Source organism: Coregonus lavaretus (assembly GCF_964263955.1).
Source record: "Coregonus lavaretus genome assembly, chromosome: 25".
Lineage (NCBI taxonomy): Eukaryota > Metazoa > Chordata > Actinopteri > Salmoniformes > Salmonidae > Coregonus > Coregonus lavaretus.
Window position 1 is genome coordinate 6,270,791 of NC_140012.1, and position 128,628 is coordinate 6,399,418.

Sequence of the window (128,628 nt, forward strand, 5' to 3'; positions counted from 1 at the left end):
CTTATTTTATGGGCATCATATGTGTACCGTTTGTGTTTTATGTTGTAGGGTGATGGGTTTGTATACTACATGATTTGTGTATTGGTTTTGTTTTATATTGTTTGTGTTTCTGTATGTTTTAAGTGTATAGGTTTTGTATGATGTTGTTTGCAGGGTTTGGTTTTGCCGTTCTGCTCAGCTACAAGAGTCTGCTGACTTTTACCAAAAGCTCTGAGGTGCTCTCCTCCAGAGTGGTGACTGCATTCGTTAGCAACCCCAACACAACAAATCTGTCTGAACCTATCATTCTCACCTTCAATCACATGGTAACAAAAAGGCTGACTGTCATTTAAAGTGATAGTTCACATCTTTTACTTTTAGCTTACCTTTGACTTCCCTAGTGTGTGGTTGTTTCCTCCAAACCATTTTAAAATTTGTTAGCTGGTTATTTAGCAACACCCAGAATCTACTGGCTAGCAGATTTGAATTCATTAGGGGCTTAGCCCAAAGCCAGTAGGGCGGTCTGGGGGCATTCTACCCCGGCGCAAAAAAACAAAAAGGAATAGCATGAATTTGGTGCACTCTGAGATGAACATTGAGAGATTAGAACAATGAGAGATTAAATATTTTTCAGGTAAATACCCAAACACCTCTCTCTCTCTCTCTCTCTCTCTCTCTCTCTCTCTCTCTCTCTCTCTCTCTCTCTCTCTCTCTCTCTCTCTCTCTCTCTCTCTCTCTCTCTCTCTCTCTCTCTCTCTCTCTCTCTCTCTCTCTCTCTCTCTCTCTCTCTCTCTCTCTCTCTCTCTCTCTCTCTCTCTCTCTCTCTCTCTCTCTCTCTCTCTCTCTCTCTCTCTCTCGTAATTAAAATCCATAGAGCAGCTTTAAGTGATACAGTCTATTGTGTGCTCACCCCTCCTCTGCCTCTCCATCGCTTGTGCTATGTTGTCTGTTGCTGTCTCGTCTGCCCTCTTCTGTTGCTGTCTCTTAGTCTTATATGTTACTGTCTCTTGTTTACCTTCGTCCTGTCCTGGTTGTAAAAAGTGTAAAAGTAAACAATTGTTTTAATAGTAATTTCACAGGCTTTTTCCCCTCACCTGCAAATTATTTGTAAACTACGTTTTACGTTTTCACTGTCTGTATTTCACCTTTTATAATTTTTGAAAATATACTGAACAAAAATATAAACACAACATGTAAAGTGCTGGTCCCATGTTTCATGAGCTGAAATAAAAGATCCCTGAAATGTTCCATACACATTAAAAGGGTATTTCTCTCAAATTTGGTGGACAACTTTGTTTACATTCCTTTTAGTGAGCATTTCTCATTTGCCAAGATAATCCATCCACCTGACAGGTGTGGCATATCAAGAAGCTGATTAAACAGCATGATCATAACACAGGTGCACCAATAAAAGGCCACTCTAAAATATGCAGTTTTGTCACACAACACAATGCCACAGATGTCTCAAGTGTTGTGGGAGTGTGCAATTGGCATGCTGACTGCAGGAATGTCCACCAGAGCTGTTGCCAGATAATTGAATGTGTATTTCTCTACTATAAGCCGCCTCCAACGTCGTTTTAGAGAATTTAGCAGTACGTCCAACCAGCCTCACAACTGCAGACCACTTGTAATCACGCCAGCCCAGGACCTCCGCATCCGGCTTCTTCACCTGCGGGATTGTCTGAGACCAGCCACCCCGCCAGCTGATGAAACTGAGGAGTATTAAAGCCCTTTTGTGGGGAAAAACGAATTCTGATTGGCTGTCTCTGGCTCCCCAGTGGCATAGGCCCACCCATGGCTGCGCCCCTGCCCAGTCATGTGAAATTAGGGCCTAATTTATTTATTTCAATTGACTGATTTCCTTATATGAACTGTAACTCAGTAAAATCGTTAATTGTTGCGTTTATATTTTGGTTCAGTATAAATACAACTAATTAGAATCTATAGAGCAGCTTGAAGTGATAGTCTACTGTGTGCTCTGTTCTCTCTCCATCTGCCCTCTCCTGTTACTTTCTCTGTCTTGTCTGTTGCTGTCTCAAGTTCTAGTTTGTTACTGTCTCCTTAGTCTATCCTCTTCTGTTATGGTCTGTTATGTTCTTCTGGTGTCTCTCTCCATCATATCCTATTCTTCTGTTGCTGTCTTTGTGTCTTGTCTGGTGTCTCTCACCATTACCTATTCTTCTGTTGCTGTCTCTGTGTCTTGTCTGGTGTGTCTCTCTCCATCATATCATATTCTTCTGTTGCTGTCTCTGTGTCTTGTCTGGGGTGTTCCTTAGGTTTTACAGACCAAAACGTTCAAGGGCATAGTGGGGTAGCTTAACTTGTTTTGGGCCTGTGTCTGTGTCACCTAAATTATACTCTTTCCTACCAGTTGCCCCTGGCTGCTGCTGTTCTAAGTGCTCCACTGGCCTGCTGTTCTCATCTGTCCTCCTGCTTGGCTAATCTGCCAGGTAACAAGGTAGAGGTACAACGTGTCATTAGTTAGTTTTAAAGGGCAACTTCCTGATTTTGCCTTGTTTTAGATTTGGTTCCTTAAGAAATGATAGTGGCCATGACTGAATTCAAACGTGAGATGATTTCGGGGTGTGGTTTGATGTGGGTGCCTCGTGTATGTGTTCGCAGGTGGGAAGAGTTCACTCCAGGGCTAGTTTGGGACCGTCAATAAATTACAGTATGTAAATGAGACATTATTTTCATGTTGCACACCTTTTAGTTTTCTAATGAAATTCTTTCAATATTTGTATAGGAATTTCTACAATATATATTTGGTTTGAGGTTTTTAAGTCATTGAAATTGGGAGCTATTGGAATTTTAACATATTGTCCCATGTATTTGTGTAATGTACCGATGGTCCCAAACTAGCCCCATAGGTATATCCACAAGCATTTCGCTACACCCACTATAACATCTGCTAAACACGTGTATGTGACAAATAAAATTTGATTTGATATCCAAAGTCTACCTGAAATTTACCACAGGCATTACAATCAGGTGGCGTGCAGCTGCACTCCGAATTGATGATTACTTGTGTTCTGCCAGCTGTGAGCAGGATTGAAACAAACCCTACCTTCATTTACTTTGTGATACTTTCATGACCACATCTCACAAAAATCAGTTTTGGACAAGACTGACTTTATGACCAAAATTATCCTATTTACACTTTGTAGTAAATTTTGACAGTAGATAAATGTTTCTGACTCATATCGATGCCACATAGTCTGTTTTCTAAATGAGAAGTTGGTTTTTAGGGGCATTTACTCTTTAAAGTTACTGTACACTGACACGACCAGGGCAACTCAACTGCAAAGAAAAATTCAAGTGTCCGCATAACAGCATAACAACTCCAAACATGACAGATAAAGCTAAATAGCCCCTAGGCCATATGAAAATAAAGAGAAATGGGTAAAAAAAAGAAATACCTGTAGAATAGAAGAAGTTATAATACCTCTGATGTATTTAATTTTGTCAGTTCTACCAGCTAATATGAGATTTTTAAATTACATAACATTTGAGGTCAGATAACTTAACCGCCTATGTATTTTCAATGTTTTGTTCACCTACAATCTAACCACAAAGCTGGCCATCTTCTAAGTTTAAGTTCAAGTTTGTTTATTTGTCATGTACACATTATACACTATATATACAAACGTATGTGGACACCCCTTCAAATTAGTGGATTCGGCTATTTCAGCCACACCCATTGCTGAGAGGTGTATAAAATCGAGCACACAGCCATGCAATCTCCATAGACAAACATTGTCAGTAGAATGGCCTTACTGAAGAGCTCAGTGACTTTAAACGTGGCACCGTCATAGGATGCCACCTTTCCAGAAAGTCAGTTCATCAAATGTCTGCCCTGCTAGAGCTGCCCTGGTCAATTGTAAGTGTTGTTATTGCGAAGTGGAAACATCTACAAGCAACCAGAACTCACAGAACGGCATCGCCGAGTACTGAAGCGCGTAGGGCGTAAAAATCGTCTGTCCTCGGTTGCAAAACTCACTACCGAGTTCCAAACTGCCTCGGGAAGCAATGTCTGCAAAATAACTGTTCGTCAGGAGCTTCATGAAATGTGATTCCATGGCCGAGCAGCCATGCACAATGCCAAGCGTCGGCTGGAGTTGTGTAAAGCTCGCTGCCATTCGACTCTGGAGCAGTGGAAACGCGTTCTCTGCACAAAGCGAGGTCCATACAGAAATGGTTTGTCAAGATCAGTGTGGAAGAACTTGACTGGCCTGCACAGAGCCCTGACCTCAACCCCAACAAACACCTTTGAGATGAATTGCAACGCCGACTGCGAGCCAGGCCTAATCGCCCAACATCAGTGCCTGACCTCACTAATGCTCTTGTGGCTGAATGGAAGCAAGTCCCCGCAGCAATGTTCCAACATCTAGTGGAAAGCCTTCCCAGAAGAGTGGAGGCTGTTATAGCAGTAAAGGGGAGACCAACTCCATATTAATGCCCATGATTTTGGAATGAGATGTTCGACGAGCAGGTGTCCACATACCTTTGGTCATGTAGTGTATACATGGAGTTCACAGTGCAATGAAATGCTCACTTGCAGGTTAATCTCTCAACAATGCAACAACAATAGAAAAAGTAAGTAGCTAAGTGAATAAAAAGATAAATAAAAGCTCAATTAAATAATTTTACCAATGTAATAATTATTTTTTACAAATAGTTAAATAGCCTTCTGGAAATAACAGACATGAGCCAAGCATGTTTATCTGTAGAATTGAATAGGTTGTAAGATCTCTATGATTCATTTCATTTTGTCAGTTCTACCACCTCAATTTTGCTCATTTTAAACAGGGTTAGATATAATGTTGTAGTGAAGTTCAGCTTCAGTCCACAGGGAGCACTGTGTCACTGTCAGAAGATGTGTTAAATCAGAAAAACTTTCTCTCATCTCTTTGGTATCAGCTAGCTAAGTCAGCCAGTTGTTAACGTTAGCTACAGAAACAAAACCCATCAAAAATACTCACTGGAAATAAATACTTTTCCTAATATTATGACTTACAGTAATAATAATAATAATACAGTAATACTTACAGTATATCAACATCCTTCGCTTGCCCATTCTCTAAATATACTTTTAAATAATTCTGACTGACACCCAATAGCTTAAGGACGCTGAGCACTAACGCTACCTTATTAGCATTAGCAAACCCTTATGCTGAGGGAGACTAGGTAGTTAGCTACCACCAACCCTGCACAAACCTGTGGCGAACTATGCTGCTGCACTTTGACTTTCTGGCTATTCTGCCCTCCACCTCATTCACTGCTGCCTCAACTCTCTCTTTTGGAATATCCATATTTGCTCTGTGCTATGCTGCAGACTGACTGGGCGACAGGCGTTTTGCAGAGTGATGACATTGACGTCTAAACGCTGATGTGGGGGAGGGTCAAGGAACGTGAGCGGTCCACTGCGTTGTGGAAATGTCGACCAATCACAGCAGGCACAGCGTCATCCAACTTATTGTGGGAAGCTACCCGAAATGTTTGACCCAAGTTAAACAATTTAAAGGCAATGCTACCAAATACTAATTGAGTGTATGTAAACTTCTGACCCACTGGGAATGTGATGAAAGAAATAAAAGCTGAAATAAATCACTCTCTACTATTATTTCACATTCTTAAAATAAATTGGTGATCCTAACTGACCTAAGACAGGGAATTTTTACTAGGATGAAATGTCAGCAATTGTGAAAAACTTGAGTTGAAATGTACAGTGGGGAAAAAAAGTATTTAGTCAGCCACCAATTGTGCAAGTTCTCCCACTTAAAAAGATGAGAGAGGCCTGTCATTTTCATCATAGGTACACGTCAACTATGACAGACAAAATGAGAAAGAAAATTCCAGAAAATCATATTGTAGGATTTTTTATGAATTTATTTGCAAATTATGGTGGAAAATAAGTATTTGGTCAATAACAAAAGTTTCTCAATACTTTGTTATATACCCTTTGTTGGCAATGACACAGGTCAAACGTTTTCTGTAAGTCTTCACAAGGTTTTCACACACTGTTGCTGGTATTTTGGCCCATTCCTCCATGCAGATCTCCTCTAGAGCAGTGATGTTTTGGGGCTGTCACTGGGCAACACAGACTTTCAACTCCCTCCAAAGATTTTCTATGGGATTGAGATCTGGAGACTGGCTAGGCCACTCCAGGACCTTGAAATGCTTCTTACGAAGCCACTCCTTCGTTGCCCGGGCGGTGTGTTTGGGATCATTGTCATGCTGAAAGACCCAGCCACGTTTCATCTTCAATGCCCTTGCTGATAGAAGGAGGTTTTCACTCAAAATCTCACGATTCATGGCCCCATTCATTCTTTCCTTTACACGGATCAGTCGTCCTGGTCCCTTTGCAGAAAAACAGCCCCAAAGCATGATGTTTCCACCCCCATGCTTCACAGTAGGTATGGTGTTCTTTGGATGCAACTCAGCATTCTTTGTCCTCCAAACACGAGTTTGAGTTTTTACCAAAAAGTTATATTTTGGTTTCATCTGACCATATGACATTCTCCCAATCCTCTTCTGGATCATCTAAATGCACTCTAGCAAACTTCAGACGGGCCTGGACATGTACTGGCTTAAGCAAGGGGACACGTCTTTCACTGCAGGATTTGAGTCCCTGGCGGCGTAGTGTGTTACTGATGGTAGGCTTTGTTACTTTGGTCCCAGCTCTCTGCAGGTCATTCACTAGGTCCCCCTGTGTGGTTCTGGGATTTTTGCTCACCGTTCTTGTGATAATTTTGACCCCACGTGGTGAGATCTTGCGTGGAGCCCCAGATCGAGGGAGATTATCAGTGGTCTTGTATGTCTTCCATTTCCTAATAATTGCTCCCACGGTTGATTTCTTCAAACCAAGCTGCTTACCTATTGCAGATTCAGTCTTCCCAGCCTGGTGCAGGTCTACAATTTTGTTTCTGGTGTCCTTTGACAGCTCTTTGGTCTTGGCCATAGTGGAGTTTGGAGTGTGACTGTTTGAGGTTGTGGACATGTGTCTTTTATACTGATAACAAGTTCAAACAGGTGCCATTAATACAGGTAACGAGTGGAGGACAGAGGAGCCTCTTAAAGAAAAAGTTACAGGTCTGTGAGAGCCAGAAATCTTGCTTGTTTGTAGGTGACCAAATACTTATTTTCCACCATAATTTGCAAATAAATTCATTAAAAATCCTACAATGTGATTTTCTGGATTTTCTTTTCTCAATTTGTTTGTCATAGTTGACATGTACCTATGATGAAAATTACAGGCCTCTCTCATCATTTTAAGTGGGAGAACTTGCACAATTGGTGGCTGACTAAATACTTTTTTTCCCCACTGTATTTGGCTAAGGTGTATGTGAACTTGTATGTGTATGTGTGTTTTTTGTTGTTGCTCGCTTTCATCACTTTTCAAGAAATGTAATACGTTATACAGTTAATCAAATGTGTATGGACTAACAGATGCAAAAATGCTAGCCAGATTTTTCTGGACTTTGCTTAATAACCAGCTAACAAATTTAAAAACGGTTTGGAGGTAACAACAATACCGCAGGGAAGTCGAAAATAAAGTGAACTTTCCCTTTAAAACAGGTTTTATTAGAAATAACACATTTGTTTAACAGACACATGCAGTAGACCCTAGCTGTTCATAAGATATGTCTCATCTCCTCTGTGTCCCAGTTCAGTGAAGCGAGCACCTGTGTTTATTGGTCAGAGGATGGAGAGGGGGCGTGGTCAAGCCAGGCTTGTGCCACAGTGATTTCCAACTCCACCCACACTGTGTGCTCCTGCACCCATCTCAGCAGCTTCGCCCTGCTCAGGGGAATCCAAGGGGAAAAGGTGATGAACAACAACATTGTAGACCCGCTAAGAGAGTATTGGATCTGTGAGAAGGTGTTTTTGCCTTCAAGCTTTTCCTTTTGCCTTGGGGTATTGGTATGGCCTGTATTTAATTATTGTCATTCCTCATTGACAGAAAAGCGGAAATCTGTCGTTGGTGAAGTGGGTGGGCGTTTCTGTGGCGCTGGCCTTTGTGGTCCTATCCCTGCTTACAGCCCTGTGGTGTCGCTTTATCAGCAAAAAACGCAATGGCAGGGAGCCGGCCGGAAAAGCATTTTAACCTCAAAAGCAACTCAACTTAGACAGCAAGAATTTCTATACTTTGTGTATAATCCCACCTTCTGTCAATTTACTGTAAAATAACTGTTTAGACTGAAAGAACTGTTGGAAATTAAAATAAGTTTCAGAAAAATGTGGAGTATTTTCTACCTCAGTCACTAAAATGATTTAATGAAATATACAAATGTATTATTCTGATATAATAAATGTACTTTTCTCCTTTCAATTGTGGACGTCAGTATTATTGTACAATTTAAAAAGCATCTCTGTTGTAATCAAAGGAAGGACAGACATGTTTGTTCATTAGACTGAACACACACCTTTACATTCACTGTGTATACTGTACAGGTAGAAGGAACATACATGCATACCTACATTACATACATGCTGTTATGATTGACTATGATAGGCTGACTGGAGACCTGGACAAGTGTAAAAGCCCTGAAGCCCAAGGCAACAAAAAAAGTAGACTCTTGGAATTATCTAGTTCAAACGACTTAGTATCTCATTTGAACTACTTATCTCCTTTGAACTACTTAATTGTTATTTTGTCTAATTAGGCCTAATTTGTTATGCAGATTGTCAGACCGTGTAATGGTTTCTGCAACCATTCATTCACTGATTCCATCCATTGATATGATTATTCATTGACAGTTATTTGATAACCTAAAGCAAGGCTGCTTTTGAATGCCAGAGCATGTAAGTGGGCGAGTGTGGAGTGAGGAGCAGAGCGTAATTCAAAAGCAGGCCTTCTCTCCCACACCAATTTTGCTCTGGTTCTGCTCAGCCACAAGCTCTGGGCATGCTCTGCCTAGCATTTATTTTATCAGGATTATTTTAATTAGGCATATTCTGTTATAATTATTTAGCATACCACAATAGCCTATATCTAGTTTATTCTACTTTGTAACATTAAGATATGGAGTTTCTATTTTTAAGGACTTCAAATGTATTAACAGATGTTTTAGGTAGGCAATACATAGGCTACTGTAAAATCTATTTTCATTTTTCTAAGAATAGAAACTCAATAATATAAATCAACTTAATTAAGCTAAAATATTATAAATACATCGAAAAATAATAAAGGCCAGTATCAGCTTCTTTTCATAAATAAAAGGGAATAAATGATCTCAAACTGCAGTGGTCAAATGATTTGTGCATAGAAGCATGCACCAACAAGCTTCACATGTGCATTGAGCGTGGAAATGGGCTCTACAAATTAAGTATTATTATTATAATATAGACAGAAAAATACACATGTAAAAATGTGATTACATTAAGGAATATTAGTGGGAATATAGCCATAATACATGGTGTAAAACATTAGGAACACATGCTCTTTCCATAACAGTGCATTCAGAAAGTATTCAGACTTTTTTCCACACTTTGTTACGTTACAGCCTTATTCTAAAATTGATTAAATACATTTTTTATGTGTTTTTTTTCTCATCAATCTACACACATTACCCCATAATGACGAAGCGAAAACAGGTTTTTACAAATACCTTATATACATAAGTATTCAGACCTTTGCTATGAGACTCGAAATTGAGCTCAGGTGCATCCTGTTTCCATTGATCATCCTTGAGATGTTTCTACAACTTAATTGGAGTCCACCTGTGGTAAATAAAAAATTCAAAAACCAAGCCATGAGGTTGAAGGAATTGTCCGTAGAGCTCCGAGACTAGAATTGTGTCGAGGTGGCCTCCATCATTCTTAAATGGAAGAAGTTTGGAACCACCAAGTCCCTTCCTAGAGCTGGCTGCCCGGCCAAACTGAGCAATCGGTTTGGCCGGGCAGCCAAACCGATTGAAGGGCTTTGGTCAGGGAGGTGACCAAAAACCCGATGGTCACTCTGACGGAGCTCCATAGTTTCTCTGTGGAGATGGGAGAACCTTCCAGAAGGACAACCATCTCTGCAACACTCCACCAATCAGGCCTTTATGGTAGAGTGGCCAGACGGAAGCCACTCCTCAGTAAAAGGAATATGACAGCCCACTTGGAGTTTGCCAAAAGGCACCTAAAGGACTCTCAGACCATGAGAAACAACATTCTCTGGTATGATGAAACAAAGATTGAACTCTTTGGCCTGAATGCCAAGTGTCACATCTGGAGTAAACCTGGCACCATCCATACGGTGAAGCATGGTGGTGGTAGCATCATGCTGTGGGGATGTTTTTCAGCAGCAGGGACTGGGAGACTAGTCAGGATCAAGGGAAAGATGAACGGAGCAAAGTACAGAGAGACCCTTGATGAAAACCTGCTTCAGAGCGCTCAGGACCTCAGACTGGGGCGAAGGTTCACCTTCCAAAAGGGTAATGACCCTAAGCACACAGCCAAGTCAACACAGGAGTGGCTTCGGGACAAGTCTCTGAATGTCCTTGAGTGGCCCAGCCAGAGCCCGGACTTGAACCCGACTGAACATCTCTGGAGAGACCTGAAAATAGCTGTGCAGGTACCCTTCCCAATCCAACCTGACAGAGCTTGAGAGGATATGCAGAGGACTGGGAGAAACACCCCAAATACAGGTGTGCCAAGCTTGTAGCGTCAAACCCAAGAAGACGCGAGGCTGTAATCGCAGCCAAAGGTGCTTCAACAGGGTACTGATTAAAGTGTCTGAATACTTATGTAAGTGTGATATTTCCGCTTTTTTATTTTTAATACATTTGCAAATATTTATTAAAACCTGTTTTTGCTTTGTCAATTTGGGGTATTGTGTGTAGATTGATGAGATGGGAAAAAAACAATTTAATCAATTTTAGAATAAGGCTGTAAAGTAACAACATTTGGAAAAGGTCAAGGAGTCTGAATACTCTCCGAAAGCACAATACATATACTGACCAGTGGCAAAGCCCCACCTGTTTTGAGCCCCACCTGTTTAGCCCAATTTTTTAATGTATATTATAAAAGAAATGTAGCTATGTTATTTTGGCATTAATATAGTTGAAGTTGGAAGTTTACATTCACCTTAGCCAAATACATTTAAAATCCGTTTTTCACAATTCCTGACATTTAATCCTCATAAAAATTCCCTATTTTAGGTCAGTTAGGATCACCACTTTATTTTAAGATTGAGGTCAGGGCTTTGTGATGGCCACTCCAATACCTTGACTTTGTTGTCCTTAAGCCATTTTGCCACAACTTTGGAAGTATGGTTGGGGTCATTGTCCATTTGGAAGACCCATTTGCGACCAAGCTTTAACTTCCTGACTGATGTCTTGAGATGTTGCTTCAATATATCCACATAATTTTCCTTCCTCATGATGCCATCTATTTTGTGAAGTGCACCAGTCCCTCCTGCAGCAAAGCACCCCCACAGCATGATGCTGCCACCCCCGTGATTCACGGTTGGGATGGTGTTCTTCGGCTTGCAAGCCACCCCCTTTTTCCTCCAAACATAACGATGGTCATTATGGCCAAACAGTTCTATTTTTGTTTCATCAGACCAGAGGACATTTCTCCAAAAAGTACGATCTTTGTCCCCATGTGCAGTTGCAAACCGTAGTCTGTCTTTGTTATGGCGGTTTTGGAGCAGTGGCTTCTTCCTTGCTGAGCGGCCTTTCAGGTTATGTCGATATAGGACTTGTTTTACTGTGGATATAGATACTTTTGTACCTGTTTCCACCAGCATCTTCACAAGGTCCTTTGCTGTTGTTCTGGGATTGATTTGCACTTTTCGCACCAATGTACGTTCATCTCTAGGAGACAGAATGCGTCTCCTTCCTGAGCGGTATGACGGCTGCGTGGTCCCATGGTGTTTATACTTGCGTACTATTGTTTGTATAAATGAACGTGGTACCTTCAGGTATTTGGAAATTGCTCCCAAGGATGAACCAGAATTGTGGAGGTCTACCATTTTTTTTCAAGAAAAGAGGCAGTGAGTTTGAAGGTAGGCCTTGAAATACATCCACAGGTACACCTCCAATTGACTCAAATGATGTCAATTAGCCTATCAGAAGCTTTTAAAGCCATGACATACTTTTCTGGAATTTTCCAAGCTGTTTAAAGGCACAGTCAACTTAGTGTATGTAAACTTCTGATCCACTGGAATTGTGATTCACTGAATTATAAGTGAAACAATTGTTGGAAAAATTACTTGTGTCATGCACAATGTAGATGTCCTAACCGACTTGCCAACGCTACAGTTTGTTAACAAGAAATGTGTGGAGTGGTTGAAAACCTAAGTGTACATGTCACATATCTTGAGTAAGGCAGCTCCAAAATGCAGGTGTTTCAGCCTAGCTCAATGCTTTCTGTGGTGGTATAAAATAGAGAGTGTAGGTTTTGGTAATGTTCTCTAGTTGCGCCGTGGTTGTCTCAGTGTTCTGTCACTCATTGGGACACTACGTCACTGCAAAATCTACAGGGAGAGCTAGAAAGTTTCTGCCATAGATTTACATTAGAAGTGCCCATCCAAGAAGGCTCAAGGTCATTGGCCACAGATAAAATTACGTCAAATCACGTTATATCTACCATAGTTTTGATTGGCCTGATCATGTCAACATCATACTTCCAAGATTTTAGCTAGCAACCTAGACAAGCAGTCATCATCATGAATCAAGTCGACAATCTACTGGCAAATCCTTTTCAATCCTTGTTAAATTAACAGAAATTATAGATAAAACGTATCAGTGCTCATCGGCCATTGGACATAAACATTACACAACAAGTTGGAAATCGCAATTTCAACAATGAGTGTGTGAAGAAAATTTTACTTTGTGCATCTTGCCTTTGGTGTCATAAATAATCCTTGGTTCCTGCCTGTGCCTGGTAGAGATATGAGGGGCCGTCATGACCTCCTCCTTTAGATTATTTGGCAGAAGGTCCAGAATATGTTATTTAAGTTAAGATAGGAGACGGTGCCAGACACATGCCGGAAACAAATCAAATCAAATCAAATCAAATCAAATCAAATGTTATTGGTCACATGCGCCGAATACAACAGGTGCAGACATTACAGTGAAATGCTTACTTACAGCCCTTAACCAACAGTGCATTTATTTTAAACAAAAAAAGTAAGAATAAAACAACAACAAAAAAAGTGTTGAGAAAAAAAAAAAAAAAGAGCAGAAGTAAAATAAAGTGACAGTAGGGAGGCTATATATACAGTAAAATAAAGTGACAGTAGGGAGGCTATATATACAGGGGGGTACCGTTGCATAGTCAATGTGCGGGGGCACCGGCTAGTTGAGGTAGTTGAGGTAATATGTACATGTGGGTAGAGTTAAAGTGACTATGCATAAATACTTAACAGAGTAGCAGCAGCGTAAAAAGGGTGGGGTGGGGGGGCAGTGCAAATAGTCCGGGTAGCCATGATTAGCTGTTCAGGAGTCTTATGGCTTGGGGGTAGAAGCTGTTGAGAAGTCTTTTGGACCTAGACTTGGCACTCCGGTACCGCTTGCCGTGCGGTAGCAGAGAGAACAGTCTATGACTAGGGTGGCTGGAGTCTTTGACAATTTTGAGGGCCTTCCTCTGACACCGCCTGGTATAGAGGTCCTGGATGGCAGGGAGCTTTGCCCCAGTGATGTACTGGGCCGTACGCACTACCCTCTGTAGTGCCTTGCGGTCAGAGGCCAAGCAGTTGCCATACCAGGCGGTGATGCAACCAGTCAGGATGCTCTCGATGGTGCAGCTGTAGAATTTTTTGAGGATCTGAGGACCCATGCCAAATCTTTTTAGTCTCCTGAGGGGGAATAGGCTTTGTCGTGCCCTCTTCACGACTGTCTTGGTGTGTTTGGACCATGATAGTTCGTTGGTGATGTGGACAACCCTATGAACTATGCCTATGTAACGTGTCTGTAACCAGTATATAAAGGAACTAAACGGGACTGCCCCGTTAGAGCTCCTGACAGACATTCTCTATGGTGCATCAAGTTTGTTGGAACCTCTCCAGTTAACTGTTAATAAACAATGATTCATTTAAGATTGACTTTGAGTGTCCCTGTGTAATAATTCCCACAACAAGTGGTTTGGAAGGAATCAGTGGCTAACTGCAAGCATTGCAAAGCAATCACTAGCCTGCTATTCAGTGGAGAGGGTGTTTGGTCCAAGTCTGGATTTAAGGGTCTCTTTTCCAAGTTTAAAAGGATAAACTTTCACATGCAACACCATGAGCCAGAAAAGGTTGAATACATTGGCCATGCTATCAATCCAGCATGACTTCTGCTGCGTTCAAAATAACTGGAAACTCGGAACTGGAATATCTCAGACTTCAGTGAGTTCAAGACAACTGGGAACTCAGAAAAAAACAAGCTCCAACTGGGAAAATACGTTTTGAATGGTCATCCAACTCGGAATTCCAAGTCGGGAACTCGGGCCTCTTTCTAGACCTCCGACCTGAAGATCACTGACGTCCTGATTCGACCTTGTTGTTTTCCGAGTTCCCAGTTGTCTTGAAAGCACCATAAATCCAGAGAATGCCAGACTTTGATGACAAAGTTTGATGACAAAATTTGCCCACAAGAACGACCGCTGCGCCACCTTCCTGTTTAAGTGAGCACAGCACAACAAGGTGAGTCCAAAAATGTATTGTATGCTGCTGCATAAATTATGTAATATGCCAGGGAGATATGTATACTGTAGCTAAGAAAGTAATACAAGTGTATGTTGTGTAGTAAGCTGTTAGTAGCCAATGTGTGTCACCCTAATAATTTGGTCTCTAATAATATTTCCCTGTGGCCTACGTCAATTGGTGGCCAAGGGCTTGCCAAGGGTTTGCCTTAGGAAGCAAAGGTGCATCATGAGTCAGGGAGTTGGTCTGATGGTCTTAGTGACAACAGACCTAGATATCGGGGGAGGTTTTAGTGGGTGGAATATTAGGACAATTGGAGGTTTACAAAGTTGCAGCTACAGTATGCTTAACACTGCAAATATTATGGTACATCTACAGTGGGGAGAACAAGTATTTGATACACTGCCAATTTTTCAGGTTTTCCTACTTACAAAGCATGTAGAGGTCTGTAATTTTTATCATCGGTACACTTCAACTGTGAGAGACGGAATCTAAAACAAAAATCCAGAAAATCACATTGTATGATTTTTAAGTAATTAATTTGCATTTTATTGCATGACATAAGTATTTGATCACCTACCAACCAGTAAGAATTCCGGCTCTCACAGACTTGTTAGTTTTTCTTTAAGAAGCCCTCCTGTTCTCCACTCATTACCTGTATTAACTGCACCTGTTTGAACTCGTTACCTGTATAAAAGACACCTGTCCACACACTCAATCAAACAGACTCCAACCTCTCCACAATGGCCAAGACCAGAGAGCTGTGTAAGGACATCAGGGATAAAATTTTAGACCTGCACAAGGCTGGGATGGGCTACAGGACAATAGGCAAGCAGCTTGGTGAGAAGGCAACAACTGTTGGCGCAATTATTAGAAAATGGAAGAAGTTCAAGATGACGGTCAATCACCCTCGGTCTGGGGCTCCATGCAAGATCTCACCTCGTGGGGCATCAATGATCATGAGGAAGGTGAGGGATCAGCCCAGAACTACACGGCAGGACCTGGTCAATGACCTGAAGAGAGCTGGGACCACAGTCTCAAAGAAAACCATTAGTAACACACTACGTCGTCATGGATTAAAATCCTGCAGCGCACGCAAGGTCCCCCTGCTCAAGCCAGCGCATGTCCAGGCCCGTCTGAAGTTTGCCAATGACCATCTGGATGATCCAGAGGAGGAATGGGAGAAGGTCATGTGGTCTGATGAGACAAAAATAGAGCTTTTTGGTCTAAACTCCACTCGCCGTGTTTGGAGGAAGAAGAAGGATGAGTACAACCCCAAGAACACCATCCCAACCGTGAAGCATGGAGGTGGAAACATCATTCTTTGGGGATGCTTTTCTGCAAAGGGGACAGGACGACTGCACCGTATTGAGGGGAGGATGGATGGGGCCATGTATCGCGAGATCTTGGCCAACAACCTCCTTCCCTCTGTAAGAGCATTGAAGATGGGTCGTGGCTGGGTCTTCCAGCATGACAACGACCCGAACCACACAGCCAGGGCAACTAAGGAGTGGCTCCGTAAGAAGCATCTCAAGGTCCTGGAGTGGCCTAGCCAGTCTCCAGACCTGAACACAATAGAAAATCTTTGGAGGGAGCTGAAAGTCTGTATTGCCCAGCGACAGACCCAAAACCTGAAGGATCTGGAGAAGGTCTGTATGGAGGAGTGGGCTAAAATCCCTGCTGCAGTGTATGCAAACCTGGTCAAGACCTACAGGAAACGTATGATCTCTGTAATTGCAAACAAAGGTTTCTGTACCAAATATTAAGTTCTGCTTTTCTGATGTATCAAATACTTATGTCATGCAATAAAATGCAAATTAATTACTTAAAAATCATACAATGTGATTTTCTGGATTTTTGGATTTTCTGGACCTCTACATGCTTTGTAAGTAGGAAAACCCGCAAAATCGGCAGTGTATCAAATACTTGTTCTCCCCACTGTATATGGACACATAATCATCATGTTGCTTTTTAATGGTAAGTTTACAAACATTGGTTGTGGTAAGTATAATTGAAACGTGGGTATCATTATGGTAAGTGGGGAAATAAGTATAGCCAGTTACAATTGTAATGGCTTAGCAGATCATAAAAATAGAAGATCCATTTTTACCTGGCTAAAAGAGAAATAATATAATATATATTGTTTACAGGAAACTCATTACAAATATAGATGAGGTTGGGTGGAAAAAGGACTGGGAGGGAGAAATATATTTTTGTCATGGGCAAAGAAACTCAAAAGGGGTGATTATACTAATTAATAAAAATGTTAATCCGATTGTGCAAACAGATCCTCGGGGAAGATGGATTCTTTTAAATATGCTATAGGACCAAAAACAGATCTGGCTAATTCGTCTATATGGGCCAAATAATGATGATCCACACTTCTTCAAAAATACAGTGGGGAAAAAAAGTATTTAGTCAGCCACCAATTGTGCAAGTTCTCCCACTTAAAAAGATGAGAGAGGCCTGTAATTTTCATTATAGGTACACGTCAACTATGACAGACAAAATGAGAAAAGAAAATGCAGAAAATCACATTGTAGGATTTTTTATGAATTTATTTGCAAATTATGGTGGAAAATAAGTATTTGGTCAATAACAAAAGTTTCTCAATACTTTGTTATATACCCTTTGTTGGCAATGACACAGGTCAAACGTTTTCTGTAAGTCTTCACAAAGTTTTCACACACTGTTGCTGGTATTTTGGCCCATTCCTCCATGCAGATCTCCTCTAGAGCAGTGATGTTTTGGGGCTGTCGCTGAGCAACACAGACTTTCAACTCCCTCCAAAGATTTTCTATGGGGTTGAGATCTGGAGACTGGCTAGGCCACTCCAGGACCTTGAAATGCTTCTTACGAAGCCACTCCTTCGTTGCCCGGGCGGTGTGTTTGGGATCATTGTCATGCTGAAAGACCCAGCCACGTTTCATCTTCAATGCCCTTGCTGATGGAAGGAGGTTTTCACTCAAAATCTCACGATACATGGCCCCATTCATTCTTTCCTTTACACGGATCAGTCGTCCTGGTCCCTTTGCAGAAAAACAGCCCCAAAGCATGATGTTTCCACCCCCATGCTTCACAGTAGGTATGGTGTTCTTTGGATGCAACTCAGCATTCTTTGTCCTCCAAACACAAAAAGTTATATTTTGGTTTCATCTGACCATATGACATTCTCCCAATCCTCTTCTGGATCATCCAAATGCACTCTAGTAAACTTCAGACGGGCCTGGACATGTACTGGCTTAAGCAGGGGGACACATCTGGCACTGCAGGATTTGAGTCCCTGGCGGCGTAGTGTGTTACTGATGGTAGGCTTTGTTACTTTGGTCCCAGCTCTCTGCAGGTCATTCACTAGGTCCCCCCGTGTGGTTCTGGGATTTTTGCTCACCGTTCTTGTGATCATTTTGACCCCACGGAGTGAGATCTTGCGTGGAGCCCCAGATCGAGGGAGATTATCAGTGGTCTTGTATGTCTTCCATTTCCTAATAATTGCTCCCAGAGTTGATTTCTTCAAACCAAGCTGCTTACCTATTGCAGATTCAGTCTTCCCAGCCTGGTGCAGGTCTACAATTTTGTTTCTGGTGTCCTTTGACAGCTCTTTGGTCTTGGCCATAGTGGAGTTTGGAGTGTGACTGTTTGAGGTTGTGGACAGGTGTCTTTTATACTGATAACAAGTTTAAACAGGTGCCATTAATACAGGTAACGAGTGGAGGACAGAGGAGCCTCTTAAAGAAGAAGTTACAGGTCTGTGAGAGCCAGAAATCTTGCTTGTTTTTAGGTGACCAAATACTTACTTTCCACCATAATTTGCAAATAAATTCATAAAAAATCCTACAATGTGATTTTCTGGATTTTTTTTCCTCAATCTGTCTGTCATAGTTGACGTGTACCTATGATGAAAATTACAGGCCTCTCTCATCTTTTTAAGTGGGAGAACTTGCACAATTGGTGGCTGACTAAATACTTTTTTCCCCCACTGTATATATAATAATCTATTGAGCTCACAAGCAATAAATGAATCTATTATTATGATGGGAGATTATAATACGGTTTTAAAGTACCTCAATTGATCGTAAAGGAAATCACACTACAAACTACCACCCTCAAGCACTTAAGGAGATCACAAATATCATGGATACATTAGAACTAGTGGATATATGGAGGCTGAAAAACCCTGACCTAGTGAGATATACATGGAGGAGGCTTAATCAATTTAGCCATCTTGATTACTTCCTGGTCTCATTCTTGCTGGTATCAAAAGTAAAAAAAAGTATTAATAAGAGACCGAATGCGATCGGACCACCATCTATTTGACCTCCATATAACTCCACGTGGATGGGGATATTGGACATTTAATCAAAGCCTATTGGATGACAATTTGTTCTTAACTAAGACAAAATAATTCATAATTGACTTTTTCTACACAACATACAGTATCAGTCAAGAGTTTGGACACACCTACTCATTCAAGGGTTTTTCTTTATTACATTGTAGAATAATAGTGAAGACATAAAAACTATGAAGTAACACTTATGGATTTTTTCTGACACATATGGAATCATGTAGTAAGAAGAAAGTGTTAAACAAATCAAAAATATATGTTATATTTGAGATTCTTCAAATAGCCACCCTTTGCCTTGATGACAGCTTTGCACACTCTTGGCATTCTCTCAACCAGCTTCACCTGGAATGCTTTTCCAACAGTCTTGAAGGAGTTCCCACATATGCTGAGCACTTGTTGGCTGCTTTTCCTTCACTCTGCCGTCCGACTCATCCCAAACCATCTCAATTGGGTTGAGGTTGGGGGATTGTGGAGGCCAGGTCATTTGATGCAGCACTCCATCACTCTCCTTCTTGGTAAAATAGCCCTTACACAGCCTGGAGGTGTGTTGGGTCATTGCCCTGTTGAAAAACAAATGATAGTCCCACTAAGCCCAAACCAGATGGGATGGCGTATCGCTGCAGAATGCTGTGGTAGCCATGCTGGTTAAGTGTGCCTTGAATTCTAAATAAATCACAGACAGTCTCCAGCAAAACACCCCCACACCATAACACCTCCTCCTCCATGCTTTACGGTGGGAAATACACATGCTTAGATCATCAGTTCACCCACACCGCATCTCACAAAGACACAGCGGTTGGAACCAAAAATCTCAAATTTGGACTCCAGACCAAGGGACAAACGTCCACCGGTCTAATGTCCATTGCTCGTGTTTCTTGGCACAAGAAAGTCTCTTCTTATTATTGGTGTCCTTTAGTAGTTTCTTTGCAGCAATTTCACCATGAAGGCCTCATTCACACAGTCTTCTCTGAACAGTTGATGTTGAAATGTGTCTGTTACTTGAACTCTGTGAAGCATTTTCTTTGGGCTGCAATTTCTAAGGCTGGTAACTCTAATGAACTTATCCTCTGCAGCAGAGGAACTTGACATTTTCCATATTGACTGACCTTCATGTCTTAAAGTAATGATGGACTGTCGTTTCTCTTTGTTTAATTGAGCTGTTCTTGCCATAATATGGACTTGGTATTTTACCAAATAGGGCTATCTTCTGTATACCCCCCCAAATTAACGTTTAAGAAGGCACACCTGTTAATTAAAATGCATTCCAGGTGACTACCTCATGAAGCTGGTTGAGAGAATGCCAAGAGTGTGCAAAGCTGTCATCAAGGCAAAGGGTGGCCTGTCTATATATAAATTACTTTAATTTCGGTGAATCTCTTACATAATGGGTTAAAGTTATGTACAGCAACCCCAGATGTAAAATAGTAAATAATGGTTACTTCTCAGAAAGTATTGAGCTTTTAAGAGGAGTAAAACAAGGCTGTCTGTTGTCTCCATATCTATTTATTATGGCCATTGAAATGCTAGCTATTAAAATGTAATCCAACAAGAACATTAAGGGGTTAGAAATCCAGTTTTTTCTTAAGTCCGCAATCTGGATCCCTGCACAATCTCATTGAAGATCTTGATCACTTTTCTAGCCTCTCTGGACTAAAACCTAATTATGACAAGTGTACCATATTACGTATTGGATCGTTAAAAGACACAGTGTTTACACTACCTTGTAGTTTACCAATAAAATGGCCGGATGGTGAAGTAGACATACTTGGTATTCACATCTCAAAAACTATAAATGAACTTACCACAATCAATGTCAATAGAAAGTTTGCAAAAATAGATAAGATTCTGCAACCATGGAGAGGTAAATACTTGTCTATTTATGGAAAAATCACATTGATTAAATCTTTGGTCCTATCACAGTTTACTTACTTACTAATGGTGCTGCCTACTCCAGACGACTCGTTTTTTAAATCATATGAGCAAAAAATATATATTTATATTTGGAATGCTAACCCAGACAAAATTAAACGTGCCTATTTATATAATGAATATGAGTTTGGGGAGCTAGTATTATTAAATATTAAAGCTTTAAAAAACTCTCACTAAAAGCTTCACTCACACATAAATTATACTTAAACCCAAATTGGTTCTCCAGTAGATTATTAAGAAAGGCACATCCTTTGTTAAAGAATTGCCTTTTTGCCTTTATACAGATTACAACTTCTAATTTCCGACTAATTGAAAATGAAATTTTGTTTAAAGTATTGCCATTTCTTAAACAAACCATACAAAGCTGGTTACAATTTCAGTTTTATCCTCCAGAAAACATAGAACAAATATTACAACAAATGTTATGGTTAAACTCAAATACACTGATTCATTAAAAAAATGTTATTTGTGGAAAAAATGTTTAGAAATCATATTATATTTATTAATAATATTATGAATATAAACGGTGGAGTTATTTCACATATGCAGCTATCAAAAATATATGGGAACGTCTGTTCAATCCAAACTTACAACCAACTGATTGCAGTATTACCACAAAAATGGAGGAGGCAAGTGGAAAAAGGAGAAGGTAGGGAACTTGTTTGCCTGCCATATATTAAAGATACAAATTGGCTGAAAGGAATTGGCATTAATAGAAAGATATACCAGTTTCATTTGAGGACAAAAATGTTGACAGCTGCGCCATACAGGTTGCAAAATAAATGGGAAGAGATTTTCGATGTAGCGATTCCATGGTTTATGAACTGGTACAAAAAACAACACTTGATTCAACACAATTCTTGCCACCATACAACAATCTAGGCTCTGTAGATTTTGCTGTGAAGAGACAGAATCACTAGATCATTTATTCTGGTATTGTCCATATGTACCTTGTTTCTGGTCACAGGTTCAGGAATGGTTAAAAAAATCACAACATTCACTTAAAATTAACCTTACAAATAGCAGTGTTGGGTGATTTGGAAAGCCATAGTCAGTCAATAAATAATATAATAATACTCGTAGGAAAGATTTTCATCTTTAGCTCACAATCTGTGGATACTATACGATTAGAAAAGTTCAACATTTATGTAAAATATCACAGTACAATTGAAAAATATATGGCACATGGAAACCAAACAAGGGTGGTCTATGGTGATAGGTGGGATGGGCTGAGAGTGGCTGAGGGGTGGGATTAAAGAGTTTACGTCTGGTAATGTATTATTGTTATGTGATTGCTTTATATAAAAGTACCATGTATGTAAAATGTGTATGTAAAATGTATATGTAAGATGTCTATGGAAAATGTATGTATATGTAGCAGAAAAGCTGTAAAAAACAAAAAAGAAGATGGATGGTTAATAAAAAATAAAAAATAAAAAAATAATAATCATTTGGTCTCTTTCCCCCTCATAACTTAGCCTATTGTTCTGACTTAGTGGTGCACATGTAGCTACTGTTCTGACTTAGTGGTGCACATGTAGCTACTGTTCTGACTTAGTAGTGCACATGTAGCTACTGTTCTGACTTAATGGTGCACATGTAGCCTATAGCCTGTTTCAGAGAAATGTCATCCCCAAATATTGTAAGAGCTTTCATTGTCTGCTAATTTATCCTACCGTTCTGACTTGGTGTACAGGGAGAATACTGTAAGAACGGCCCATGTTCTGAATTATGTCGCTGTACATTTCAAAAGTGCTGAACAAATAGTTAGTTATATTGACTACGTCCGTCTTAGCTCGCTCATTAATGTCTAAATCAAAATTACGGATTGCCTCTTATCCGCTCATTGTTCCCTTATGCCATAGTTTGTACATCTCAATTGTCAGTAGAAACCACATTTGTTTAAGCAAGTCAGCGATATCAGCAATGTTTTTTAAAAAGGCAGTAAATGAGGCTGAATGAACTGTTTTTCTGCCAGACAAGGCTCCGCTGATAGCCAGGTGTAGTGGTGTTAAGGATTTACCCCATGGTGCTGAAAAGAAAGCTCTGCTGTTAGGACAGCTTTATGTAGGCCCTAACAGTTTGTGGGCACTGTATGTCACCATTATAGTGCAATTAATGTATTGTTTAGTGTTGTGTTGTGTAGTGTAGTGGTTTTGCTGGCATGCACCTAAAAAAAAAAATGGGAGTTTGCCCCACCAGGATTTACATGCTAAAATCGCCACTGATACTGACCAGGTGAATCCAGGTTAAAGCTACAGTATTATCCCTTATTGATGTCACTTGTTAAATCCACTTTAATCAGAGTAGATGAAGGGGAGGAGATAGGTTAAAGAAGGATTTTAAAGCCTTGAGACAATTGAGACACGGATTGTGTACGTGTGCCATTCAGAGGGTGAATGGGCAAGACAAAAGATTGAAGTGCCTTTGAACTGGGTATGGTAGTAGGTTTGTGTCAAGAACTACAATGCTGCTGGGTTTTTCACGCTCAACAGTTTCCCGTATCAAGATTGGTCCACCACCCAAAGGACATCCAGCCAATTTGACACAACTGTGGGAAGCATTGGAGTCAACATGGGCCAGCATCCCTGTGGAACGCCTTCGACACCTTGTAGAGCCCATGCCCTGACGAATTGAGGCTGTTCTGAGAGCAAAAGGGTGCAATAAACTTTACTGAACTATTCACAGAAAATATATACAAAAGTATACATATAGGAGCAAATCAGCCTGAATATCAGGACGCATAACTGCAACACGTTTCGACTACTAATCCATACGCACATTGCATCTGCAACTGTTCTTTAGAGATGGCAATCCCTCTGTCCCCACGAAAAGTGTGTTTAGGGCTCCATCTACGTTCATTTCACCTGGGCCTATTGACCCAGCTGTGGATACGTACTACAGACTGGTGCATAAAGACATAGCTAGAGGCCTCTATCCCCTATGTCAGGAATAATTTTACCCGCTCCAAGAAGCAAGCCCTTAAATCTCCAGAATGCCACCTTTATAGTCATCCAACCAGCAGACAAGGGAGGCGCTGTTACTGTACAAGACTGCACTGTCTGTAAAACTGAGGTACTCTGGCAACTGAATAATCAGATTTTCTATAAGACTCACTACAAACCCCACAAAACAGCTTTTGTCTGTAATCGAACAGACTGACATCGAGTGCATGCAAAAAGTAAAAAATGCCTTTTGTGAACTAACACTTTACTTTTCTCCCCTGCCTGCTAGCACTGACTTTGCTGATCGCTACAGAAGCCTGGAATGGATGAGAGAGTCAAGCCTATGGGTTCGTAGCTTCAACCCCGCAGCACACACACACACACACCAATTAAATAATGGACTGCTGAATGTATATATTTTTCTCTTGCTTTGTTTGCTCTTTCCAGTATTATGTCTATCTCTGATAAGCTACCTAGGAAAGGACTGAAAATAGCCCATATTAATATATGTAGCCTTAGAAATAAGGTTAATGAAATCAATAACTTGCTAACATCAGATAACATTCATATATTAGCCATTTCTGAGACTCACTTAGATAATTCATTTGATGATACAGCAGTAGCAATACAAAAATATAACATCTATAGAAGAGACAGAAATGCTTATGGGGGAGGTGTTGCTGTATATATTCAGAGCCATATCCCTGTAATGCTTAGAGAAAATCTTATGTCAAGTGCTATTGAAGTGTTGTGGTTGCAGGTTTTCTTGCTATAGGCCACCATGTGCGAACAGTCAGTATTTAAATAATATGTGTGAAATGCTTGATAGTGTATGTGATGTAAACAGAGCGGTCTACTTTCTTGGGGACCTGAATATTGACTGGTTTTCATCAAGCTGTCCGCTCAAGAAGAAGTGTCTTACTGTAACCAGTGCCTGTAATCTGGTTCAGGTTTTTAAATCAACCTACCAGGGTGTTTACAAACCTACAGGAACAAGATCATCCACATGTATCGATCACATTTTTACTAATACTGTAGAACTTTGTTCTAAAGCTGTACCCATTGGATGCAGTGATCTCAATATAGTGGCTATATTCAGGAAAGCCAAAGTTCCAACAGCTGGGCCTATAATAGTGTATAAGAGATCATACAAAATATTTTGTGGATAATGTAAAAAATATTTGTTGGTCTGATGTGATTAATAAAGAGCATCCAGATGCTGCACTTGATGCATTTATGAAATTGCTTCTTCCAATTATTGATAAACATGCACCTGTTAGGAAACTGACTGTTTGAACTGTTAAGGCTCCATGGATTGATGAGGAATTGAAAAACTGTACGGTTGAAAGAGATGGGGCAAAAGGAGTGGCTAATAAGTCTGGCTGCACATCTGACTGGTTGACTTACTGCAAATTGAGAAATTATGTGACTAAACTCAACAAAAAGAAGAAGAAACAGTATTATGAAGCCAAGATCAATGATATAAAGAATGATGGAAAAAAACTTTGGAGTACTTTAAATGAAATTATGGGTAGAAAGACAAATTCAACTCCATCTTTCATCGAATCAGATGTCTTATTCATCACAAAACCATTTGATGTTGCCAATTATTTTAATGATTACTTAATTGGCAAAGTGGGCAAACTTAGGCAGGAAATGCCAACAATGAACAGTGAGCCATCGTATTCATGCATAAAAAAAAATAATAATAATGAAAGAAAATCATTGCAAGTTTGAATTTTGTAAAGTTAGTGTGGGAGAGGTAGAACAATTATTGTTATCGATCAATAATGACAAACCTCCTGGCATTGACAACTTAGATGGAAAGCTACTGAGGATGGTAGCTGACTCTATAGCCACTCCTATCTGTGATATATTTAATCTGAGCCTAGAGGAAAGTCTTTGTCCTCAGGCCTGGTGGGAAGCCAAAGTTATTCCGCTACCCAAGAATGGTAAAGCGGCCTTTACTAGTTCTAACAGTAGACCTATAAGCTTGCTGCCAGCTCTTAGCAAACTGTTTGAAAAAATTGTGTTTGACCAAATGCAATGCTATTTCTCTGTAAACAACAGACTTTCAGCATGCTTATAGGGAAGGGCACTCAACATGTACTGCACTGACACAAATTACTGATGATTGGTTGAAAGGAATTGATAATAAGAAGATTGTGGGAGCTGTACTGTTAGATTTCAGTGCAGACTTTGATATTATTGACCATAACCTGTTGTTGAAAAAACGTATGTGTTATGGCTTTTCAACTTCTCTGCCATATCGTGGATTCAGAACTATCTATCTAATAGAACTCAAAGAGTTTTATTTAATGGAAGCTTCTCTAATGTCAAACATGTAAAGTGTGGTGTACCACAGGGCAACTCTCTAGGCCCTCTACTCTTTCTATTTTTACCAATGACCTGCCACTGGCTTTAATCAAAGCATATGTGTCCATGTATGCTGATGATTCAACTATATACGCATCAGCAACCACAGCTAATGAAGTCACCGAAACCCTTAACAAAGAGTTGCAGTCTGTTTTGGAATGGGTGGCCACTAATAAACTGGTCCTGAACATCTCTAAAACTAAGAGCATTGTATTTGGTACAAATCATTCCCTAAGTTCTAGACCTCAGCTCAATCTGGTAATGAATGGTGTGGCTGTTGAACAAGTTGAGGAGACTAAATTACTTGGCGTTACCTTAGATTGTAAACTATCATGGTCAAAACATATAGATTCAATGGTTGTAAAGATGGGGAGAGGTCTGTCCGTAATAAAGAGATGCTCTGCTTTTTTGACACCACACTCCAAAAAGCAAGTTCTGCAGGCTCTAGTTTTGTCTAATCTTGATTATTGTCCAGTCATGTGGTCCAGTGCTGCAAGGAAATACCTAGTTAAGCTGCAGCTGGCCCAAAACAGAGCAGCACGTCTTGCTCTTCATTGTAATCAGAGGGCTGATATACAGTGAGGGAAAAAAGTATTTGATCCCCTGCTGATTTTGTACGTTTGCCCACTGACAAAGACATGATCAGTCTATAATTTTAATGGTAGGTTTATTTGAACAGTGAGAGACAGAATAACAAAACAAAAATCCAGAAAAACGTATGTCAAAAATGTTATAAATTGATTTGCATTTTAAATGAGGGAAATAAGTATTTAGACCCCTCTGCAAAACATGACTTAGTACTTGGTGGCAAAACCCTTGTTGGCAATCACAGAGGTCAGACGTTTCTTGTAGTTGGCCACCAGGTTTGCACACATCTCAGGAGGGATTTTGTTCCACTCCTCTTTGCAGATCTTCTCCAAGTCATTAAGGTTTCGAGGCTGACGTTTGGCAACTCGAACCTTCAGCTCCCTCCACAGATGTTCTATGGGATTAAGGTCTGGAGACTGGCTAGGCCACTCCAGGACCTTAATGTGCTTCTTCTTGAGCCACTCCTTTGTTGCCTTGGCCGTGTGTTTTGGGTCATTGTCATGCTGGAATACCCATCCACGACCCATTTTCAATGCCCTGGCTGAGGGAAGGAGGTTCTCACCCAAGATTTGACGGTACATGGCCCTGTCCATCGTCCCTTTGATGCAGTGAAGTTGTCCTGTCCACTTAGCAGAAAAACACCCCCAAAGCATAATGTTTCCACCTCCATGTTTGACGGTGGGGATGGTGTTCTTGGGGTCATAGGCAGCATTCCTCCTCCTCCAAACACGGCGAGTTGAGTTGATGCCAAAGAGCTCGATTTTGGTCTCATCTGACCACAACACTTTCACCCAGTTCTCCTCTGAATCATTCAGATGTTCATTGGCAAACTTCAGACGGGCCTGTATATGCTTTCTTGACCAGGGGGACCTTGCGGGCGCTGCAGGATTTCAGTCCTTCACGATGTGGTGTGTTACCAATTGTTTTCTTGGTGACTATGGTCCCAGCTGCCTTGAGATCATTGACTAGATCCTCCCGTGTAGTTCTGGGCTGATTCCTCACTGTTCTCATGATCATTGCAACTCCACGAGGTGAGATCTTGCATGGAGCCCCAGGCCGAGGAAGATTGACAGTTCTTTTGTGTTTCTTCCATTTGCGAATAATCGCACCAACTGTTGTCACCTTCTCACCAAGCTGCTTGGCGATGGTCTTGTATCCCATTCCAGCCTTGTGTAGGTCTACAATCTTGTCCCTGACATCCTTGGAGAGCTCTTTGGTCTTGGCCATGGTGGAGTGTTTGGAATCTGATTGATTGATTGCTTCTGTGGACAGGTGTCTTTTATACAGGTAACAAGCTAAGATTAGGAGCACTCCCTTTAAGAGTGTGCTCCTAATCTCAGCTCGTTACCTGTATAAAAGACACCTGGGAGCCAGAAATCTTTCTGATTGAGAGGGGGTCAAATACTTATTTCCCTCATTAAATGCAAATCAATTTAGAACATTTTTGACATGCGTTTTTCTAGATTTTTTTGTTGTTATTCTGTCTCTCACTGTTCAAATAAACCTACCATTAAAATTATAGACTGATCATTTCTTTGTCAGTGGGCAAACATAAAAAATCAGCAGGAGATCAAATACTTTTTCCCCTCAATGTAAATACTATGCATGCCAGTCTCGGCTAAGAGTTGAGGAGAGACTGACTGCATCACTTCTTCTTTTTATAAGAAACATTAATGTGTTGAAAATCCCAAATTGTTTGCATAGTCAACTTACACACAGCTCTGACACACACACTTACCCCACCAGACATGCCACCAGGGGTCTTTTCACAGTCCCCAAATCCAGAACCAATTCAAGAAAGCGTACAGTATTATATAGAGCCATTATTGCATGGAACTCCGTTCCATCTCATATTGCTCAAATAAACAGCAAATCTGGTTTTAAAAAAAACGGATAAAGCAACACCTCACAGCACAACGCCTCTCCCCTATTTGACCTAGATAGTTTGTGTGTATGTATTGATATGTAGGCTACGTGTGCCTTTTAAAAAGAATGTATGTAGTTCTGTCCTTGAGCTGTTCTTGTCTATTAATGTTCTGTATTATGTCATGTTTCATGTTTTGTGTGGACCCCAGGAAGAGTAGCTGCTGCTTTTGTAACAGCTAATGGGGATCCTAATAAAATACCAAATACCAAAATACATTATTGTGGAAAAATGTACTTACTATGGTTGTCCCACCTACCTATTTTAAGATGTTATACACTAACTGTAAGTTGCTCTGGATAAGAGTGTCTGTTAAATGACTACAGTCGTGGTCAAAAGTTTTGAGAATGACACAAATATTAATTTTCACAAAGTCTGCTGCCTCAGTTTTTATGATGGCAATTTGCATATACTCCAGAATGTTATGAAGAGTGATCAGATGAATTGCAGTTAATTACAAAGTCCCTCTTTGCCATGAAAATTAACTTAATCCCCCCAAAAACATTTCCACTGCATTTCAGCCCTGCCACAAAAGGACCAGCTGACATCATATCAGTGATTCTCTCGTTAACACAGGTGAGAGTGTTGACGAGAACAAGGCTGGAGATCACTCTGTCATGCTGATTGAGTTAGAATAACAGACTGGAAGCTTTAAAAAGGAGGGTGGAGCTTGAAATCATTGTTCTTCCTCTGTTAACCATGGTTACCTGCAAGGAAACACGTGCCGTCATCATTGCTTTGCACAAAAAGGGCTTCACATGCAAGGATATTGCTGCTAGTAAGATTCCACCTAAATCAACCATTTATCGGATCATCAATAACTTCAAGGAGAGAGGTTCAATTGTTGAGAAGAAGGCTTCAGGGCGCCCAAGAAAGTCCAGCAAGTGCCAGGACCGTCTCCTAAAGTTGATTCAGCTGCGGGATTGGGGCACCACCAGTGCAGAGCTTGCTCAGGAATGGCACCAGGCAGGTGTGAGTGCATCTGCACGCACAGTGAGGCGAAGACTTTTGGCCTGGTGTCAAGAAGGGCAGCGAGGAAGCCACTTCTCTCCAGGAAAAACATCAGGGACAGACTGATATTCTGCAAAAGGTACAGGGATTGGACTGCTGAGGACTGGGGTAAAGTCATTTTCTCTGATGAATCCCCTTTCCGATTGTTTGGGGCATCCAGAAAAAAGCTTGTCCGGAGAAGACAAGGTGAGTGCTACCATCAGTCCTGTGTCATGCCAACAGTAAAGCACCCTGAGACCATTCATGTGTGGGGTTGCTTCTCAGCCAAGGGAGTGGGCTCACTCACAATTTTGCCTAAGAACACAGCCATGAAAAAAGAATGGTACCAACACATCCTCTGAGAGCAACTTCTCCCAACCATCCAAGAACAGTTTGGTGACGAACAATGCCTTTTCCAGCATGATGGAGTACCTTGCCATAAGGCAAAAGTGATAACTAAGTGGCTCGGGGAACAAAACATCGAAATGTTGGGGTCCATGGCCAGGAAATTCCCCAGACCTTAATCCCATTAAGAACTTGTGGTCAATCCTCAAGAGGCGGGTGGACAAACAAAACCCCACAAAATTAACAGAAGTTAATTGACAGCATGCCAGGGCGGATTGCAGAGGTCTTGAAAAAGAAGGGTCAACACTGCAAATATTGACTCTTGCATAAACTTAATGTAATTGTCAATAAAAGCCTTTGACACTTATGGAATGCTTGTAATTATACTTCAGTATACCATAGTAACATCTGACTACAAAAATATCTAAAAACACTGAAGCAGCAAACTTTGTGAAGACCAATACTTAGAAATCCTATATGGATGGTGTTAAGAGATAGATGGGAGGTATTGAATAGAGTTGAAGGATGGGACTAATAACAAATAACAACAAATAATAACAAAGATATCTAATAATGTAAGCATACTGTGTCCATAATAAGTATATAAGTTGCATGTTGGGAGCTTTTGGGAAAGAGCACAGTTAGAAATATATGGCATATAGAAGCAAACCGGATGGACATCATGAAAATGATCGGAGAGGTTGAGAGTAGAAGAAGTTCAGGAGCAAAAAAAATAAATATATATATATATATATATATAATATAATTATTGTAAAATTAACTCTGTCCATAAGGTGTAGATAGTAATTATAGACCGGAAGTAGAGGCCTGGGCATTGTTGTTCACTAATTTACTCCAAGTAGGGAAAGGATGGTGGGGTTGAAAAGTAATAAAGGGGAGTATATATATAAAAAAATAAAAAAAAATAAACATGGGGGATTGGAAGTGATGCAGACAATTACATTGATAGAAGATACAATCTATCTGCAATATTAAGCTGATCCATTCCCCCCGAAAAAATAAAAACAGATGTAAAAAAAATTTAAATAACTAAAAATAAAAATAAAAATACTTCTGTCATTCTCAAAACTTTTGACCACGACTGTAGAATGTAAAAATGTAAATGTAAATGTAAATGGTGATATCACCAAAAGAGAACACAGATAATCTGTAATCTGCAGTCCCTAAAATACTGTTTAATTATCTAAATCACCAAAGGGACAGGACAAATCTTCTTTGTGATATCAGACCAGGTTTGAAAATCTCTGCTCAGCTTCAAATGCCCTGATTGATAAATATGCCTTTATTTATTGTGACACTTTGTTTACCAAAGACCCTACAATTATACATTAGTTAAACTTCTTCCTGCTAATGAAAATGACTCCACACAACATTAATGTCCATATAATCCATGCGCACTTCAGTCATTTTTTGCCCAGTAGGTGGCTTTTGCCTCCTCCTTTACAAAAAAAAATGCTGTCAGAATGCAGTATAACTGCAGTACACAGTATGCTGCAAATACTGTGTCCAAAATAACACTGTTTTTTTATTGCATTTTTTATTGCAGTAATTTTGCAGTGTAACTGCAGTTCAACTGCAGTACACTGCAGTTATTCTGCAATTATTGCGTCCGAAATACCACAGTCGACTGCAGTTACTGCACATTTACTGCAGTTTCAAAACTGCAATCTTTTTTTGTAAGGTCTGGTAGCTTGAAGTGTTTGAAATAGCCTAATCGGTCTTCATCACCCTGCGCAGAAGAGTAAGGTAGTAATCATGTTCATTATTATTATTATTATTATTATTATTATTATTATTATTATTATTACTGCTACTACTGCATGAGGCTATAAAACTGCCACAGCAAGTTGATCCTTGCAATGCAAGGATTTATTTTGTAACCTGTCTGCCAAATCCATCCACTCTCAAGCACTCCTTCCTTCTGCTAGCCCTGGCCCGCTAGCACACGCAATCAACAGCCGTGCCTCCTGCTCGCCTGTGCCGTAGCAGCCACTGAACTGCTCCCGGACTCACCTATTGCTGTTCACTGGACCTTATGATCACTCAGCTATACAGCTGATGCCTGCTGGACCGTTCCTTTATACGTTACCCCATCCTGTTTATTTGTTTAGCCTCAGACCAAACTTTCGTCTCCATTACCAGCTGTTGTCTTAGCTCTCTCGAATAACACCTGTGATTGCTTTATGCCTCTCTCCCATGTCAATATGCCTTGCCTATTGCTGTTTCGGTTAGTTCTTATTGTACTATTTCACTGTAGAGCCCCCAGTCCCGCTCAACCTGCCTCAGATAGCTCCTTTGTCCCACCCCCCATACACGCAGAGACCGGCTCAATCAGTGCCTCCAGTGATGCTATCTCTTTCATCGTTACCCAACGCTTAGGTTTACCTCCACTGTACTCATATACTTCCATATCCTTGTCTGTACATAATGTCCTGAATCTATTCTACAATGCCCGGAAATCTGCCCCTTTTATTCTCTGTACCCAACGCACTAGAAGACCAGTTCTTAAAGCCTTTAGCCGTATCCTTATTCTATTCCTCCTCTGTTCCTCTGGTGATGTAGAGGTTAACCCAGGCCCTGTAGCCCCCAGTATCACTCCTACTCCCCAGGCGCTATCATTTGTTGACTTCTGTAACCGTAAAACCCTTGGTTTCTTGCATGTTAACATCAGAAGCCTCCTCCCTAAATTTGAGTTATTCACTGCGTTAGCACACTCCGTCAACCCTGATGTTCTAGCAGTGTATGAATCCTGACTTAGGAAGGCCACCAAAAATTCAGACATTTCCCCAACTACAACATTTTCCGTCTAGATAGAACTGCCAAAGGGGTGGAGTTGCAATCTACTGTAGAGATAGCCTGCAGAGCTCTATCATACTATCCAGGTCTGTGCCCAAACAGTTTGAGCTTCTACTTCTAAAAATCCACCTTTCCAGAAATAAGTCTCTCACTGTTGCCGCTTGCTACAGACCCCCCTCAGCCCCCAGCTGTGCCCTGGACACCATATGTGAATTGATTGCCCCCCAACTATCCTCAGAGTTCGTACTGCTTGGTGACCTAAACTGGGACATACTTAACACCCCGGCCGTCCTACAATCTAAACTAGATGCCCTCAATCTCACACAAATTATCAAGGAACCTACCAGGTACAACCCTAAATCCGTAAACATGGGCACCCTCATAGATATCATCCTGACTAATTTACCCTCTAAATACACCTTCGCTGTCTTCAACCAGGATCTCAGCAATCACTGCCTCATTGTCTGCGTCCGTAATGGGTCCGCGGTCAAACGACCACTCCTCATAAATGTCAAACTCTCCCTAAAACACTTTAGCGAGCATGCCTTTCTAATTGGCCTGGTCCGGGTATCCTGGATGGATATTGACCTCATTCCGTCAGTAGAGGATGCCTGGTTGTTCTTTAAAAGTGCTTTCCTCTCCATCTTAAATAAGCATGCCCCATTCAAAAAAATCAGAACTAAGAACAGATATAGCCCGTGGTTCACCCCAGACTTGACTGCCCTTGACAAGCACAAAAACATTCTGTGGCGTACTGCATTAGCATCGAACAGCCCCCGCGATATGCAACTTTTCAGGGAAGTCAGGAACCAATATACACAATCAGTTAGGAAAGCAAAGGCTAGCTTTTTCAAAACAGAAATTTGCATCCTGTAGCACTAACTCCAAATCGTTTTGGGACACTGTAAAGTCCATGGAGAATAAGAGCACCTCCTCCCAGCTGCCCACTGCACTGAGGCTAGGAAACACTGTCACCACCGATAAATCTACGATAATCGAGAATTTCAACAAGCATTTTGCTACGGCTGGCCATGCTTTCCACCTGGCTACCCCTACCACGGCCACCAGCTCTGCACCCTCCGCTGCAACTTGCCCATGCCCCCCCTGCTTCTCCTTCACTCAAATTCAGACAGCTGATGTTCTGAAAGAGCTGCAAAATCTGCACCCCTACAAATCAGCTGGGCTAGACAATCTGGACCCTTTCTTTCTAAAAATTAGCTGCCGAAATTGTCGCAACCCCTATTACTGTCGCAACCCCTATTACTAGCCGGTTCAACCTCTCTTTCGTATCGTCTGAGATCCCCAGAGATTGGAAAGCTGCCGCGATCATCCCCCTCTTCAAAGGGGGTGACACTCTAGATACAAACTGTTACAGACCTATATCCATCCTGCCCTGCCTTTCGAAAGTATTTGAAAGCCAAGTTAACAAACAGATCACCGACCATTTCGAATCCCACCGTACCTTCTCCGCTATGCAATCTGGTTTCCGAGCTGGTCATGGGTGCACCTCAGCCACGCTCAAGGTCCTAAACGATATTATAACCGCGATAAAAGACAGTACTGTGCAGCCGTCTTCATCGACCTGGCCAAGGCTTTTGACTCTGTCAATCACCGCATTCTTATTGGCAGACTAAATAGCCTTGGTTTCTCAGATGACTGCCTCGCCTGGTTCACCAACTACTTCTCAGATAGAGTTCAATGTGTCAAGTCGGAGGGCCTGTTGTCTGGACCTCTGGCAGTCTCTATGAGGGTTCAATTCTCGGGCCGACTCTATTCTATGTGTATATCAATGATGTCGCTCTTGCTGCTGGTGACTCTCAGATCCACCTCTACGCAGACAACACCCTTTTGTATACATCTGGCCCTTCATTGGACACTGTGTTAACAAACCTCCAAATGAGCTTCAATGCCATACAACACTCCTTCCGTAGCCTCCAACTGCTCTTAAACGCTAGTAAAACTAAATGCATGCTCTTCAATCTAACGCTGCTTGCACCCGCCCGACTAGAATCACTACTCTCGGCGGGTCTGACTTAGAATATGTGTACAACTACAAATACATAGGTGTCTGGTTAGACTTTAAACTCTCCTTCCAGACTCACATTAAGCATCTCCAATCCAAAGTTAAATCTAGAATTGGCTTCCTATTTCGCAACAAAGCCTCCTTCACTCAGGCTGCCAAACATGCCCTCGTAAAACTGACTATCCTACCGATCCTTGACTTCGGCGATGTCATTTACAAAATAGCCTCCAACACTCTACTCAGCAAATTGGATGTAGTCTATCACAGTGCCATCCGTTTTGTCACCAAAGCCCCATATACTACCCACCATTGTGACCTGTACGCTCTCGTTGGCTGGCCCTCACTACATATTCGTCGCCAAACCCACTGGCTCCAGGTCATCTATAAATCACTGCTAGGCAAATCCCCACCTTATCTTAGCTCATTGGTCACCATAGCAACACCCACCCGTAGTATGCGCTTGGCCAGGTCGCAGCTGTAAATGAGAACTTGTTCTCAACTGGCTTACCTGGTTAAAATAAAGATGAAATAAAATAAATATGATCAAATGAATAGGTTGTCATCGGTGCTATTGAAAATCAGATAGCTTCCTTATGTATCCTTATGTAAACCATTAGCCAACACTTATTATGTATTATCGCTTCATTTTATTTAGGTGATTAAAGTCTTTTTTCCTATTATTGTGAACTGTAGGCTATAACAAGTTAAACCTTTCATTGAAGGCCTATCATAATCCTTTTATAGGCGATTCTGGTAGGCTAATAAAAGCATGTTGTTCGCAGCATAAACTAGCCCGTATCCCAATGGGGCAAAAGGGGTCTTAGCCCCCTCAGTTGAAACTTGTGCCCCCTCAGTTTTAGTCTTATGGACAGAGAGTGCCATGGTGTGTGTAGGGGGGCTATGGAAAGCTACTGGGTTGGTTAGGTATGACTCCTTTGGGTTTCCATAAAAAGTGAGAAAAACGCTTCTCATCTGTGGTAGGCCACTAAGTTAATAACGTGATACGCCTTCGCCTGTAATATTAGATTTTGATTTATAAGAGCGGTGTCAAGTTTATCGTTGAAGCTGTTAGCTTTTTAGATAGCTGTAAAAAGCATTAGTGTTATTAGCCTTAGCCTATTTAGCTAGCTCGAACCAGCTATCTGCCACTGCCGCAGATGGATATCAGAAATTGGCTTCGACAAAGTACCCAAACAAAGCCAAAGGAGAAGGAGAGCGATGAGCAGCAGCAACAACATCAAACCACCGAGGCCACCGCAATGATGTTGCCGAGCTCCAGCTAGCTCCACATGCAGAGCCTACCCACCCTTCCACATGCTCCACAAGCGCCGCCAGGATAAAGACTCCACAGCCCCCTCCATCTCCGACTGTTCCTGACGATCTTGGAACAGAGGAGCCAGCCCAGATTAGCCTAGAATCCTACCCTAGCCGCAGGTTTCCTGTAAAAAAAAGAATGTTAATTTAATAGCAACTGGTTCATAGGAAGAGAGTGGCTGGAATACTCGGTTACTGCAGATGCGGCATTTTGTACCCCATTGTCGAAAGTTCTGTGTTGCGTCCAATGCTAACGCAAACAAGGTCTTCACCCAAGCTGGGTATTCTAACTGGAAACATGCTATTGATAGTACCAACTGATTTGCTAGGCACGCATCAAGCAAAGAGCATTTTAAACGCACTGCGGAATGAAAAACAAGTTTGAAGTGCTATGGGAACATTGGTGTCAACACTTGTTAATGATGGGCAGCTGGAAATAAATTCTAAAATGTGTTTATCGGCGATTGTGGACATCATTGAGTTCCTTGTTTCAAACCAGTAACCACTGAGGGGGACATTGGAAGCGATAGAGTCAAGAGGGGAGGGGGCAGTGGACTTTTTTTGTCTATGATGGAATATACTCTCCAAAAAGACAAGGAACTTGCCAAGGTGTTTAGCACCATTCCCCACAATGCCAGTTACACGTCACGCAAAATTCATGAGTGGCGCGTCCACAGCTACATGCAATAACTAATTTTCCACTTTGATAAATGTGTTCAGTCAGCACAGAAGAAGCATGCTACACCTGAGGAAAGCTCAACTAATCCAACTGGCATTTGAGGGAGATCTTACCAGAAGATTTCGGGGAGAATGGAATGATTACTCAGGAAGTTCCACAGAGCATCAAAGAGGCTGCAACTCTTCTGAAAAGGTAAGAAACAATTTTGCTGGTTGTTTTTTTTATCAAAATCTTGGTGGTATAGCCAGTGACGTAATTTCAGCAAAAATCTAGGGTATGGAATGGCAAAATGACTTTTTTCTTTGCCAGCATAGGTTTTCAACGACCTTGCTTTAGTGTGTAGGGCGCTGTCCATGGTGCTGATAGAGCGCAGTGGAGATTTTGTGCCAACCTTTCACTTCTTGGTCAAAAGCACTCAATGCTGTCGGCATTCAAACTTTTATGTTTATTGTGATATAGTGTGATATAAGCAGAATTCAATATAATTCCAATGCGATAACCCAAATGACGCCCCTGGGTATAGCTACATATTTACATTTACATTTTAGTCATTTAGCAGACGCTCTTATCCAGAGCGACTTACAGTTAGTGAGTACATACATTTTCATACTGTTCCCCCATGGGATACGAACCCACAACCCTGGCTTTGCAAGCACCATGCTCTATCAACTGAGCTACACTGGACATATGCTTCGTCATATAAATAGATACATTCTATTATGGTTTTCTTGGTAGCCTATTGGTTTTCGTGGTTGTACATTGAACTGTAAGTATTGGAAATGTGTTTATGGTAGGCTGGCATTGCTTAATTGAATTTGTGGGTCGAATTTGATCCTCTGTAGCTCAATTGGTAGAGCTCAATTGGTAGAGCATGGCGCTTGTAATGCCAGGGTAGTGGGTTCGATCCCCGGGACCACCCATACCTAAAAATTTATGCACGCATGACTGTAAGTCGCTTGGGATAAAAGCGTCTGCTAAATGGCATATTATTTATATTATTATCCACAGAAGTGTAATGTGCCATATCACAACGTGTTGCTGTACTCATGAGCGGCATGGTTTTCCATGGCTGAAGCGGGCCTATAGTCCTATTTGTTTAGCAAGACAGCTGTGCTTGGCTGCATCTCACTGTGGTAGGCTGTAGACTATGTTTTTGTTATTTGGATCTCCATTCGCCTTTTGTTTACTGCATTTGTTTACTGTTAATGTAACTAGCCTAAATATAGATGGTGTCATGCCTTTATCGAGCTGATCATTTGTTTACTAGGCCTATTTTGTACCAATGTTTTGTACTGTTCCCATTCGTTCGCATTCGCAGTTGTGTCAGTATTCTAAGCCAAACTGCTATTCAGTATTTTTGCTTGCATGTATGAATAACTAGGCTACTACTTTCAGCATTTACTTTGTATTATTTTGGTAAGACCGCTGTGTTTGTACGGCTGCATTCACATAGCCTGTTTGTGATAGGTGAATTACCCTATTTATCTTGTAGCCTATATTCATTAGTACCAACATGGCCTTGCTTTAGTGTGTAGGGCGCTGTTCATTGTGCTGATACAGTACAGCGGAGATAGGCTACTTCAAAAGCACTCAATCAATGGTCTCAGAGTCTCGGCATTTGAACTTTGTTTATTGTGGTATAGCATGATGTAAGCAGAATTCAATATAATTCCAATGCAAGAACCCCCCAAAGTTTGCCCCCTTAGTCACTTTATCCCGGCGCTGGGTGTGAACCTATTATCTCTGAAGTTCATTCATTTATTGGTGATGGATACTTTAATTGTATGTTTAGGCAACTGATAAAGCGCTCACATAGGCTACTTCTCTGCCAGAACACGTGAGATAATTAGTCCTACCGGTAAGTGTGGTCTAAGTGATTCTCATATGATATCACGTTACCTCCCTACATTGATTATATTGATGGAAAACCGTTGTTTACATTTTACATTTACATTTTAGTCATTTAGCAGACGCTCTTATCCAGAGCGACTTACAGTTTTAGTGAGTGCATACATTTATCATACTTTACCTATTGTGTCGCACTCATTTCATTCAAAATTTCATTCTAGCTCACAATCAAGGATGGCTGTGTATTCCTTCCAGCAGTGGCTAAGTTTAGGCCTATGACTATCTAGCCTTGTGACACTGTCCTACTGGACTCTGTGCTGGTCCCTAGAGTAATATGTTATGTTGGAATCTCATTATCTTCCTGCAGATGGCAGTATTGAGTCATGACCTAAAGGGCTACTTGTTTTCTTTGTCCAGTCAAATCTAAATCTAGGCTTTTCAAATATTTTATATTACATTCTCGTTTCTCTTGTTTATATTATGGTTATATTCCCACTAATATTGCTTCATGTAATTAAGCTTTTACATGTGTATCTTTCTGTCTTTATAATAATAATAATAATATTTTATTTGTAGAGCTTCATTCTATAGCTAGAGGACTCCTGATATCTCTAGAAGTGATAAGTATATATTTTGTCTTTATCTGTTGTCTAATACTGTCATTTTGCTAGCTAGGGCCATCTACTTTAAGTGCTGTCTGTCTTCCCAGTAGCCTACTTGGTGTGTGAACTGCTGACTGCTCATAACTTGCAGCTGATTGTTGACACATCAACCAGGATCAAGGGGCAGGGCAATTTGTAACTTGTTTTGGTAATCAGTGGCTGTATTGGATGGGGAGTGGTTTCTCCTCTCCTAGGCAATCAGCAATTAGTACAGGGATGCGTGCTCTTCACCTCTGCTAGGCAATTAGTGTTAGTACTTCAGTCTCCCCTGGTTTCTCAGCGGGCTATAAGCGGCATTCGTGTCAGTTGCGGTCTCGTTGGAAAAACTAAGACCGTTGCTGAAACAAAGACTGTTCTGCCGAATTGTTCTACGGGGTTATTCCAGGAAGTAAAGTGACGAAGGCTACACAACACTCTCTCACTTGAGTATCTTACCTAGTAATTTTCTGATTATCTCATTTTGCTCTTTTGCAGCTTTGGCAACTATGTGTGTGTTTTCTATACCTGTTTGCTCCTCTCCCTGTAGGTTTTACAGATGCTCCCCACTCCAACCCTTCTAATTTAGTGTATCATGCGCGCACATCCCATGTGGAATTCCTGGTCTCTGGCAGCATTTGAAACTGCTGATCTGCGGTCAAGAACGCAGAGTTCACTTCGGCCTATTCTACCCTTCAGCCCCTTGACTTTTTGGCCTTGACGGAGACATGGATCACCCCAGAGAACACTGTTACTCAAGCTGCTCTCTCTTCTTCTGACTACGTTTTCTCTTATAGTCTTGGCGCCGACAAAGATTGCGGCCTCGCGACTAGCTCTTAGGAAACTTCGCTGTATTTTGTTTTTCTATGTATTCTTTTTTACATTATTAGCTCAGGATGTGTTTTGTATCATTACATACAGCCGGGAAAAACTATTGGAGATCAGAGCGGCGGTAACTCACCAGCATTACGACCAGGAATATGATTTTCCCAAAGCAGATTCTTTGTTTGCTCTCCTCAGGGCAATTGAACTGATTCCAGTGGCTGACCCAAAACATTGCCAGCGGAGGAGAGGCACTCGGAGCGGCCTTCTGGTTCGACTTAAGAGGCGCGCACACCACCCACAGCTTCCAAGTATACTACTCGCTAATGTTCAGTCTTTGGAAAACAAGGTTGACGAGCTCAGGGCAAGGATTTCTTTCCAGAGAGACATCAGGGCCTGTAACATACTTTGTTTCACGGAGACATGGCTCTCTGGGGATATTCTGTCGAAATCCGTCCAGCCAGATGGGTTCTCAGTTCATCGCGCAGACCGAAATAAATATCTCTCCGGGAAGCAGAAGGGCGGAGGTGTGAGTTTCATGATTAACGACTCATGGTGTAATTGTAGTAACATACAGGAACTCAAATCCTTTTGTTCACCCGACCTAGAATACCTCACAATCAAATGTCGACCGTATTATCTCCCAAGAAAATTATGTTCGGTTATAGTCACGGCCGTGTATATCCCCCCTCAAGCCGATCCCACGACAGCCCTCAAAGAACTTCACTGGACTTTATGCAAACTGGAAACCAAATATCCTTAGGCTGCATTTATTATAGCAGAGGATTTTAACAAAGCAAATTTGAGGACTAGGCTGCTGAAGTTCTATTAACATATCGACTGTAGTACTAAGGCTGCTAAAATCCTTGACCATTGCTATTCTAACTTCCGGGAGGGATATAAGGCCCTCCCCCGCCCTCCTTTCGGAAAATCTGAACACGACTCCATTTTGCTCCTCCCTTCCTATAGGCAGAAACTCAAACGGGAAGTACCCGTGCTAAGGACTATTCAACGCTGGTCTGACCAATCGGAATCCAACGCTTCAAAATTGTTTTGATCACGTGGACTGGGATATGTTCCGGGTAGCTTGTGAAAATCATTTAGACGAATACACTGAAAAGGTGACTGAGTTTATCAGGAAGTGTACAGGTGATGTTGTGCCCACTTTGACTATAAAAACCTACCCTAACCAGAAACTGTGGATAGAAGGCAGCATTCGTGCAAAACTGGAAGCCCGAACCACCGCATTTAACCATGGCAAGGTGACTGGGAATATGTCAGAATACAAACAGTGTAGCTACTCACTCCACAAGGCAATTAAACTGGCAAACCATCAGTATAGAGGCAAAGTGGAGTCGCAATTCAACGGCTCAGACACGAGACGTATGTGGCAGGGTCTACAGACAATCACGGACTACAAAAGTAAAACCAACCACGTCGCCAACACCGACGTCTCGCTTCCAGACAAGCTAAACACCACCTTCGCCCGCTTTGAGGATGACACAGTGCCACCGACGCGACCCACTACCAAGGACTGTGACCTCTCCTTCTCCATGGCCGACGTGAGTAAGATATTTAAGCATGTTAACCCTCGCAAGGCTGCCGGCCCAGACGGCATCCCTAGCCACGTCCTCAGAGCATTCGCAGACCAGCTGGCTGGTGTGTTTATGGACATATTCAATCTCTCCCTTTCCCAGTCTGCTGTCCCCACATGCTTCAAGATGGCCACCATTGTTCCTGTACCCAAGAAAGCAAAAGTAACGCCCCGTAGCACTCACCTCTGTCATCATGAAGTGCTTTGAGAGACTAGTCAAGGATCATATCACCTCTACCTTACCTGTCACCCTAGACCAACTTCAATTTGCTTACCGCCCCAATAGATCCACAGACAATGCAATCGCCATCACACTGCACACTGCCCTATCCCATCTGGACAAGAGGAATACCTATGTAAGAATGCTGTTCATTGACTATAGCTCAGCATTCAACACCATAGTACCCTCCAAGCTCATCATTAAGCTCGAGGCCCTGGGTCTGAACCCCGCCCTGTGCAACTGGGTCCTGGACTTCCTGACAGGCCGCCCCCAGGTGGTGAAGGTAGGAAACATCTCCACTTCGCTGATCCTCAACACTGGGTCCCCACAAGGGTGCATATTCAGGCCCCTCCTGTACTCCCCGTTCACCCATGACTGCGTGGCCAAGCACGCCTCCAACTCAATTATCAAGTTTGCAGACGACACAACAGTAGTAGGATTGATTATCAACAATGACGAGACAGCCTACAGGGAGGAGGTGAGGGATCTGGGAGTGTGGTGCCAGGAAAATAACCTCTCACTCAACGTAAACAAAACGAAGGAGATGATCGTGGACTTCAGGAAACAGCAGAGGGTGCACCCCCCTATCCACATCGACGGGACCGCAGTGGAGAAGGTGGAAAGCTTCAAGTTCCTTGGCATACACATCACTGAAAAACTGAAATGGTCCACCCACGCAGACAGTGTGGTGAAGAAGGCGCAACAGTCTCTTCAACCTCAGGAGGCTGAAGAAATTTGGCTTGGCACCTAAAACCCTCACAAGCTTTAACAGATGCACAATTGAGAGCATCCTGTCAGGCTGTATCCCCGCCTGGTATGGCAACTGCACCACCCGCAACCGCAGGGCTCTCCAGAGGGTGGTGCGGTCTGTCGAACGCAATACCGGGGGCAAACTACCCGTCCTCCAGGACACCTACAGCACCCGATGTCACAGGAAGGCCAAAAAGATCATCAAGGACATCAACCACCCAAGTCACTGCCTGTTCACCCCGCTATCATCCAGAAGGCGAGGTCAGTACAGGTGCATCAAAGCTGGGACCGAGAAAATGGAAAAACAGCTTCTATTTCAAGGCCATCAGACTGTTAAATAGCCATCACTAGCACATTAGAGACTGCTGCTGCCTATTGAAAATCACTGGCCACTTTAAGAAATGGAACACTAGTCACTTTAATAATGTTTACATATCTTGCTCTGCTAATCTCATATGTATATACTGTATTCTATAATATTCTACTGTATCTTAGTCCATGCCGCTCTGTCATTGCTTGTCCATATATGTATATATTCTTCAATTCCATTCCTTAGATTTGTGAGTATTGGGTATATGTTGTGAAATTGTTAGATATTACTTGTTAGATACAGTGGCTTGCAAAATAATTCACCCCCCTTGGCATTTTTCCTATTTTGTTGCCTTACAACCTGGAATTTAAATTGATTTTTGGGGGGTTTGTATCGTTTGATTTACACAACATGCCTACCACTTTGAAGATGCAAAATAATTTTTTGGGTGAAACAAACATGAAATAAGACAAAAAACAGAACAGTTGAGCGTGCATAACTATTCACCCCCCCAAAGTAAATTATTTGTAGAGCCACCTTTTGCAGCAATTACAGCTGCAAGTCTCTTGGGGTATGTCTCTATAAGCTTGGCACATCTAGCCACTGGGATTTTTGCCCATTCTTCAAGGCAAAACTGCTCCAGCTCCTTCAAGTTGGATGGGTTCCACTGGTGTACAGCAATCTTTAAGTCATACCACAGATTCTCAATTGGATTTAGGGCTGGGCTTTGACTAGGCCATTCCAAGACATTTAAATGTTTCCCCTTAAACCACTCAAGTGTTGCTTTAGCAGTATACTTCGGGTCATTGTCCTGCTGGAAGGTGAACCTCCGTCCCAGTCTCAAATCTCTGGAAGACTGAAACAGGTTTCCCTCAAGAATTTCCCTGTATTTAGCGCCATCCATCTTTCCTTCAATTCTGACCAGTTTCCCAGTCCCTGCCGACGGAAAACATCCCCACAGCATGATGCTGCCACCACCATGCTTCACTGTGCGGATAGTGTTCTCAGGGTGATGAGAGGTGTTGGGATTGCGCCAGACATAGCGTTATCCTTGATGGCCAAAAAGCTCAATTTTAGTCTCATCTGACCAGAGTACCTTCTTCCATATGATTGGGGAGTCTCCCACATGCCTTTTGGTGAAAAACAAACGTGTTTGCTTATTCTTTTCTTTAAGCAATGGCTTTTTTCTGGCCAGCTCTGTGGAGTGTACGGCTTAAAGTGGTCCTATGGACAGATACTCCAATCTCGGCTGTGGAGCTTTGCAGCTCCTTCAGGGTTATCTTTGGTCTCTTTGTTGCCTCTCTGATTAATGCCCTACTTGCCTGGTCCGTGAGTTTTGGTGGGCGGCCCTCTCTTGGCAGGTTTGTTGTGGTGCCATATTCTTTCAATTTTGTAATAATGGATATAATGGTGCTCCATGGGATGTTCAAAGTTTCAGACTTTTTTTTGTCCCTGACGTTTGGAGAGCTCCTTGGTCTTCATGGTGCCGCTTGCTTGGTGCTGCCCCTATATATAGTTTAAGTCGGAAGTTTACATACACCTTAGCCAAATACATTTAAACTCAATTCCTGACATTTAATCCTAGTAAGAATTCCCTATCTTAGGTCAGTTAGGATCACCACTTTATTTTAAGAATGTGAAATGTCAGAATAATAGTAGAGTGATTTATTTCAGCTTTTATTTATTTCATCACATTCCCAGTGGGTCAGAAGTTTACATACGCTCAATTAGTATTTGGTAGCATTACCTTTTAAATTGTTTTACTTGGGTCAAACGTTTCGGGTAGCCTTCCACAAGCTTCCCACAATAAGTTGGGTGAATTTTGGCCCATTCCTCCTGACAGAGCTGGTGTAACTGAGTCAGGTTTGTAGGCCTCCTTGCTCACACACGCTTTTTCAGTTCTGCCCACACATTTTCTATAGGATTGAGGTCAGGGCTTTGTGATGGCCACTCGAATACCTTGACTTTGTTGTCCTTAAGCCATTTTGCCACAACTTTGGAAGCATGCTTGGGGTCATTGTCCATTTGGAAGACCCATTTGCGACAAAGCTTTAACTTCCTGACTGATGTCTTGAGATGTTGCTTCAATATATCCACATAATTTTCCTTCCTCATGATGCCATCTATTTTGTGAAGTGCACAAGTCCCTCCTGCAGCAAAGCACCCCCACATCATGATGCTGCCACCCCCGCGCTTCACGGTTAGGATGGTGTTCTTCGGCTTGCAAGGTACCCCCTTTTTCCTCCAATAATAACGATGGTCATTATGGCCAAACAGTTCTATTTTTGTTTTATCAGACCAGAGGATATTTGTCCAAAAAGTACGATCTTTGTCCCCATGTGCAGTTGCAAACGGTAGTCTGCCATTTTTATGGCGGTTTTGGAGCAGTGGCTTCTTCCTTGCTGAGCGGCCTTTCAGGTTATGTCGATATAGGACTCGTTTTACTGTGGATATAGATACTTTTGTACCTGTTTCCTCCAGCATCTTCACAAGGTCCTTTGCTGTTGTGCTGGGATTGATTTGCACTTTTCGCACCAAAGTACGTTAATCTCTAGGAGACAGAACGTGTCTCCTTCCTGAGCGGTATGACGGCTGTGTGGTCCCATGGTGTTTATACTTGCGTACTATTGTTTGTACAGATGAACGTGGTAACTTTAGGCGTTTGGAAATTGCTCCCAAGGATGAACCAGACTTGTGGAGGTCTTTTTTCTGAGGTCTTGGCTGATTTCTTTTGATTTTCCCATGATGTCAAGCGAAGAGGCACAGAGTTTGAAGGTAGGCCTTGAAATACATCAACAGGGACACTTCCAATTGACTCAAATAATGTCAATTAGCCTATCAGAAGCTTCTAAAGCCATGACATCATTTTCTGGAATTTTCCAAGCTGTTTAAAAGGCACAGTCAACTTAGTGTATGTAAACTTCTGACCCACTGGAATTTTGATACAGTGAATCATAAGTGAAATAATTTGTCTGTAAACAATTGTTTGAAAAATTACTTGTAATGCCCAAAGTAGATGTCTGAACCGACTTGCCAAAACTATAGTTTGTTAACAAGAAATGTGTGGAGTGGTTGAAAAACAAGTTTTAATGACTCCAACCTCGCCTTCTGGATGATAGCAGGGTGAACAGGTAGTGGCTCGGGTGGTTGATGTCCTTGATGATCTTTTTGGCCTTCCTGTGACATCGGGTGCTGTAAGTGTCCTGAGGGCGGGTAGTTTGCCCCTGGTAATGCGTTGGGCAGACCGTACCATCCTCTGGAGAGCCCTGCGTTTGCGGGTGGTGCAGTTGCCGTACCAGGCGGTGATACAGCCCAACAGGATGCTCTCAACTGTGCATCTGTAAAAGTTTGTGAGGGTTTTAGGTGCCAAGCCAAATTTCTTCAGCCTCCTGAGGTTGAAGAGGCTCTGTTGCGCCTTCTTCACCACACTGTCTGCGTGGGTGGACCATTTCAGTTCGTCAGTGATGTGTACGCCAAAGAACTTGAAGCTTTCCACCTTCTCCACTGCGGTCCCGTCGATGTGGATAGGGGGGGTTCACTCTCTGCTGTTTCCTGAAGTCCACGATCATCTCCTTCGTTTTGTTGACGTTGAGTGAGAGGTTATTTTCCTGGCACCACACTCCAAGAGCCCTCACCTCCTCCCTGTACTAGTAAGAGTGCAAAGAGAGTCTGTGACAGAAACACACTGTAGCCTATGTCACTCAGTCTGTTTCATGCTTGGTGGTAGTTTTGTCATGTTTTTATGTTGTTTTAAAAGGCTTTGTGTTCAATGTGAGTTGAGTATCCATGTTTAGACGGTCTGTGTTTGATTCCTACCATTCCTCATTGACAGGAAAGTGACCAACTGTCATTGGAGCTGCCCCATTTTACTGGGGCAGCTCAGGTAATGTAATTATCGGTATGAACATGGGAACAAATTGATGCTTAAAACAAAGTGCTATGCGGGTAGCCTACAGATGAATGATCTGTTTTGTCACATCAATTTATCTAGTGTCATACTTCTGGAGTGGATGATATTGTGCCAGTGTACTGATAAATTGCCAAATGCGTCAGTTAATTAAATGTCTGCATAGGTAACAGTTTATGGTTCTTATTGATATGCATGACTATATTGCCTTTCTCCAAACTGAACGCCATTAGACCAATATTAGGCTATCCCTAGACATTTGAAATACCTTCACGCCTAGAAGAGCCTCCAGGGTTCCGTCATAATGGTACATTTTTGAATGAAAAATAATGATTACAGAGGCAATTTTACCACTGGAAAAACGGACATGCTGGGGTAATAATTACATAACCGACGTTCTATAGTAATACTAGTCCAGTGCGAATACTACTTGGTACAGTTCCCCCACTCTTATGTTCCTCAAGGACGATATGGGGCGCTCATTTGTGGCTCTCTCAAACCGGAAACCACTGTATTCCTCCTTAGGTCCTGCTTGCTGGAATGGGTCCGAGATATAGCTAGCTACGTAAACTGTGGCTAAAGATTATACATTATTTAGGACGCATAACACCCAGCTACGTACACTCATTGCAAAAGGGGAGCGAAACATGAGGCGAGATGTCAGGATACTGTTATTGGGGGAACGTAAGTCAATCCTCTTTGAATATTGACATGCCAATTTAGCGCGCTAGTTAACGTTAGCTAGCTACAGACTTACCTAATTGACAACTTCTGCAGTTCTCTAAAGCTGGATCCAGTTCTTTTTTCCTGAAATACTAATGTTATAGCTTCGGCAGCCATCCCATCTTTAGTTTAACTAGATGGCATAAGGATAACATTAGCTAGGTAGCTAAGCTTGCCATTTCTCCCTTGGAATAGCACCAAATCATACCAATAACTGTAAGCTAGACCTGTTGTTTTGCACATAGCTAGCTACCTAGCTAAGTTAGTAACTACACATAAGTCATTGGACGAAGGCGTCTTCTGTAGTTATTTTTTGTTAAGCTCAATATTAACTCGCATCGCTTGCGGTACATGTTTGAAAGCATAAGGACATTATCTTTAATATCACCGAGAAAAAAAAGTTGCATCAGGGCTGCCAACTTTTGAAGAATGCTTGGAGTGACATTTGCTATTTGAATTTCAATGCCCCCTGGCACAACCACTAGACGGGGGACTGGGGGAAATGTTACTGTTTTAAAGCTAATTTCCTGCAATTACTTATGACTTATTCAAAACTGTCCATGAATGGCAGCAATAATGTATAGCCTCATAATTCATTTTCAAAGACAAGTAGGCATATCATATTTCAAATATGTGATTACACTGGCAAAATTGGGAAGAAGTGGAATAATAAAATAAGTGTGGGGAATAACAGTAGTGTTCTTGCTGACAAGCACAGTAATTACCCTATATTTTAGTCCGTTTTAAGAATGAGAATTGTTCCACTGATCAGACTAAATAAAGTAAATGGATAGAATCTCCTGAAGACAAGATGACAATCTACCCCTACACCCTAACCAAATTATTTTTCTATTCATTGTCCTCCCTGTAGAATCAAATGTACACTTTTTTTGTTTGACAAAATTATTTTCATAGTTAAACAGGTCACCCTATCAAACTAAAACATACTGTCGGTCTGTCTGCTGCCTTTTCGTTGTCACAGCCTAAATGCCAATCACCAAACGAGGGTACTAATCCAAGTGTGGATTAAATCTACTTTAGTACATGCTGTCAAAAGGCTGCATTCTGCAATAATAGGGACAGGAGTAACAGCAACCTAATTTTGTTGACAACATTGTACATAAAACAGCACTACCGTGCTGCTCTTTTTACAGTTTTATAAAATCTGCGGAGAATGTTCTATATCTCCATTCAGCTCCACTCTACTTTTGAGGGGCGTTTCTTTAAAACATGCATCCAATCCCCTTGATAATGTACATAACTAGACCAATCAATGTGCCGCGGTTCCCAGTGCTGTGGCAAGACAGGACAATGATAGAGGTTCAGCTCGTGATGTTAAATTTCAGAAAGATTTGGAGTTAACACGCTGACTATACAATGGACTAATTAGAAAAATAAAAGCAGTACTTTTCAATACGTGATATGAGGTGTGCTGTGAGAAGAGGGTTAAATGCGTGTGTTTTATGGTCAATGCGTGAGAGTTGGCAGTTCTGTTAAATGGATACACACCTTGATAGGGTTAGTGTTCCCACACAGCCATATTTCCACGTTACAGCGGAAGACGAGGCGACCACCGCTCTGCTAATTAGCTATCTAGCCTGCTCGGAACACCTGTATGGAACATGCTGACTACACCGGGCGTGCGCATGTTGATTTTGTCCACCCACACCAGACGCGATCAAAACGAACTCTGAACCAACTATATTAATTTGGGGACAGGTCGAAAAGCATTAAACATTTTTGGCAATTTAGCTAGCTAGCTTGCTGTTGCTAGCTAATTTGTCCTGGGATATAAACATTGGGTTGTTATTTTACCTGAAATGCACATGGTCCCTCTACTCGACAATTAATCCACAGATAAAAGGGTAAACCGAGTTCGTTTCTAGTAATCTCTCCTCCTTCAGGCTTCTTCTTTGGACTTTATATGGCGGTTGACATCCAACTTTAAGGTGCATTACCACCACCAACTGGACTGGAGTGTGGACCTCAGTTCAGCTTTCAATCACCCACGTGGGTATATGCTCCTAAAAACCAATGAGGAGATGGGAGAGGCGGGACTTGCAGCGCGTCAAGCGTCACAAATAAGAACCAAGTTTTATTTTAGCACCTGGCTACGCAGACGAGCAGTGTGGATGCAATGATTGAATAATGTGTACATTTATTTTGCAACGCACACATCGCGGGTGTTGTGGTCAGCATGTAACGTAGCTAGTTAGCTGTGGAATCGCCTAAACAAACTGCACTATCAATTTAAGAGTCTACAATCTCACCATGTTCAACCTGCAGATCGATGTGCCTCACAGAGTGGAGTGTAACATTTAAAACGGCAGATATACAAAAATTAACAAGCATTTCGCTACATCCGCAATAACAACTGCTAAATATGTGTATGTGACCAATACAAATTTGATTTGATATACTTTTGAGGAGATGGGAAACGTTGCCAATAATACGTCAATGGGCCACGTGGTGCATTCTGGGCAATTCTGGAACAAGGAGTGCTATCCTTCAAGGAGTGAATGGGAATCTATTGGCCGCTAGCTCAAAACCCCAACATTAGCCCGAATTTCATCTACAAGAAGTACAACAATACAAATATTTTCCGAGATGTGAGATAATTCACTTGCTATCTGTAGTATTGTATAGCTTTGGGATCGTGACATTACGTACTTTTGAGGAAAATAGGCATGTTTGTCGACATATACATTGACTTTGAGAAGGCGATTGCGTGCAGATTAGTTTAGCACCCGCGTGACGCAGCATGACAACGTGAACGCGATTGGTCGACAGTCTGCTGTGTGAGGTGTTATGTTTATTTCATTCATTGGATTCCTATCTCCTTTCTATAATATCTCTGGCAACTGCACCATGCAATGCAACCTGGACTAAAGAGGCAGAAAATTTGGAAAAATGTGCTAAACCCGCCGTTAAATTACAAATCGGCCAGTATTGAAATCTGACATGTATGATAGACGTTTTGATGTCGGACGACAATAGAATGTTCATGATGTCTCTGCAACAACTGTCTACAGACATGTCCATATGCCACGTTCAAAACAACTGGGAACTCGGAAATCTCAGACTTCAGTGCGTTTCAAAACAACTGGGAACTCTGGGGGAAAAAACGAGCTCCGACTGGGAGAAATCTCTTTGAACGGTCATCCAACTCGTAATTCCAACGCAGGAACTCTGGCCTCTTTCTAGAGCTCTGACTTTCCGACCTGAATATCACTGACGTCATGATTTGACATCCTATTTTTCAGAGTTCCCTGTTGTTTTGACAACTGTAAACCAGCCTTAACTCGGGAAGTGTAGCGGAAGTTTAGTGTTGTCGGAAGGAGGCACCCATAGCTGTATGGATCTGTACAAAACTGCTACAGTAAGTGTATGCATTTTATTTGAAGGATTCTTTCTCGCTGATGAAAGATAATGGCCATATGTTTCAAAAGCCATATCGCAAGCAATGATTGTTGACATTTCTAAATGATTGTAGTTCACATGAGCCAGTCGTGGGCGAAGCTAATGGCTGAAGACTGTATGCAGAAGTCAGAATGCCGCCTTGAGTTTCTGAGTGCTAGTAGCTACCTGTCAAAAGTTTTTCTCATCATGTATTGGCTACCTAGCTAGCTAGATTAGTTTGCGTTACCTTGCCACCATCAAGTATGCTATAAGAGGACTTTTTTTATATTTTACATGTTTTGCCAGCAAAATTGCTTGGTGATTGTTTGGAAAATACTGATATTCAAGCTAGCTAACTGTTACGTTACTATACTGAACAAAAATATATCAATGATAGGGTGGTCATGTTGTTATTACATTTTCAGGGTTGATGTAGAAAACAGATACTCAAATAAAAGTAAAAAAGTATTACATTAAAATGCCATATTATGCAAATTAGGCAGTACGCACACACACAGCCTAACACACACACAATTCTCTGCATCCCCAAACACTCACACAGCACCAACACACACACACCACATCACACATCGCCTAACACAGACACACACTTCTGAACTGTAACACAGAAGGCTACCAGTCTAATGACATAGCTTACTTCTGGTAGGCCTACACCTGAGTTGGGTTACATTATAATGTTATTTTTGGTGTTGATGAGTTACTCTGATGGGAGGATAAACTGCAGAAAATAATTAGCATAGGCACAGGAGAGACTGAGGGCGCGTTCGAGCGGATCACTTTTGTCAAGTCGGTGAATATCATTGGTAACCGCCTTTCAAAGTGTGTTGCATTATGGGGTGAAAAATGATCAGACTTGTACCCTTGTACCTAATGTGTCGACTGCATGAACTTTACAGAAATCATGTGATTAAAGGTCAAAGTTGCTCTTCAACTTCATCCTGCAGCCATCGCCTACATTGTGGGAGGCTCTATTGTCAGCCAATCATTAGGATGTTTTTGTTTGACCCACGCCAATGTCATCAAAGACACGACTGAAACAGGAACCAACTTCATGTGGATATCCTATATACAAATGAATGTGATATTTCAGTCTCTCTCAGTATTTGATTGTACAATGAACACACCTATGATTTAAGTTTGTGTGATATGGGGGTTGATCCTGTGGCGATTTTAGCATGTAAATCTTGGTGGGGCCCCAAAAAAATTTTTTTGGGGGGGGTGCATGCCAGCAAAGCCATTGCACAACACTAAACAATACATTTAATTGCACTATAACAGTGACAAACGGTGCCCACAAACTGTTAGGGCCTACATAAAGCTCTCCCAACAACAGAGCTTTGTTTTCTGCACTATGGAGTGAATCCTTACCTGGCTATCAGCGGAGCCTTGTCTGGCAGTGAAACAGTTCATTCAGCCTCATTTACTGCCTTTAAAAAAACATTGCTGATATGGCTGAATTGCTTAAACAAATATGGTTTCTGCTGACAATTGAGATGTACAAACTATGGCATAAGGGGACGACGAGCGTATAAGAGGCAATCCGAGTTAGGACGGACGTAGTCAATATAACTATTTGTTCAGCACTTTTGAAATGTACAGCGACAGAATTTAGAACATGGGCCATTCTTACAGTGTTCTCCCTGTACACCAAGTCAGAACCTTTTATCTATAATTTATCTTTATATGACAAGGATTGAAAAGGATTTGCCAGTAGATTGTCGAGTTGATTCATGATGATGACTGCTTGTCTAGATTGCTAGCTAAGATTTTGAAAGTATGATGTTGACAAGATCAGTCCAATCAAAGCTACGGTAGATATTACGTGATTTGTGGTTAATGACTTTGAGCCTTCTTGGATGGGCACTTCTAATGGAAGTCTATGGCAGCACCCAAGGGGCTTGAATTTTCTAGATCAACCCGTTGATTCTGCGGTGACATAGTGTCCCCATGAGTGACAGAACACCAATCACGGCACAACTAGAGAACATTACCAACCCCTACGCTCCGTGTTTTCCGCTGGCTGCCCCACCACCACAGAAAGCACTGAGCTAGGCTGAAACACCTGCATTTTGGAGCTGCCTTACTCAAGAAAGCAAAAAAGAGACCATGTTTGTATGCGGCTTTATTAACTCAAAGATTATAATTTTTGTTACATTGTTTGCAAACTGATATATGACACGTATTAATGCCAAAATAACATGCAAACAGGCTAAAAAGAACTGTATTTTATTTGTTTTAGCTAAACAATAATGACACGCCACCACTGCTTCAATCACAAAATTCACCGCTGGCGCAATACAGCCAATGCAGCGCTGCCTCTCGCCCGGGTTGTTGTCTCAGCGAACACTGTCAGGCACTCCCACACAGCTAGCAAGCTAGCACTCGTCATGGAAATGGGGGTGGCGAAACGTGAATTTGGACCACTCCCTGACAACACATACATCAACACGTAGCTACGAAGGTTACAAATTAGAGCTATGTTTTTTTCGTGTCCCTGTAAACATCTGAATGACAGAAGGGAAAGAAAAAAGTTTTACCTTATTTCAGTCAAAAGACGTCCGATGACTGTGAAACACCCTCAGGACTTTCCCATACTTCTTGGCGATACAATATCACATCGATCTTACTCTGATAGGTCGAAGGAATACCCATCTCAAAAAGCAAATATGAACACACCGATGTTGCAGGTTTCACAAAAAGGTCTGTCCCACAGATTTGAACGTTCTTAGCACGGCACTTGCTTTACATTTGGGCTCATATGGTGTTAATATCATAATGTACAGTATTGGGATTTTAAGACATGGTTAACAACTGCCACATTGTTTTGAAATGATTTATGCATTTTGGCGACCACATTATTGACATTTAGAGAAAACATAGTGTCCATTTTTTGTCGCGACACCTAACACCCTATCATTACAGCAATAGTCCCAAAAAGTTATAAACAAATGTATTTCTAATATTTTTTAACATTGCTCACCTAATGAAAATGCCTGAGTTAAACAACACTGAAATAAATATATGTAAAATTAAATATTTAGTCATTTCTCATTACCGCAACACAACCTTTGCTGAATCTTGTAATATTTCCTAAATATTGGTGCGTTACGGTAATGATAACAAGGTTTCGGAGATGAGAATGCATGTTTCGGCAATGAGTGTTGCATAATTTGCCATTGAAGAACTGTACTGAGCTCTGTTAAAGATTAATTAATCCAATACATCATCAAACTGTGTCATTTGTTAATCCCAAATGACTTGCACAATACTACAATCACTGATCTTAATGCAATTGACTAAAATACCCCTTAATTTAGCATATGTATAGGTACTGTAATAACAGTTGAAGGCAGGTAGCTTAGTGGTTAAGAGCGTGGTGCCAGTAATCGAAAGGTCGCTGGTTCTAATCCCCGACCCGACTAGGTGAAAAATCTGTCGGTGCCCTTGAGCAAGGCACTAAACCCTAATTGCTCCTGTAAGTCGCTCTGCATAAGAGCGTCTGCTAAATGACAAACAAAAAAAAGTTGGAAGTTTACATACACTTAGGTTGGAGTCATTGAAACTCGTTTTTCAACCACTCCACAAATTTCTTGTTAACAAACTATAGGTTTGGCAAGTCGGTTAGGACATCTACTTTGTGCATGACACAAGTCATTTTTCCAACAATTGTTTACAGACAGATTATTTCACTTATATTTCACAATTCCAGTGAGTCAGAAGTTTACATACACTAAATTGACTGTGCCTTTAAACAGCTTGGAAAATTCCAGAAAATTATGTCATGGCTTTAGAAGCTTCTGATAGGCTAATTGACATCATTTGAGTCAATTGGAGGTGTACCTGTGGATGTATTTCAAGGCCTACCTTTGCTTGACATCATGGGAAAATCTAAATAAATCAGCCAAGACCTCAAAAAAAATTTGTAGACCTCCACAAGTCTGGTTCATCCTTGGGAGAAATTTCCAAATGCCTGAAGGTACCACGTTCATCTGTACAAACAATGGTAAGCAAGTATAAACACCATGGGATCACGCAGCAGTCATACCGCTCAGGAAGGAGACGCGTTCTGTCTCCTAGAGATGAATGTACTTTGGTGCAAAAAGTGCAAATCAATCCCAGCACAACAGCAAAGGACCTTGTGAAGATGCTGGAGGAAACGGGTACAAAATTATCTATATCCACAGTAAAACAAGTCCTATATCGACATAACCTGAAAGGCTGCTCAGCAAGGAAGAAGCCACTGCTCCAAAACCGCCATAAAAATGCCAGACTACCGTTTGCAACTGCACATGGGGACAAAGATCGTACTTTTTGGAGAAATGTCCTCTGGTCTGATGAAACAAAAATAGAACTGTTTGGCCATAATGACCATCGTTATGTTTGGAGGAAAAAGGTGGTGCTTGCAAGCCGAAGAACACCATCCCAACCGTGAATCACAGGGGTGGCAGCATCATGCTGTGGGGGTGCTTTGCTGCAGGAGGGACTGGTGCACTTCACAAAATAGATGGCATCATGAGGAAGGAAGATTATGTGGATATATTGAAGTAACATCTCAAGACATCAGTCAGGAAGTTAAAGCTTGGTTGCAAATGGGTCTTCCAAATGGACAATGACCCCAAGCATACTTCCAAAGTTGTAAATGGCTTAAGGACAACAAAGTCAAGGTATTGGAGTGGCCATCACAAAGCCCTGACCTCAATCCTATAGAACATTTGTGGGCAGAACTGAAAAAGCGTGTGCAAGCAAGGAGTCCTACAAACCTGACTCAGTTACACCAGCTTTGTCAGGAGGAATGGCCAAAATTCACCCAACTTATTGTGGGAAGCTTGTGGAAGTCTACCCGAAACGTTTGACCCAAGTTAAACAATTTAAAGGCAATGCTACCAAATACTAATTGAGTGTATGTACATTTCTGACCCACTGGGAATGTGATGAAATAAATAAAAGCTGAAATAAATAATTCTCTCTACTATTATTCTGACATTTCACATTATTAAAATAAAGTGGTGATCCTAACTGACCTAAGACAGGGAATTTTTACTAGGATTAAATGTCAGGAATTGTGAAAAACTGAGTTTAAATGTATTTGGCTAAGGTGTATGTAAACTTCCGACTTCAACTTTATGTGCATGCATTTTCAAAGGGGGACTTAAGGTGACTTTAGAATAAGTTATTTCTCCAAGGTCTTTACAGGTAATATTGGTGTATTGGTGTAAAACAACACTTCACTGCACCTATCCAGGGTATGTGACGATATATATGTATTTTTTTAATAGTAAAAATATATATATTTCTCGTGTTTCACATAGCCAGCCACGCGGAGTCGTGGTGCATAGGCTAATTATTGTGCTTTGATTCACAACTGAATAGCAAGTGTTGACTACTTTATAAAAGGGGTCGAACTGACAGAATAAAGTCGATCTCCTATATCCCTTTGCCATTAATAAATCTTGCAACGTGGTTATATACTCATGGTATTGCATCGGGACAAGTAAACCAAAGGATTTCCTAGGTTTCCTTTCTTAGGATGTCGTGTTTGCCAGACAGTGACGCTAAAGTGAGTGACTCGTCTCGTCAGTCAGTGTAGCCTACCGAATCGGTGAGAGAGCCAACCATTTGTCTCCCTAATTTGCATAGGCTACTGGTGGGCCTAGGCTTTTTGGCGATTATCTGCAGATAAATTATGAAAACATTCAATAAAAATGGTGAATCATCACTGCATTGTGCCTCATTCTGGTCCAAATATGATAATTAGGGCCCTCACTGAATCCAGGCATTAAAACGGAATTCAATAATATAAAACATTTATTGACCTTGTGTATTGAAAATGTATTAATTTCACCAAGTTTATCTTAAGACATGAACAGAATGCATCAGTGATTCATATTTCCTACCACTTTCTGAAGAGGCAACGAGAATGCAGCTGTGTGTGTGTGTGGTGCGCACTTGTACCACTTTATGTAGCCGTTAGTGATTATGCTAATGAAAACATCACATGTATGCTACAAAACACCGCTAAACAACAGCCTCTTACTAGTTGAATTAAAGGGTAACAAAATGGAATCAGGCATGAAATATAACACATTTTATAGGGCCCTACCAAATTATAATTTTCAATTAGTTTAGGCTATGTAAAATCAGAAAGATATAATACTTAAGACCAGGGGTTGGAACCAGTTCAGTAAACAGAACCGAAAACCAGAAAATAAAGACATTTCTCGAGGAACAGAACCAGAACCGAGAACGAAAGTGATCTATACTGTTCTGGAGCAGAATCGTTATTTTAAAACCATGGGAACCGGTTAATACCATTTATTTTATGTTCCGGGCATTTTTTACAGTCCCCCCCCAAAAAAAAACGCCTATGCAAAGCCTTCACTGTCACTCAGAAATGTATTCCAGTGTCTACCTGCCTGCCAGCTGAAAATCTTTGCTACCTGCCCCTCCCCCTCCCTCCAAAGCATGCATAGTCTACTGTAGCTACTGACGTTACAGGCGTGATTCAGAAATTAGGGAGATTTTTTTATTCATTAGAGAACAATTGATTAACCTTTTCAATGATAGTTAAGGATACTGTAGTTATCACGTTTCACCCTTTTATTTTTTCAATTAAACCTTTAATTTATTTTTCAAGATAATGTGGCTATTTACAGTGAGGGAAAAAAGTATTTGATCCCCTGCTGATTTTGTACGTTTGCCCACTGACAAAGACATGATCAGTCTATCATTTTAATGGTAGGTTTATTTGAACAGTGAGAGACAGAATACCGACAAATAAATCCAGAAAAACGCATTCCAAAAATGTTATAAGTTGATTTGCATTTTAATGAGGGAAATAAGTATTTGACACCCTCTCAATCAGAAAGATTTCTGGCTCCCAGGTGTCTTTTATACAGGTAACGAGCTGAGATTAGGAGCACACTCTTAAAGGGAGTGCTCCTAATCTCAGTTTGTTACCTGTATAAAAGACACCTGTCCACAGAAGCAATCAATCAATCAGATTCCAAACTGTCCACCATGGCCAAGACCAAAGAGCTCTCCAAGGATGTCAGGGACGAGATTGTAGACCTACACAAGGCTGGAATGGGCTACAAGACCATCATGGCACCGTCATAGGATGCCACCTTTCCAACAAGTCAGTTTGTAAAATGTCTGCCCTGCTAGAGCTGCCCTGGACAACTGTATGTGCTGTTATTGTGAAGTGGAAATGCCGCAAAGTGGTAGGCCACAAAAGCTCACAGAACGGGATCGCTGAGTGCTGAAGCGCGGTTGCAACACTCACTACCAAGTTCCAAACTGCCTCAGGAAGCAACGTCAGCACAATAACTGTTCGTCGGGAGCTTCATGAAATGGGTTTCCATGGCCGCACACAAGCCTAAGATCACCATGCGCAATGCCAAGCATTGGCTGGGGTGGTGTAAAGCTCACCACCAATTGGACTCTGGAGCAGTGGAAATGCGTTCTCTGGAGTGATGAATCATGCGTCATCATTTGGCAGTCCAACGGACAAATCTGGGTTTGGCAGATGCCAGGAGAACGCTACCTGCCCGAATGCATAGTGCCAACTGTAAAGTTTAGTGGAGGAGGAATAATGGTCTGGGGGCTGTTTTTCATGGTTCGTTCTAGGCCCCTTGAAGGGAAATCCAATGAAGGGAAATCTTAACATTACAACATACAATGACATTCTAGACGATTCTGTGCTTCCAACTTTGTGGCAACAGTTTGGGGAAGGCCCTTTCCTGTTTCAGCATGACAATGCCCCCGTGCACAAAGCGAGGTCCATACAGAAATGGTTTGTCGTGATCGGTGTGGAAGAACTTGACTGGCCTGCACAGAGCCCTGACCTCAACCCCATCGAACACCTTTGGGATTAATTGGAACGCCGACCGCGAGCCATACCTAATCGCCCAACATCAGTGCCCGACCTCACTAATGCTCTTGTGGCTGAATGGAAGCAAATCCCAGCAGCAATGTACCAACATTTAGTGGAAAGTCTTCCCAGAAGAGTGGAGGCTGTTATAGCAGCAAAGGGGGGACCTACTCAATATTAATGCCCATGATTTTGGAATTGGATGTTTGACGTGCAGGTGACCACATACTTTTGGTAATGTAGTGTATATATTATAATTTAATGTAAACTTCAACTAGTATACAATTTTTATGATTTATTGACAAACTACACACACATATTTTGTTTAATTCTAATAAGTTACGTTGTTATCGAGAATTTTATCCGGACACATTTTGGCAATCATAATTTGGGGTGAAAATGTAAAACCATTCAGGCGAAATTATCAAATGTATTTAAAATAAGAAACTGTGCCATTAACTAGGCATCTTAGTCTTCAGAATAGTCGTTGATTTTTTTCAGATGCATCATGGTTTTCTAAATCATTTAGTTACTGCCATGGTTAAAACTGGTTTCATGAGAATCACCCAGTTGTATTGTAACTTTGTAGCTAATTGTAGCTACTTTGCTTGCCCCTCTCTTTGAATAGGCCTAAGGTATTCCCACAGACCTATTCATGAACTCAGTGGTGGAAGAATTACTCAATTGTCATACTTGAATAAAAGTAAAGATACCTTAACAGAAAATGACTCGTGTAAAAGTCACCCAGTAAAATACTACTTGAGTAAACGTCTAAAAGTATCTTGTTTTAAATGTACTTAAGTACAGTGGTGCAAAAAGGTACTCTGTTGTCATACTTGAGTAAAAGTAAAAAAGTACAAGTAAATGCTATACATTCAATTCCTTATATTAAGCAAACCAGAGTGCAAAATGTTTTTTTTATTTTCTTTTTCTGACTGACTGGCACACTCCAACCCTCAGACATAATTTACAAGCGCAGTTTGCTTGCTTACACGCGCAGTTTAGTGAGTCCGCCAGATCAGAGGCAGTAGGGATGACAATGCGTTATTATTGATAGGTGCATGAATTGGACCATAATTTTGTCCATAATTTTGTCTGAAATGTACCAAGTACTTTTTGGTGTCAGGGGAAAATGTATGGGAGTAAAAAGTACATATATTCTTTAGGAATGTAGTGGAGTAAAAGTAAAAGTTGTCAAAAATAGAAATAGTAAAGTACAGATACCCCCAAAACGACTTAAGTAGTACTTTAAAGTATTTTTACTTAAGTACTTTACACCACTGTGAACACTGATCCTATTGTATTGTGTCCAGGATGTGGAAGCTCAACATAATAATGTCAGAGAGAACCCTTATCAGGCTGTACTCTGTGGTTAATCAAATATATAAAATTATAATAAGCTAATTTGCATTGAAGATAAACCTCAAGTCACACTTCTTCATTAAACCTAGACAAATTTAGACTTGGGCCTTACATTTTAGCAGACGCTCTTATCCAGAGCGACTTACAGTTTAGTGAGTGCATAATTATAATTTTTTATACTGGCCCCCCGTGGGAAACGAACCCACAACCCTGGCGTTGCAAGCGCCATGCTCTACCAACTGAGCTACAGGGGACTAGTTATAGTTTAGATACAGTATTAGCCCCCCATGTAATCCAGCTCTGTTTACTTATAAGATGGAGAAAGTGATCTGTTTACCTGAGGGTATGACCTCAAACTCAAGGTGTAGTGTGTTTTTGCAGTCCAGAAATACTATTCTTTTAGACTCCATTTTCAATCATTTCTCTTCCCTCTTTTCACCCCTCTGTCAACAGCCAAGGTGGGGAAAACATCACTCATCATGTCATTGGTTGGGGAGGAGTTTCCTGAGCACGTAAGTGTAGCTATGACAATCCCACTGGTTTATTTCTCAGGTTGTCTACAGTGCTGACAAGTCTATCAAATTATACCCACTGACTGCAAACACTACATTGATGATTAAACAGTCAGCTTATTTATAAATCATATGTATCCACTGGCTGCTACTACATCGTACAAAAGCAGTATTCTCATTGACTTGGTACATTCAATGTTTACACACACTTTGTCTGCTCTCCAAACCACAGCACACACAGAGGGTGGCTCATAAACTGAAAGTGGGATTGTTTATGAAAATAAACCTCCACTGGTACAATATTCCCATCCTGCTTACTTTGCATTTATAAGCACTCTTGTCATATTGTACTCATAATATGTCACGTCCCTTACCTCATCCCCCCAAAAATGGAGGACATTTCCTAGTCAGTCTCAGATGGTGCAGTGTCTTCATACTCTGACTACGAAGCTAATTTAAGCCTGTCAGTTCCAGGCTAATTAAATGTTAATGGAATCCCTCTGTCAGACCGTTGAATCTGTGTCGTCGTCCTCAGGTGCCCCTCCGAGCAGAGGAGATCACCATCCCTGCCGATGTCACCCCAGAGAAGGTGCCCACGCACATAGTGGACTACTCAGGTGAGGCACTGCTCACTCAGTGGCCTAATACAATGAACCCACCACTCACTCTCTTGCTGTAGTCTGTCTGTCTGTGTATGTGCCTGTGCATCTAACTCTCTTTATAAAGACCAAATAAAACCCAAAATAAGCTCCCTAGCTGTCTTTGTCTGCAGGCTAACATAATGGATGATGAAGTGTAATTGCTTGCTTATCAGTCCAATTCAGTGCTGCTGCTGATGTGGTGCTGTAACTGTTATCACCTGGTTATTTGGTGTCAGCTACTCTTCCTGGGGTCCACATGAAACATTACATAGTACAGAACATTATTGGTCAAGGACTGAAATACATACATTTAAAACGTCACACATAGCCTACATATCAGTACATACACACTATCTAGGTCTAATACATAAAACAGTGCAAATTACAATACAATATATATAAAATGGCTGTCTCGTCACAGTCCCCTTTGTGCAGTAAGGTGTTATTTTTATCAGTTTTTTAAACTGGTTTTATTGCTAGCTTGAGTTACCTGGGGTGGCAGAGAGTTCCATGTAGTACTGTGCATTTCCCAGCCTCTGTTCTGGACCTGGGGACTGTGAAGAGACCTCTGGTGGCATGTCTTGTGTTGTACCGATGACTGTCCAAACTGTGTGCCAACTGCTTGAACAGACAGTTCGGTACCTTCAACACATCAATACCTCGAACAAAGACCAATCGTGATGCAGTAAATCTCTCCTCAACTTTGAGCCAGAAGAGACTGATATTTTCCCTCTGTGTACATCTAAGTGCGGTACGTGCTGCTTTGTTCTGGACCAACTGCAATTTACCTGACCACACAGCTAGGCAGTAGTCCAGGTGCGACAAAACTAGGGCCTGTAGGACCTGTCTGGTCGACTGAGATGTCAAGAAGGTAGAGCAACACCCCATCATAGACAGACCTCTTCCCATTTGAGCAACCATTGAGTCTATATGTTTTGACCAAGACAGCTTGCTATCTAGGGTTACACCCAGCAGTTTAGTCTTCTCAACTTGCTCAATAGCCACATTATTCAATAATAGATCTAAACGAGGGTTAGCGTTGAGTGATGCTTTTTGTTTTTGAGATACTGTATTTAGCACCAGCCTATTGCTACAGTGGTTCCTCATTTAAAAGTTGCATCATACTGCAGCAGTATGGTACAGCATGTTACAGTGCATGACGTCATAGTATTTTACTGTCAGCCATTGTTGCTGTTAATGCTTGTTGAAACCACCAGAGGGCATCTTTGAGGGCGTCTTTATTTTTACATTTTTTTAAACATTTTTAGTCATTTAGCAGATGCGCTTATCCAGAGCGACTTACAGTTAGTGAGTGCATACATTATTTTTATTTTTCATACTGGCCCCCCGTGGGAAATGAACCCACAACCCTGGCGTTGCTACCAACTGAGCTACATCCCTGCCATTCCCTCCCCTACCCTGGACGACGCTGGGCCAATTATGCGCTGCCCCATGGGTCTCCCGGTCGCGGCCGGCTACGACAGAGCCTGGATTCGAACCAGGATCTCTAGTGGCACAGCTAGCACTGCGATGCAGTGCCTTAGACCACTGCGCCACTCGGGAGACTATGAATCTTGTTGGCACTTGCTGACTTTCCCAAATAATCCTACAGAGGTCCATGCAGGCCAGACGTTCTGATTGCTATACCCTATCTGAAAGAGCATAACAAGTTAATAAATTTTGTTGACATGAAGCAACCATAGCCTCAGCTACTATAGCACAGAGAAATGTCTTAAAATATGCTATTCTATTCTTTTGAAATAAATTGTGTTAGTATCATGTTTTTTTTATGACCTTCCTAAACAAAATATGAATTGATTTCTTTGTGATTGTGTATATTAAATTGATTTATTAGACTGACAGCTATTGGTAGGCTGTTAAATGCATGCCGCGCAGCAGACCTTCATGGCGCTTTGAGGATGAAATGCTCAGGAAGTTTTTGCCTTTTATGATATTTATCTTAATGTAGGCCTACTGCTAGAGTGTAAAATACACATATTTCGGTACATTCAGGACAGGTGGGTTCAAGGTTTTTATTGAAATTAAGTTATTGAAATAACATGGAGCTGTAGGCTTAAGAGTCCTGTTTACTGTAGCTGTTTTAGTGTAACTTACTTATTGGCATAAAGGCCTACTTCAATATACAGTATATCAATCATTCATTCGTGCATGTCATCACACAGCATACAAGTCATCTATTTCTTTAAATACGGTCAATTTTAGTTATAAAACAAAATAACAAAGGGAGCCTTGAATAATTAAACAATGAATAAACCGCAATATGTCGGCTAAAGCAATTAAATTCACAAATGTATTTGACTTTTTTTAAAATATTTTCTGTACTAGAGACTTTAAAACCTTTTTTTGTTAGAACAGACTATATAGGATTGATTATAATTTGTTAGTAAATTATTATTGTATTTGTTGTGCTGTTTATACTCTTAGAAATGTAGCCTAATTCCAAGAAAAACTCAAATGCATTTTACAGTAGCCTATGTAGGCCTCAGGAATTCCGCTAGGAAAATATGGCGCTGTACAATGTGACCGGTCGGGAGCAGGCCTAGGCTACTAAGCGACTGCGAGTGAAGAGCAAAATAATCCTAACATTTCCACAGCCTAATTGTAGGCTAACCAATATCCAAACGGAGATTCAGTGAAAAGAAAAATCTGATTGATTTATCAAGACCAGTCCCCATGCTTGACTCAAAGCAGCGCAAAACGGTGCTGAAATAGTTGACCACACGCGGGTAGGCTATTCCTTCAAATCCTATTATAACAATTGGATGACTTTGGGTGTTTCAGTAAGCAACTATTTGTTACCTTCAATTACATTAGTCTACTTTATTCCTATATTTCTGTCATTTAGTGGTATATATTCCCATAGTAATTTGTTATGGATCCATCCAGGTGGGCTATGCAAAGAGATGGGTAAAGTGACATGCCTCGCAAACATCCGTTAATACATTTAAAGTCCCTAAACTCTGCAAAAGTCTATTGTCCTGCTGATAGCCCATCAAGGGTGGATGGCTTCTTTTGTATTCCAATTTGTTTGAAAGGCTGCCTAACCATTTACACCTGGCCAACAGCGTTGTTGCGTACTTACAGTGCATTCGGAAAGTATTCAGACCCCTTGACTTTTTCCACATTTTGTTACGTTAAAGTCTTATTCTAAAATTGATTAAATAAAAACATGTCTTCTTCAATCTACACACAATACCCCATAATGACAAAGCGAAAACCGTTTTTTAGAAAAAACAGAAATATCTTATTTCATTGCTATGAGTCTCGAAATTGAGCTCAGGTGCATCCTGTTTCCATTGATCATCCTTGAGATGTTTCTACAACTTGATTGGAGTCCACCTGTGGTAAATTGAATTGATTGGACATGATTTGGAAAGGCACACCCATCTATATAAGGTCCCACAGTTGACAGTGCATGTCAGAACAAAAACCAAGCCATGAGGTTGAAGGAATTGTCCGTAGAGCTCCGAGACAGGATTGTGTCAAGGCACAGATCTGGGGAAGGGTACCAAAACATTTCTGCAGCATTGAAAGTCCCCAAGAACACAGTGGCCTACATCTTTCTTAAATCGGAGGAGAAAGGGCCTTGGTCAGAGAGGTGACCAAGAACCTGATGGACACTCTGACAGAGCTCCAGAGTTCGTCTGTGGAGATGGTTGTTCTTCTGGTAGGTTCTCCCATCTCTGCAGCACTCCACCAATCAGGCCTTTATGGTAGAGTGGCCAGACGGAAGCCACTCCTCAGTAAAAGGCACATGACAGCCCGCTTGGAGTTTGCCAAAAGGCACCTAAAGGACTCTCAGACCATGAGAAACAAGATTCTCTGGTCTGATGAAACCAAGATTGAACTCTTTGGCCTGAATGCCAAGCGTCACGTCTGGAGGAAACCTGGCACCTTCCCTACGGTGAAGCATGGTGATGGCAGCATCATGCTGTGGGGATGTTTTTCAGCGGGCAGGGACTGGGAGACTAGTCCGGATCGAGGGAAAGATGAACGGAGCAAAGTACGGAGAGATCCTTTATGAAAACCTGCTCCAGAGCACTCAGGACCTCAGACTGGGGCGAAGGTTCACCTTCCAACAGGTCAACGACCCTAAGCACACAGCCAAGACAACACAGGAGTGGCTTCGGGACAAGTCTCTGAATGTCCTTGAGTGGCCCAACCAGAGCCCGGACTTGAACCCGATCGAACATCTCTGGAGAGACCTGAAAATAGCTGTTCAGCGACGCTCCCCATCCAACCAGACAGAGCTTGAGAGGATCTGCAGAGAAGAAAATAAAACTATTTTCTACATTGTAGAATAATAGTGGAGACATCAAAACTATGAAATAACACATGGAATCATGTAGTAACCAAAAAAGTGTTGCACAAATCTAAATATATTTTAGATTTTAGATTCTTCAAAGTAGCCACCCTTTGCCTTGATGACAGCTTTGCACACTCTTGGCATTCTCTCAACCGGCTTCATAAGGAATGATTTTCCAACAATCTTGAAGGAGTTCCCACATATGATGAGCACTTGTTGGCTGCTTTTCCTTCACTCTGCGGTCCAACTTATCCCAAACCGTATCAATTGGGTTGAGGTCGGGGGATTGTGGAGGCCAGGTCATCTGATGCAGCACTCAATCACGCTCCTTCTTGGTCAAATAGCCCTTACACAGCCTGGAGGTGTGTTTTGGGTCATTGTCCTGTTGAAAAACAAATGATAGTCCCACTAAGCGCAAACCAGATGGGATGGCATATTGCTGCAGAATGCTGTGGTAGCCATGCTGGTTAAGTGTGCCTTGTATTCTAAATAAATCACCAACAGTGTCACAAGCAAAGCACCCCCACACCATCACACCTCCTCCATGCTTCACGGTGGGAACCACACATGCGGAGATCATCCGTTAACCTACTTTGCGTCTCACAAAGACACGGCGGCTGGAGACAAAAATCTCAAATTTGGACTCAAATTTGGACTTTCCATCAGTCTAATGTCCATTGCTCGTGTTTCTTGACCCAAGCAAGTCTCTTCTTCTTATTGGTGTCCTTTAGTAGTGGTTTCTTTGCAGCAATTCAACCATGAAGGCCTGATTCACGCAGTCTCCTCTGAAAAGTTGATGTTGAGATGTGTCTGTTACTTGAACTCTGTGAAGCATTTATTTGCACTTGAAGAAACTTTCAAAGTTCTTGAAATTTTCCGTATTGACTGACCTTCATGTCTTAAAGTAATGATGGACTGTCGTTTCTCTTTGCTTATTTGAGCTGTTCTTGCCATTATATGGACTTGGTCTTTTACCAAATAAGGCTATCTTCTGTATACCACCCCTACCTTGTCACAACACAACTAATTGGCTCAAACGCATTAAGAAGGAAAGAAATTCCACAAATTAACTTTTAAGGCACACCTGTTAATTGAAATGCATTCCAGGTTACTACCTTAATGAAGCTGGTTGAGAGAATGCCAAGAGTGTGCAAAGCTGGCAAGGCAAAGGGTGGCTATTTGAAGAATCTCAAATATAAAATATATTTTGATTTATTATTTTGGTTACTACAATATGTATTATTTCATAGTTTTGATGGCTTCACTATTATTCTACAATGTAGAAAATAGAACAAATAAAGAAAAACCCTGGAATGAGTAGGTGTGTCCAAACTTTTGACTGGTACTGTATGTATTTTAGGCATATCATTTGAATTAGGCCTCATGTAAAATCATTGTCAAAAGCGCAAGAGATACTGCTGCATGACAAACAGGTTCTGTTCGATTACAATATAATTTATGTGCCAGTTTGGAACAGTGTAAACAATATTAAATAAATTCTAAGTAATACCAGAAAGTATGTTCTAATGACAATTTTTTTAAAGCCTCTAATACAGCATAGCAAAGTTTTTAAAAACAGCCGGATTTGTGAAATTGCTTTATCCGACATGTTGTGGTTGCATGAAGCTTGGTGATCACAGAATCAGTAGGATATTAAACAAACACTCAAATAGGCAACAGAAGCAGGAACAGAAGTATAGGGCTGAGTGACTTACTCATTCCTGGCTTTTGTTCAAAATAAATTATATTATAATGCAGTCTCTCTCCTCTCGCTACAGCTAATTTTGTTTGAATGATAATGTGGATTATAATAAATGAATATATTTGTAGGGGTTGATGCATTTTTTGTTTGGGCAAATCTGGTCTGTGATATTGAGTTAGAAATGTAAAACTTTAGAGTACTTAAGCCTCGAATACATTGCAAGTTTGCCCTTTTTTGGCCATTAGGCTACACTTCAATAGGACTCAACTCTGACTGACCGCAGCATCTATCGGTAGTCTAAACTGTGGCACAAATTGGGGATATTTTTCACACCTAGCCAAACTATTAGACGAACATTTTGCAAATGAATGGAGGTGTGAATGTTTCAGTCAGTCTCGCACTAGAGTCCTGCATCAGGCAACAACAAAAAAATCAGCTGGCGGGTGGTCCCGGAGATGAGGGAGAACTTGGGTAAATACAATGGCCAATTCTTACACTATTGTTCTAAATTCAATCACCCTCTTGTTCTTCATCCTCATCATTCAGTTAATTAAAATTCAATTTTGAAGTCGTGCACAATTATAGGTTTCTATTTGGTTTATATCGCCCATTCATTGGCAGCATTCATTAAAGTAGAGACACATTAGCGCATTGGGACCCAAAAGCATAATCAGCGCTCTAACTCCCCCTTGCGGTGGTCTGAAGCAGTGACGCAGGGTAACGTACTAAACCACAAATTACCTCTAAATCCCGCGGCATAATCTCAAAACGTTTAATTACCCATTCTAAAACTAACTGGAGCTCTATGTTAAGGGTGTCAGTTATTTATTTTACTGTTGCAGCCAACGTGTATACTGTTGAGTCGTCAGCGTACACAGCCACACAGGCTTTATTCAAGGTCAGTGGAAGGTCATTTGTAAAAAAAAAAAAATATATATATAATAATAATGTCCCTAGCCGGCTGCCCTGCGGTACACCACACTCAACTGAATTTGCATGAGAGCAGCTTCCATTAACGAAAACCCTCTGTGTTCTATTAGATAGGTAACTCTCAATCCATAATAAGGCAGAGGATGCAAATCCATAACACCTATTTCTTTCAGCAATAGGTTATGATCAATGCCATCAAAAGCGACACTGAAGTCTAACAAAACAGCTCCCACAATCTTCTCACTATCAATTTCTTTCAGCTAATCATCTGTTATTTGCGTCAGTGCCGACCATGTTGAGTGCCCTTCCCTATAAGCATGCTGAAAGTCTGTTACTAATTTGTTTTCTGTAAAATAACTTTATTTGATCAAACATTTTTTTTTAAACGTTTGCTGAGCACTTGTAACAGGCTGATTGGTTGGCTGTTTGAACCATTAAAAGGTGCTCTGCTATTCTTGGGTAGCGGAATGATCTTTGCCTCCCTCCATGTCTGAAGGCACACACTGTCTTCTTGGCTTAAATTTAAGATGTGGAAAACAGGAGTCACAATGTATTCCACTACAAACCTCAGCAATTCACCATCCAGGTTGTCAGTACCGGGTGGTTTGATCACCTCTTCCACACCCACTTTGTGGAACTCAAAACTACAGTGCTGGTCTTTCATTATTTGGTCCATTATGCATGAATATGAAGGCTCAGCATTTGTTGTTTGCATGTCATGCTTAAATTTGCTAATCTTATCAACAAAAAAGTTATTAAAGTGGTTGGCAATATCAACGGGTTTTGTTTTGAACAAGCCATCTGCCTCAATGAAGGATGGAGCCGAGTTTGCTTTTTTACCTAGAATTTCATTTTAAAGTACTCTAGAGCTTTTTACTATCATTCTTTATATAATTTATCTTTGTTCCATAGTATAGTTTATTCTTCTTTTTGTTTAGTTACGTGATTTCTCAATTTACTGTATGTTTGCCAGTCTGCTGTGTTTCAGACTTATTTGCTAATTCCTTTGCCTCATCAGTTGATTAAATTGAGTGCATTGTTCTGGCCCTACAGAAATGGAACAGACTGATGAGGTCCTCAGAGAAGAGATTATCAAGGTAAAGCTAGTTCTCGGTGTTGTCCCACCTCTTCCTTATCTGAACGCTCAGGGGTGAAGTTTCCCCTAGTTACAGATCTAGGATCAGCTTCCCCTCCCCCAACCTTAACCATTAGTGGGGGAAATGCTACACTGATCCTAGATCAGCAACTGACCCAAGATCAGCAACTTCACCCTACACCTAGCTGAACAAGAGACCCATCTGTGGATGACCACCAGTTGATCTTGCCTCATTACTTAATGTGTTGTAGTGAGTAAGTGTTGTAGTGAGCCTTGCACAGCTGTACCTTACAAATTCATAATCGGTTGACTTGATTTGGAGAGTGTGTGATTGTGTGCTTTATTTGATGACAAAGTACTTGCATTCCAACCATGATTTCTTAAAACCTCATGCAGGCCAATGTGGTGTGTGTGGTGTATGACGTAACCCAGGATGAAACGCTAGAAAAGGTACCCTCTCTCACACATGTACATTGGAGTCATTTCAGTCATTTCAGCAAGCCATGACACCCACCATCTCAGATTGTTCTGAAATCGTTTCTGTAGTTAGAAACAGATAAGATTATCATTCTTGAAACATAATTTTGTTTAAATTTTGTTTGAAATTAAGCTAATTGATTGCACCCAAATTGTCCTTTTTGATTTTTAGGATTCACATAATATTCAATAAATATAGTACCCAGTATCTGATTTGAACCAAACGTCTTCCTACCATTGAGTAAGACATGAGGAATCCAATAAAATAAAAGCCACCCACGGACCCCCCACATGCCAATCCACCCAAACAACCAGTATACACTACCGGTCAAAAGTTTTAGAACACCTACTCATTCATGGGTTTTTCTTTATTTTTACTATTTTCTACATTGTAGAATAATAGTGAAGATATCAAAACTATGAAATAACACATATGGAATCATGTAGTAACCAAAAAAGTGTTAAACAAATATAAATATATTTGAGATTTGAGATTCTTCAAATAGCCACCCTTTGCCTTGATGACAGCTTTGTACACTCTTGGCATTCTCTCAACCAGCTTCATGAGGTAGTCACCTGGAATGCATTTCAATTAACAGGTGTGCCTTCTTTAAAGTTCATTTGTGGAATTTATTTCCTTCTTAATGCGTTTGAGCCAATCAGTTGTGTTGTGACAAGGTAGGGGGGGTATACAGAAGATAGCCCTATTTGGTAAAAGACCAAGTCCATGTTATGGCAAGAACAGCTCAGACCATCATTACTTTAAGACATGAAGGTCAGTCAATACGGAAAATGTCAAGAACTTTGAAAGTTTCTTCAAGTGCAGTCGCAAAAACCATCAAGTGCTATGATGAAACTGGCTCTCATGAGGACCGCCACAGGAATGGAAGACCCAGAGTTACCTCCGCTGCAGAGGATAAGTTCATTAGAGATAACAGAAATTGCAGGCCAAATAAATGCTTCACAGAGTTCAAGTAACATACACATTTCAACATCAACTGTTCAGAGGAGACTGTGTGAATCAGGCCTTCATGGTCGAATTTCTGCAAAGAAACCACTACTAAAGGACACCAATAATAAGAAGAGACTTGCTTGGGCCAAGAAACACGAGCAATGGACATTAGACCGGTGGAAATGTGTCCTTTGGTCTGGAGTCCAAATTTGAGATTTTTGGTTCCAACCGCTGTGTCTTTGTGAGACGTGGTGTAGGTGAACGGATGATCTCCGCATGTGTATTTCCCACCGTAAAGCATGGAGGAGGAGGTGTTATGGTGTGGGGGTGCTTTGCTGTTGACACTGTCTGTGATTTATTTAGAATTCAAGGCACACTTAACCAGCATGGCTACCACAGCATTCTGCAGCGATACGCCATGCCATCTGGTTTGGGCTTAGTGGGACTATCATTTGTTTTTCAACAGGACAATGACCCAACATACCTCCAGGCTGTGTAAGGGCTATTTTACCAAGAAGGAGAGTGATGGAGTGCTGCATCAGATGACCTGGCCTCCACAATCCCCCGACCTTATCCAAATTGAGATGGTTTGGGATGATTCGGACCGCAGAGTGAAGGAAAAGCAGCCAACATAGTGCTCAGCATATGTGGGAACTCCTTCAAGACTGTTGGAAAAGCATTCCAGGTGAGGTTGGTTGAGAGAATGCCAAGAGTGTGCAAAGCTGTCATCAAGGCAAAGGATGGCTATTTGAAGAATCTCAAATATAAAATATGTTTTGATTTGATTAACACTTTTTTCGTTACTACATGATTCCATATGTGTTAATTCATAGTTTTGATGTCTTCACTATTATTACTCAATGTAGAAAATAGTGAAAATAAAGAAAAACCCTTGAATGAGTAGGTGTTCTAAAACTTTTGACCACTAGTGTACAGTATAATTTCTCTCTGACAAGTAGTATGGAGCTGCGGCTTGGAGTATTGCTTATTCATCCTTTGTAATATATTCCCTGTGAATCTGGTGATGTTTTTTTCCCCCCTGTTCAGAGAAATGTGCCATTTGAAGTCTCTTACATTATTTAACAAATTAGTGTGAAAGTACCAGGTTTTGCTTACTAGATCAGTGGTTCTCAACCTTTTTTGAACCGTGGCACACCTTGATGGGATAAAAAATTTAGGAAAAAACTTTTCCTAATAATTTATTTAGTGGTAATGACATCCATCTCATCTGATCCATACTGCACATCATCGATTTTCTGTGACAAAACATTTTCATAGATTTAAATAGGGTTTATTTTAACTATTTTCATAGTTCCTTACTGCTAAATGTAATTAAACTTGTACCGAAGAGTATTAGCCAAGTGAAGAGAAAAAAGAAATATACAGCGATGGGTGGTGGTACTTGGATAATTTTTCTTTGCATGGATAGTACTTTTAAAAAGTGCCAATATTTAGAGAATAAAGTGGCAATATTTACAGACAAACAATAATAATAAATAAAGTCAATTTTTTGGGAATAATGTCGACATTTTTAGAACAAAGTCAGTTATGTTTCAAGATGAAAGTATGTGAATTGGTTATTAATTGCATGTCTCCCTGGCTCCCTGTTGCTGTGCGGGCGCGCCACCATTGAAATGCCTGAGTTTAATATGGTTATTATGTGCTAAAATAGCAAGGATTTCCTTGTTACTAAAGCCATTCTAAAGTATAGTTTCACTGGTCGTCTAACTCAGGCATTTCAAAGGTGGCGCGCACAGCAACAGGCCGCCAGGGAGACATGCAATTAACCAAATCCCATTATTTCATCTTGAAATAGAACTGTGACTTTAATCTCAAAATGTCAACTTTATTCTCAATGCTGCCACTTCATTCCTGAAATATTGCCACTTTATTTTCAAAATATTGCCACTTCTAAGTACCATTGTGCAAATAAATAATTGAAGTGCCACCACCCGTCACTTCTTTTTTGTTGCACTTGGCCCTAATACTCTTCCGTAAACTCACCTGTGCTAATAGTTCTCACAGACAAAGTAAAACTATACAAAGTACTTTGCTCGGGATGCGCGCCCCTCAAATGATACAAATGTAACAACCGCCCAAGTGCACCGGAGTTGAAAGAACTATACAGATGTAACCATGTGTGCCATTAAATGTATTATCTGATAGATTTTCTTTCTAGCGGCACTGGTGCTCCCAAGTTAAAATCCCACATTTATTCCACCTGTATTTTTATATGTGTAAAAAATTTTTATCAGGAAAAGTTTTCCTCAAGCCACATTTTCTTTGCAACTTTGAGTAGAAAACCAATAGCTTTTACTCATGATGAAAATCAATTATGTGCTCATCCTCACAAGTCAAGCCAGTCCTCCATGAAAGCAATTCAGTTTGTCCTTCTCTTAGCAACCTAATGCTTAAACTCTCCTTGAATTGTCCAACAAATGGCTGCTTTCTGAGAGGGCTATCCCTATGGTGCAATTCTAATATGAAGAATCTTCCTACAAGCCCCAAACTTTGATGGAGAAATGGGCTAGTGATCAAAATGTTGCAACAACCCTAATAAAATAATAAACCATTGCATGGCAGTCGTATGTTTTTCAATAAAATGATATACGAAAACATCTCTATGTAGTGTGATTAGTGACATTTACCATTAAACCCAACACTATTATCTTTGCAAAACACTATAGAGAGTGTGTTTGGGACTTTTACCATTGAAGCCATTAGAACTGCTGTAGCCTAATAGTTTGCTTGTTCACCAGTAATGGTCTAACTAATCCAGACCTTTTTTGAAGGGAATAAACCACACACAGAGGGACCGTTTCCTGGACACAGATTAAGCCTAAGAGAAGGACAAAAAGATTTGACATGGGCCCTCAGATCCTCAAAACGTTCTACAGCTGCACCATCGAGAGCATCTTGACTGGCTGCATCACCGCTTGGTATGGCAACTGCTTGGCATCCGACCGCAAGGCGCTACAGAGGGTAATGTGTACGGCCCAGTACATCACTGGGGTCGAGCTCCCCACCATCCAGGACCTCTATACCAGACGGTGTCAGAGGAAGGCCCATAAAATTGTCAAAGACTCCAGCCACCCAAGCCACAGACTGTTCTCCCTGCTACCGCACGGCAAGCGGTACCAATGCACCAAGTCTGGAACCAACAGGACCCTGAACAGCTTCTACCCCCAAGCAATAAGACTTCTAAACAAGCTAATCAAATGGCTACCTGGACTACCTGCGTTGACCCTTTATTTTCTTTGTTATTTTCTACTCCCTATATATAGCCATGTTATTTTTACTCTTTATTTTTATTTGTTATTCACTGTCACTATTTTATTTTTCTTTAACTCTGCATTGTTTGAAAAGGAACCGTAAGTAAGCATTTCACTGTTAGTCTACACCTGTTGTCTACGAAGCAAGTAACAAATAACATTTGATTTTAATTGCTTTCATGGAGGACTGGTTTGAATTGTGAGGATGACCACATTATTTATTTTAATCATGAGCAAAAGCTATTGGTTTTCTACCCAAGCTTGCAAAGAAAGTTGTGATCCATTTAATAAACACAGGACATCAGCAAAATGGATAAAAGGGTGTGGCAGTAGTAGAAACAGCGGCATCTAGTGGGCAAAACCTGGTAATTTCACACTAATTTATGGTAAATAATGCAAGCAACTTCAATGGCTAATTTCTATGAACAGGAGAAAAACAAAACATCACCAGATTCACAGGGAATACATTACATAGGATGAAAAAGCAATATTCCAAGCCGCAGCACCATTCTACTGGTCAGACATAGATAACTGATACTGTATACAGGTTGTTGGGGTGCGTGGGTGGCTTTTTATCATTTAATTGGATTCTCCATGCCTTACTCATTGTTAGGAAGAATTATGGTCCAAATCCGATGTTAAGTACAATTTTTATTGATAATTATATAAATCCAATACATTTAAATGGCCAATTTGGGTGCAATCATTTAGCTTAATTTCTCAGAGATAAAATGATATATGTTTCAGGAATGCTAATCTTATCTGTTTCTAACTACAGAAACAATTTCAGCACAATCTGAGATGGTGGGTGTCAATTCTCTGTCTTGACCCAATGTCTTCCATAGAGCTTCAAATACCTTCTTAGAGCAACCCCATATGGAAGCATTTGGCATGGTATAACAAGCATTTGTATAATGTAGCCTACAGTATGGGACCAACAATATGATAAATGAGAGCTTTTGTTAGTGTTTTGTTATAATTTTGTATGTTACTCACCTTCCAGATCCGAACAAAATGGATCCCCTTGGTAAACGGTGAAGCAGAGAAGGGGAACAAGTATGAAAATACTGTTGTTTCAATTACATGTGCTTGTGCTTAGAAGTTGGTGTGTCTGATTTGATTTATTAGGATCCCCATTAGCCGACGCCAATGGCGACACCTAGTTTTACTGGGGTCTGACATATAATGAAAAATACATTACAGACAAAATACTTTACAATTTACATACATTTAAAAATAGTGTAGTGTATGTGTGCATCTATCAGTTACACATACATGTCAGTACATACACACAACAAGTAGGTCACATGGGGGGAGAGGTGTTGTGCTGTGAGGTGTTGCTTTATTAGTTTTTTTAAACCAGGTTTGCTGTTCAGTTGCGCTATATAAGATGGAAGGGAGTTTCATGCACTCATGGCTCTATATAATACTGTACGTTTCCTTGAATTTGTTCTGGACCTGGGGACTGTGAAAAGACCCCTGGTGGCATGTCTGGTGGGGTAAGTGTGTGTGTCAGTGCTGTGTGTAAATTGACTATGCACACAATTTGGAATTTCCAACACATGAATGTTTCGTATAAAAACAAGAAGTGACACAGTCAGTCTTTCCTCAAATCTCAGCCAAGAGAAGCTGGCATGCATAGTATTAATAGTAGCCCTCTGATTTCAATGAAGAGCAAGACGTGCCGCTCTGTTCTGGGCCAGCTGCAGCTTAACTAGGTCTTTCTTTGCAGCACTTGACCATATGAATGGACAATAATCAAGATAAGATAAAACTAGAGCCTGCAGGACTTGCAGTGTGGTGTCAAAAAAGCAGAGCATCTCTTTATTACGGACAGACCTCTCCTCTTCTTTACAACCATTGAATCTATATGTTTTGACCATGACTGTTTACAATCTAAGGTAAAAACCAAGTAATTTAGTCTCCTCCACTTGTTCAACAGCCACACCATTCATTACCAGATTCAGCTGAGGTCTAGAACTTACAGAATTATTTGTACCAAATACAATGCTTTTAGTTATAGAGATGTTCAGGACCAGTTTACTACTGGCCACCCATTCCAAAACAGACTGCTACTCTTTGTTAAGGGTTTCAGTGACTTCATTAGCTGTGGTTGCTGATGCGTATATGGTTGAATCAGCATACATGGACACACGTGCTTTGTTTAATGCCAGCGGCAGGTCATTGGTAAAAAATAGAAAAAAGAGTAGAGGGCCTAGAGCGTTGCCCTGTGGTACACCACACTTTACATGTTTGACATTGAGAAGCTTTCCTTAAAGAAAACCCTCTGAGTTCTATTAGATAGATAGTTCTGAATCCACGATATGGCAGAGGATGAAAGGCCATAAAACTTTTCTCAACAACAGTTTATGGTCAATAATATCAAAGGCTGCACTGAAATCTAACAGTACTGCTCCCACAATCTTCTTATTATCAATTTCTTTCAACCAATCATCAGTCATTTGTGTCAGTGCAGTACATGTTGAGTGCCCTTCTCTATAAGCATGCTTAAAGTCGTCCTTGCCTAAAAGTGTTGTTCTTTAACTAGCATCTTAGGTCTATGTGTCATAAAACATTAGATACCTTTGATGTTAACGTTCATTCCTTATGATGTCACAGAGTTCCCATAATCCTAGTGGGTAATAAATCGGACCTGCGCTCTGGGAGCTCCATGGAGACCATACTACCTATTATGAACCAGTTCTCTGAGATTGAGACCTGTGTAGAGGTGAGGCTCACCTCTCAAACACACTCTTCTCTCTTCAGCTGCCTGCCTCACTCTTCTTAGCAGCTTCTACCCTCAAGCCATGAGACTCCTGAACAGCTAATCATGGCTACCCGGACTATTTGCATTGTCCCCCACCCCACCCCACCCCACCCCACCCCCTCTTTTACGCTGCTGCTACTCTGTTTATTATCTATGCATAGTCACTTTAACTCTACCCACATGTCCATATTACCTCAATTACCTTGACTAACCTGTGCCCCCACACATTGACTCTGTACCGGTACCCCCTGTATATAGCTGTTATTTTATTTTACTGCTGCTCTTTAATTGTTTTTATTTGTAACTTGTCTATTTTTTACTTAACACTTATTTTTCTTAAAACTGCATAGTTAGTTAAGGGCTTGTAAGTAAGCATTTCATTGTAATGTATTCGGCGCATGTGGCAAATAACATTTGATTTAATTTGATTTCACACCAAAAATTACTCACACCAATCTGATACAAGCAATAATTAGTGAAACTGTTTTTATTTGAACACACCTATGATTAGGCAAACCTGATGTTTTGACTTTCCCCTCCCAAGTGTTCTGCCAAGAACCTAAAGAACATCTCTGAACTGTTCTACTACGCTCAAAAGGCTGTGCTCCACCCCACCGCCCCGCTCTACGACCCGGAAGACAAACAGGTCAGACATTTTGGGGATGGGAGGATATTTTGGGGATAGCTTTAGCTTATACCTGTGGAATGACCTGGTTTTATTGTGGAATATTGCTTGGTTGGATGTTAACTGTATCTGTGTCTGTGTTCTGATGTTACTTCCAGTTAAAGCCAATGTGTGTCCGAGCGCTCAGCCGCATCTTTAGCATCTCAGACCAGGACCATGACCGCATCCTCAGTGACGCTGAACTCAACTGCTTCCAGGTGAGAGTCAAATAACGCTCATGCATCCATCCTTCTCTCTATCCACCCATTCATCAATTCATATACAGTGCCTTCAGAAAGTATTCATACCCCTTGACTTATTCCACATTTTGTTGTTACAGACAGAATTCAAAATGGATCCATTTTTTTTTTCTCACCCATCTACACACAATACCCCATAATAACAAAGTGAAAACATGTATAAATCTTTGCAAATGTATTAAATGAAATACAGAAATCTCATTTACAAGTATTCACACCCCTGAGTCAATACATGTTAGAATCACCTTTGGCAGCAATTACAGCTGTGTCTCTTTCTGGGTAAGTTTCTAAAAGATTTGCACACCTGGGTTGCAGAATATTTGCCCATTATTATTTTCAAAATGCTTCAAGCTCTGTCAAATTGGTTGTTGATCATTGCTAGACAACCATTTCCATAGATTTTCAAGCAGATATAAGTCAAAACTGTAACTTGGCCATTCAGGAACATTCACTGTCTTCTTGGTAAGCAACTCCAGTGTAGATTTGGCCTTGTGTTTTAGGTTATTGTCTTGCTGAAAGGTAAATTCATCATCCATTGTCTGGTGGAAAGCAGACTGAACCAGATTTTCCTCTAGGATTTTGCCTGTGCTTAGCTTCATTCCGTTTCTTTTTTAATCCTGAAAAGCTCTCAGTCCTTACTGTTTACAAGCATACCCATAAGGGACTGTATGTTATATATGAGGGATACCTGTAGAAAATCTGACCTCTCTGAAATGAAAATAATGTCAGTAAAATATATATTTTTACCCCACCTGCCTTGAACGCTTGAAAAAAACAAACAAGTGACCCTCCCCTATACCCAAAATAATAATTTAAACATAAAGTGGATAGAAGAGAACATGCCTACCGTTTACCCTCACTCCTAGGACAAACCAGAGTCTTAGATATGCAGTTTTAGAAACTGTTCTTTTGTTTTGTAAGCATTACATGGCAAGGTAGCCAGAAGGTTGTGGATTCATAGACCACCGCGGATAAGAGGAAGGGGTGAAACGATCTCCATTATAATAAAAGCACTGCATCTATCATCTTATTTGCTGTCAGATTAAAAAAATATCCTTTTATAAACACAATTCTATTTTATTTTACGTGACTCCAGACGAGCAGGATCTTTTTTAATACAACAATAGATCATGACAATGAATGAGCCCATGCTGCAGCACCGGAGACGTTTTGATTTCTATACAGGATAGTCTAAGTTTGGAACAGTGCTAAAGTTGTCTATCAACTGTAAAAATGTATCGCAACAGAACCAGTTACAACTGAAGGATCTGATCATCAATGAATTCGAGAAAAAGGCTTATGTTTTTTAACACAGCAGCCGCATATCATCAGGTACAGTTGAAGTCGGAAGTTTACATACACTTAAATTGGAGGCTTTAAAACCCGTTTTGAACCACTCCACAAATTTCTTGTTAACAAACTGTAGTTTTGGAAAGTCGGTTAGGACATCTACTTTGTGCATGACACAAGTAATTTTCAACAATTGTTTACAGACAGATTATTTCACTTATAATTCACTGTGTCACAATTCCAGTGGGTCAGAAGTTTACATACACTAAGTTGACTGTGCCTTTAAACAGCTTGGAAAATTCCAGAAAAATGATGTCATGGCTTTAGAAGCTTCTGATAGGCTAATTGACATAATTTGAGTCAATTGGAGGTGTACCTGTGGATGTATTTCAAGGCCTACCTTCAAACTCAGTGCCTCTTTGCTTGACATCATGGGAAAATCAAAAGAAATCAGCCAAGACCTCAGAAAAAAAATTGTAGACCTCCACAAGTCTGGTTCATCCTTGGGAGCAATTTCCAAACCCCTGAAGGTACCACGTTCATCTGTACAAACAATAGTACACAAGTATAAACACCATGGGACCACGCAGCCGTCATACCACTCAGGAAGGAGACGCGTTCTGTCTCCTAGAGATGAACGTACTTTGGTGCGAAAAGTGCAAATCAATCCCAGCACAACAGCAAAGGACCTTGTGAAGATGCTTGAGGAAACAGGTACAAAAGTATCTATATCCACAGTAAAACGAGTCCTATATCGACATAACCTGAATGGCCGCTCAGCAAGGAAGAAGCCACTGCTCCAAAACCGCCATAAAAAAGCCAGACAACGGTTTGCAACTGCACATGGGGACAAAGATCTTACTTTTTGGAGAAATGTCCTCTGGTCTGATGAAACAAAAATAGAACTGTTTGGCCATAATGACCATCGTTATGTTTGGAGGAAAAAGGGGGTAACTTGCAAGCCGAAGAACAATATTCCAACCGTGAGGCATGGGGGTGGCAGCATCATGCTGTGGGGGTGCTTTGCTGCAGGAGGGACTGGTGCACTTCACAAAATAGATGGCATCATGAGGAAGGAAGATTATGTGGATATATTGAAGCAACATCTCAAGACATCAGTCAGGAAGTTAAAGCTTGTTCGCAGATGGGTCTTCCAAATGGACAATGACCCCAAGCATACTTCCAAAGTTGTGGCAAAATGGCTTAAGGACAATAAAGTCAAGGTATTGGAGTGGCCATCACAAAGTCCTGACCTCAATCCTATAGAAAGTTTGTGGGCTGAACTGAAAAAGTGTGTGCGAGCAAGGAGACCTACAAACCTGACTCAGTTACACCAGCTTTGTCAGGAGGAATGGGCCAAAATTCACCCTACTTATTGTGGGAAGCTTGTGGAAGGCTACCCAAAATGTTTGACCCAATTTAAACAATTTAAAGGCAATGCTACCAAATACTAATTGAGTGTATGTAAACTTTCTGACCCACTGGGAATGTGATTAAAGAAATAAAAGCTTAAATAAATCATTCTCTCTACTATTATTCTGACATTTCACATTCTTAAAATAAAGTGGTGATCCTAACTGACCTAAGACAGGGAATCTTTACTAGGATTAAATGTCAGGAATTGTGAAAAACTGAGTTTAAATGTATTTGGCTAAGGTGTATGTAAACTTCTGACTTCAACTGTAGGCCTATATTCACTTGTAACTTTTTTTCATTTGGGAATCTATCATTTTCTAATTTATACTATTTTATTTTATGATATTGTTACAAAATAGATGTGTGTCGACTGATTAGAGCATGGGAATATAAGATAGTCTGCTAGACTAAATTCAAAAGGCACTCTAGAATGACTGTATAGCCTAATAAGGCATTTTTCATTTCGTTATTATTTTATACTATGTAATTATCTTTTTTTATTTCATTTATACAGCCTAAATGCGAAATGTATAGGCATGTTGTTGAAGTGCTGTTGTTGATGTGTTGTTGAAATGCTGAGTGCTCCATTCCAGCTTGTAGCGTGTCACAAATTCTAAACAAAAATATAAACGCAACATGCAACAATTTCAACGATTTTACTGAGTTACAGTTCATATAAGGAAATCAGTCAATTTTGAAACAAATTCATTAATCTATGGATTTCACATGACTGGGTAGGGGTGCAGCCATGGGTGGGCCTTGGAGGGCATAGGCCCACCCACTTGGCAGCCAGGCCCAGCCAATCAGAATGAGTTTTTCCCCACAAAAGGGCTGTATTACCGACAGAAATACTCCTCAGCAAGTCTTTCCCCTGTATTTTAAAGCTTGTTCTAGCATAAAGCATTGCGGACTAAAGCATTGTTATTCACCTAATTTTCTACAGAAATATGGACGGGGTCTGTTTAGGCTTTTTTTGCGGAGGACTTCCAGTTAATCACATCCGGCCAATAGTTTGCAGCTAGCTAACTAATTCGCTATCTATTTCAGTAGAAAAGAATAGCATACTCTGAGTTGTCCTTATGTTAGGTCCTGATTTAGCTATGCCAAATGGCTGTGGGCTACACCAGTTCATTTAGCAGACAAGATTTGCTTATAACTCCGTGGCATTATTTTATAGTATGAAGAATACAATTGAACAAAGCTGAATAAAATAAATATTTTCTCCAAACGATTTGAGGGAGTACGCACATGCAGCTATTCTGTGTTGAGCGGTTAACAAAGAAATAGGTACTCCTGTATGCTTAATTTAGAGTTATTAATGTAACTTTAGTTGTTCTACAAACATTGGGCTATATGTTTTGATTTTTAATACATTGTAAGGCTGCATGATGAGACTAATGATTATTTGAAAAAAGTCACTTGAAAGGCATGAGCTCTGCTTTGTTTTCTGCGCAGGCTGTACACACTCCAATAGTCTCTCATTCACAATTTGACAAGCACTTGATAATGCCTCGAATTTCACAGCGGCATCCCCTTTGTGGTCGTAATGCACCCTAAAAAAATCCATGCCTTTTGCGGCCCGGAGTGCTGCGTAATTCGAAGTGCCTCTCACTCACATGCTCCGTCACGTGATCGGGTCTTTCTCACAGGCTACAAGTGAAGACCGAGACATCAGGGACGCAACTGCGCGCGTCCTTATCCAATTCCGAGGTGCATATTGAAGATATTGGAAGAACTGTACACATTTACTTTTCGTCAGCCAACAAGATGAGTAGGCCTAACGAACAGCAAAAGCACTAGCCAATGTCAATCTACTGTATTATTTGGCCACTTTAGTTGTGATACAGACCTTATTAAAACATATAGGCCTATGGGCGAGGCTACATGAGGTGTGCGAGTATGATTGGAAAAAGTCACAAAAGGCATTGTTTCTTATGCTGGGCATCATTCACAAGTGATAATATATAATTCACAAGTGATAGGCTCATATTGTCACCCATCAGACTATTCTTGATTTAATCTTTTCTTTACATACACTAAATAATATATGTGTGACATTTGTTTTGATTTAGAATGGACCATTATCATGCACCTGTATCGAAACAGGGGCAGCGGGAGAAAATACATGTCATCTATGCACTTAAATAGCGAATGGAGGACGCTTTTCACCGTGGTTTATTTTCATGCCAGCCAGGTAGGCTATACTCCTGTTGTAAATATAAGCAATGTGCTTAATATTAGGAATGTTGAGAAATAAATATAGTAGACCTAGCCTATAGAAAGCTGATGGGATCCTCCTCTTTTTATTAGCTGCCATCACTCTGTTTTCTCCAGCAATTGCATAGCCTATAGAAATGTTGCGCAACATGAGCTCATGGGCTCTCATGAAGTGTTTGATTAGATTTTCGAATGCATTTGCATTGGTATCAGAGTGATTAGAGGAACAATAGAGTGCTGAGTACCAGGCAGTTAGCAAGTTTGGTAGGCTACTAATGACCAGCAGCAGCATCAGAGCTTGGAGAAGTCTAATTACTGTGACTAAACGGTCATGTGGAATTTGACAGCCTTCATGAGTCGTGACCGCCGGTGTGGCGGTAATACGGTTAACGCAACAGCCCTAACCATGTAGCATTTCTGCAGAAATTCCGCAGAAATGCTACACAGCTAACTTCAAAATGCATATCACTGATGAAATACTGATCACCTAGCTGAAGCTGAATCTACTCCAGGGTGACCTTGCTGAACACTTTGCTGTGTCCCAGGGAGTAGTGAGCAGAATCCTTTCCTACTGGATTGACACAATTGAGGAGCACATGAGGATCTACATTCCATGGCTGCCGACGGAGACAATCCTGAACACATTGCCTCGATGCTTCAAAGAGAATTTCCCCAACACCACTTGCATCATCCACTGCTCTGAAACCACTCTTCAGAATGCACATAATCTTGATTCCAGAGGGGAGTCATACAGCCACTATTATTCCAGCAATACTCTAAAGTATTTGGTTGCCATTGCTCCATGTGGACACGTTATGTTCATCTCTCCTGCATATGGAGGCAGATGCAGTGACAAGTTCATCACCCAAAACTCTGGTTTCCTTGAATACCTTAAACCTGGCGATGAAGTTATGGCAGACAGGGGCTTCACCATCCGAGATCTGCTGTGTGTATATTTTATATTTGAGATTCTTCAAATAGCCACCCTTTGCCTTGATGACAGCTTTGCACACTCTTGGCATTCTCTCAACCAGCTTCACCTGGAAAGCTTTTCCAACAATCTTGAAGGAGTTCCCACATATGCTGAGCACTTGTTGGCTGCTTTTCCTTCACTCTGCGGTCCGACTCATCCCAAACCATCTCAATTGGGTTGAGGTCGGGGGATTGTGGAGGCCAGGTCATCTGATGCAGCACTCCATCACTCTCCTTCTTGGTAAAATAGCCCTTACACAGCCTGGAGGTGTGTTGGGTCAATGTCCTGTTGAAAAACAAATGATAGTCCCACTAAACCCAAACCAGATGGGATGGCGTATCACTGCAGAATGCTGTGGTAGCCATGCTGGTTAAGTGTGCCTTGAATTCTAAATAAATTACAGACAGTGTCACCAGCAAAGCACCCCCACACCATAACACCTCCTCCTCCATGCTTTACAGTGGGAAATACACATGCGGAGATCATCCGTTCGCCCACACCGCGTCTCACAAAGCCAAGGCGGTTGGAACCAAAAATCTCCAATTTGAAAATGTTCACCGGTCTAATGTCCATTGCTCGTGTTTCTTGGCCCAAGCAGGTCTCTTGATCTTATTGGTGTCCTTTAGTAGTGGTTTCTTTGCAGCAATTCGACCGTGAAGGCCTGATTCACACATTCCCCTCTGAACAGTTGATGTTTTGATGTGTCTGTTACTTGAACTCTGTGAAATTTCTGAGGCTGGTAACTCTAATGCACTTATCATCTGCAGCAGAGGTAACTCTGGGTCTTCCATTCCAAGGAAAGGCATTTCACAAATTAACTTTTAAGAAGTCACACCTGTTAATTGAAATGCATTCCAGGTGACTACCTCATGAAGCTGGTTTGAGAGAATGCCAAGTGTGCAAAGCTGTCATCAAGGCAAAGGGTGGCTACTTTGAAGAATCTCAAATATCATATATTTTGATTTGTTTAACACTTTTTTTGGTTACTACATGATTCCATATGTGTTATTTCATAGTTTTGATGTCTTCACTATTATTCTACAATGTAGAAAATAGTAAAAAATTAAGAAAAACCCTGGAATGAGTAGCTGTGTCCAAGCTTTTGACTGGTAATGTATGTAAATGTGATAACGTTTTTATTTTTGTTGCTAAAATTTATATTTAAAAAAACAGTTTTTGCTTTGTCATTATGGGGTATTGTGTGTAGATTGATGGGGGGGGGAACAATTTAATCCATTTTAGAATACGGCTGTAACGTAACAACGTGGAAAAAGTCAAGGGGTCTGAATACTTTCCGAATGCACTGTATACAGAAAAAATAGGAAAAATGCCAAGGGGGGTGAATACTTTCGCAAGCCACTGTAGATGGTTTCCTGTTTAATCTGAATCATTTTCAATGTTCCTACATTTGAAATGTACTGTAACTTTGTCTGTTCCTGATAATTAAAGGCATCAACTAGGTGCTGCTATCATGCCTTCTTAAACCTATTTACAATACATTTTCTTCAACATCAAAATGTCTAACAGACCAAGAGGGAAGACAACTGTTTATCAAGTACTGTTTTCTTAATTTGTGCCCTTGAAAACCAAACCCAGAATCAAACTGAAAACACCTTTGAAAAGCTTAGACATGCCTCCTCGTCCTTCATTTCAAAATGTTAAATATCAAAGAAAATGTCAACAAAGTGGAATTTCATATTGTTTTTATTAACACCATAATTTGCTAAGTGTAAGATGAGTTACGGTATGCTTAGATAAGTCCATGAAGTGCCATATGAAAAGAAAGAGTCATATAAGGTACAATAAAAATAGTCAAATCATAAGGAGTTATCCTTAGGCATTAGATAAACATGTATGAAGAGAGCTGTACAAGGCAAGACATAAAAAACCCCACCAAGAATTATGCAAATATAACCTGGTAAATGTGCATATGAAGAGAACTATGCAAGACAAAAATAACATAATAAGGTAGAGCTGGCAGAGAGAGCTTTGCAAGGCGCAAAATATAAGAACTATTTAAAAACACAGAAGTATTAGGCCCCGAGCCTAGATGCCACATAGATGAACATATTTGGAGCACAGAGTTACGCCTCGATCACGCAGACAGGGTCATTGCATTTTGGTACTGTGTGGTGCATACGTTGGTATGCGTCAAACTGTATGCGTAGACAGCTTGACAGAAATGGTAGCAGAAGGTGAATGTTGAACTTTTGTTGCACACATATCCAGATGATGCTGCGTAACATTTTGCGCAATGACGCTATCGGTGTGATCAAGGCCTGACGGACTGGAACTCATCTACTGTCCTTGGCAGCATGTGTGTGAAATAGAATGCCTTCAGTTTAGGGATAACATCAGCACAGAACTTCACCTCAAAAGGCACATCAATAACAACCTGCTCGGATGTAGCCCAGACAAGCAGTTTGCGTCTCTCCAGTCCTGTGCAGAATATGCCTATTTGCACTTTACATTTACATTTTACACATTTAGCAGACACTCTTATCCAGAGCGACTTACAGGAGCAATTAGGGTTAAGTGCCTTGCTCAAGGGCACATTGACAGATTTTTCACCTAGTCGGCTCGGGGATTAGAACCAGCGACCTTTCGGTTACTGGCACAACGCTCTTAACCACTAAGCTACCTGCCGCCCCAGGTGGCATGTAATACCCACAGGCTCCATTGGGTTGCAGCTGAGGAACCCCATCCACCAGCTTCACATCTGTGAGTTTGCCGGAGAACAGTTCAGTCAGAAACTCACACTTCTTACTCAGAACAGGACATTTGATTTCTAGAAGTTCTTGAGAGTTTAACACTCCATCTGGGCTTGCAGAAAGCCACGGCTCCTTGACACTCACTACTGTGCCTCTACTCTCCAGACTAAACCCACAGCTCTTCATCCATGTGTAGGCCACCTGCTCGTTCTCCTTGCCATATGTGGTTGCAGAGTTCCCATGGAACCTGGGGAAGAGATGCTCCCGTACAAAGTTGTCGGGATTTGTTGAGGTGTGCACAGGAACCTTCTTTGCTGAGCGAGCAGTGAGCTGAAATTTACGTGCATCATACCATGCATGGGAGGCACTCTGTGCTTTAGTGACCTCCTCCAAGCTGGCACATTTACACTCCTCCAGGTTAACATAAATGTCCTAAAATTACAAGCATTTCTGACACTGCATGTTGATGAGCTGTGTGGCTGCTGCTGGAACTTGATGACTGTTTGGTTTAGCTTTGATGCACATGTGCAGAAGGCTCCCCACTGGAACATTGGCCCCTTCCAAACTTCTTAAGTGTATTGTGGGAGTGGTATGCAAGAGTTGGAGGTAGAGATGGAGAAGCGGCTGGGGTGCTGTCAGAGAACTCGTCACTTGGTTTGTGACGTTTGAAACAGATCTCGCTCAACCTTTTTGGCACTAAATTCCACTGTACAGGACATCCCTGTCAATCCTCCATACACAGCATTCTGCACCTTCAATAAAAACTGTTAAAATAGTCAATTACAGTACAGAACACTAGTTTACATGTTGTTCCCAGTTGACTAGTTTACACAGTTCCCTTTTAACTAGTACGTTTAGGTTGTTGGTAATTTCCTATTTGATTGTAAAACTCACCTTGATTCTGTACCTATCTCATTGCCATTCGAGATTAGACTGATATACTTATGCAATGAGCCATTGAAACCAAGAACCTTGTGTGCATGTTGTAATAGTTAACCTTATCAGTTCAGGTCAGTGATAAGGTATTGTCACAATTAGCTAGCTAGCTAAGTAACTAGCTATCATCAAATGTGTCAGTCATAGAAAGGGCAAGTTATGATAAACAAAAAGCCAGCGAGCTTTTTTGTGTGATCCAATTGACATTTTAGTCATTTAGCAGACGCTCTTATCCAGAGCGACTTACAATTAGTGAGTGCATACATTTTTCATACTGGCCCCCCGTGGGAAGTATGAAAGATACCTTCCATAGTATTGCAGCTGCATGACTGCAAGACTTCCCCTGCCCTGCAACACAAGAACATCCAGGCTCTGTCATAGCTGGCCGTGACCGGGAGACCCATGGGGCGGCGCACAATTGGCCCAGCGTCGTCCAGGGTAGGGGAGGGAATGGCCGGCAGGGATGTAGCTCAGTTGGTAGAGCATGGCGTTTGCAACGCCAGGGTTGAGGGTTCGATTCCCACGGGGGGCCAGTATGAAAAATTTAAAATAAAATGTATGCACTCACTAACTGTAAGTCGCTATGGATAAGAGCGTCTGCTAAATGACTAAAATGTAAGGACACCCTGCCGTCTCCACCGTGCCGACATATGATACAAGAATCCAGGCAGAATGATGGTGTGTTTTGCTCTGACTGGGCTGGACATCTGCTTTGATGAACACCAGGTTGTTATCCTCAAGACAGTGAATAAGCACCCGTCCAACTTTGCAGCTGTGGAGGTATTGAAATGCTTCTGTGCTTTGTTGCTCCTCATCTGACCCAGCCACACAGAGACAAGACAACATAATTGAAGATGTCTTCGTAGGTGATATGTGGCAATTTTTTTATGTCGTCCAAGGCTGAAAAACGGCAATAGAACGTTGGCTAAGCTGGAACACTAGCGCGAGGCCATAGCAAATGAATTGAATCGAACGTTCGCAGAGCCTATTTTGACTGGAATTATGCTTAGAATTCCATTTCGCCTAAATGGCACAAAAAAATGTATCCCTTTTCATATCACCACTACAATCTGCTTTTAGGACGAAACTGAAAAAAAACCTACTTGTGTAGAAAGTAAACATCCGCACCTCGAACTGTGTTTATGTCTGCGTAATGAGAAGTAGGGAAAAAATGAAAACTTCTGACTATTTCTGGTCTAGTGATCGATGACAACCAAGCTCGCTGCCCAGACTTACATAATTACAAAGAGGAGATTCTCCTGATTAAAATGGTGTCCGACTTGAAAAAATCTAAATATACACATTGAGAGATATTTGGCCAAATAGACCAGCATGCTTCTCCATAGGAAAACAATGGGCGGAGCTCAGGGTTGCAAGGGCAGAAAGTATTTTGGGGCTAGCATTTGATGACAACCGAGCTCGCTGACCAGACTTACATCATTACAAAGAGGAGATTCTCATGATTAAAATGGTGCTCAACTTGAAAAAATCTAAATATACACATTGTGAGATATTTAGCAAAATAGACATACATACCTATATTTCCCCTATAGAAAACAATGGGACGACCTCAGAGTTCCATGAGTAATGTTTTGTTGTTGACGTTTTAACTACCAGCGTGGGCAGGTCTCATTGCCAACAATAGCGAAGCAGACATTGTGACGTAGAACAGTGGTCTGGGAATAGAACGTTCTGAAGGTGAGTTGGTGCCACAGTGCTCAATAGAACTAATAGGAGCTGGCAGGGTGAAAAATGCCCTAAAATAATACTTTTTTCGTGATTACTTCAAAACTACGACAAGCAGCTGGGACATATGGTAATATTATGAAACTGGGCTCCACGGCGGATGCAATGAACTCGTTTTTATCCGGAAAAAAGCGTTGTTAAAAATGTCATGTGTCCAGATCAGAGTGAGCCGCCAGCAAGCCAGAGCGGAGACTCGTTGCTAAGCAACTCACAGACGCAGGCTGCAGTGGAGCAGTGGGAGAGAGAGTAGCAGCACGAAACAGCTAACAACAACACGCCTTAATCACACCGACAGTGCTTATGCAAAATGTTACGCAGCGTCATCCGGCAGGGATGTAGCTCAGTTGGTAGAGCATGGCATTTGCAACACCAGGGTTGTGGGTTCGATTCCAGTATGAAAAATAAATGTATGCACTCACTTAACTGTAAGTCGCTCTGGATAAGAGCGTCTGCTAAATGACTAAAATGTAAATGTAATCTGGATATGCGTGCAACAAAAGTTCAACATTCACCTTCTGCTACCATTTCTGTCAAGCCGTCACGCATACAGTTTGATGCATACATTCGATAAATCCAAGGTATGCACCACACCAGAACGCACTGCAACTGCCTCTGCCACGCGATGCTGCAAGGCATACGCAGCGTTCCATTGGAAATGGATGTACTTCTGGTGCACCAAAATGCAATGATCCTGTCTGTGTGATCGAGGCGTAAGCTAGAAACCAACAACGTTTCACAGCATTTCGCTCCTGGTCTACTGGTTTTCATATCAACTTTATTTTGTTGTCCAGAAGCCAAAGGCACAGTCCTAGTCATATTAACAACCCATCCTAGTTGTTGCATATTTAAGTATTCCCTCTTTCTAAAGGAGATGTTCATCTCTGTCACATGAAACGGCTCGCATATCAGGTGTGTCTTCTAGAACAGCTTTTTTCCCCACAAATTGCAATTTGGCAAATGTTTGAAAATTACATTCTCTGCTTCATTACAGTAGTTGCATGTTCAACAATATGAGAGGCTTGCTATTGTCGCATGTTCTTTAAGCTCTTAATGAAAAAATGTCAGTTCCTTCCATGCATAGTATTTTCTGTTGGTCACTTAATTTTACTGTTTTGAACAAATGTAACCATTTGTTAACCAGTTAATGGGGGCTGGTTAGTCGGCAACAAATTAGAAACCTGGATTTAATTTAACACACCAAGCCCTTTACTGACACAGATATTTAAGCAGTGCATGGTGACTGAAAGAATTGGCTGGCAAAATCTATGGATAGTAGACTATGATTTTGTCTGTCAAACAGGTAGGCCTACCTCTTATTTCTTGAATAGGAAGAAATAGGCTCCAACACAAAATCCTATTATTGTAAGTAGCTTCAAGTCAAATTAAAATGAAGAATGTTTAAATGAATTAGGCCTTCTCGAATTAGCCTACTTTCAGCACCCATGCGCTGTCCATCTCCGCGGCTGCGCTTCATAGTAATGTAAGTTATGTAAATTACTCGAATATGGTTTATTGTGAGGTCAATAACTCTGATAAAAAGCTACATTATGGGCAAAGAAATGTGTTTTTTAAATTAAAATAAATGATAGCAGTAGCAAGCTTACCTCCGGTCCTCCTTCTCATCTTGGCGCTCTACCTCTCAAACTGAACGGTACATCAGTATAGCCTATGGATCATTTGACTGAGACCACTCTAGGCGCACTTGATATTGCGAGGCCAGCAGAAAATCAGGGATGGGGGCAGCATCGGCCACACATCGAGATATAATAAGCAACTCATTCTCAAACCCTGAGCAATATGACATTTAAATCGATTATAAATTAAATGACCCTACCCTGGACTACATTTTTTTTAAATACTAAACTCTCTCCCTTACTAAAATTGAAAAAGCATGACCCTCCCCCTTTTCCCTCTGGGTAATTGTGTAATTTTCAACCACTCCCAAACATGATACAGCCAACACTATGCTTGAAAATATGCAGAGTGGTACTGAGTAATTTGTTGTATTGGATTTGCCCCAAACATAACACTTTGTATTCAGGACAAAAAGTTAATTGCTTTGTCACATTTTTTGCAGTATTACTTTAATTCCTTGTTGCAAACAGGATGCATGTTTTGGAATATTTGTATTCTGTACATGCTTCCTTCTTTTTGCGTTCAATTAGGTTAGTATTGTGGAGTAACTACAATGTTGTTGATCCATCCTCAGTGTTCTCCTATCACAGCCATTAAACTCTTATCTGTTTTAAAGTCACCATTGGCCTCATGGTGAAATCTCTGAACGGTTTCCTTCCTCTCTGGCAACTGAGTTAGGAAGGACGCCTGTATCTTTGTAGTGACTGGGTGTATTGAGACACCATCCAATGTGTAATTATTAACTTCACCATGCTCAAAGGGATCTTCAGTGTCTGCTTTATTTTATTTTTACCCATCTACCAATAGGTGCCCTTCTTTGTGAGGCATTGGAAAACCTCCCTGGTCTTTGTGGTTGAATCTGTGTTTGAAATTCACTGCTCGACTGAGGGACATACAGATAATCGTATGTGTGGGGTACAGAGATGAGGTAGTCATTCAAAAATCATGTTAAACACTATTATTGCACACAGAGTGAGTCCATGCAACTTATTATGTGACTTGTTAAGCACATTTTTACTCCTGAACGTATTTAGGTTTGCCATAACAAAGGAGTTGAATACTTATTGACTCAAGATACATTTTTAATACTTTTTGTAAAATATTGAAAAACATAATTCCACTTTGACATTATGGGGTATTGTGTGTAGGCCAGCGACCAAAAATCTCAATTTAATACATTTAAAATGCAGGCTGTAACACAACATAAATGTGGAAAAAGTCAATGGGTGTAAATACTTTCTAAAAGGCACTGTATATGTGCACACACACACGTGCGCGTGCCACACTAACGTGCCACAAGAACATGCGTAGAGAACAAAAATGTGCAGGTCAGGTGTGAAACTGCCCAGACCATTGGAACAGCCGGGTATAGTTTTAACTGAATGTGTTTGTGCGGTTCCTCAGAAATTGTGCTTCGGGAATCCTCTGGCCCCCCAAGCTCTGGAGGACGTGAAGACGGTTGTATGGAAGAACACGAGCGACGGGGTTCAGGATAACGGCATTACGCTGAACGGTGAGGGATGAACCTACAGTGAGATGGCTCAGCCTTTCATGATATAGGACTTGGGGAATGTTGGGTTTAGCCTTCGGTAAAATTGTGGAATTCAATGTTGCTAGTGTCAATAGTTTAAGTATTCAGCCTATGCAATAACAGCTTTAACAGACATGATTCTAATTGTATCCTCTTCCACCAGGCTTCCTGTTCCTCAACACACTATTCATCCAAAGGGGGCGGCACGAGACCACATGGACCATCCTGAGGAAGTTTGGTTACGACGACTCGCTGGAGCTGATGGATGACTACCTATACCCACAGTATGTGTTCTGGCTCCACTACTGTATGTTTCTGACCCACTCACAGACATATAGGAGAGAAAGTTGGTTACCTCCCCCAACGATGTAATGTGATATCGGTGATGATACTGCACAAGTATTGTCACAGGTTTTTGGTGAGTCAGTGTTTTCCAGAAAACATCCTGTCGTTACATTATTTAATATTCCTTTATCAAGCCAGAGCGATCGATTGTCCGTTATCTTAGCCTCAAACCAGTAGCGTCTTGTTTGTTATATATGCCCAGTTATTTACAGTGCCTTTGGAAAGTATTCAGACCCTTTGACTTTTCCCACATTTTGTTACGTTACAGCCTTATTCTAAAATTGATTAAATAAAACAAAATCCTCAGCAATCTACACATATATTTTTTAATTGTTGCAAATTATAAAAATGAAAAACAGATACCTTATTTACATAATTATTCAGACCTTTTGCTATGAGACTTGAAATTGAGCTCAGGTGCATCCTGTTTCCATTGATCATCCTTGAGATGTTTCTACAACTTGATTGGAGTCCACCTGTGGTAAATTCAATTGATTGGACATGATTTGGAAAGGCACACACCTATCTATATAAGGTCCCACAGTTGACAGTGCATGTCAGAGCAAAAACCAAGCCATAAGGTCGAAGGAATTGTCCGTAGAGCTCCGAGACAGGATTGTGTCGAGGCACAGATCTGGGGAAGGGTACCAAAACATTTCTGCAGCATTGAAGGTCCCCAAGAACACTGTGGCCTCCATCATTCTTAAATGGAAGAAGTTTGGAACCACCAAGACTCTTCCTACAGTTGCCCACCGGCCAAACTGAGCAATCGGGGGGAGAAGGGCCTTGGTCAGGGAGGTGACCAAGAAACCGATGGTCACTCTGACACAGCTCTAGAGTTCTTCTGTGGAGATGGGAGAACCTTCCAGAAGGACAACCATCTCTGTAGCACTCCACCAATCAGGCCTTTATGGTAGAGTTGCCAGACGGAAGCCACTTCTCAGTAAAAGGCACATGACAGCCCGCTTGGAGTTTGCCAAAAGGCACCTAAAGACTCTCAGACCATGAGAAAGAAGATTCTCTGGTCTGATGAAACCAAGATTGAACTCTTTGGCCTGAATGCCAAGCGTCACATCTGGAGGAAACCTGGCACCATCCCTACGGTGAAGTATGGTAGTGGCAGCATCATGCTGTGGGGATGTTTTTCAGCGGCAGGGACTGGGAGACTAGTCAGGATCGAGGGAACGATGAATAGAGCAAAGTACAGAGCGATCCTTGATGAAAACCTGCTCCAGAGCGCTCAGGACCTCAGACTGGGGTGAAGGTTCACCTTCCAAAAGAACAACAACCCTAAGCACACAGCCAAGCCAACACAGGAGTGGCTTCGGGACAAGTCTCTGAATGTCCTTGAGTGGCCCAGCCAGAGTCCGGACTTGAACCCGATCGAACATCTCTGGAGAGACCTGAAAATAGCTGTTCAGCGACGCTCCCCATCCAACCTGACAGAGCTTGAGAGGATCTGCAGAGAAGAATGGGAGAAACTCCCCAAATACACCTGTTCCAAGCTTGTAGCGTCATACCCAAGAAGAATCGATGCTGTAATCGCTGCCAAAGGTGCTTCAAAAAAGTACTAAGTAAAGGGTCTGAATACTTATGTAAATATAATATTTACATTTAGTATTTTTAATAAATTAGCAAACATTTCTAAACCTATTTTTGCTTTGTCATTATGGGGTATTGTGTGTAGATTGATACAATAAAAAAAGTAACACATTTTTTTTTTTTTTAGAATAAAGCTGTAACATAACAAAATGTGAAAAAAGTCAAGGGGTCTGAATACTTTCCGAAGGAACTGTATATGGCTGTGTTCTATGTGTTGACAGGCTACGGGTGCCCGTGGGCTGCACCACCGAGCTCAATCATCTGGGTCACCAGTTTCTCCAGAGGCTGTTTGACAAGTATGACGAGGTGAGTGACCACCTCAGTGGCCATCAGGAAGTCCATTTATATCCATCTGTCTGTTTGTCAACAAAGCATTAAGCTGGTTATATTTAAGTGTAAAGAGAATACACCTCCCCAGTTTATTTTAATCCATTACAGTCTAAATATTTAGGATAAACGTATTTTTTGCCACCCATTCTGAAACTGACTGCAGCTCTTTAAGTGTTGCAGTAATTTCACTCGCTGTAGTAGCTGACGTGTAATGTGTTGTCATCCGTATACATAGACACTCTGGCTTTACTCAAAGCCAGTGGCATGTCATTAGTAAAGATTGAAAAAAGTAAGCTGCCCTGGGGAATTCCTGATTCTACCTGGATTATGTTGGAGAGGCTTCCATTAAAGAACACCCTCGTGCTTGTTGAATATCCTTCCCTATAAGTGTGCTGAAAGTCTGTTGTCAATTTGTTTACTATAAAATAGCATTGTATCTGGTCAATCAAATTCTTTCCAAAAGTTTACTAAGGCTTGGTAACAGGCTGATTGATCAGCTATTTGAGCCAGTAAAGGGGGCTTTACTATTCTTGGGTAGCGGAATGACTTTTGCTTCCCTCCAGGCCTGAGGGCACACACTTTCTTGTAGGCTTAGATTGAAGATATGGCAAATAGGAGTGGCAATATTGTCCGCTATTATCCTCAGTAATTTTCCATCCAAGTTGTCAGACCCCGGTGGCTTGTCATTGTTGATAGACAACAATCATTTATTCACCTCTTCCACACTCACTTTTCGGAATTCAAAATTATAATGCTTGTCTTTCATAATTTGGTCAGTTATACTTGGATGTGTAGCGTTGGCGTTTGTTGCTGGCATGTCATGCCTAAATTTGCTAATCTTGTCGATGAAAAAATCATTAAAGTAGTTGGCAATATCAGTGGGTTTTGTGATGAATGAGCCATCTGATTCAATGTATGATGGAGCGGAGTTTGCGTTTTTGCCCAAAATGTCATGTAAGGTGCTCCAAAGCTTCTTACTGTCATTCTTTAAATCATTTATCTTTGTTTCATAGTGTAGTTTCTTCTTTTTATTCAGTTCAGTCACATGATTTCTCAATTTGCAGTACGTTTGCCAATCGGTTGTGCAGCCAGACTTATTAGCCATTCATTTTGCTTAATCCCTCTCAACCATAAACATTTTAAATTCCACATCAATCCACAGGGATTTACAGTTTTTACAGTCATTTTCTTAATGGGTGTATGCTTATTAGTAACTGGAATAAGCAATTTCATAAATGTGTCAAGTGCAGCGTCTGGTTGCTCCTCATTACACACCACAGACCAGCAAATATTATTTACATCGTCAACATAGGAATCACTAAAAAATTGCTTGTATGACCTCTTATACACTATATTAGGCCTAGATATGGCTACTATATTGTGATCACTACATACGATGGATTTGGATACTGCTTTAAAGCAGATTTCTGCAGCATTTGTAAAGATGTGATCAATAGATGTTGATGATTTCATTCCTTTGCTGTTTGTAAATGCCCTGGTAGGTTGACTGATAACCTGAACCACTGGTTACAGTTTGAAGCTTTTTCTTGAGTGGGCAGCTTGATGAAAGCCAGTCAATATTAAGGTCACCCAGAAAATACAGTGGGGAAAAAAAGTATTTAGTCAGCCACCAATTGTGCAAGTTCTCCCACTTAAAAAGATGAGAGAGGCCTGCAATTTTCATCATAGGTACACGTCAACTATGACAGACAAAATGAGAAAAAAATATCCAGAAAATCACATTGTAGGATTTTTTATGAATTTATTTGCAAATTATGGTGGAAAATAAGTATTTGGTCAATAACAAAACTTTCTCAATACTTTGTTATATTCCCTTTGTTGGCAATGACACAGGTCAAACGTTTTCTGTAAGTCTTCACAAGGTTTTCACACACTGTTGCTGGTATTTTGGCCCATTCCTCCATGCAGATCTCCTCTAGAGCAGTGATGTTTTGGGGCTGTCGCTGGGCAACACGGACTTTCAACTCCCTCCAAAGATTTTCTATGGGGTTGAAATCTGGAGACTGGCTAGGCCACTCCAGGACCTTGAAATGCTTCTTACGAAGCCACTCCTTCGTTGCCCGGGCGGTGTGTTTGGGATCATTGTCATGCTGAAAATCTCACGATACATGGCCCCATTCATTCTTTCCTTTACACGGATCAGTCGTCCTGGTCCCTTTGCAGAAAAACAGCCCCAAAGCATGATGTTTCCACCCCCATGCTTCACAGTAGGTATGGTGTTCTTTGGATGCAACTCAGCATTCTTTGTCCTCCAAACACGACAAGTTGAGTTTTTACCAAAAAGTAAAATTTGGTTTCATCTGACCATATGACATTCTCCCAATCCTCTTCTGGATCATCCAAATGCACTCTAGCAAACTTCAGACGGGCCTGGACATGTACTGGCTTAAGCAGGGGGACACGTCTGGCACTGCAGCATTTGAGTCCCTGGCGGCGTAGTGTGTTACTGATGGTAGGCTTTGTTACTTTGGTCCCAGCTCTCTGCAGGTCATTCACTAGGTCCCCCCGTGTGGTTCTGGGATTTTTGCTCACCGTTCTTGTGATCATTTTGACCTCACGGGGTGAGATCTTGCGTGGAGCCCCAGATCGAGGGAGATTATCAGTGGTCTTGTATGTCTTCCATTTCCTAATAATTGCTCCCACAGTTGATTTCTTCAAACCAAGCTGCTTACCTATTGGAGATTCAGTCTTCCCAGCCTGGTGCAGGTCTACAATTTTGATTCTGGTGTCCTTTGACAGCTCTTTGGTCTTGGCCATAGTGGAGTTTGAAGTGTGACTGTTTGAGGTTGTGGACAGGTGTCTTTTATACTGATAACAAGTTCAAACAGGTGCCATTAATACAGGTAACGAGTGGAGGACAGAGGAGCCTCTTAAAGAAGAAGTTACAGGTCTGTGAGAGCCAGAAATCTTGCTTGTTTGTAGGTGACCAAATACTTATTTTCCACCATAATTTGCAAATAAATTCATTAAAAATCCTACAATGTGATTTTCTGGATTTTTTTTTCTTCTCAATTATTCTGTCATAGTTGACGTGTACCTATGATGAAAATTGCAGGCCTCTCTCATCTTTTTAAGTGGGAGAACTTGCACAATTGGTGGCTGACTAAATACTTTTTTTCCCCACTGTATACCTCTGTTGATGTCACATACCTTATCAAGCACTTCAGACGTATTATCCAGATACTGACTGTTAGCACTTGGGGGTCTATAGCAGCTTCCCACAATAATGGGCTTTAGGTAAGGCAGGTGAACCTGTAGACATATTACTTCAACAGTATTTAACATGAGATCCTCTCTAATCTTTACAGGAATGTGGCTCTGAATATAGACCGCAACACAGCCCCCATTTGGCTTTTCTGTAGATGTTATAACCATGTATTGCTACCACTGTATCATCAAAGGTATTATCAAATCAAATCAAATGTTATTTGCCACATGCACCTAATACAACAGGTGTAGACCTTACAGTGAAATGCTTACTTACAAGCCCTTAACCAACAATGCAGTTTTAAGAAAAATAAGTGTTATGGCTTTTTCTTATCTATTTTACATATCTCAGACTGGCCAATAAAAAGATTAAGATGGACAGTCTGAGATATGGCTTTTTCTTTGCAACTCTGCCTAGAAGGTCAGCATCCCGGAGTCGCCTCTACACTGTTGACGTTGAGACTGGTGTTTTGCGGGTACTATTTAATGAAGCTGCCAGTTGAGGACCTGTGAGGCGCCTGTTTCTCAAACTAGACACTAATGGATTTGTGCACCGGGGCCTCCCACTCCTCTTTTTATTCTGGTTAGAGCCAGTTTGCGCTGTTCTGTGAAGGGAGTAGTACACAGCGTTGTACGAGATCTTCAGTTTCTTGGCAATTTCTCGCATAGAATAGCCTTTTTTTCTCCGAACAAGAATAGACTGACAGTTTCAGAAGAAAGTGATATGTTTCTGGCCATTTTGATCCTGTAATCGAACCCACAATTGCTGATGCTCCATATACTCAACTAGTCTCAAGAAGGCCAGTTTTATTGCTTCTTTAATCAGCACAACAGTTTTCAGCTGTGCTAACATTGCAAAAGGGTTTTCTAATGATCAATTAGCCTTTTAAAATGATAAACTTGGATTAGCAAATACAGCAAACACAGGACTGATGGTTGCTGATAATGGGCCTCTGTACGCCTATGTAGATATTCCATAAAAAATCAGCCGTTTCCAGCTACAATAGCCATTTGCAACATTAACAATGTCTACACTGTATTTCTGATCAATTTGATGTAATTTTAAATGGACCAAAAAATTGTTTTTCTTTCGAAAACAAAGACATTTCTAAGTGACCCCAAACTTTTGAACGGTAGTGTACATGTGGGTAGAGTTAAAGTGACTATGCATAGATAATAAACAGAGTAGCAGCAGCGTAAAAGAGGGGATGGGGTGGGATGGGGGGGACAATGCAAATAGTCCGTGTAGCCATGATTAGCTGTTCAGGAGTCTTATGGCTTGGGGGTAGAAGCTGTTAAGAAGCCTTTTGGTCCTAGACATGGCGCTCCGGTACCGCTTGCCGTGCGGTAGTGGAGAGAACAGTCTATGACTAGGGTGGGTGGAGTTTTTGACAATTTTTAGGGCCTTCCTCTGACACCGACTGGTATAGAGGTCCTGGATGGCAGGAAGCTTGGCCCCAGTGATGTAGTGCCTTGCGGTCGGAGGCCGAGAAGGTTGCCATACCAGGCAGTGATGCAACCAGTCAGGATGTTGTCGATGGTACCGCTGTATAACTTTTTGAGGATCTGAGGACCCATGCCAAATCTTTTCAGTCTCCTGAGGGGGAATAGGCTTTGTCGTGCCCTCTTCACGACCACCTTGGTGTTTGGACCATGATAGTTTGTTGGTGATGTGGACACCAAGGAACTTGAAGCTCTCAAACTGTTCCACTACAGCCCCGTCGATGAGAATGGGGGCATGCTCAGTCCTCTTTTTTCCCCCCTGTAGTCCACAATCATCTCCTTTGTCTTGATCACGTTGAGGGAAAGGTTGTTATCCTGGCACCACACGACCAGGTCTCTGACCTCCTCCCTATAGGCTGTCTCATCGTTGTCGGTGATCAGGCCTACCACTGTTGTGTCGTTGGCAAACTTAATGATGGTGTTGGAGTCGTGCCTGGCCATGCAGTCATGGGTGAACAGGAAGTACAGGAGGGGACTGAGCACGCACCCCTGAGGGGCCCCCGTGTTGAGGATCAGTGTCACGATCGTCGGTAAGAGATGAGGACCAATGCGCAGCGTTGCAGACGAACATACTCTTTATTAGTGATAAACGACCAAAACAACAAAAACGATAACGTGACAGTCAACGGTCTAACACAAACCAACTAGAACAAGATCCCACAAACACGAATGGAAAACAGACTGTTTAAATATGGCTCCCAATCAGAGACAACCAGCAACAACTGACACTCGTTGCCTCTGATTGGGAGCCACTCTGGCCAACATAGAAATAGCACCCATAGAATTTACACCATAGAAACAAAACACATAGATCTACACACCCTGGCTCAACATAACAGTGTCCCCAGAGCCAGGGCGTGACAATCAGCATGGCAGATGTGTTGTTACCTACCCTTACCACCTGGGGGCAGCCCGTCAGGAAGTCCAGGATTCAGCAGAGGGAGGTGTTTATTCCCAGGGTCCTTAGCTTAGTGATGAGCTTTGAGGGCACTATGGTGTTGAACGCTGAGCTGTTGTCAATGAATAGCATTCTGATGTAGGTGTTCCTCTTGTCCAGGTGGGAAAGGGAAGTGTGGAGTGCAATAGAGATTGCATCATCTGTGGATCTGTTGGGGCGGTATGCAAATTGAAGTGGGTCTATGGTTTCTGGGATAATGGTGTTGGTGTGAGCCATGACCAGCCTTTCAAAGCACTTCATGGCTACAGACGTGAGTGCTATGGGTCGGTAGTCATTTAGGCAGGTTATCTTAGTGTTCTTGGGCACGGGGACTATGGTGGTCTGCTTGAAACATCTTGGTATTACAGACTCAGTCAGGGACATGTTGAAAATGTCAGTGAAGACACTTGCCAGTTGGTCAGCACATGCTCGGAGTACGCGTCCTGGTAATCCGTCTGGCCGAGCAGCCTTGTGAATGTTGACCTGCTTAAAAGTCTTACTCACGTCGGCTACGGAGAGCGTGATCACATAGTCATCCTGAACAGCTGATGCTCTCATGCATGCTTCAGTGTTGCTTGCCTCGAAGCGAGCATAGAAGTGATTTAGCTCGTCTGGTAGGCTCGTATCACTGGGCAGCTCGTGGCTGTGCTTCCCTTTGTTGTCTGTAATAGTTTGCAATCCCTGCCACATCCGACGAGCGTCGGAGCCGGTGTAGTACGATTCAATCTTAGTCTTGTATTGACTCTTTGCCTGTTTGATGGTTCGTCTGAGGGCATAGCAGGATTTCTTATAAGTGTCCGGGTTAGAGTCCCGCTCCTCGAAAGCGGCAGCTCTACCCTTTAGCTCAGTACGGATGTTGCCTGTAATCCATGGCTTCTGGTTGGGGTATGTACGTACAGTCACTGTGGGGACGACGTCATCGATGCACTTATTGATGAAGCCAGTGACTGATGTGGTGTGCTCCTCAATGCCATCGGAAAAATCCCAGAACATATTCCAGTCTGTGCTAGCAAAACAGTCCTGTAGCTTAGCATCTGCGTCGTCTGACCTCTTCCTTATTAACCGAGTCACTGGTGCTTCCTGCTTTAGTTTTTGCTTATAAGCAGGAATCAGGAGGATAGAATTATGGTCAGATTTGCCAAATGGAGGGTGAGGGAGAGCATTGTACGTTTCTCTGTGTGTGGAGTAAAGGTGGTCTAGAGTTTCTTTTTCCTCTGGTTTCACATTTAACATGCTGGTAGAAATGAGGTAGAACGGATGTAAGTTTCCCTGCATTAAAGTCCCCGGCCACTAGGAGCGCTGCCTCTGGATGAGCGTTTTCCTGTTTGCTTATGGCCTTATACAGCTCATTGAGTGTAGTCTTAGTGCCAGCATCGGTTTGTGGTGGTAAATAGACAGCCACGAAAAATATAGATGAAAACTCTCTTGGTAAATAGTGTGGTCTACAGCTTATCATAAGGTACTCTACCTCAGGCGAGCAAACCTCGAGACTTCCTTAATATTAGATTTTGTGCACCAGCTGTTGTTTACAAATATACACAGACCGCCACCCCTTGTCTTACTGGAGTCAGCCGTTCTATCCTGCCGATGTAGCGTATATCCCATCAGCTGTATGTTATCCATGTCGTCGTTCAGCCATGACTCTGTGAAACATAAGATTTGTAATTTATAAGATATTACAGTTTTTAATGTCCTGTTGGTAGGATATCCGTGATCGTAGGTCGTCCATTTTGTTTTCCAATGATTGTACGTTGGCTAATAGGACTGATGGAAGAGGCAGATTACTCGCTCGCCGTCGGATCCTTACAAGGCACCCCGACCTACGTCCACGATATCGCCGTCTCTTTCTCATGCGAATGACGGGGATTTGGGCCTTGTCGGGTGTCTGTTGAATATCCTTCACGTCCAACTCGTTGAATAAAAATCTTTGTCCAATACGAGGTGAGTAATTACTGTCCTGCTATCCAGAAGCTCCTTTTGGTCGTAAGAGACGGTGGCAGAAACAGTATGTACAGAATAAATTACAAATAACGCGAAAAAACATACATAATAGCACAATTGGTTAGGGGGCCGTAAATGGCAGCCATCTCCTCCGGCGCCATTCTTTATCTAAGTAAGCTTCAGAGATAGTCAGAATATGAATGTCATCATTTACTAGCAAGTTATTGATTTCATGAACCTAGTTTCTTAAGCTACATATGTTAATGTGGGCTATTTTTAGCACTTTTCTGGGATGCTTGATTGTTTTTATTGCTTTACTGGGAAGCTTATCAGAAGTATTTATGTTTGAGCTGATAGTGCAGGATGAGCTGCACACAGTGGACTTCCTACTAGGGCACACCGCCTCAGTGCTAACAATATAACTCTGCTTCATAGGCACAAGATTACTGTATACATTAGCTGTAGGATCGATAGAGGCATTCAGGGTAGTTAGGGGGACATAAATTAGGTTACTTACATTGTGACTGCGAACTCTACTTGAATAATGTACATTTGCTGCAGCATTACAACAACTCAGCGACACAATGGTAGGGATTATCTGAGCTGGGCTTGGGTCATTGATAAGTAATTGTCTCAACGCAGCCTTGAAATGCGTGGACAGATTCCAGGAGCCAAGATGATTTGGATGAACGCCATCATTTCTGTAGAGCATCTTCTGTTTCCAGAAGGTGTCAAAGTTATAAAAGTTATTCCAGCAGAGCTACAGTAATCTTTTAGCCAGGTGTGTAATGCCAGTAGCATGCTGAATCTTTCACACCGGCGGCCCAACGATGGTACCGGACCTGAAATAATTGGCTGCTTTTTCAAATCTTTCAGAGCTAGAATCAGTTCTTTAAAATCAATTTTCAGCAGTTCCAAGCTAGCCCTCCTAATGTCGTTTGACCCCACATGGACTACGACAGCGTCGGCTCTCGGAAGCTTTCGTAGAATGGTCAGAAGCAGCCTTGTAATGTAGGCGGGCCTGGATTCCCCAGTAGCTCGTGTAAGTTCGCTACTTGTTTTCTAAGAGTAGCCACTGTGCCCCTGTAGTCCTTTGCAAGCAAACCGTTGCTACATTGAAAGTCCGGGCGGTCCACATTCTCCCGGAATAAAGCTGTGTAATTCTCTCTTGGACAAGTTGAGAATTCCCTGTCAAGAAGAGAGACACGGAAGCCCAGCTAGCCTGAAGCCTCAAATTAAATAAACAAAGCTCCTGCACCATTGAAAACGTTTGTTAGCGTCCTCCATTTGAGGTTTCAGGCTAGCTAGGCTAGCAAAGCTATCTGGGCTTCTGTGTCTCTCTTCTTGACAGGGAATTCTCAACTTGTCCATGTGAGAATTACACAACCTATCAAAAACGTCAGGCAAAGGTAAGCCTACACCAAACACACAATGAATTAGAATTTTCTTTAAATTAACGATGTGAAAAATGTATGGCGGTGTAGAGTATTGTAACTCAGGCTAGTAAAACATGTTTCATCAACAACACACTCACATATACTTCCATTCATTTTTTCAACTGGTCCCGGGGGACCTTCAGACGAGTCTTGTGAGGCCTGTGGGCGTCCTAGAGCAAAACAACCGACATATAGGCGTTCGTGAGAGTCTCACCTTTTTAGCCCACAGTGTAGCCAGTGTAGGTAAACTGTTTGGACACTACAGATCGGCTGTACCGACTTCAGACGAGTCCCAAGATGCTTGTGGGTCGTAGAGCAAAACAGAGAACACCATTGTTGTTTGTGAGAGTCTCATCTTTCCATAGAGTCTGTAGGCCAAACCGTTCGGACGTTTTGGACGATTTTGTGAGAAGAACGATTTTCAGGATGTCTCATGGTCTGACAAACACCGCTCTAGCTCTGTCACCTTTCACTGCAGATGCGGAAGTGCGACATGAGCAGATGCCGTGGATTGAGACGCGTACAATGCAAAAACAAATCTCTCTAGCTTAAACTGACGGATGTGTATCATGCTAATTAGATCTCCACTAGGGTGTGGGCAAACTTTAGGGGGTTAATTAAGCATTAAAACCAACCCCCCACTCTAACAGCATGGTTTATGACTTAATGGTGTATTTTATCTCTATAATTATTTATCTTTACATCAGGATAAGGACTCTGCCCTCTCTCCTACGGAGATCAAGAATCTCTTTAGTGTGTTTCCCTACATGCCCTGGGGCGCAGACGTCTACACAGCGGTCTCAACCACAGACGAGGGCTACATCTCTAATCATGGCTACATGTGTAAATGGACGTGAGTAATGACCCTTTTCCCTTTGTAGCTATCATGGTATGTACAGTGAGGGAAAAAAGTATTTGATCCCCTGCTGATTTTGTATGTTTGCCCACTGACAAAGAAATGATCAATCTATAATTTTAATGGTAGGTTTATTTGAACAGTGAGAGACAGAATAACAACAAAAAAATCCAGAAAAACACATTGATTTGCATTTTAATGAGGGAAATAAGTATTTGACCCCTCTGCAAAACATGACTTAGTACTTGGTGGCAAAACCCTTGTTGGCAATCAGAGGTCAGACGTTTCTTGTAGTTGGCCACCAGGATTGCACACATCTCAGGAGGGATTTTGTCCCACTCCTCTTTGCAGATCTTCTCCAAGTCATTAAGGTTTCGAGGCTGACGTTTGGCAACTCGAACCTTCAGCTCCCTCCACAGATTTTCTATGGGATTAAGGTCTGGAGACTGGCTAGGCCACTCCAGGACCTTAATGTGCTTCTTCTTGAGCGACTCCTTTGTTACCTTGGCCGTGTGTTTTGGGTCATTGTCATGCTTAAATACCCATCCACGACCCATTGTCAATGCCCTGGCTGAGGGAAGGAGGTTCTCACCCAAGATTTGATGGTACATGGCCTCGTCCATCATCCCTTTGATGCGGTGAAGTTGTCCTGTCCCCTTAGCAGAAAAACACCCCCAAACCATAATGTTTCCACCTCCATGTTTGACGGTGGGGATGGTGTTCTTGGGGTCATAGGCAGCATTCCTCCTCCTCCAAACACGGCGAATTGAGTTGATGCCAAAGAGCTCGATTTTGGTCTCATCTGACCACAACACTTTCACCCAGTTCTCCTCTGAATCATTCAGATGTTCATTGGCAAACTTCAGACGGGCATGTGTATGTGCTTTCTTGAGCAGGGGGACCTTGCGGGCACTGCAGGATTTCAGTCCTTCACAGCGTAGTGTGTTACCAATTGTTTTCTTGGTGACTATGGTCCCAGCTGCCTTGAGATCATTGACAAGATCCTCCCGTGTAGTTCTGGGCGGATTCCTCACCGTTCTCATGATCATTGCAACTCCACGAGGTGAGATCTTGCATGGAGCCCCAGGCCGAGGGAGATTGACAGTTATTTTGTGTTTCTTCTATTTGCGAATAATCGCACCAACTGTTGTCACCTTCTCACCAAGCTGCTTGGCGATGGTCTTGTAGCCCATTCCAGCCTTGTGTAGGTCTACAATCTTGTCCCTGACATCCTTGGAGAGCTCTTTGGTCTTGGCCATGGTGGAGTGTTTGGAATCAGATTGATTGATTGCTTCTGTGGACAGGTGTCTTTTATACAGGTAACAAACAGAGATTAGGAGCACTCCCTATAAGAGTGTGCTCCTAATCTCAGCTCGTTACCTGTATAAAAGACACCTGGGAGCCAGAAATCTTTCTGATTGAGAGGGGGTCAAATACTTATTTCCCTCATTAAAATGCAAATCAATTCAAAACATTTTTGACATGCATTTTTCTGGATTTTTTGTTGTTGTAATTCTGTCTCTCACTGTTCAAATAAACCTACCATTAAAATTATAGACTGATCATTTCTTTGTCAGTGGGAAAACGTACAAAATCAGCAGGGGATCAAATACTTTTTTCCCTCACTGTATCTCGGTGCACATGTCTGTCAATCAGTGTGTGTATGTCAGATATGGGGGTATTTCTGTCTAGAATTTCAGTATAATCAAGTCAGTGAGAGTAAATTAATGTGTAAGGGTATCTAGGTTAGATCAGTGATTGTTCCAGTCATAGAGATCCTATTAAATTGCTTGAAGGGCTATGTCATAAACCCTCAAAGTTCCAGAATGGGGTGAAAATGGCAGCCATATTAGTCAATGGCAGCCATATTGGTCAGGGAGAAATCCAAACCATTCTAATTGGAATGAATGGCAGAAGGGGCATAATCCTGATTTTACTTATGCAGAAAAATAAAAGTAAGGCATGTGATATAATATAAGGCATGCATGGGCGGTGTGTTCAATAGGGCGATATGGGCGACGCACTGCCAAACGGGAATAGGAAGGGATTTTTTTTTCTAATCAATTATATCATGGCAACAGTAGTTCAGTGTTCACGTCTGATCTACCAGCCACTAAATGTCCAATCAGGCTAAAGTCGTGCTTCAAATGTCCCCGCCCGTTTTGGGGCGATTTCAGTCAGGTTGAAAATCGCCCAGAAGTCTCTCATAGCCTCTAATGTAAAATATTTTTTTTTCAAATTTCTGAGCTTTTAATACATTCTCTATGGGTGTCTGAGGGCTTGCACTTACGCGCTTTCGTCATACGTAACGTAACGTAACCATGAACGGCAGACAGCAACGCTTGGACAGCGACTGGTGTAACCGACATGCACCATCTTTCAGAAAAGATTAAGAAAAATGAGCTGTCAAAGACCCACATTGATAGCTGTTTGAGATTGTCTGCTTTGGTGAGAGTGAATATTGCCACTCAACTGGATGAGGGATACAGGCTAGCTGTCCGCCGCCACAACGATGAGGTTAGCAACAGCAGAGTCGTGAACACTGTCTACGAGAATCGAGACGACCTCATAGAATGTTTTGAAGCCATCCGGACGGGTTCATTGGGTTCATTTGACCAGCCCACCGTACCAGAAGCTACAGAATAAGGACATCGATGCTGTCTTTATCAAACGTGCCCTCGACAGCTTCGCAAGCAGTGTGCAGGCCATAAGGTAAGATAAAGATTAAACAATATCATTCGATCTTTCTCAAAGCAGAGCTTTATTTGAAAATGTATGCATGAAAGGAGACTGCATTTGTGTTTGAAATTACATTATTGTCATTATATATGGCCAGTGGTGTAATCTATCTTATTTTATATACTATGTGTACTGTACAGTGGTGCTCATAAGTGTATGAACACATTCTAAAGCTGACTAAAAAGAGGAATAAAAAAATAAAAAAATCATCTTTTGGAAATTGATCTTAATGACTTAATTAAAAAAGTTGGAAAATCCAACCTTTAAGGACACCAATTTTCTTTTCTTTTTTATTCCTCTTTTTAGTCAACTTTAGCATGGGATCATAAGCTTATGAGCACCACTGTATACTGTGCTGAACATCCAGGCTATGTGAGACACAAAGGCTAACTTAAACACTAAAGACTTTATGCATCCCTGCCCATTTTAAGTGGAACTGAAGTATTTGTACTATACATGGATACATTGCATATACCTGTGCATCACATAGACAACAATACTGTACAAAGCCAACAAACACATTGGTCTGTTTGCCTTCAGGGACTCCTCTCAACAGCAGCTGCAAGAAGCAACAGGAGCCAAAAGACCCAGAACAGCTTTGAGAGAAGAGGAGAAGCAGAGGCTGTCTGAAGAGGTCTGCAACACCATCCTGGATCACACCAAAGAAAGGTTCTCTTTCTCTGGCCACCTTGTGAGTGCTACCTTACTGCAAGCAGACATGTTTGAAAGGTACTGCCATTCAAAAAAATAAAAAATCTGTTCATGTTCATTTTTACAAATCTATACAATTGGCCAGAATATGGTTGTTCATATTTACAAATCTATACAATTGGCCAGAATATGGTTGTTCATTTTTACAAAGCCATACATATTGTTTATGCAGTGTTGAGGAATGTGAAAGAACACCCTTGATTATTTTTACTGTGATAACTTATTTTGCTTTTGTAAGCCAACACTTTTGAGATCAGTCAATAAATGCTTCTGGTATTGACTTATATGCTGCCCCTGTCTTCATGTTGTTGCTGGACATATCTTTTTAAAAATGTGTGTAGGTCACCTAAATCATCAGAAAAATTGCCCCTCTTGAGAATTTTTTCAGGAGCCGCCACTGAAGGCATGCAATATAATGCCTATTTTTCACAACAAAATGACTGGTCATGCTTATCGGTCTATAGGTTAATTTGCATAATTTAGTGGAGTTATATTGCCGCGTGTGTACAGTATATTCGTATTTATCACACGCGTACAGCATACAGATACAGAGCCCGAATGGAAAATGTGTCAGACAGCGTAAGAGCTGCTGCTACAGCATCTTGTGGTGCTTTCAAGACAACTGGGAACTCAGAAAAATAAGAGGTCAAATCATGACATCCGTGATCTTCAGGTCGGAAAGTCTGAGCTCTAGAAAGAGGCCCAAGTTTCCGAGTTGGAATTCCGAGTTGGATGACCGTACAAAATATTTTTCCCAGTCGGAGCTTGTTTTTTTCCCTAGTTGTCTTGAATGCACTGAAGTCTGAGATTTCCGAGTTCCCAGTTGTTTTGAACAAGGCATTAAAACGGCAACGGAAGGCATACTTCATCAGCGCATCACACACCACTTTGCAATGAGCTTGAGGCAGTATGCATAATTCCACTGAAATAGCTAGCAAGTTTACTAGATAGCTACAGTAGTTGCCTTGGTAACCAAACAAACAGACTTGCTAGTTTAGCTAACCAAACCATCCGTCCTAGCTTGCTATTAAGAAAATCGAATTCAACAATGCCAAAAGTCGATTTTGAAAACTTTTGCTTTCAAAAGCTGCTCAAAACATAGAACATGTAAGAATGAACTATAGCCATTGAATTCTACCATGCTAATATACTGTGCGTTATAGGGAAATAATGCATGCTCTAGAATGCCGTTCAAGCCAATCAGAAACTAGTATTCAACAATGCCATGGTATTCAGACCCCTTGACTTTTTCCACATTTTTGGTAGGTTACAGACTTATTCTAAAATTTAGTAAAAAAATAAATAAATACATCTACACACAATATCCCATAATGACAAAGCAAAAACAGGATTGTAGACATTTCTGCTAATTTATTAAAAATAAAAACTGAATTTTCACATTTACATAAGTATTCAGACCCTTTACTCAGTACACTTTGTTGAAGCAGCTTTGGCAGCGATTACAGCCTCAAGTCTTCTTGGGTATGACGCTACAAGCTTGGCACACCTGTATTTGGGGAGTTTCTCCTATTCTTCTCCGCAGATCCTCTCAAGCGCTGTCAGGTTGGATGGGGAGCCTCGCTGCACGGCTATTTTCAAGTCTCTCCAGAGATGTTCGATCGGGTTCAAGTACAGGCTCTGGCTGGGCCACTCAAGGACAAGCCACTCCTTCGTTGTCTTGGCTGTGTGCTTAGGGTCATTGTCCTATTGGAAGGTGAACCTTCACCCCAATCTGAGGTCCTGAGCGCTCTGGAGCAGGTTTTCATCAAGGATCTCTCTTTACTTTGCTCCGTTCATCTTTCCCTCAATCCAGACTAGTCTCCCAGTCCCTGCCGCTGATAAACATCCCCACAGCATGATGCTGCCACCAACATACTTCACCGTAGGAATGAAATTGGCCAGGTGATGCCTGGTTTTCTCTAGACGTGACGCTTGGCATTCAGGCCAAAGAGTTTAATCTTGGTTTCATCAGACCAGAGAATCTTGTTTCTCATGGTCTGAGAGTCCTTTAGGCTTCCATCTGGGCACTCTACCATAAAGGCCTGATTGGTGGAGTGCTGCAGAGATGGTTGTCCTTCTGGAAGGTTCTCCCATCTCAACAGAGGAACTCTGGAGCCCTGTCAGTGTGACCATCGGATTCTTGGTCACCTCCCTGACCAAGGCCCTTCTCCCCTGATTGCTCAGTTTGGCCAGGCGGCCAGCTCTAGGAAGAGTCTTGGTGGTTCCAAACTTCTTCCATTTAAGAATGATGGAGGCCACTGTGTTCTTGGGGACCTTCAATGCTGTAGACTTTTCTGATACCCTTCCCCAGATCTGTGCCTCCAAACAATCCTGTCTGAGTTCTATGGACAATTCCTTCGACCTCATGGCTTGGTTTTTGTTTTGACATGCACTGTCAACTGTGGGACCTTATATAGACAGGTGTGTGCCATTCCAAATCATGTCCAATCAATTGAATGTACCACAGGTGGACTCCAATCAAGTTGTAGAAACATCTCAAGGATGATCAATGGAAACAGGATGCACCTGAGCTCAATTTTGAGTCTCATAGCAAAGGGTCTGAATACTTATGTAAATAAGGCATTTCTGTTTTTATTTTTTAATACATTTGCAAAAATGTCTAAAAACCTGTTTTTGCTTTGTCATTATGGGGTATTGTATGTAGATTGATAAGGGACATTTTTTATTTAATCCATTTTAGAATAAAGCTGTAATGTAACAAAATGTGGAAAAAGTGAAGGGGTCTGAATACTTACCGAAGCACTGTAGTTATAGTTGATAAGGAGTGTAAAGAATTTGAAGTTAGGATAGCCTGAACGTGAAAGTTGGTTTGGTGTCTCTAGCTCGAACGGTTCAAGAGTTATGATTGGTGAGTTATATTATGCAAATGTTTGTAGTTGATAGAAGTTTGAAAGAATTTGAAGTTAGGATAGCCTGAACGTTTTAAAGTTAGTCTTGAAGCTTAATTAACCAAGGAGCAGGACCATTTTGATTAGCTACTACTGTATTCCTATGGTTCTCATTCAAACCCATGTTAATTTATGCAAATGTTAAATGGTTATAGTTCCAAAAGTATACATAGTATCAAATATCCTTTGACAACCCATATAAGTTGGACCAGTCTGAACATCTCATTGTTGGTTTGGTGTTGATGGCTTAAACAGTGTAGGAGGAGATAGGTCTAGAAGTTTAGATTTGTTTTTACAATTAAAGTCTATGGGCCTTTTTTTTGCCATTGAAATGCATTGGGAGCTCATTTAAATATTGTTATAGTTCAAAAAGTATAAATGCTATCAAACATATTTGTTTCAAGCAATCAAAGTTGGGGCAGTCTTGACATTTGGAAGTTGGTTTCGTGTTAATCCTTTAGACCCCAATAGAATTCTAGAATGTTGCCGTGTAGCTCAGTTGGTAGAGCATGGCGCTTGCAACGCCAGGGATGTGGGTTCGATTCCCACGGGGGGCCAGTATGAAAATGTATGCACTCACTAACTGTAAGTCGCTCTGGATAAGAGCGTCTGCTAAATGACTAAAATGTAAATGTAATTACTGAGAATATTCAAGATTAAACTCATTTTCTCACACATTTCAAACAAACACATAGCTCAAAAACAAAGGACAAATGACAATTACAAGTTAACATCGTTTTAAAGAGCACAACCTCTTCTTTAATGACACCACATTCATGTCAATAGGAATAACACTAATTTTGTCTTCCATTGTGTAAAGACGCTCACTATCAGAAAATAACTGTGTGTGCTATGATATGATACAATATCAGTACTTTTGCATTTACAACTTGTCTAAGTCCTATCATCAACTGATTTCAGCCAGTGTATGGCTGTGGATTGACTGCATTGTTTGATTGAATGTTGGCATATTGGCAGTTAATTAGAAACATTTATGGGATCATTCCTCTTAAACTGTCTGGCTTGCTAGCTAACAAACATACAATGCAGATTCTTCAAATTCATTATTTGACACAATATCTTATCACAGCACTGGCAAACCATGGTTGACCAACTCCCTGACCAAAATGGCTGACCTTTATCCCATCATAAAAAGGTTCATGTCCGTTTTAGTATTTGAATTCCTAATTATGTGGTTCCTATTCTGTTCTCTATCTTCACTAATGTGTCTTCCCTTTGTATACAGGCTTTCAGCATACCTTGACATCCATCGCTGCCTGGAGTACTTGGGATACCTGGGCTACCCCATCCTTACTCAGCAGGACTCCCAAACCACTGCAGTCACAGGTGTGTGTCTGCACACATGTCAACACATAGACCTATAAACCTGTAAACTAGAACCTATAATCCTAGTGCCGTAGTAAACCTCACTCACTGTAGTTAGAGGATTATAACTATAATCTGATTCAGTATAGGTCCTACAGACAGAATTATATATAGTTTGTATGCCTTCTGTGGATGTACAGTCATGGTCAAAAGTTTTGAGAATGACACAACTATTAATTTTCACAAAGTCTGCTGCCTCAGTTTTTATGATGGCAATTTGCATATACTCCAGAATGTTATGAAGAGTGATCAGATGAATTGCAATTAATTGCAAAGTCCCTCTTTGCCATGAAAATGAACTTAATCCCCCAAAAACATTTACACTGCATTTCTGCCCTGCCACAAAAGGACCAGCTGACATCATGTCAGTGATTCTCTCGTTAACACAGGTGAGAGTGTTGACGAGGACAAGGCTGGAGATCACTCTGTCATGCTGATTGAGTTAGAATAACAGACTGGAAGCTTTAAAAGGAGGGTGGTGCTTGAAATCATTGTTCTTCCATGGTTACCTGCAAGGAAACACGTGCCGTCATCATTGCTTTGCACAAAAAGGGCTTCACGGGCAAGGATATTGCTGCTAGTAAGATTGCACCTAAATCAACCATTTATCGGATCATCAATAACTTCAAGGAGAGAGGTTCAATTGTTGTGAAGAAGGCATCAGGGCGCCCAAGAAAGTCCAGCAAGCGCCAGGACCGTCTCCTAAAGGTGATTCAGCTGCGGAATCGGGGCACCACCAGTGCAGAACTTGCTCAGGAATGGCAGCAGGCAGGTGTGAGTGCATCTGCACGCACAGTGAGGCGAAGACTTTTGGAGGATGGCCTGGTGTCAAGAAGGGCAGAGAGGAAGCCACTTCTCTCCAGGAAAAACATCAGGGACAGACTGATATTCTGCAAAAGGTACAGGGATTGGACTGCTGAGGACTGGGGTAAAGTCATTTTATCTGATGAATCCCCTTTCCAATTGTTTGTGGCATCCGGAAAAATGCGTGTCTGGAGAAGACAAGGTGAGCGCTACCATCAGTCCTGTGTCATGCCAACAGTAAAGCATCCTGAGACCATTCATGTGTGGGGTTGCTTCTCAGCCAAGGGAGTGGGCTCACTCACAATTTTGCCTAAAGAACACAGCCATGAATAAAGAATGGTACCAACACATCCTCCGAGAGCAACTTCTCCCAACCATCCAAGAACAGTTTGGTGACGAACAATGCCTTTTCCAGCATGATGGAGCACCTTGCCATAAGGCAAAAGTGATAACTAAGTGGCTTGGGGAACAAAACATTGACATTTTGGGTCCATGGCCAGGAAACTCCCCAGACCTTAATCCCATTGAGAATTTGTGGTCAATCCTCAAGAGGCGGGTGGACAAACAAAAACCCACAAATTCGGACAAGCTCCAAGCATTGATTATGCAAGAATGGGCTGCCATCAGTCAGGATGTGGCCCAGAAGTTAATTGACTGCATGCTAGGGCAGATTGCAGAGGTCTTGAAAAAGAAGGGTCAACACTGCAAATATTGACTCTTTGCATAAACTTAATGTAATTGTCAAGAAAAGCCTTTGACACTTATGGAATGCTTGTAATTATACTTCAGTATACCATAGTAACATCTGACAAAAATATCTAAAAACACTGAAGCAGCAAACTTTGTGAAGAGCAATACTTGTGTCATTCTCAAAACTTTCGACCACGACTGTACAATGACTCTGAAAGTTTAACTTTGAATATGCAGTTTGACTGGTGTGGAGACTGAATGTGTGGTTTAGTTAGTATATGGGCTGCTAGCACAGAATTTACACATTTGAGGATATCAATAATAATGCCATAGTCGCATCCTTCAATTGGTCAATTAACCTCAACCGACCTCCCAGTGAAATCTAATGGGATTGTTTGAAGCTAAAACCTGCATCCACAAGGGTGCTTAAGGAACGCTGGTTGTGTGTGTGTGTGTGTGTGTGTGTGTGTGTGGGTGTGTGTGTGTGTGTGTGTGTAAAATTGAGGGCGTGGCTGCATGCTGTAGCAGGATTAGGGTAGGGTGATGTAATGTAAGAGTCTCATTGGCGCTAATGCTCTCACACACACTCAGCCTGTGCGGTGGAGGTGAGCAGGTTTAGCTGACCCTGCTATAAAATTGGGAGTGGGCCAAAAGCTCAAATGATTCCAAAACTCCCAAGGTTACTCTTAACTCCACCACCTTAGATCAGATGTTGCATTCCCCTACATTAACCAAGGGGAAATATGATTGTTTTAAATGCTTTGATAGTACTCCATCTTATTAATCAACGGTTCCCTGTGTGTGTGTGTGTGTGTGTGTGTGTGTGTGTGTGTGTGTGTTGTCCGTATGTGTGTGGCTCTGCAGTGACGCGGGAGAAGGCCGTGGACCTGGAGAAGGGCCAGACTCAGCGGTCAGTGTTCCTATGTAAAGTGATTGGACCGCGGGGGACTGGGAAGTCTGCGTTCCTCCAGGTCTTCCTTGGCCGAAACACAGTGGTACGGTCGTCACACTATTGTTTGCCTAAATATTATTTCGACTAAATAGCGATACAGAATTCCTTGAGGAACTGTTTAGTACTTTACTCTTCATTGTAAGACCATTCTGCATTATTAATATGATGTGTTCGAGCTGAGAAATAATGTTGAAAACCTACCTTAACTACAAGCATTACTACAGCTAATGATGAGGGTAACGGTCTGTGTGTTTATTTCAGCGAGAGGAGCATTCCACCGGTGCCTTTTCCTTCTACACCATAAACACTGTCCAAGTTAGCAACCAGGAGAAGTTCCTCATCGTGAGTACATCAACTCTGACCCCTGACCTTTGGTAGAGTAAAGTAGCCTCACCTCCCATCTGTCGTCTTTCCCTGGCAGCTCTACGAGGTTGACGTGGAAACTGAGTTCCTAAAGGCGTCGGATGCGGCGTGCGACGTAGCATGTCTCATGTATGACACAAACGACCCCCACTCCTTCGACTACTGTGCCAGTATATACAAGGTGAGCAGCATCTCATGTCTGCTTCAGAGCTTCTCTGGTTTTCACAAAGGAACAGAATGTATTTCAATGAAATGATCAGGAATCTGTTCTTCAATGTTCTTTACTCTTCTTCTGTCCTTCCCTCTTTCTCTTCACCACACCCCATTTCTCTTCATCCACCTATATCTATGTCTTATCTGTAGCAACACTACATGGACAGCAGTATTCCCTGTGTAGTGGTGGCCTCCAAGGCAGACCTCCCCGAGGTGAGACAGCTCCACGGGATGACCCCGGCAGAGTTCTGCTACAAACACCGGCTGCCTCCGCCACTCCCCTTTTCCGGCCTGTCCCTGGACTCCACCAGCAAGAACATCTACACCAAGCTGGCCTGGGCCGCCATGTTCCCGTACGCATTAGTACACTGACGGTCACATTTGGCTAACAGTTATCTCTGTTTATCACCATTTCATCTATAGTTTGGCGTTTCAGTGTTGAGAAACTAGAAATTCATGTCACTTTTTAGTTTATACTCTGTAGTGGTCTGTACCTTTATGCTGTTTAATTTGTCAGTTCATTGATTACTTTGTCTCCCCCCCACAGACACCTGAACGACTCCGACATAAGCAACACCTCCTTCTGGCTGAGTGTGACGCTGGGAGCAGCAGTGGTCACAGTCCTAGGCTTCGCCTTCTACAGAGCTTTCGCCCGACATAAATAACTGGGGTCCTGACCGGAGCCCCACCCCCCTCTTTTTCCCTCAACCCCAACTCCAGACCAGCCTTCAAAACCAACACTCCACACGCACTCCAGACCAACCGTCTAGAGTCAAACTAGCCATCTAGACAAACTAGCCGTTTAGACCTGACAGACAAAACTCATCCATTTTACTTCATCGTTATTTACACACCAACCTCTCCTATTCTGCTATTCCAGGCTACTCCAGGTAGTCAGGTCTTCTTCGCTGACTAATTATCTTAGTCAAAATGGAGGCTTGTGACCATTTTCTTTCACCCTCTCCTGACCTCCTACCTTGCTTGCTCTGCCTTATGGTGTCAAATTCCAGGCTAAGGAGGTACCCTCCCTGTGCTCAATGCAACGATTCCCCCAAGAGCTGCTACAAATATATGGGTGCTTTATCAAATGAGGATATGCAGATACAAGGAAGGCACAACATTTCAAATATCAAACATATCAAACTTCAGAAAGGCTGGTGCTGTTTAGAAACCAAAGGGCAACATGGCGAATTCAAACAGTCCATATCACGAACCGGGGGGGGGGAGTGAAGACAGGGTCCGAATGCATCTGTCAAGCAGCCCCAAACCTTAGAACACCAGCTATGGAGGAACCTGCTGCAAGGATGTAACCGAGCAACAGACACTCTGGGAAGGCACATCTAGCTCAATGCTGGGCAGTTGCTGGAAGTCCCAAAAGGAGCCCCGCGAAACTAAAGACTTGTCTTCCCACTGAACACGACACTGAGATAGACTTTCAGACCTGATTTGCCAAATACAAAAGCCTCCATGTTACGGACAGTAACGGTAAAATACATGCTATCACTCCTTTAGGTTCTGCTATACTAGGGTTGTGGGTGAAATGAACTAAACAAACTAGATCCATTTATTAATGTACTGTTTATTTTTGATTTTAAGAGGTTTGTCCTCCGATAGCACCAGTGGTGGCTTGCCAGATAAGAATTGTGGAGGAAGCAATGTCTTGTTGTGCATAAAGAGAAGTTATTATATTGTATTGACTTATGAAAAAGACACACTGAAGTCTGTAATGCATCCTCCTTACTCAAAGAAATCAGTAGTGTTAAAACATCCGAATCATTTTGCTGTCATTCTTATTTCATGATATTGTGTGTGTGTGTGTGTGTGTGTGTGTGTGTGTGTGTGTGTGTGTGTGTGTGTGTGTGTGCATACATGGATCTGTGTGTCAAGATTTTGATTGTATGACTTAATTTGGCCTTTTTTTTTTTTTTAAGAAATGGACAATCAGTCATCTTTATTGGTTGGTTATTTTAGTTGGGGACCTACTATTACCACAGAATAAGTAGCCTAACGTTCTGTGACTGTTACACTTTGGATCCTATTGATTTGAAAGTGACATAAAACAACTAAAGTCAATTGCTGAATAAAGAAAAATGAGGATTGTTGACCGTTTTGCCAAACATGTATCCGTGACTGTTATAGTGGGGATATTTGTGTGTGTTGGTGTATGTGTACACTGGTGCTTTGTGTTCAATGTGTGATCAATGTCCAAAGGCAAATGGATAATGTCCAAAAATATCAAATAGATTGTGTGCTAAACTACACACAATTGTACAGGTTTGACATAAATGTATTGATAATATGTTTGATGATCTGGCCTAACATAATGGTGTGTCTGGTTATGCTTTCTTGTAAGGAAACTGAATGTATCACAGAACTCATGTGCAATAAGTTCTGAGATGCCCTCTACTTATTTTTATTTTTTTAAGTGTGCTCTTTTGCACGTGAGCATTCAGCATCACCTGAATTTAATTAGGGCATTTTGCAGGTAGACATACTATACCGGCATGTCACGATATTGTGACCAAAAAAACGTTAAAAAGGTTTTGTGTTTACATTTTGTTAAAACATATTTTATATTTCGAATGGACTTCTGTCTTGTTTGCCATTTTGGACTGCGGAATGCAAAATAGCTGTTGCCAGGTGACAAGTTGAACTCATAGGCTAGGCCTACTCTTACCTGTCACCAACCAAGACTGCTTACCTTTTTTACAAGCAGTAAGTAGAAGAAGTGAATAACTGAAATATTGATGTTCAAAGTGAAAAATGAATAGAAAATAAATGTAATGGCGAATTTCCACCGGAGACTTACCTGTGTTTTACCAAAAAGGTTCAGACTTTATGTTTACACCTCCACAGCTCGGCTCCAGTGTCTCACTAGGCCCATGGCCTCAATGGACCTGCTCTGACTTGGGGCCAAGGCCACAGGTACTTTTCAGATGTTATTTACATAAAAATGGCCATATGTGAACATGGGATGTGATAACACCTTCTCAAAAAGCAACTGTCTTGATGATGCAGAGGATGTTGATTCTGGAATTCTGCACGCCCCAGATCTTTAGTGTCGCATTCCTGATGGAAACCCAGTTCCCGAAAAATTATACTAGAGCTTACATTAACATAATCTCTGTCGACTCAACTAACTAGTGTGGGGCAAGTCTCAGTTGGAAATGGCCATTAGACTACTTTGAAGAAAAGAACGTTTGTATATTCTTGTCCTTTTTAAGGTTTCTAACTGCTACCCCTGTAAACAGCTTCAACAACATGGTGGGAAAGAAAATACGGAAAGCAACCAGGAGATGGAAGTATCGAGGTCGAGTTAACTTCAGGTAGGAAAAACGGTTTTCTTTAGGGGGAGGCTTTCTCCTTTCCAACTCCCATCTGCACTGTACAGTAGGACAGAAAAAAGCTATAGCTGAAAACGGATGCTCTGCTCAACAAAGAATTATGCTTCACCTATTGCTCAGAGCTATGTCCAGTCATCAATACAGAGAAAGATGACTGAGCTACTCAGTTCCTGACCTTTTAGATAGGGTCCTTGGGCTTGGTTCAGGATTTAGAAAATGTGCATTCTTCGAAGATTGAGAACCTTGAGAACATAAAGAATTAGAAACTCTAGTTTATTAACAACACTTCTTAATATCTGTCATATTTGTTGGTAATTGATCGGCATTTGTCTAAAACTTGAATAGCCTTATCAGTTTGTGTAGGTAGAACGTTGGTTGATGTCTTAAACGTGATGCCCTATATGTTGTCAATTCAAGAAGAAAAAAAGCCTTGAAGTGGGCATATTCTAGGATTCTAGTTTTTTTTTATGCGACCATCTTATTTCATCATATAGGCTAGGGTATTATTAGGCCTAATGTAGGCAATAGTTTCAGTCAGGCCACATAAACGATTACCAATTTGGATATATGGGCACTTTACTATCCAACAGTCGAACAGTTAAACTGGTTGCAGATGTCAAGGAAGCTCTCTTTTTGACTAATTCAATATGCGTGGAATTGAGTTACTCGTTATTTCATTACTCAATAGCCCTTCAATTACTTTATCTGTGCATTTCATTCAAATGAGGGTTGACAACTGCATTTGTAGACGTGTATGCATGCATAAAACGCGACTAATACGTTGACATATTTAGAAGATGAGAAAATATTATTGTATTAACAGTTTCAAAAGTGATGCAATACATAGTCTGCAGTTTATTACAAATAGACTTAATTAATGGAACATGGCATGGTTGGTTTACAAAAAAGTAGCATAGAGTCCGCATTTGGAGCCATACCATCCCTTGAAAATCTTGCTGACGTCCGTGCCTACACAGTTCTATACATTGTGTAGCTCAACAATGCTCACTATTGAAACAATTGTATTTTCAGAATGACCTCGTGCACAGAGAACAGTAACTATTATTCACTTGTTCCAATAGCCTAATCAATAAAAATTCCAGATTAGTGTCACATTCATTTTCTAACAGGTCCATATGTTACAGGTTTCCAAGGATCGGAGAGAAATAATAAATAGTAGCCTAACAATTAATGCTGTTACATAAAAATGCTTTAATTCCAGACCCACTTTTTACAGCATCATATAGTGCAATGGAGTGGAAAACAATTGGTAAAAACTGATCAATTCGCATGAGACCATACAAAAATAATATTACATATACAGACATTTCCTCAAAGTATTTACAAGTCTCTCTGAAATGTCAATTTTACTTTTTCTTTGCGGCTTTCTTGGCTGCTGCCTTGGGTTTGGGTTTTGCAGCTTTGGCCTTCTTGGGTTTAGCTGCCTTGGCTGGCTTCGCCACCTTGGTTTTCTTTGCCACTTTCTTGGGCTTTGGTGCCGCTTTCTTCGGGGACTTTTTCACTTTCTTCACTGTCACTTTTGCTTTCTTGGCTTTTGCTGGTGATTTGGCCACCTTCTTGGGCTTTGCTACCTTCTTGGGCTTAGCGACTTTCACAGGCGACTTCTTTGCTTTCACAACGGCTTTAGCTTTAGGTGCGTTTTTGGTGTCCTCTGCTTTAGCCAGTTTGAAGGAGCCTGACGCGCCGATGCCTTTGGTGTGGCGCAGGACCCCGCCACTCACCATCCTCTTCAGAGACAGCTTAATCTGGGAATCGGCATTGTCTCCCACTTTGTAGTGGCTCTTGATGTACTTCTGGACAGATTGTCTGGACGCACCTCCACGGCTTTTGTCTGCCTGGACGGCCGCCATAATCATATCCGAGTATTTCGGGTGTGAAGCAGGTTTCTTGGGTGCCTTCGCCTTTTTGGCCTTTGGGGCTGGAGCTGCCACCGTCTCTGCCATTGTTGACTCTTAAAATTGGTTGAATATGCAGGTTCAGTTCAAGTATTCCCGGCAAAAGTCTGTCACAGAGCGTCACAAGTTTCTAAATTAATATTTCCAAACGTATAATATTCCAGGAAAGGTCCGGGTTTGCGAGAACACAAAGCTTATAATAAAAAAGTTGAGAGTACTGTATGTTTGCCACACACGATGGAGCGTCACTGCTGATTCTCTTTTAATGTATCTTATTCTACAAGCGCGCCTCTGACGTTATGAAGCCTAAGCACGGACGTGATTGAGAACACCAACTGCCAGCAGCTGATCCAGCAGGCTCCATGGAACTCGCGCAGTCCTGTTTGTGTTTCTTCATCCTCGAACTCTTGCTAAATTTAAAAAGTCTGGCATTGCATATGTCTACAAAACCGCATGGCTTGAAAGTAGACCATTTGGGCTTCATGGTCATATAAATGTTTTTGTATAATTCGCTGACCGATAAACTTTTATTTCCTGAAAACCTACCCGAAGCACTGCGCGTTGTGATCAATTTTGCAGAATTCCTATTAAATTGACCCAAACAGACGGAACCGAAGATAAAAAGGACAAATGCATAAGGAAAACGAATCAATACTTTAACGAATGCACATGGGTTGACCAATGCAAAAACTAGTTTTTGCTTTTAATACACCGAAATAATTTTCGAACTAACACAGCCCGGCCATTGACTTTGAGTGACGTGGTTGAGATTATTTAGTGTTAAACCTCCTATAAATTAAATGACAGACTATCAGATGTATGGGTAAAGCATCTGTTGTTAATATAGATTTATGTAGGGTTTAGTGGAATGTTTTGATGTTTTAAGGCGGAATTATAAATAAACAAACGGACACTATGCTCCTCGCGACTGTGCTCCTTTGTCAGGAAAGTTGCCAACACCTCCAAAGATCTGGTTCTCTGATAATAATTCACGAAATCTGTCCAGATTTTCATAAAATAAACATGATTGTCTTATATTTGACGGGGTATTCTCTCAAGTGTGAGTGCGACAACTATCTATATTTAACCACCCTATCATTTAACATAGGGCGCATTGATGACATTCTTTTGTTCATTGGCTGGTAGACTATAGGAGAGTCGACTGAACGACATTACTAATTTACGCGTGGATCATCACATATTTTCCATGGTTATACATGTATAATGCGCAGTGATATAGGCTACATTTGTTACAACAGGAAACATTCCGATTGGTTGTTTTTATTTTAGATTTTCATCTGATATATTTCCCCTGTAGCCTAAACGCCATCTTGGATCCCTTAGTCAATCTCCTACTACTTTTTTGTTCATTTTCTGCTATTAGGCCTTTATTACTGTTTACAATAAAGTAATTTTGACCTGCCATTTTCTTAATTCTGAATTTTAAAAAATGCACAACTTTTTACATCATAACTACTTTGCAGTTGGTCCATAACGTCGCATAACACTGTCAAACAGGTTTAGGCTAGCAGGTCATGTTTCCACTTTTAACAATTAATCAAGTCGTAGGATATCTAGTTATGCCAATAGCCTACTAGTCATAGCGTGTAGGCTATGTTCTATGTAATTTGAAAATGTATTCAAAATCTTATGGAATAGCCTGAACAGAGGGGCCTAGGCTATATGGTTTTGCTGTATGCTCTCTCTCCTTCTTCCCCCCTCTGACCCGCTCTTTCTTTCCTTCTCCCTCTCTCTGATGAGTAGCCTATGTGTGCGAGAGTATGAGTGACTAAGTGGGTGAATGAGTGAGTGAGAGCTCATGAGGGAGCGCGCTAAATGAACGAATGAATGCGCGCGCACTGTCGTTTGGCAATTGATTAACATTCCTATTCACTGTGTTGTTGACGAGTGCCAGCAATTTGAGAGCAAAAGTGGTCGACCTCTTTCGAATGTTCATGGCCTCCTTAATCGATATTTGTTTATATTTATTTTCATTATGGTCACAGAACACTTAAAAGTATCGGGAGAAGGGCAGTTATTCAGTCGGTAGTTATGCCTATGGTTTGGTGCTGAAAACAGCACCCAAACGCACTTCTCGCACTAAAAGACCACTCCCTCCCTTCACCGACAGAGGGACGTCTTTAACAATGGACGGCTAGTTGTTAGGTCAACAGAATCCATCGCATTTTGTTTTTGGATTATTTTAACACTATAATGACCGTACTGAATCAGCAGTCAGTGCGCCAACCGTAGGATTTTAGAATCAATTAATTGCCCCATGGTTACTGTAAATATGCCCTCACTTGAATCTGTGCCGCTTCACTACAGGACGTCCATTTGTAACACCTCGCAATCATTGCATAATAGTGCCATATTTGGGTGTTTGCTCCCGTTTCTGTGTGACTTGTGATTGTTAGATAGTTAATTTACAAATATTAATTAATGAAAGTGATGGTTTTTAGAATTATCGAATTATTAACAATAAGTACATTATTGGCTATTATTTATTATTATTATCAATGCTTATTATTGCAGGTGTATTCTTTACTTCCAGACAACAACCACTTTTGCAGACAGTGCAGCCTACTGATAACAAAACACAATTGACTCATGGCATTATTCAGCATTTCATATATGACAACTCCCTGTCATGCCCATATCCTGTATATACACTGAACAGAAATATAATTGCAACATGCAACAATTTCAAATATTTTACTGAGTTGCAGTTCATTTAAATAAATCAGTCAATTGAAATAAATGAATTAGGCCCTAATGTATGGATTTAACATGACTGGGAATACAGATATGCATCTGTCAGTCACAGATACCTTAAAAAAAGGTAGGGGTGTGGATCAGAAAACCAGTCAGTATCTGGTGTGACCACCATTTGCTTCATGCAGCGTGACACATCTCCTTCACATAGAGTTGACCAGGCTCTTGATTGTGGCCTGTGAAGAGCACACTTCTCCAGCGTGCCAGTGGCCATCGAAGGTGAGCATTTGCCCACTGAAGTTGGTTACGACGCCGAACTGCAGTCAGGTCAAGACGTTGGTGAGGATGACAAGCACGCAGATGAGCTTCCCAGAGACGGTGTAAACTAATTTGTGCACATATGGAACATTTCTGGGATCTTTTATTTCAGCTCATGAAACAGGGGACCAACACTTTACATGTTGTGTTTATGTTTTTGTTCAGTGTAATAGCGACAATTCAGTGCCTGCATGTTCTTAAAATAAAGTTCACACTACTTTAAGAAGGAGGTAAGTGAGGTCCAAGGTTGCACATATAAGCTTTCTTCAATATATTCGTAGAGGAGAACTACAACATGGTGTCCGAAATATTTTGTCTTAGTTACAACGTCTAAATTCATCCCTTTGCCAACTAGTAATTTTAGCTTTTTAAAACCTCTCTGGTCCTGGCATGCAGCATTATGGGAAAAGTAATTATCCATGTTGCTCAAAGCTTATGTGTTTATTCTGGATTGTTGCTATGGCACCATTGTCTTGGGGTCTAAAGCAAATACAGCAAAGGATCTATGTAGCCTACTTATTTCTCTCTATGAAAAGCTTGCCATCTGAGACCCTCTTAACTGCAGATATTTATGTAGGATTCCTGCAGATGAAGTGAGTGCAGGTGAAAGTGTAGAGTAGATTAAATCAAGCATTTACTGAATGTTGCTGAAGGTGCAATGGAGGTATGAGGGTCTAGTTTGGGTCCAGGGGCTGTATGAGGGTTGAGAGTTGATGTTATGTTGTCCTCTTTGTTACATTACTGAGTGTACTTCAAATCGTATGTGTTAGAAGAGGTGTCTGTCTTGTTGATACAGACAGAGACAGCAACCAATGCTGTTGTGATCCACCCCCATACACTGTGAAACTATTTTGTTGTAGTGGTTTGTCCTTAGACAGTTGTAGTGTGTTCACTCTCACACAAATGACATTACAGTGTGTGTTCACTTTGACAGTTGTGACAACACATGGTTGTGTGTCTGTGTGAGCAGGTGACGGAGAACAAGTGCTCTGCTGACTGCAGCACAACCCTCAAACACACACACGCAATGCCACACAATGAGCAGAGTGTGTCCGTCTGAGCCAACAGATGCACAGTGGTTTGTGGCCCACGCCAAGTCTCTCTTTGAATCTCTCGACCCTCCTGACCCATAACTTCCCTGTCTCCCCCTGAGCTCAGTATTTAGACCAGGTCATTATTCCACTGTGACAGCTGTGACTCTCTCTCCTCCTCTCCTGACAGCCCCCTCATTGGACATAATCTGAGAAGCACCTGTGTGCCTTCAGTCAAGCCAGCAGACTTTGTCTGATCAAGGCTATTATAGCTATTATAGACTATTTCTTAGATACATAATACGGGTATAGACATTAACTTACTCTTTATTGCTTTTGTTATTGCTTTTGAGTTGATATGTCGTATTGCCAGAAGTATGTTTGTTTCATTTCAGTTTAATGCTGAAATTGACTGTATTAGGACCGCTTTCAATTTGATCACATGCTGTAGCTATTCTATCATGGTCCTCTGATGGTATCACAAGTGATTTGACGAAAGGCCTTTAATCTTTTCATCGCTCAGCAGGTTCCTTTCGTTCTAGGGCAGCTTACATCTCAGCGTACATTTTAGCGATAAAACATGGGCATTAAAATCATTTGACTACATTTTCTCCAGCTCTCAGTAAGTTAACGCAGTAAAGTTGTGTGGCTGAATGGTGTATTGTTTTTTTGGACCAGCAGCAGCTGTCCAATACTTTCTTTATGTTGGTCATGTAGATGAAGCCTACCCTTTTCTGCTCTGATTCAGTGTCAAGGTTAGATGTTTTAGTCATATTTCACTAGAGCTTGAGGGATTATAAAACCATTATAACCGTTATAATTATTTTATAAACCTGTAGTTATTTACAGAGCCTAAAAATGTAATGTGTGAGCATTGGTTAAGGTTCATACTGTAATGACCCAGCTGGGTCATAAAGTAAAAGAGAGACGGGCACCAGGTGTACAGGCAGAACACAGGTTTATTCCTGAATGGGCTATTGTTCAGGCCACAGCCCACGCCGCTAAACCTCGAACATACACAAATATAAAATGTCAAGTCAAGGGTCCCAAAACAGAAGAGCGAGAGATGAGACCGTAACCCCTATTTAAGCATTCCAAAACCCCGCGGGATTACCCATCATACGCCCCCAACCTTTCCATCTGTCCTGGCATATTCAACCCCTGCTAGCACCCATGAGAACGATAACACACCCACGAACACAGAACACAATACCGGGTCGTTAAAATACATTAAGCTTGTTTGGTGACTGACAGACTCACGATAGGTTTGAAATTGTAACCTATTTGTTTTCTTTCAAATACTTGAGGTGAACTTGATTCATATACTGTAGTTCCTGATTTAATGGAACCAATGGGAAAAGACCAACCCCGCCCATGCACAGGTATTTGAAGGAAAACAAATACTGTTTGGTCGCAGACTTTTCTCTGCAGTTGGTCCTTGACTTTAACCCTTTTCACCAACAGATGGCAGCAGCCCCTAATAGGGGCACTAGAACAGTAACTTACCCTTAGCCTACATATAGCTTACAGTACAGTCTAGGGTTGCCTTGCCACCTATATGTATCTCACCTGGGCAGTCCAGTTTTCAATCTTGTGCCAGAAGGAAGATGTGAGATAAACCAGTGTCTGGTTTTAGATAGGTGGCTCTATTTTCGTCTGCCGGTAAACTAGCGCAATTGTCAAACGCACGTCCGATGGCAATTACGACCCTTTAAAGCCAGCGCTCTGCTGTTTTCCAACCTGTGCGCCAGGATTGGTAATTTAGGCTACCTGTTTTATATGAGCCCGCTTGCGCCGAGGTGGGAGGGCTGGCAATATCTGAGGTGTGTCCTTAAAAACGTGCACCAAATTGGCAATTTCAGGCAGCACTGGTGGGGATCTTTAAGACCAACCAAAAGCTGATCTTAGTGGTAACACTGCTGGTTATGTTATGGCATGGATTTTGACAGCGGAAGCTCAGCCTATCCAACTGTGACGCACAGTGCCCATATGCACATGGAACAAGACATGTGCTTTTTGTGCCAGTAAACCTAATATTTAAAAACATACAATACTTGTTTTTTCCCATTTCGTTTCATTTGATTTAAAACCAACAATAGCATCCCCTCCTCTCAGTGAGAGGAATGCATTGTCCTGCCCAATGCATTCGACAAATAGTTAAGACTATGGATAAAGGGTTTGAAATGAATCTTGAAATGAATCTTAATCACCAAATCTTAATTAAAAGATCAAGTTTGGGAGCAGTGAAACAGTGAGCTGACATCCCCTTTTTATCTATGTATTGTTGTGCCTACATTATTTTAACCAGCTCCCATTTTTTTTACATAAAACCCCTCCATAAACTACATGTGTCCATATGCCCATCATGAAACGAACGATGGTGACCCTTGTAATTAGAAGTTATTTTCCTGTAACTATTGCTTGTTTTCCGTTTCATATGATTAAAAACCAAGACCTCAGTAGGCTACTCTTGAAGCCGATTTATGCTTGATCTGGAGGCGAAATCAAGGTCCATACTGCATTGCCTTGCGCCCCCACAATGTTCTTTAACACTGTGGAGGGCTCAATATAGCGCCTTATAGCTCAGAATTGACATGATTAGTTGACAGTAGGTGGGCAGGGCCGGGGTTATGGGCGGGCCTTAGTGGGCCTGGCCCGCCCTACCGTACCTCCTTGCCCATCCAAATAAAATATATATTTGATTGAGACAAGCCGCGACAGTAAAAGGCGCTGCATGGTCATTCTGACTTCTGCATTGACCTTGCAGCATTTATGGTGATAAGGACTCTGCAGAAGTCAGGGCATTCATACTTCTTGCGCTTCCCCTAGCAGCGCAGAGCTGTTGTCAAGGAAGTGAGTTTGTGATTATACAGGACCTCCCGCCCTCACCTACAGTCAACCAATCATGTCAATGTGGATCTATAGTGAGCCCTCCGCATTGTTACACAATTTGAGAGGGCAGAGCTCAATTTGGCCTCTGCTTGCCTCCGGAGGCTCCGCAATTGCGTCACACCATCCATACGGCCCTCCGACCACATTTGCGGTTCGGATCAAGCATAAGAGCAAATTTATGCTTGATCCGAAAATGTGGTCGGAGGCGCCATACGGATCACGGTAAATGCTGCATGGCCAATGCATAATTCAGATTGACCATGTAGCGCCTTTAAATTGGCGGAAAGACGCATCAATCTCAGTTAAAGCATCCGAAATAGGGCCCCTCTGTCTCAGTATGTGTAGACCATGTATCTGATGCTGTCTGGACCAAAATAATATGGCATGTCATACTATTTATGGCCAGACAGCATCAGATACACAGGCTACATATAGAGGGGTACAGGTTCGATCGCTCGGATGCTTTCTCCGGTGATATAGTTTCAGTAGAGAGGACGAGGCGAAACGGGAGGGCCTCACTCTCGCCAAAATCTGTCCAGTATAAGCCCAATGCGTTTCAATGGGAATAATATGCAGGATGCCTGCCTTTGGGACAAAGACTCAGATTTTTATGGTGGAGACATGACAATATCATCATTATATACAGTCGTGGTCAAAAGTTTTGAGAATGACACAAATACGAATTTTCACAAAGTCTGCTGCCTCAGTTTTGATGATGGCAATTTGCATATACTCCAGAATGTCATGAAGAGTGATCAGATGAATTGAAATTAATTGCGAAGTCCCTCTTTGCCATGAACATTTAAATGTAAATGTAAAATGAACTTAATCCCCAAAAAACATTTCCACTGCATTTCAGCCCTGCCACAAAAGGACCAGTTGCCATCATGTCAGTGATTCTCTCGTTAACACAGGTGAGAGTGTTAACGAGGACAAGGCTGGAGATCACTCTGTCATGCTGATTGAGTTAGAATAACAGACTGGAAGCTTTAAAAGTCATTGATTTGCACAAAAAGGGCTTCACAGGCAAGGATATTGCTGCTAGTAAGATTCCACCTAAATCAACCATTTATCGGATCA

The 128,628-nt window shown here is 41.5% G+C and overlaps 3 protein-coding genes across 3 annotated transcripts in view; 2 read left to right on the forward strand and 1 right to left on the reverse strand.

Moving 5' to 3' along the window:
- LOC311101117 (latrophilin-like protein LAT-2) overlaps positions 1-8,226 on the forward strand; it is a 13,748-nt gene extending 5,522 nt beyond the window's left edge. Inside the window, exons 7-9 of the mRNA XM_084142179.1 lie at positions 154-305; positions 7,648-7,806; positions 7,943-8,226. Coding sequence (XP_083998305.1) covers positions 154-305; positions 7,648-7,806; positions 7,943-8,086 — 455 coding nt within the window. The 3' untranslated portion in view covers positions 8,087-8,226. The remainder of the gene's footprint in view (positions 1-153; positions 306-7,647; positions 7,807-7,942) is intronic.
- A 39,261-nt stretch (positions 8,227-47,487) lies between these two features.
- Positions 47,488-117,627, forward strand: LOC311100609 (mitochondrial Rho GTPase 2-like). The gene is made up of 19 exons (XM_084141537.1): positions 47,488-47,641; positions 60,786-60,844; positions 61,380-61,461; positions 69,498-69,541; positions 69,937-69,990; positions 75,245-75,297; positions 76,861-76,969; positions 77,553-77,654; positions 77,792-77,890; positions 92,261-92,369; positions 92,551-92,671; positions 94,556-94,640; positions 104,417-104,562; positions 112,171-112,271; positions 114,669-114,799; positions 115,018-115,098; positions 115,178-115,300; positions 115,483-115,685; positions 115,880-117,627. The coding sequence occupies exons 1-19, from the start codon at positions 47,605-47,607 to the stop codon at positions 115,995-115,997; spliced, it is 1,857 nt and encodes a 618-aa protein (XP_083997663.1). The 5' UTR covers positions 47,488-47,604; the 3' UTR covers positions 115,998-117,627.
- Positions 117,628-119,518: 1,891 nt separating this feature from the next.
- On the reverse strand, positions 119,519-120,863 carry LOC311100630 (histone H1.0-B-like). The gene has a single exon (XM_084141555.1). It carries the CDS (start codon positions 120,638-120,640, stop codon positions 120,044-120,046), a length of 597 nt encoding a protein of 198 aa, XP_083997681.1. The 5' UTR covers positions 120,641-120,863; the 3' UTR covers positions 119,519-120,043.
- Positions 120,864-128,628: the final 7,765 nt, after the last annotated feature.

Excerpts from the sequence above, each read along its gene's own strand:
- LOC311100609 (XM_084141537.1), top strand. The coding sequence starts at position 47,605 with ATGAGGCGAGATGTCAGGATACTGTTATTGGGGGAAC. Across the intron at positions 47,642-60,785 it reads GATACTGTTATTGGGGGAAC|CCAAGGTGGGGAAAACATCA; the intron begins GTAAGTCAATCC and ends CTCTGTCAACAG. Across the intron at positions 69,991-75,244 it reads AGGATGAAACGCTAGAAAAG|ATCCGAACAAAATGGATCCC; the intron begins GTACCCTCTCTC and ends CTCACCTTCCAG.
- LOC311100630 (XM_084141555.1), bottom strand. The coding sequence starts at position 120,640 with ATGGCAGAGACGGTGGCAGCTCCAGCCCCAAAGGCCAAAAAGGCGAAG.